The 143,973-nt window shown below is 41.2% G+C and overlaps 7 protein-coding genes and 1 long non-coding RNA gene across 13 annotated transcripts; 3 read left to right on the top strand and 5 right to left on the bottom strand.

Moving 5' to 3' along the window:
* Window positions 1-29,339: 29,339 nt before the first annotated feature.
* On the bottom strand, window positions 29,340-77,717 carry ldlrap1b (low density lipoprotein receptor adaptor protein 1b). 2 transcript variants are annotated; one of them, XM_031728108.2, is made up of 9 exons: window positions 77,257-77,717; window positions 55,624-55,766; window positions 52,441-52,553; window positions 48,577-48,691; window positions 45,576-45,648; window positions 38,715-38,810; window positions 34,526-34,659; window positions 34,137-34,171; window positions 29,340-30,490 (listed from the first exon to the last, which is right to left on the bottom strand). In XM_031728108.2, the coding sequence occupies exons 1-9, from the start codon at window positions 77,339-77,341 to the stop codon at window positions 30,346-30,348; spliced, it is 939 nt and encodes a 312-aa protein (XP_031583968.1). In that variant the 5' UTR covers window positions 77,342-77,717; the 3' UTR covers window positions 29,340-30,345. The 2 variants fall into 2 exon arrangements, with proteins under 2 accessions (XP_031583968.1, XP_031583969.1); XM_031728109.2 differs by having other exon boundaries at window positions 34,565-34,659.
* A 3,977-nt stretch (window positions 77,718-81,694) lies between these two features.
* On the top strand, window positions 81,695-100,658 carry LOC120434865. The gene is made up of 3 exons (XR_005609402.1): window positions 81,695-82,426; window positions 93,640-93,772; window positions 100,541-100,658. It is a non-coding gene; the product is annotated as an uncharacterized LOC120434865 (long non-coding RNA).
* maco1b (macoilin 1b) lies at window positions 84,778-102,923 on the bottom strand. Its single transcript, XM_031728105.2, has 11 exons — window positions 102,844-102,923; window positions 100,581-100,722; window positions 97,402-97,528; window positions 95,931-96,054; window positions 94,805-94,983; window positions 89,933-90,485; window positions 88,833-88,991; window positions 88,397-88,579; window positions 88,183-88,303; window positions 86,756-86,930; window positions 84,778-86,668 (listed from the first exon to the last, which is right to left on the bottom strand). Exons 1-11 carry the CDS (start codon window positions 102,921-102,923, stop codon window positions 86,466-86,468), a joined length of 2,046 nt encoding a protein of 681 aa, XP_031583965.1. The 3' UTR covers window positions 84,778-86,465.
* A 913-nt stretch (window positions 102,924-103,836) lies between these two features.
* On the top strand, window positions 103,837-107,956 carry rhd (Rh blood group, D antigen). The gene is made up of 10 exons (XM_031728106.2): window positions 103,837-104,077; window positions 104,355-104,541; window positions 104,623-104,773; window positions 104,864-105,011; window positions 105,102-105,274; window positions 106,770-106,907; window positions 106,996-107,123; window positions 107,217-107,296; window positions 107,376-107,449; window positions 107,586-107,956. Exons 1-10 carry the CDS (start codon window positions 103,933-103,935, stop codon window positions 107,610-107,612), a joined length of 1,251 nt encoding a protein of 416 aa, XP_031583966.1. The 5' UTR covers window positions 103,837-103,932; the 3' UTR covers window positions 107,613-107,956.
* Window position 107,957: 1 nt separating this feature from the next.
* On the bottom strand, window positions 107,958-114,983 carry tmem50a (transmembrane protein 50A). Its single transcript, XM_031728107.2, has 7 exons — window positions 114,850-114,983; window positions 113,178-113,283; window positions 112,965-113,077; window positions 109,733-109,800; window positions 109,453-109,545; window positions 108,601-108,661; window positions 107,958-108,520 (listed from the first exon to the last, which is right to left on the bottom strand). Exons 2-7 carry the CDS (start codon window positions 113,277-113,279, stop codon window positions 108,475-108,477), a joined length of 483 nt encoding a protein of 160 aa, XP_031583967.1. The 5' UTR covers window positions 113,280-113,283; window positions 114,850-114,983; the 3' UTR covers window positions 107,958-108,474.
* A 2,007-nt stretch (window positions 114,984-116,990) lies between these two features.
* On the bottom strand, window positions 116,991-120,511 carry mgst3b (microsomal glutathione S-transferase 3b). The gene is made up of 4 exons (XM_031728103.2): window positions 120,252-120,511; window positions 120,040-120,162; window positions 118,163-118,235; window positions 116,991-117,644 (listed from the first exon to the last, which is right to left on the bottom strand). The coding sequence occupies exons 1-4, from the start codon at window positions 120,375-120,377 to the stop codon at window positions 117,544-117,546; spliced, it is 423 nt and encodes a 140-aa protein (XP_031583963.1). The 5' UTR covers window positions 120,378-120,511; the 3' UTR covers window positions 116,991-117,543.
* Window positions 120,512-128,928: 8,417 nt separating this feature from the next.
* Window positions 128,929-132,262, top strand: rsrp1 (arginine/serine-rich protein 1). Of its 5 annotated transcripts, none has more exons than XR_004198761.2 (5): window positions 128,929-129,162; window positions 129,777-130,428; window positions 130,518-131,080; window positions 131,304-131,822; window positions 131,906-131,980. XR_004198761.2 is itself a non-coding variant. In XM_031728102.2 (5 exons), the coding sequence occupies exons 2-5, from the start codon at window positions 129,822-129,824 to the stop codon at window positions 132,047-132,049; spliced, it is 984 nt and encodes a 327-aa protein (XP_031583962.1). In that variant the 5' UTR covers window positions 128,930-129,162; window positions 129,801-129,821; the 3' UTR covers window positions 132,050-132,262. The 5 variants fall into 5 exon arrangements, 3 of the variants coding, with proteins under 3 accessions (XP_031583962.1, XP_031583961.1, XP_031583960.1); XR_005609411.1 differs by having other exon boundaries at window positions 131,301-131,822; XM_031728102.2 differs by having other exon boundaries at window positions 128,930-129,162; window positions 129,801-130,428; window positions 130,518-130,675; window positions 131,748-131,822; window positions 131,906-132,262.
* A 1,924-nt stretch (window positions 132,263-134,186) lies between these two features.
* syf2 (SYF2 pre-mRNA-splicing factor) lies at window positions 134,187-143,504 on the bottom strand. The gene is made up of 7 exons (XM_031728098.2): window positions 143,414-143,504; window positions 143,015-143,113; window positions 142,274-142,399; window positions 141,747-141,864; window positions 138,229-138,319; window positions 136,869-136,967; window positions 134,187-134,545 (listed from the first exon to the last, which is right to left on the bottom strand). Exons 1-7 carry the CDS (start codon window positions 143,429-143,431, stop codon window positions 134,380-134,382), a joined length of 717 nt encoding a protein of 238 aa, XP_031583958.1. The 5' UTR covers window positions 143,432-143,504; the 3' UTR covers window positions 134,187-134,379.
* Window positions 143,505-143,973: the final 469 nt, after the last annotated feature.

Genomic DNA, 143,973 nt, shown 5'->3' with positions numbered 1-143,973 from the left:
GCATTAGTTAGACCATGTCAGATGAGGGTAAAGCATGTCATTAAATACAGCTGTTACAGTCAGAGAGATACCTCCTAAGTCTATATTTGTAGCACAGGAAGCACACGAGGCCGACCAGCAGCAGGACAGCTGCTACAATGACAGCGATCTGGGAAGGAGGCATTCCTGAAAAGACAAACAGTTCAGCTACCAGCCAACAACATCTAACATCATCTCAAAGGTCAAGTAGTTTGTTCAAAGGTACAAAAACAGACATTTTCTCAGGGCTTACTACCAGTCTTGAGAAATCTGCATGCAGTTGCACAACATTCATAATAAAACCTTAAATAAATGCTGTAATTTATCTGTGAAGTCATAAATAAACAGAGTGAGTTTAGCACTAGTTTAATGAAGTTTGATCTCCTCACTAACTGGTGTTGAAGATCAGTTCTCTGCTAACATGAGCCACAGCGAGGCCATTTCTTGTAAATATCCATGATATTCTAGGATTTCCATGTAAACATCATGTATCAAAACTGCCAAACATTCTTCTAACTTAACCCCGCTGTGTTGTCTCTATTAGAGATCCAACGACTTTGGACTATATGAAAATGTGATTTTTTTTTAATCTCACCTTTGTCTCCTGTTTTTTCTTCTGTTTCTGGCAGGCAGGTGACTGTAAAAGAATATTAGATGTTCACATTAGACTTAAAGAATGGAGGAAAAACATGACAGAATGTGAATAAGAGAAGGAGATATTCAGAATAAAGCTCGTCCAACAGAGTCTGTTTAGTCTGTTAGCACAGTGATACTCACCGGTGCAGCTGGCCGTGTAATCCTTTGGTGTCCCCTATGAAGAAAAAATAAAGACGCAGGGATAATGATTAAATGTTTTCTCAGCGTGTTCAAATTAATACTTTTATTGTTGTATTCTAAGTATTTCAGCATGTTTGTATTTCTGCTGTTAACTAAACCTCCCCCATCAAAACTAGAGTTTCTAATTATGCTGACCACTGTTGGCCATTGAAACAGTGATACCTCAGTCACGCAGGTTCCACTGAAGCTCATGTTGCCAATGCATTTGGAAGACACAAGTTCGCCAAATCTGCTCATAGTCACCAGCTTCATTTTATTAACATGCGTTGCAACCACGGTTTGCTGAAACACAAACCCACCACATTCTATCAGAACAAGCCAGGCTGCACGTAAATGAAGTGCAACCCCATGTAACCTGCATTTTTACTGCACACATATTGATGGAAGCGCTTATGTGAAGTTAAGCCTTCATAGTAACTGTTACACATCAGAATCGTCTTACCGATGCGTTAGACCAGGTGAATGTGCAGCTGGAATCACTTGTACCCCGAGCATAACGGTGCGTTCACACCGAACGCGATAGAGGCGGCCAGAGCGTCAGGTTTACATGTAAAGTCAATGGAAAGAGGCTGATGACACGCGATTGCGCGTCCGGCGAAAATTCTGAAGCAGATTTGCGTCGCGAAAACGCCAAAACGCCTGAAACGCGCGTCAGTGTAGCGCGTCTGGCGCGTTTGACTCGCGGAAAAAACCACGCGCGTGAGTTTTTGTGTTGCATTTTGTGCATACGCGTCTTTCGCCTCTACCGCTCGAGTTGGAAAAATTTGAACTCCAGCGTCCAAGTCGCGCCGCGTCAACCAATCAGGAGCCTGGTGACGTGGCTGTAACCAGGTCAAAGGGCAGATCAAACCAAAGCCCTTCATTCTTCATTCAGTATGGAGGAAAAACTCATCAACAGTGGCTAATCGTCCAGAACTATACGATGCTAGCTGCTACTTCTACCGGGACAGGAATAAAAGGACCGAGCTTGGAGGCACAGAAGTGAGGAGATCGGGCAACCTGGTAAGTTCATTTGTTCTTCTTTTTAATTTTCAGACTGACCCGATGAAGCCGCGCTAAAGCTAGCAAGCCCGCCTACTGTCCCGCTATTTTCCCACTGATGTACAAATACCGTTCTGGTTTTATGCATGTTGTCATATAGGAATATATTGTTTATTAATAAACAGCACACAGTGGTCCCGCTCATCCGTCACTGCCTCGCTTTTTAGCTGATTTTTCATTGCACCGTACAGCATTGCATTCTGCAGCCTGATTGACAAATCTCCTCCGTGTCGTGTCTCCTGCGCTTGCCAAATTGATCATGTTTGGTTTTGATAACCATCACGTCCAAGAGAAAAACAGCACAAAACACTCTCATAACTATGACCCTCATTCGAAATAGACACCTGCACCGGGAGGAAAAGGAAAAGGCGCACGAAAGTGGCGGGCAGATGAAGACAAAACGCGGCATAAAAATACTTTTACGTTTTGCAATCTACAAAGGTTTGCACTTTGAGAATCAACTTGTGAGAACTGTGACTAATGTTCATGTGTGTGGGGAAAAAAGTGTATAAAGTGCGTGGCGAGGGGCTAGTTATTCTGACAACCCCTGCTGCAATAAAAACAGGGACCACTGTATATACTTTCTCTATGATTATTGTATTCAACCTGTTAACAGTTAATATTGTCTTGATAGAACCAACTGATTCTGCTGCAGAGCATCCCTGTTGCTTCTCCTGGCTCCCCAGTCCCTGAGCTCCTGCTGCTGCACCCACAGGTATGTACAGCAAGCACTGATAGCTTTTACTCTGTGTGGGATTGCCTTGTGATCACCTTTACTAAATATCTACAACTAATCTGATTATATCCTGTTTTGTTTTTTCAATGTTGAAATTAAAATCTAGTAGCAGCCTTCTCATTTCTTTGTGTTTTGTGCTGTGTTTTACACGCCCAGAGAGGAGGACAGCTCCGAGGCAGATGAGGGACGGGTCCCAGGACGGTCCATCGGCAGTGGAGCTGGCCATCCTGGTGTCCCTGAAGAGGCCACGCCAGTCTGCAATGGAGCATTTCCTCCTCAGCCTTGTTCCTGCTCTGGAGAGCAGCTGGGTCTTTTTTTTTTTCCTGTCTCTCTCTGTAAATAGTTATATTTTATATATTTACGTTTAATGTTTTTCTCTGTGAGAATTTTAATATTATTTCAAATAAATTTTTATAATGACTAATGTCTCAGTTCTACTACACAGCAAATGTTGGCACGACTTGACACATGTAGAATTTATTTCATATTACACTAATGACAGAATATACTAATACAGTGGGATGCAAAGGTTTGGGCAACCTTGTTAATAGCCATTATTTTCCTGTATAAATGGTTAGTTGTTACAATAAAAATGTCAGTTAAATATATCATACAGGAGACACACACAGTGATATTTGAGAAGTGAAAAGAAGTTTACTGGATTTACAAAAAGTGTGCAATAATTGTTTAAACAAAATCAAGCAGGAGCATAAATTTGGGCACCACAAAAAAAGAAATGAAATAAATATTTAGTGTATATCAATGTGTGTGTCTCCTATGTGATATATGGGGGCCTTTGTCTGGACGTGCTTCCCCCATCCAGAGCTCCACAGCAGAGAGGGAAGTTCCAGCGCTCCTGGAATCCCTCTGTGATGGACCGCCAGTCTCCAGGTGAAGGCACAGCCATGAAGTCGCCCACTAGACAGTCCCAGATGGCCGTCGCTACCTGGGGGTGATCTGGCACACCGTGGACACACCGACTCTGAAACTGAACGCGATGGTCCTGAAGGAGTCCCGGTGGCAAGGAACCTGGACAAAAGTGTTCAAAATTAGTATTATGTGTACTGCAGTTACAAAATACATTATTCAAATTCAAAATACTTTTGTGATGTCAGATTTAAATTACAAAACATAAATCTTACATAAAACATTTTCTAATTATAAGGATAATTACATAACATATATTAGATATAATATAAAACAGTCAGTTGTGTTTTGTTTTAACTTTAACATATCATAATTTGATTGGTAGCAACTTTTACCACTACAGTGAGCCAATCACTCATAATTCCTAAACATGTAAATCAGGCAGGAATGAAGTAAGACATTAATAGAAATAAAGAGTTGTATGTTGACATGTAGCCCTTTCCTTGCTTAAATCATTAATATTTTTGAAAAATTAATCTGTGATAAGACATAGCTTATCAAGATAGAACCATATAACTAAAGATGAACCAAACTGTTCACAATTTTATCTACCTCTCAGTTTAAAGAAAGGCTGGTGACCCCTGTTATAGAGTCTGACAGCTGTGAGGATTACATACAAATATTCATCTATACCAGAATTAAACCAGGTGTAAATAAGGAGTGAGTATCACTACAAAGATTAACCCACAGTGGCCCTTGTACCAGTTTGATATCAGCAAACACAGAGAGCATACACTGATAGACACCACAGCCATGCTATCAGTGCAAACACTGATAACAGCATAAATTGAATTAAATCGGGACTTGATGAGACCTTTCAAGCATCACTAGAAATATTATAAACAGTCGTCTCCATACCACAGTTTGCTATCAGTAAACACCGACGGCATTCATTGATAGCATAGCACATCCATGTTAGCAGTGTATAAACGATAGTTTAGCATATTAGCACAGGTATCAATAAAGGACTACCGTATTAAACACTTTTACTAACCGCAGGCAGATGGACAGGCGCTCTGCAGGTGGGATTGAGCGCCTGTAGTTGGTGTCTAGGCGGGCGATGCTTGGACCAACGCGGGACAGCAGGTCCTCAAACTGGGCGAGGGAAAGACAGCGATATCGCTGAAATCGGGCTGTCATCCAGGCGCAGCTCCTGGAGCAAGTGGTGAAACTCACCAAACTGCTCACCCGTCTGGAGGACTTGATGGACCCAGGTACGGCGAGGGCGTCCCTTAACGCCGCTGCTCTGCTCTCCACAGTAAATAGAAACGCTAGCTCGACAGCTGCCGTCTAGCAAAGATACTGTCTGGCACAACTTCCTCCCACATCCCTCCCACATTTCCGTTCACGCCGTCAAAATATGCAATTTTGACGCGCGATGGATTTTTTTTCTTGGACACGCGTTCGAGGTGCGAATGTGCACGCGTCAAATTAGGGGCGTTTGGGGCGTTTTCGCTCGCGCCTATCGCGTTCGGTGTGAACACACCGTAAGACAGACCTAGGACGTTATATGTAGTCTCATGATCACGCTGAGTGACGTTGCACTCGTGTGCACCACCAAGATGAAGTAAAACACCTGACAACAAAGAAAGTGTTTTAAAGTTGATATAAAAATATAATTGTGCACGTGAATATTTTCTTTCTTTCTTTTCATGAAACTTTGGAGGTTTGAAGTTTACAGACAATACCTGAAGTTTAGACAAAACTAACTTCAGAACTAACAGAATAACTTTGCAGATTACAGCTTTGACATTAATCAGATTAACACACTATGCTCTGTGCTCCTTTCCGGGTGTGGTTGAGTGGTTGGGTGTTAAAGATCCCTCGCGTGCCATGACTTTAAACTCCTCACGTGTCTCGGAGACTTGGTGAGATTTTAGCCACGGAAATGAAAACCACAAAGAAACAACTAAAATTTCAGAAAGTGCTCGCATGAATATTTCCTGCCAATTACTCGAACGCGCTTTTTGCGCGAGCCGAAGTTTACAGGCTAAAAGTTTTGACATTCCGGTGAACACAAACCGGACGATGCAATAAAACAGCTGAGTAGGTGCGCGGATTACTGATAAACCCATAAACACACTTTCCTCTCTGCCCTACAGGTTACAGTGTTTGTTTGTTTCCAATCAACCTTTTATCAAATAATCTGATGAAGTTACTCACTTATCCCCATGGCTGCCGACACCGCATTCCCAGCGTGCACCATCCCCATCTTGAACGTTTTCTGCTCTGCCAGCTGACTGCCGGTGTATTTCCCGTTTATGTGTCAGGGAGCAGGAGGAGTGGGGGGCGTGTAACTCCAGAATAACCAAACCAGCTTGTACACACCTCCCACATCTCATATCATAATGATGAAAGAAAAGTGTTTACTGTCATTAAACACGAAACATTGTTTAGCTTTCTCGATTTAATGTACTCGGCAAGCAAAGGATATCCTGCACCTGCCCCACCCCCGTAGATGTGACACTTGGTTGCGTCCTAATCGCGCCTTTTCTTTTCTTTTAAATACCCAAAGCAAGAAAGTAAAGCCTGAGCAACAGGCTACTGTCTATGGAAAATAACTTTTCAAGTCAATCCTGGGGACACCACCTGTTGTCTCACATGTCAAAAAAGTTGTTACTACAAAACTGACCCGGGTATAATCGAGTCCGACTGAGGGCGTAATTGACCTGTAATTAAATGGAATTTGAAATTACAATGTAATTATATTTACTTACACATACTTAAAGGTAGGCACATTAAGGGGGGTAACAAGTCAGATTTTTAAAGGAAACAAAGACATAATTACACTGTGTAAGTACAATTTCATGGTAACTTTGGTAAGTATTAGACCTATGTGGTAATATATTATATTATATGGTAACTATTCCCCCATCTTACATTGTAAGTCCATATCCAGTGCATGACAGTGTACTATTATTTCGTTGTACATTGTTGTATAATGATGATAAAGTATCTTATCTTTCTTAAGTACGTGGTACTTTTTGGTATGCGGCACCTCTCTCTCTCTCAGTCCTGGGTCGCGTCGCGTGTGACCGCTCTGTTTCCAGATGAGGCGTCGCACCCCCACGATCAGGCAGCGGGTCCCTTTTTGTTTTTGTTTGCTTGCTTGCTTGCTTGCTTGCTTGCTTGCTTGCTTGTTTGTTTGTTTGTTTGTTTGTTTGTTTGTTTGTTTGTTTGTTTGTTTGTTTCACCTGGCCTTCTTGCATTCCTGTTTCCATCTGGGGCCTCTGTCTTCCAGTGCTTAGCTAGCTTCCTTTTAAGAGGTCTTTAGACAGCTGATAGGCCACCTGTGGACACACCCATGCCTCAGCAGGTGATCACTATCAGCTAATTGTCCCATGCCCAGCCAATCCACAGTGGATTAAAACAGTGTCAAATAACATACTAAAAACATGCAATACAAACAGAATTAAATCATGCAAATAAAAACTACACTTATAAAAAGCATTAAAAATCAGAATAAAACCAATAGAAAAGATAAATAGAAATTTCCACTGTGTGACATTTATATATGTGTATGTGTGTATATATGCTATATTTATTCTTATATTTGTACGCCGTCATTCCCCTTTTATTTGGTATTCCAACTCTGTAACATGCAACTTCTGTCTGTGCTGTGCTACTGGAAACTGAATTTCCCAGAGGAACCCACCAGAGGGATTAATAAAGTTTTATCTAATCTAATCTAATCTTCTGGAAGAAGATGGACTCAGTGGGTTTGGATCCCATTAAACGCGTTCTGTCTATGCGAACTTTGCAGGAGGCCCAGTTAAACCGTGATGAGCAAATTCTGCCCCATGTTTCCAGAGAACAGGGCTCCACTGTGCAACAAATTTTTGCATTAAAAGATATATTGGATCCTGCAGAAATGAGTAGTCTCTAATCAGCCATCTTTTCCCTCTTTATCTACAAGTGCTTCTTTGATCTGTGCTGTCCACACACCTCCCCCACGTCCCGAGCCTCCGGAGGGCCCACTTCCTTTGCCCAAAACATTTACGGGTAAATCAGATGTGCCTTGGTTTTCCACCAACAAAGTATGACTTATTCGACAGACAATGCTAAGACTGCTTTCATGGTTCTGCTCTCACAGGGGAGAGCTTTAAAGTGGGCACAGGCGGTTTAAAAACTAACCTGAGGGGTTTATCTGCAAATTCAAGAATCTTTTTGACAAAGGATCCAACTGTGACACGGCGGTGTATAAGATGTTTCACCCGAAGCAAGGTAGGAGGAGTGTGGCCAGTTTTTCTATAGACTTTGGGATTTTGTTTGACGAAGCCAGACCGGAGAAGAAGGAAACTTAAGATAGGAGCTGGCTGCCAAGGATCTCCGTAATTCACTTTATGCTCTTGTTTCCATGTGTATCAGGTCGGATAACCATGTGGGTGAATATAAACATAAGAAGTGTCTTGATGTATGCTCAATCATCCAGGTAAGGAAATCTTCTTCTGGACATTCGGTTTTCAGTGGGAGAAACTTGTTCAGAGAAACAAAGTATCCTGGCTGAGTGACGAAATGTTTCTCCCAGTGAACAACTACAACTCCCTCATCTCTTTGGAGGGCTCTCCTCCATGTGGTGCGGAGCCTAGCTGAGGGAGAGGTGAGTTTGAAGACAACGAGGAACAGCCCATGCACCTTTCACCTTCTGAAGAAGGGACGTTTTGTTGGCACCTGTCCTGTGCGAACAAAAGATTGGGTGTAAGTGTGGGGAGACTGGCAGGCAAGATGAATGATAACTCCTCCCTACCCAGACTCATGGTTTCAGCCAAATTCATCATTAACGCTCTCACTCACTGTTCGCAAACCTTAACTGACTCCTGGGCTGAACAGCTTTATTGATCAAGTGCTAGCAAAAGAGCTTAACATCCCAGTTGTCACCCTTCCTGAACAGGGACAAGTTTCTGCTTTGAATGATCCCAAATTCCTGGATATCACACATAACACTCAGTCCATGTCATTGTCCCTGTCTGGTGAAAATGTGGAAAGAGTAGTTAGTTCATGTTTGATGCACGAAGCACCCTGCTTGAGTACACACAATCCAAATATAGACTGGGCAAAACTGTATAAGTACCACAGCTCTCTCTGTTCCAGTTTAACCCGGTGAGTTCTGGTCAAGGTACCTGATCTGTCCTCAGTCCCTGTTGTGCATCACAAACTTGCAGAAGTGTTTCGAGTTCGCTCTTTCTCTCCCTCCTCGTTGCCCTGACGATTGGGGAATAGACCTGCTCCTTGGTGTCCCATCACCTAATAGTCGCCTTTACGGCCTTTCCAAACGTGAAAGGGAGGCAATGGAAAAACATTTTTGACCCTGACGGAGCCTTTGCAAGGGGAGAAGGACCGTAGAAGAAGAACCACTGTCACCAGCAGCTAATATATCACAGATTGATTAGCCGTTGGAACAATCCGCCCCTCGACTTCCCGTCTTCATCTATGATCCACCCTGTGTCTGCCCGTCTTATCCTGCCCCACAATATGAAGATCCATAACATTTTTCATGTCTCCCAGCTCAAGCCTGTCCGGAATGACTGTTGAATGACTGCATTCAGTGAAACCCGGCTCTAGTGATTGAAGTTCTTTTTGTTTCCTGCAACGAAACTCACCTGTGTGGTGAGCAATTATAAATACTGAGTGAGCTGAAGTGGAGTGGAAGAAGTACCACTGGCACCCGGGATTGGGATGTATCACTACTGTGGAATTGTTTTTGCTATCATTGCAAATAAATTCCCTATTTTAAAGGAGCTCCTCACTTGACTCAAGCCTGACAATAAAATGGCAAGTCCCCTAAAAAGTACAGCGTACTTACAGTGTAAGATGGGGAAATTACTAAGACATTATGTGATACTTAAAATTACTTAATTCATTGATATTATGGACTACTTAAATTTACTTACAGAAGTTTGTGGGACTCCTTTCCTGTAAAATACCTGAAGTTAAGCAGTACTTATTCACGTACTACCTAGTTTGACTTAAAATTATATACAGTTACTTGTAGACTACTTGCAGCAGACAAAAAGCTATAATATAAAACCTGGAACAACAAATTTACATAATGCATGACTTGTGTTTTTAGACAAAGTGATTTTATTCTTTGCAGGTGCATTAGCTGTGATGTGCAAAGTGAAATTAACATGAAACTGTGACAACAGCAAAAACAAATACAAGAAATGTGATACAGAAAAATGATTTGGTGAGCCTGATAACACACACACACACACACACACACACACACACACACACACACACACACACACACACACACACACACACACACACACACACACGTTTGATAAGGCAGGATTCATGATGCATTATTTAGGACTAAAACATTCATAATAACTGGTCATAATCACAAGCAATCCAGTACTACAGTACAAGAACACTCTACTTTATTATTGCATCTCAACCCCAGGTAGTGTATTTATAATTATTATAAACATATATATCTTATATAATAGAAATAATAAAAAACATATTATAAAAATATTAGCAGCATTTGGATAATAAGTTATTTATAATAATCTTTATAGTGTTGTATGCTCTGCATATATACTATGTGCTGTAATGCTATAGAACACTGAAAGTGCACGCCCTGGTGCTGCAGTACGAGTCTCTGAGCTTCCACAGCTGGTTTACATCATTAACACTAACATGGGGGTCCTGGCTGGAAGTAGGGGGGTCATTGTTAATTTATTCATGGTACTGGGTCCTCAAAGTGCACTCGCTGGTGCAGCAAAGAGTCTGAGAGCTTCCACAGCCCAGAGAACTTTTCACCTGTGCACCAATCCCTCTCAGCTAACCGGCAAGTGGAATTAATGAAACAGGGCTGTAACAGGATACAGTTTCTAACACTGAGCTGAGGTTTGTCTGTGTGGGAAGAAATCAATGACCTTTTATCAGTCACAGCGTTTTTTAGCATTGATGAGGCCACAGAAGAGCCTTAAACTGTTGTCATTTGGTTTCATATAAATAAAATTGAATTGAATAGTGTGGAAGGAGGAACTCTTACATTAGAGTTTGGCCCATCAAGTCTCTAATATCCTGTAACATGGATTTCATTCTGTAACTGTCCTGTCCCAAAAAGCCGCCCGGCAAAATATAGAAAAGCAAACCCGCAGAGATGATATAATAATGCAAGCATACTGCTACTTAAGTAATGCAGCGGAAAGGATGGCGAAAGCATGGATATAGAGTTATCGTGCACCGAGAAGCTGCTCTAATCTGCTCTATCCTCCTCCTGTCTCCACATCAGCTTTTGGTTGCGGCGCCTTCTTAAACATCACATGAGGGTAGATGCCTCCAGTCTGGCCACAGCATTTACTACCAAAGACAGAGCATTAGTTAGACCATGTCAGATGAGCATGTTACTAAATACAGCTGTTACAGTCAGATAGATACCTCCAAAGTCTATACACGAGGCCGACCAGCAGCAGGACAGCTGCTACAATGACAGCTGCTACAATGACACCAATCTGGGAAGGAGGCATTCCTGAAAAGACAAACAGTTCAGCTACCAGCCAACAACATCTAACATCATCTCAAAGGTCAAGTAGTTTGTTCAAAGGTACAAAAACAGACATTTTCTCAGGGCTTACTACCAGTCTTGAGAAATCTGCATGCAGTTGCACAACATTCATAATAAAACCTTAAATAAATCCTGTAATTTATCTGTGAAGTCATAAATAAATAGAGTTTAGCACTAGTTTAACAAAGTTTGATCTCCTCACTAAGTGGTGCTGAAGATCAGTTCTCTGCTAACATGAGCCACAGCGAGCCACCTGAGGCCTGAGCACGCTACCTGTATATCAAATGCCTACCTGTGCCATCAATCAGAGCTTCTGGAGGGCAGACGGCTGTAAAAGAACATCAGAAAATCACATTAGACTTATAAATTAACACAGAAACTCTAACACGGGCTGAACAAATAAAGAAAAATTTTTTAATTTTATTAAATTTAGCACAGTGATACTCACGGGTGCAGCTGGCTGTGTAATCATATGCTCTTTGCTATGAAGAACAAAGACACAGTGATTGTGATTAAAGGTTGTTTTCACAGCATAGAAAGCAAGTGGACGTCTTTAAGTTCTTTAAACTTAAAGACGTCCAGTTGCTTTCTTTCCGAGCTCCGCAGACAACCATGACCTGGATGACTGAGAACCCACACAGACATTTTCACAGTAAATTCATCTCATCATTTCCAGATTAAACCCCTCCTATGAACACAATGTTCACCCCACAATGCTTAACATAACTCAGAAAATCTCTTCCCTCACATGTTTGCATTTTTAAACGTTTTTTTTATGACTCAATCAGTTCATAACAAGGTATTTTTTAAAGAGTCATACCTTTATCTCGCAAGTGGCTGTGAAGCTAACATTGCCGATGCATTTGGAGGTGATTAGTGTGCCAAAGCTGCTGCTCATCACGGGCTGCAGGAACAGGCCCCGGTGGTGTGCGATCACAAAATCCTAAAGTCATCGAATTTAAATAAATCATTAAGAAAACAATTCAACCATATTATATTAAAACAAGCCAGACTGTCACACTGTAAGTAAGTCATAATAGATTCGAATGCCTTCTCACTGCACACATGTTGATATGTCGTAGCTGCTTATGTTGGACCACGACAGATCAAACTGCTCTGGTTTATCACACTTACAGTTGCATTGGACCACGTAAACATGCAGCGGGAAGCCTTGTTGCGCATATCAGGTGACAGGTCTGAGATGTCGTATGTCGTCTTGCTGCCAGCGTGAGTGACGGTGCACTTCATGTCATGTGCACTGCAAAGCTGAACAAACAACCCTGGGAACAAAATGCAGTTTGAAGTTAAGTTATGTTACAGTTATGCACATGAATATTTTATCAGCACTTAGTGCACGAGACAATGAAGGTAAAGCTCATGCTGAGAGGTCAAGGAGTATGTCATGGTTTCATTTTCCTGTGTCAGATGTTAAAGTTGAGTAACAGTCATGTTTTGGTTCAGTAAGAAGCCATAAATAGATCAGGATGTGTGAACTTACTACAAGCTGCCTGTTAGAAACTCAAACTACTTTTAGTACTGTATGCTGTGTAGTTCCATAAATACTGGGTCACATGGTTAGTGTAATAATGCACCACTGACACACACACAATCAGCGAGGAAACCTACTATCTCCACACCCCCTGGGTCGCCCCGCCTACCGGGAATTCCCTCAGTAATGCGGAAGTTTTAACACTCGTGACTGGTGACGCCATGTGTGAGTATGCCGCAGATGTAAACCGTGTCCGCACCCGCAAAACAAAATCCATGAAACCAAACTACCCGCCATCTGTGGCGAACCCAAAACTATTAATTCTGCAATAAATACAGAATAAATGCAGAATACTACAGAAATTACTACTAATACTAGTACCACCCCGAACTGCATAAATAACAAAATCTAATAATGTAGGACTACAAATACTACCGGTGCAGCAGCTTTAATATAAAACGGTTAAAATCACAGCGAATAATAATTATATTATAACACATTCAAACTTCAGTGAATGTCCTTAAACAAAGCCGATAGCGCTTCTTCACAGAGTGACGCAACAGGTAGAACTTCCAAAGCTCCAAATCTTTGCCTCTCTGTCATGGAGCTTTCACGCTTTTTTTCCAGGCAACAAAATAATATAAGTAATCATATTAATTATCGTTATTAATTAATAGGTCACTCACATAAGAGCACGACAGCAGGGAACATCTTTCCTCACTCGTTATCTCCACTTCTTTACTGAACCTGCAGCCAGCTTCTGAAGACTTCTGTCTTGAGCTCGCATTTTTTCATCAGGGAGTGATGCTTTCAAAATAAAAGCATGTTCTACGTTAGACAGAAGAAGCTTAAACTTCACTGTCTCCCAGACGTGGGTGAAGCTTAATATTGGTCTTTAAATCAAATTATTTTTTCTATTTAAGTATCACTTTATTCCAGGTGTAGTTTTTAATCCAGTGTAGCGGACTTGCTGTTAGTGTGTGTGTGTGTGTGTGTGTGTGTGTGTGTGTGTGTGTGTGTGTGTGTGTGTGTGTGTGTGTGTGTGTGTGTGTGTGTGTGTGATGAACTAAAAATAACAAACCATAAACCAATATGTTATTTATCTATAAGCAATTACTGATGCATTCAGTTCAAATGGAGCAGCTCCTGCAAGCTTGTTTGGCACCGATTAAGAGTAGTTTCAACTACCGAATGTTGCACGCGCGCACACACCTTCAGCCTAGTGTATTATTTCTCATATTTGAATATTGTACTTTATGGTTTCAGATAGCGGCACTGAAGTTAAGCTTGTGCGTTTATTGTGGAAAAACCTAACCGGAACTTCATGTGTTTGCTGTTTGATGATGCAAGCGGGACTAAAGCCAAAGAAATTTCCCGTCTGGATGATGAAACTGATTAATGCGTACAGTATAAAGTGCAGAGTAAAGCCATCGTATCAGCAGCTGCTGTTATGAGCACTTTATAAGCACATATAAGATTAAATTCAACTGGAGAACAATTAATTATATTTGATCTGTGTCCCTTATTTGTATTTACAAAGGAGCACATTGCACCACATCACCACGTGCTTACATATATGACATTAACGTCATGAAAATTGTAGCCTGAAGGTGGAAGACGGAGGTTTTATTACTTTTATGATTTTTTTAAACGCTCGTGCAACATGTGAACACCCTACATCCAGGGAAAATGTATGATGCCACCTGGTGGACTGAAGGAGTCGGTGCAGCAGGACGGGAGCGGGTTAGTCAGGCTTTGATTTCGCGATGATGATGTGATTCAGGAGCCCAGCTATGCACTGGGCTGCTGGGATTAAACATAATTGAATGTCATACACGCGCTGCTGCGAGTACAACCATGTACTCCTGTCCCTCAGAAACTAAACGTGGCCAATATCCACCTAAGTGTAGTCAGTTTCAACAGATGCTGACATAAAATTCCCTAAAACAATCAGAGTGAAACAAAATTAAAAGCATTCGTGACCTGATATAGCTGAAAGAAAAGATAAGACCGCACCAAGGTTGACGATCAGAAACTAAGTGTGAGTAATGTGCAGTAACCGAAGGAGCTTTCACGTGAAATAGACATCAAATAGAGCGCTGCTTTGCCCACATTGTTTCAAGCTTCCCAGAAGCTGCTCAGCAGAAATACAGAGAAAACAGAGAAAGCAAAAAGTCCCCTTGTATTGTCAGACTAGCTCCTTGGAACTGACATGAGGGTTACTTCAGGTAGCTTTTCTAGAAAGAGACATAAGGACTCACTCTGAATACAAGGAAAGAGTAAAGAGAAGGCACACAGCAGCTTGTGGTTTAGCTGCTATTGTGACACATCTACACAGCGCATGGTTGCAGATACAAGCATTCCAAAAGCAAAAGTGACAGATGTAACTTTTAAATGTTTTCTGAGCCACTGTTTGACTTACATGCACCTTCTTCCCTCCGACACCAAACTGTCACTCATGAAGGCAGCAGCCCGCCTGTGAAAAACTCCACAGGATACACCTGTGTTCATGTCCCAGCATGAGAGGGAGGTAAACAATATTAAAGCAGGTGGTTTTGCTGTTGTGGCTGGTCAGGGTTGCCATGGTGATTTACTGGATGTGTGCAGATTATATCAGGACAGGGAGAACATTTAAACCCTCCGCCTTTCTTGAGAGTAAGACTGAAAGCTTTCATCTGGGTGCAGTGGCTGGCTTTGTGCTGAAGTGTTTGTAGAGTGGTTGGTGCCTGAGATGCATCCTCCTGGGAAATGTGGAAATTGTGGCACAACCAAATTGAGCTCCAAAATGCCAAGATAAAATATATGCGTGTGCACGCTCCTACATGCTGCAGCTGAAGGGAACTGGGCTGACGTTTAGGGTCCTGCGTACATTTTTGCAGACATAATTACACTGCTGGGGGATTCCCATGATGCTCCGAGTGTTTCACTTTCTCTGACCATGTGTTTATGCACTCCTCTGCATTTAATCATCAGCTATCTCTGGCTCTCTTCCACAGCATGTCTTCTGTCCTGTCTCTCTCCCTGAATCTGGTTCTGCACGAGGCTTCTTCCTGTTAAAAGGAAGAGTTTCCTTCCCACTGCCAAAGCCAAAGTGCTTGCGCATAGGGAATGATCAGATTATTGGGGGTTTCCCTGAATTACTGTGCAGTACGCTGTATGATCTTTACCTTCCAATATTAAGGGCCTTGAGACGACTGCTGTTGTGATTTGCACTAAACAAATACAATAAAACTGAACTGAACCGAATTTCGCGTTTCATCTGAAAAGCTTCTGTCCCTGAAAGATGTATGAAAAAAAGAAAGACGCTGCACCCACAACACGTGATAAAGACAAAATCATGATCACAAACAGAACATTTTATTGATTTTAAACAAAGGGAAATCACATTGCGACACAAAGCTGATACAGCTGGGTTAAATATACATTTCATCTATAAAGCAAACTAGCTTAAATGGACCCTCACTAGTAAGAAGTCTCTTCTTACAATCTTTTCCACGGAGGCCCTGAGAGGTCAAACGCACTGCAACTTTGGAAAACACTAGCAAATAAAAAAACGCTGCAATGACACACAAAACACAAAGTGAGACAATAACGTGACGGAGCAGCTGTAGGAGTGACAAACGGTGAGCAAACAGCTAATAGCACACATGTATCTACAGTCTCACATCAATTATCTGATGATTGTGTTCCTACTTGTGGATGTTTCTCCAAGTTCCTGTGGATTTGATCTCTCAGGGCCATCGTAAATTTCACATTAAAATCCTAATAAAAGCTCTTCATCAAACCGCCTGCATGCATAGTTTAAAAGTGAAGAAAAGCCACGTCTTCAGCTGCTCACATTGGGTCCAAGTGCATCTACAGATAAAGTGCTGCAACTTTAAATTTGTCAGGGTTTTCTTGTAAACTGCTGCGGGCGGAGGTCAGTCTAAAGAGGCACACAGCATTCACTCCACTACAATGATTTTAAAGCTTAAGTCGCTGATTTTTTTCTCATAAAAATTTAAATCCTCTAATAAATTATGGCGTACTCTTACTTGGTAACCCTGTAGTAGCAGAATAGCCTATAAAGTAATGAAACTGGCCTTTTTCAGAGCCAGTACAGCTCTGATCTACTGACCCGGTGGACACATTTTACACATTAATGCACTAAAACAATGAGTTTATAATTAAAGCGTATTTATTATACTGGGGGTCCTGAGTGGAAACTCTTTGCTGAGTTTCTGTAACTGCCTGACAAAACACAGAAAAGCAAAGATATATAACGGACGCATATCCCTAATAAAATACTGCAGAGGCAACAACACAAAGTATCAATCCAGCATGTGCAGAGAAACTTTTACACGCTGCTCTCCGGATTTCCCGTCTCCACGTCAGCTGGTATTTGGAGTTTCATCTGCAGTGCAGGATCTTGCATCATGGGCACACCCGTGTTTCTTCAGTGACAAGAGAAGAACTATTTAAAACACGTCAGGTAGCTGTGATGCATTTATATGCTGACATAATTAGAAGAATACCTTCTAGAGCGCACGAGATACACCACGAGGACTGCCAGCAGTAGGACGGGCAGGATAACCATGACCGCAGTCATTAAAGGAGGGATTTCAGTCAAGGAGGACTCCCCTAGTAGCAAATCACAAAAACAGTTTCCTCAAGACACTTTGTCTTTTTAGGCATTCTAGTTCTGTGATGCATGACTTTTGTTGTACTGTAAGAGTGAAAGTGAAAGACAGCTCTTGTGGTTTTGCAGCTGCAGGACTTTTACTCCAAGTAACAGAAGATGCGTGTGCTTGATCATTTCCAGTATCTTAATCACAAATTCCTTTTCAATTTGATCTAAAAAATCATGCGTTACGCAGATTAAGACTTTTATCCCACCTTTTCCATCAAACAGACCTTTTGCAGGGCAGGTAGCTGTGAAAGAAAGAGAGAAAAGTCATAAAAACCTCACATGAAATGAAAAGCAGAAGAAAATATGCAGAATATTGCTTATGTGGCAGGAAGGTGACAAACTGGTGCAGTTGGCTGTGTAATCTCGGACCGTCCCCTGTGGAAAATAAACAAGCAATTAGATGTTGCCAGAAACATTCTCAGTTTATCTTTACATTTGTGGTTGTGATACTTCAGAGAATGCTTATCAGATTTCCACAGTGAGCGAACCCACTCGTATGAACAAAACACTAAACTTTGCTCCTGCGGCCGTATTGTTCTTCGAAAACACTTTGCCCACAAACCATGCAAGCGCAGAAACTTCACCCTCACATCTTAGATTGTCTTTTATGCTCTAAGGTACCTCTAAGACGACATGTCCTTCATAGACGACGTTTGGGTAGCAGCTTGAGGTGACGAGAGTGTCGCAGCTGCTACTTATCACCTGCTTGGCGCGGTCCAGGTGGTTTGCAAGGACACTTTTCTGAAGTCAGAAAATAAAAGGAAATATTAAAAAACAGTTCATCACACAACAAAATCACATGTTCTTACAGATATATTTGAATAAAGCTGAACCACATCATAAAATGGGAAGCTGCTCTGACTCGTCTTACTCACGTCTGCAGTGATCCAGGAGAACTCAAGCTTGGATCTGTTTCTATGCATGAAATCAACAAACTTCTGGATGTTGTATTTGGCTGTGCCACCACCGTGGGACACATTGCACATCAGTTCCTGTATGCTGGAGAGCTGAAGTCCACCTGTGGACAAAAATGTGCTTTTATGTTATTTAATCTTTATATTTATGGTAAACACATACAAGCTAATAAGACTCAAAACCGCCATTAATGTCTTTATGCTTGTATGAAAAACAGACATTATCCTAATCCTTGCATACAGCTGTACTGGAGTGACGAGCTCAGGTATATTGATATACTAAACACACACTCTGCAGGTTAGAGGTAAGATAAAGCTTAAAAGTGGTGTTCTGGATTTAAATGTAACTATTCAAAAGTATAGAAAATGCTCTCATGTGACAGTCTTTGTGCCGCTTTCTTTTTCTTCTCCAATAACTATAAAAGTTTCAGTCGGGGTATTTTTGATACATTCTCACTTCCCTTGAAAACATAGGGGATTGTCTGGAGATGTTCCATATTAGGTCTGACAGCTGGTGATCCTAGACCAATCAGCACGCTCAGATCTGAGTGTGTAGGGCTCACAGGAATCAGTCACAGCAATCAACTCCACTGACTTCATTACACGCTGTAGCAGACGTCTCCCGAGCCTCTGAGTCGATTATGGATCAGGTAAACGGGAAGGAACACCACTAACGCCCACACCGCTCAAGTTCAAACAGTGAGAGCGATGCTTATCTTTGTCCCTGACTTCTGTCATGACACATGACACATGCTTGGTCTATTTTAAATGAGCTGCAATGTCACATTTATACCATAAATGAGACACTTTGTTTTCTTTTTTGTCAACAAAGAAAAAGTGAAGAAGCAAAGACCCAAAAACAAAGCAACAGTGAAGCTGGGAGAGAAGGTGAGCTGTAAGTGCTTGAAGGGAAAATAAACTTATTCCAACATGGAAAAAAAAAAATAAAAAGCAGAAATAAAAAGATGAATGGAAAATACTCGGGAAACACATTTTAAATGAGTGCAGAAACAATGCAACGCAGCACACTCACTCAGCCCAGATGATTATTCACACTGAAAGTCTTTTGTTCTTTACTCACTTGAAAGCATCGCTCACACCGTCTCGCTGTCTTCACAATCCTTTTGTCTTGAAACAAACTGCAGATTTCTTTTGAAAGCTCCACACAGAGACCACACCTTTAATTCATTGCAGGGCCACCGTCTTGCCCTTTACTGCCCCACCCACTTCCTCCAACTCTTTGGGGGAAGACCGAGGCGTTTCCCAGCCACAGGTTACACATCATAACACGCCAGAAACAGGATATTGCAGGGAGTTAGGGAGCAAAATTCAGCAGCCAAAACAATTAAAAAGAAATGAGAAAAAAATAGCAAGAAAGTTTTTGGGTAGCTTAAAAAATGAAAGAGAAGCAGTGCTCCTTTCTTCAAAGTCACGCTCCAACCTCAGGTTTGTGGAGAAGTTCATAATGAACCAAAAACACACCTCAAAGACCAAAAATTACTTTAAAGTCATCTCATATCAGCCACATACAGAGAATCAAGAAGTCCTTTGGAGAAAAATAATCATAAACCACATGGTTTATGCTATACACACCATGCCAAAGCACACACTGTTGTGATTTGGTTGACCTTTGACCCAAACACAAGGAAAGAGGAAACCAAAGAAACAGACTCTGAGCCAAACTTATGGTTTCAGATTTTAAGTATAAACATTTTGCAATGTCATTCTGCTAATAATAAACACAACACTTTAGATTTCAGGAATATTTCGGTTGAAGCATTGCAATAAAGTAAGTGCACGAATATGAACCGAGTGAAATGAAAAATCCCCTTCAACACCACCAGACAACATGTCAGGGCCGGAAACCATCTCAGGCTTAACCCACGATGCTGTTACGTAACTTGACCTAATTCTTATTCTTTATTTTCTTTGTTTTTATTAATCACTTTTGTATCTATAACATTTTTTTTAACATCTATCCATCTCGAGCTGTTTCATTACATCGCTAAAAGGATTAAAACCACTGTGATTACAGCAGCTGATAGACTGTTTTGGTTTGGTTTCTTTGGTCTGAGACTGCAAATTCTTTGAACGCTCCAGGAAATCTCTAAATTCTTCTTCCTAAGTGATGCATAATGGTATGCACTGCGGTCACGTAAGGTCACACACGTGTGGCCTAGTTACCTCAGCGTGAGGGTTACTGTATGCACAAACATGCTCTGCCAGACGTCTGCTTCATCCCTATTGGCTGACACAACTCACACCATTTCCATGCTTGTTCTGTATACCAGTAACGTTACGTGATCTGCTGTCTGACCTGCAGTAACCTCACAGAAAGTGAAACACGGTGACATCACAATGTTATGGAGTAGCATGTGTGAAAGTAAATGTTTTGGGTCAAACAGTTTGTGTGTCTGTGGCTGAATATAAGCTAAAGATAAAAATACTGTATATAAACAAGTAAAGTGTTTGGAGTGTGGCTGCAGGTTCACGAGCAAGGAAACTCCCGCCAGTGATTTTGTTTGCAGCGAATTAGAAAAGCCCCTCTGCCCTCTTCCTTCCTGTTATATACACACACAGTAAATATGCAGTTGGAGTTACACGGCCACGCGCAGCACCAGCGTGCATTCGGGATTTTATAAATACATTTTTAACTTCCACAACAGCAAAAAATGAAGTCATGGAGAACATTTAAGCACTCCTGTGTAGCTTCATCAAAAAGCCCCCACGCTTCCTCAGAACAAGACTTGTGACTGTCATTGCTTAAATGTGCAGAGTCATCGTGTTCTGAAGTGGCAGCAGCACAAACATGACCAATCATTTCCTTGTGCACGTGTCAACCCACCTGCTCAGCTTCAATTGGCTCAGAAAATATCACCAGATAGTTTAACTAAAAGAAAAGCCCCTGTAGGAAAAAGAGGAAGAAAGAAAAAACAAACTAAAACAAGCATGAGCTGCACGCACAAAAAACACAATGAGCTCATGAGTCTGAACAGAAGCTTTTAATGACTGAAAAAGAAACAATAATGCAACAGATACAGCTTATACAGAATCAAATGTTTGATTGACAGCATAAAATATAAATTTCATAAGAGAAGGACACATGACGAGTAGTTTAAGATCACAATATTCATCCTTACAAGTTATATAATAATAATAATACATAATACATTTATATATAAATAATATACTTTCATATTATAAAAATATCAGCAGCATATAGATAGTAAGTCATCTATATTCATCTTTATATTACTATATATTATATATACTATGTGCTGTAATGCTATAGGACACTGAAAGTGCACGCCCTGGTGCTGCATTACAAGTCTCCGAGCTTCCACAGCTGGTTTACACAATTTGGCGGGGCGGGGGGGGGGGTTTAGTATTAGCTCCTCAAAGTGCACTCGCTGGTGCAGCAAAGAGTCTGAGAGCTTCCACAGCCCAGAGAACTTTTCACCTGTGCACCAATCCCTCACAGCTGACCGGCAAGTGGAATCAAAATCAACGATGGGATCGACGCTGTAACAGGATACAGTTACAGTAACACAAATCAGTGAGCTGGGGTTCAGTTTTGGCAATTATAATGCAAAACAGGAGGGTTTGAATCCCTGAGCAAGGTACCGTCCCTACACGCTGCTCCCCGGGCGCCCAGTGGCTGCCCACTGCTTCACTGAGTGAATGGGTTAAATGCAGAGAGGAATTTCCCCACGGGGATCAATAAAGTAAACATTGTTGCATTATTATCATTATTAAGTAAAGCTTAAAATAAAAAGTCACACATGAGTTAGAGTTTAGCACTTCAAGTCTCCAGCATCCAGTCACATAAGTGTCCTTCTGTCACTCATTACCACCACCGTGCTGTCATTAACTGGGCCAAAGTGCGAACAAAGAGGAACTGAAAACAAGTCCACAGGAAGCGTGGACTTACTGTGTAGACGCAGTGGGAAACTACAGAAAGCATCCACTCAGAGGTAGAGATTAACCTTTTCATGCACACTCTAAGTGAAAAAAGGGGAAAGATCATCAGATCTGTTCTTTTTACACAACTTCTGGCTTTGCTGCTTCTTTCTTCTTGACGGTGTAGAGTCCTCTGGTTTGCCCACAGCGGCATCTCCTGCCAATGAAAACAGAGCAGCAGTTATGACACGTCAGATGAGGACACAGCATGTCATTGTATGATTTATATACGGGAGAATATTACCTGAGATTTTCATTTCTGCAGCACAGGAAGCACATGATGCATACAAGCGCTATCACTATGACAATGACAATGACAGCGATGATCCAGCGATGAGAGTTCCCTGAGAAGGAAAACAGATTTAATATTGCATTAACGACCAAATAAATTATTCAAAGCTAACAAAAAACAGTCACTTTCTCAGAGTTTATTACCACTCTTACATAACCTGAATGGGACGACACACAGCATGCAGCCCGGCGCTGATAAACACTGTGATTTAAAGATGATGTCGTAAATAAATAGAGCGGGTAAAGCACTAATGTAACAAAGTTTGATCTCTCCACTGTAAATAGTGTTAAAGATATGTGTTATCTAATAATGAGGCCATTTCCTGCATTTGTTCATCACGTGTGAAAACATGCAGACGCTGCCAAACATTCCTGTGATTTAATCACATTTCATTTCAGTTTCATCTCTTTTAGTGACACAAAGACACAGTTACATAAATACTGACTGTTTTTTTCACCTTGGTCTCCAGGCAAAGCTTCTGAAGGGCAGACGGCTGCAAAAGAACACAAGAAATTCACATTTTACTTCAAAATTGATGAAAACAAAAACCCGACACAATGTGAAGACGGGTCAGCGATACTCACTGGTGCAGTTGGCCGTGTAGTCGAGAGGTTTCCCCTACGGAAAATAAAAAGAGGCAGTTCAAGTACTGCTGACAGGATTGTTTTCCCTGCATATTTATTTTGCGATTAGCAGATTTCCAGAGTAAACTCAACCTCTCGTGAGCAAACAGCACTATTCAAACTACAACACGTCCGATAACCCAGGCAAGCTTTTTCCCTCCAGTGTGCAATAAGGTTTTTTTCTCATATTTGGAGGGTTGTACCTTGGAGTTGATGTGTCCTTCACAGAAAAGGTTTTCGATGCAGCCTCTGACAGTGAGAACGTTGAAGCTGCAACTTTTCACCACATCAATTTGGCCAATGTGGTTGGCGAGGACGTATTTCTAAAGTCAGCAAATGAAAACAAATAAAAATTATCAGCCTGTCATGCGACAAAATCCCAAATAAATACAAATCAAGTGGAACCCTTTAAACTTTATGATATATATAAGAGAATATATATCTGAGAGGTCACTCACGGAGATGTTAAACCACGAGAACTCGGGCTTCTGCACATCCTTGTCATAAAACCCGGTCTGGAGGGCGTACGTAGTCCTGCCACCATCACGGGAGACGGTGCACTTCACTGGCAGCCCGCTCAAAACCTGCACAAACACACCTGGGAACAGAAAGATGAGGTTTCTTTATTCTAACGGCGACAGTGAGGTTTATAAATAAAATGCAATCATTATTAAGCATGTTATTCTTGTACATTTAAATATAACCGTCAGGGCTGAGGCAAAGAGTGTGCTCAGGTGCGACAGTTACATGTAACAGATTTATAACAAATAAAGAAACGCTATGCAGGCTGCACGTTTTTGCATAATCCACACAACAGTGTACTGAGTGCAGCCTGCATAAAGTTTGGAAGTTTATATTTGTGGTCTGATGCCAGAGTTATTGTTATGAAGCTGTTTCTTTAGCTGATGACAAAGACGAGCTCTCTGCTGAGCTTAAGTAACAACAATTAACAGATTAACGACATCCTGTGGAAGTGAATGAATCTTTAAACCTGAGTGAATCAGTTTTAGTTTACTTCTAGCTTTGAGGCGGTTTACAGTGTGTTAGTCATGCATTCAGATCTTTGTGTATTTGTGAGGCGTGTTAACATTTGTAAACACTGTCTCGGTGTGGGAGGAGGGGCAGCTGATAAAAATACTACGCAGTCGCATAAACAAGGTCACTTGGTCACTATAACAGTATTAACCTAAGAGTGTTTGGTGACATCTGCACTCTGTAAAAAGCTCCATTTCTTTAAAATCCTTTTTTATTTTTATTTTTTTATTTTTTATTTTTATTTTTTTAAATCGCTGACAAAGTCAAAAAACCGGATGTTCACGTTTTGGAATAGGAAGGTGGACCCGCGGTGCAGTGTCATGTCTAGGAAATGATGTAACATGGCCTGATGTTGTGACGCGTCTGGGTGTTGGTTTTCTGTTGTCAAACAAGCACACACGTGTGTGTGTGTGTGTGTGTGTGTGTGTGTGTGTGTGTGTGTGTGTGTGTGTGTGTGTGTGTGTGTGTGTGTGTGAGTGAGTGAGTGAGTGAGTGAGTGAGTGAGTGAGTGAGAGAGAGAGAGAGAGAGAGAGAGAGAGAGAGAGAGAGAGTGAGTGTGTGTGTGTGTGTGTGAGAGAGTGAGAGTGAGAGTGAGAGTGTGTGTGTGTGTGTGTGTGAGAGAGTGAGAGTGAGAGTGAGAGTGTGTGTGTGTGTGTGTGTGTGTGTGTGTGTGTGTGTGTGTGTGTGTGTGTGTGTGTGTGTGTGTGTGTGTGTGTGTGTGTGTGTAAACCTTTAAACCAACCTGAAGCAAACCGTAAAAATCTGAACTAAACCTTCTCTAATAAACTAAAACTAAACTACAAAAAAAACAGATAAGAATTCAGTTTAAGATGCGACGATGAATCCTGCCACAGACGACACGTGGAAATAACTTCAGTGCAGATTACACAACAGGAAACATGTTGCCGTTACCTTCCCAAGATTGTTAGAAAAACAAGATTGGATCACTGCTCGAGTAAATTTAAGTAAAGACAGTGAAAGCTGTCGAAGGCTGACTGGATACTGAGTGACGCAATCTCACCCTCGGTGTAATCTGCTCACGATCACATGGACATTGATCAAATAAAAATACTTTCCCCTCCGTCATACTAAGCACACACGCTTTGCTTCCAGGCAGCTTTTTTTAAATAGTTCTTTAACACAATACTCACTCAGCAGCACCGCAGCGCTCAGCTTCCACCCTGCAGCCATCGCTCTGGTGACTAAATACTCAACTTCCTGAGCTCCACCTTTTCTTTGTTCTCATACTGTCTTCTCTACCAAAAACCCCCCTAAAAAAAAAACCACCCAAGGCCGCGCTCTTCAAAATAAAACGTTAATGTAAACTTGTACTACTACTACTACTACTACTACTACTACTAAATTTTATTTAAAAGCGCCTTTTTCAAAACACCCAAGGACACTTACAGACCAAATAAGACAAGCATAAAAACAGGAAATAAACACAATAATAAAAGAAAGTTTAAGAGCATGGAGAAGTTATATAGAGTAGGCCATCTTGAACAGGTGGATTTTGAGGGTGGACTTAAAAAGAGGGAATGAAGTGATGTTTCTCAGGTCAGGGGGTAGGAAATTCCAAAGTCAAGGGGCTGAGCGACTAAAAGCCCCGCCCCCCATGGTAATAAGACGGAATGAAGGAACAGAAAGAAGAAGAGAAGAGGAGGATCTGAGGCACCGAGATGGGATGGAGATCTGTACCAAATCAGAGAGGTATGGTGGGGAGAAAGAATGAATAGCCTTAAACGTATAAAGGAGTATTTTAAAATTAATGTGAAGTTAATTCACATTGACTTGGAAGTTAGTTCTCAGTAAATTACTGAGAGTAATATGATCTAAAACACATGAAAGGGAAGACTCACTGCAAATTAATACAAACTGATCTCTGATCAGCTTCATCCTCTACCCAGATGGGGATGCACTCATTCACAGCTCAGAGGGAGTCACTGAAAGGTTAGACGAGCATAAAAATGACGTGAATCACATGGAAACACATTCACTTAAATCTTTTAATAAGTTCTGCTGAAGGTCGACTCGACGAGCCCAAGGCCCGTTACCTTCAGTGATCATGATTGATTAGATCTTTGCCAGCATAATGAGGATTGTTTAACTGCTCTCACTGGAACGACTGATACTCAGACCAGTCAATGTGTGCACTCATTGGAAGACTCATTGGTCTTCCACACCGGAAAGTTTTACATAATCATGGACTGAGAGGGTCCCGACCATAAAAAGAAGCTCATGCTTCAAAATCAACTTTTGCAGCAGCCCACATGGACGAGCCAAATGCAGTCTCAGGAAAAGCTTTAAAGATTGAGCTCTTTGGCATCAACGACGAGTGGTATGTTTGGACGAGTAAAGGTGCGGTTTTCAAAGCTAAGAACACTGAACAGCTGTCAAGCATCATGCTCTGGAGCTGTTTTTCTGCAGTGGTGCTGGCACACTACACAAAGTGGATGGAATAAAGAAAGAGGAGGACTACCACCTTCAAATTCTCTGAGACAGTTGAAACTTGGACATGATGGGGTGTTCCAACAGGACACATTAAACCTGGTTTTGGAATGAATAAAAAAGGCTAACACTAAAGCCACGACCTTATTTAAAATCTGAAGTCAGGTCTATGCCAGGGAACTAACCAATTTTAATTACCTCCACCTTTTCTGCGGAGACGAGTGGTTAAATAAATATCCAACCAGAATTATGCCAGAAGCGCCGGTTTAGCTCACCAGGATGAGCAGGCCTTCGCCGTATGACTTGCCCTCACTCTCCCACGCTTTCCTGTCAGTCTTCACTGTTACTATCTAATAAAGCCAGAAAAAGGCCAAAAAAAAAGCACTTTGCCAGAAGCATGTTGATGGATCTGGTCGAGGTACGACTTGTTAAGTTACATTTAACCAAACATTAAAGGTGTGTGTGTCTACACTTGAGCTTATTGAAACCTGGCTGTACAATCATGTCACCAATCAGTTCAAAGAAATCATCAAAATTCACAAATTATCATGACATTCATTCCCATTACCAAAACACCCAATCAAGGATCTTTTTCCTTGGAGATGGCACACTGACCGTGCACTCAGCCACAGTTTTTTCCTTTAATTTGTCATCTGTCATCAGTAAAGTCTTTAAATCTTAGTATATTTCTAATTATTCAAAAATGTATGTGACTGGATTCAGATGTGCTGGACTGAGTTAAAGACGAGTTTTAAGGTTTGTAAACAGTCAAAACCTTGAAGTGGGAGTTTGATTATTGATGTTGCTGCCAAACCTGTTGAGCAATCACTCACACTGAGCCAGAAAAAAGTGCCTGCTTTATCATTCCTGCCAGTAGACTTTAAATAACATTTTTTACAGTTAATGTCTTTAATGTGTGATCTTATTTTGAAAAAACAAAACAGGAAGGATTCTGAAAAAAAGTCATTAATGAGCTGATGCAACTGCTGCGTAGGGTGGTGAAATCGTTCACTCGTGATGACGAAACGTGACAACTTGACCCGGACTGTTTTATTTTGAAAGTATGTAAACAAATAAAAGCACCATTAAACAAGTTTTTAAACAGGCCTTAAACATACTGTGAGACCTGTGTCCTTAAAAAATGTCTACATTGGAATTTTCTTTTCTTTTAAGTGTGAGGTTGAAATTTGGAAAAAGGTAAACTAGACGTCTCCCAGATGGCCACAGTTCACCCCACAGTACTTGGCTGAACGCATGACCGAAGCACGTTGGTGAGTCGGGCTGTGGAGAGCACCTGAGACGAGACGTTTAAAGGATGTTGGATTAGTGCAGGTCTAATTGGACTGATCAGGAGTGCCAGGAGAGACGTCTGTCTACGGGAGAGCTGCTGGATCCACAGCCAGGCTGCTGATGCGCTCATTTCTAATCTCGTCCATCCCGGTCCTTCCCAAAGAAAATCATCACATCTTCAGCTCAGCCTCCTGTCTCCAAACCAAACACCACAGCAGGTCTCACTGCCATCTTGTAAACTCTCCTTTTCACGCCTGCTGATATCCTTCTGTCACACCTTACCTCTGACAATCGTCTCCACCTGCTCCACCCATCCTGCACTTTCTTGTGCACTGTCTGTTGCCTTGGATGGTTGATGCCAGATACTGAAACTCTTCTACTTTCACGACGTCAACTCGATGCGTCTTCTTCTTTCTGTCTGCCACCCACTCTCAGCACAGATCACCATGTTTTCTGTGAACATCAGAGCCTACGGTGACTCGCACCTGGCCTCATCTCTCAGCCTGTCCACTGTTAATAGTAATAATAATTACTGTTATTATCATTATCAACAGTAGTATCATTAAAAGTAGTATTACAACTACTTTAACAAAATAATTTCCAAAATATGGGACACATGACGTGTTTATTTGACGTATGACGTAACTTGTAGTTAAACAGCCTTCAAAATGTATTTGAAAAAAACTGGTCTGACTTCACCTATTAAAAAAAACTGCTGTATGTTCATGTAATACCACAAGATGGCGCACTGAGACAGCTTCGTTTAACCAGGTGAGTCATTAAGAGTTTATTCATACCGATGAACTCCACAGAGAAAACATTTTAACAGTGTGTTTAGTGTGGACTGCTCACCTGCTGCCGGTGTTCTGGGAATCCATCCTACCTGAACAAACATCCTACACAGCTGGGAGCCAGAGGTGGAGGGACGACGGCTGGAGCTCTTTGAGAAGTGGACCACACAATAAGTAAACGAATAAAAGACGTAAATACACGACCCATCTTTCGACCTTTGCCTCGACGAAGCAGTGAAATAACCGAGATCCCTCTGTGATCCTGTGCGCATGCGTCTCCAAATGCAGAAAAAACGAAGATTTGGCGCCACCTTCTGACTATTTTTTTCCTAGTTAAACGTACACATCTTAAGAAAAAAAGAAGTTATAATTACAAGCTACAAGTATTTAAATATTTTTAAATAAAAGGTGTGACTCATTGAAATAAGCCCATCTGTGAGAGCGCAGCCTCAGAAACAACAAATATTACCTGTGAGGCTCACCAGGTCCCCCCTCTTGGACGCTGATTGGCCAGAGAGATGTCGTCTCAGTACTCAGACAAGCGCTCATGATCATAAATTTTATTTCATAAACTATATATTTTTATATTTATGAGCTCTGAATTAGACAAATAAGTAAAAAAAAAAAAAAAAAAAAAAACCCCCAAAAAAAACACACAACACAGGCAGCAAATCCCCACAGTGGACAAGACGTGACAAAAAAAGTAACATTCAACATTTAGATTTCAAAATAAAACGTGACACACACTGATAATTGGATTTTTATTGAAAACCGATGAATTAAATTAAATGAATATATTAACAAATGCCAAAATAACACTGGGATCCATCCCTGGGAGAAATATAGTAAACTAGAGGAGTGAACTTAACATAATTTAACATATGGTGATGGAGCGCCGCGTAACACCTGCATCCTCTCACACTGCTTGTTTTTTGTAACTCTGTTTTCAGGTCGTCTTCAGCGATGGTGAAGTCTCACCGAGGGTCAAATATTTAAGGATGAGGAGGAAGGGCGAACAGAGGCACTGCGTATAGTCCTAAATGATGAGGCTGACACTTGTGGACATTAAATTCCCTTACATGAAATGTGTGCTTTTGAACACGGATGAATGCAGAGTGCAAAAATAGATTTTGCAATACAAAAAAAAAAAAAAGATTGTCACTTTGTTCTTATTATTTTTTTTCCACACAAACACTCTCTGATCGACACATGCACACTTTTTTTTTTTTTTAAAGCTTTTGGTGCCCAACAAAAGGCCGAAGCACGCAGGTAGTAACCTCACCAGTGAGTTTCCCTCTAATCCAGTTACAGTGCTCCATGTTCAGGTATATAAAACACTCACCAGCACCCTCTGTGACCTCACTATGACACAAACAGCACTCGGCTCACTTTGCACACATATATACTGCACATTCACACAAACACGTGGTGTACACAAGCACAAACACAACAGTAAACAGACATAGGAGTGACACACTGACTGTAACGCACATTAACTGACTGCATGTTTTTCTTTTTAAAAAAAGGAATAAATGGTTTGTATTGCTTTGGCCTGTTCTGTGAGCAGCCAGCTCGTGTCGCCGTCCTCCTGCGGTCACGCAACTGCGGAAGCATCAGAGAGAAGACGACAGCAGGGAGGCGGTGGGGAACATGGCGGATGTCACAGTGTCCGTTTCGTCACTTCAGTGTTCGGACATGTTTACCACCGGGCTCCTCGTTTCCCTGGTTTTCCCTTCTTGGCCGAGGCTTCACGTTAGAACCCCCACGTGTCTTTTTGTGCCGTGAAGTCCGACTCCTCTTGGTCCCATTTGCCGGGGGACAGGCACTCTTCAGTGCTGAAGTCCTGAGGGTTCACCCCAATGTCCAGGACCTGGGGGTTAGTGCGAGACTCAGCGAGTCTACAGAGACAAAGAGGAAGAAGAAAAAAAGAAATTTTATTAGCAGCTTTGGTAAAACCATAGACTGTACATAAAAGATGGGCATGGCTTCCATCTGAAGCTCTAAAGATGACTGGGGTGCTGGGGCAGAATCGCTGAGATGGAGTCGGCAACGTCTGGAGGAAGCTCAAAGGAGAAATGTTTCTCCTCTGTGCTGACAGGACCCGGTTGACGTTGCTCGGGGTCTAATTAGGCTTCCTGGACTATTTTTGAGCTTCCACCCAACTGGGAGGAGTTCGCCGGAGAGATCGTATCAGGTTTGGGAATGCCTTAGGACGCCCGAGAAGGCCCTGCTGAAGAAAAGGACATCTGGAACACTTCAGAGGATCAGAATTGATAGACTTGGCAAACCAGTGGGTGACGTCATAGTGGCCATGCCCATCTTTTATATACAGTCGATGGATAAAATCTGAGTGGCTGTACGGCATGGTCGGTACAGTGTGTACAAAAAACAAGAAGATGAAAATGGACATCGAATTTTTAATGAAAATGATTAGAAAATAATAACAATGTGGCCAGATAAATGGTAAATGGCCTGTATTTTATATAGCGCTTTACTAGTCCCTAAGGACCCCAAAGCACTTTACACATCCAGTCATCCACCCATTCACGCACACATTCACACAGATGTGGAAATGAAACAAATCCCCTGCTTAAACAGCCATAACACTCTAACACGAGCCCCTCTGATCATAAACAGAAGGGCTTATTTTTACTTCATATGAACGTGCCACTCTCAGTCTCTGTGTTAAAGCCAATGCATGTGAGGCAAACACTCAAACATCTGTGATGAGGACGTGGACAGAGTAGAGGAAACATCAGGATCTGTGGCAGAGACGTCCCTCATACTTTTTAAACAGTGAAATGGTAAAAGAGGGAAGGCTTCCTCCTCACTTTGCTCTAAAGTTAGTTGAGCTACGGTTCTGTGCTATGTTAATGGTTCCTGTCATGAAACATGATGTGGAGACATGTGTCTGGGATGGCCTGGATGATCACGGCTACCCACACAGATGAGCAGGTTTAAACAGTAAGGTTGACGACAGGACGATGAGGTGGACGTCACAACATCCAGTGACATGATATTATTACCTGAGTAGGATTCAAAGCTATCCAGACTGCGGCTGAGGGTGCAAAGAAAACATCATAAGTCAGGCAACACTTAAACTCCACAGTCTCCCGAAAGGCCTAATTATAAAGCACCTGGACTGATCCAGCCAGCAGAGGGCAGTGCAGAATCTCAAATCCCAACAAGAGTCACAGCTGACAACAGAGGCAGTGGAAAGACTGGTGACAACTTAAAGGAAAGCTCTGAATGCTTGTCATGGCTCTGTTTCTCTGTGTGTGGGCATCTTGGCAGCTTTGTTTGGATCCACCGAGCTCACCTTCAGCCTAGCAGGAAACACTGCTGTGCTGATGGGAGGCTGATAATACAGAGACATGAAACATAAGTGAAAGCCACGTAACGGCCTCGATCGGTTTAAAAGATTTTGGAACGACACGTCCATCACTGTCCTCAAACAACAACGAGGGGTGCTGCGTCCCTTCAGTAGAACTCTGAGACTGTTTCAGACGTGCGCTCCTTTTAAAAACCATCACTGTGGGAAATGTTACCAAGTGTGAATGCATGCTCTCACTTTAAGAGTGAGCAAGTTTCTGAGCTGAACACGATTATTTAGGAGCATGAGAAAAAAGAAATAAAACAAAAAGTTCAAGTATTGCTTGTTACTTCATGTACTGTGAAACATCCTGCAGTTTCACAACACTGTGTACTTTGGCTCATTCTGGGGATCAAACCCGGCCCTTTGAGGGAACAATCCAGCAAACTGGAGGGCATAAATTTAGCACTTATAGCTGTACTTCTGTCAGCTTTACACTCTTCTTACTGACATCACCTATGGCCATCTAAAGCAAGTAAAAGATAAACCATTAAATAACAGTTAGGTTCCAATGCATTTCTTAAAGACAGACATTTAAGACAGCAAAATGTCTTTAAAATGCAGAAAAACTTCACTTATCCTCTGAGATTTGGCATGAAGTTAAAACTCATTTACAGTGAACAAAGGGGAACAACTCAAAGGTGCTTTTCTTTTTTTTAAATTAAAAACGTTTACAATACTGCGACTAATCCACATTACAGACCCTCTGACCACTAATCTCTGCTGCTGCTTCTTTAATCTGAAATGATACCGAGCTGTTTCTTAATCAGACAGAGCAGTGATTAAAAAGTCACATTTACTGTGCTGTAAACAATCCATTAATCTGGAGCTTATTTCACTCCTCGTGCTAAACTGTAAACCGTAAATAACTTCATTACTCAGTGACATCCTCATTCACAGACTCAAATTGCCTCTAATTTTTTCCTTCTCTCGCTCTGACCCCACATCAACCAGCACAATCGGCTCCTCCTGACAGACAAAGAAGTCGACCTTTCCCTCGGGGAACCCGAACTTCCAGTTAGCGGATGCATCTCTGCTGATGCTGGGAGCATCCTCGTTAATCACAGAGAGGGCGGCTAATGGCGTTAGGGTGTAATTACAGTGTGCGCAGACGAATAATCATCTGATAACGGGGCTAAAATGGCCTCTTAGTGCTTGATTACAGAGACTGAGACGTCCATTCGCCCGCCACTAAATGAAAAGTGAGAGAATGTGAGGCCCACTGCAGAATTAAGAGGGAATGAAAAGCAGAGCCAAAGGAAATAAACGCAGTCGTAAAAGGCTGAACGAGTCTTTATGGCAGTCAAATGAAAAGCTGTAAACATTTGCAGAGTGCAAACTTGACAGCAGACCACCGCCGCTTATCAGAGAGGCCTGCCGATGGAGCCCAAATTGAAGCATCAGTCACAGCGGCCTCCAGCTCCACTCTGACCAGTTTGTTGATGGTACAGACAGACGTTAAGCAGAGACAACGGACTTCCCGGTCAACCTTGAACCTGAAGACCTCGTGTTTCCTGTGCTTCATATTCAAGTTCCTAGTTTGACGTACAGTTAAGAAAACATTCAAAGTTTCAATAAACAGCCTGAATCTAAACAAACTTCCTCCACATTTTTGTTTCGAGTCAGTTTTCCAAGTACAAATTATCCTTTCATTTTCATTCCTTTCAAAGCACTTTTGTTTTTTTATAGCAGTTAACTACTTTTTTTCCTGCACCCACTTTTTAATTTAGTTTTTGGTTTATTTGAACTATAAAAGCCTCGCTCGGTATGCACTCAGACGTCTGCTCTGTTGAAAGTGGCATGTGTAAATGTTCCCTGGTCCAACCTAGTAAGATATCAGAGTTAGATTAACAGCTGTGAGGGCAAAAAGACTTTCCTATGCAACTAATTACTACATCTTCATTGGGCTTGGGATATAAATACCAAGCAATCCGTCTTCTTTCTCCCCCTCGTAGGAAAACAGTGTGTGGCAATCGGAGCCTAGAAAGGCAGCATGACTCAGGGAGGGTGTCAGCTGAGTCAGGGACTGTAAACTGAGCCGGGGTGAGTCAAGCGGAGGGAGAGGCAGTGTTTACTACAAGTGCAGCCCAAACTATAGACTCCTGATCCCAAAACAGCAGCTCATTAGAGCCTGAGCTTCAGGGAAAACCCAAATTAACTCATCTCCTCACCTTGAGAAAGCCTCGTCCAGACCGTCCTCCAACTCCTGCCAGACAGAAAACACACACACGCTGGTTAAATTCAGAGTTTTTGTCTCATGAGGTGATAACAGTCCTTATTTATGATACATTAACATGCACAAAGTCTCCTCTATGCTCTCAGGAGGTTGAGTTATGCTGTTTGCAGCCCCACACCCTCGCCAGTTATTTGATAAGGCCCGTTCTGTTCAATAGGCTATTGTGTGCTTCATCACGGCAGCGGCGCGGCTGTAGAAAACACTCCTCTGAATACAACAGGTACAGTACATCACTCGGATGCTTAATCACCGTTTCCAGCACGCCAGTCTTCTTATCAAGCTTAAACAGCTGAAACGTACTGACCAGCCCTTCTCTCGTCTTACCCATACAGTATTGTTGTTCTCTGTTGCGTGATTATGCACCGTAAAGGGATCCGACTGGGTCTGCTTTGTTCCTGAGTGGGTCAGCGCCGCGTTCGCTCCCTCAGCCAAATCCAGAAGTTTCCCCGTAGCGACCTCTGAAAAACAAAACAAAGTTCGTAACATTAATTTACTCCTAAAAACCGCACGGGCACCTGTGACGGTCAACAAACACGAAGAGTGGACACGTGATTTTTCTCATCTTCTGAGGGCAAGGGCTAAACTGATCTCAGTAAAAGTTCGTGCTGAAGGTCGACGATGGGCAGAGACCAACACAATCATATTCAAATAAACCAAAAAGCTCAGAAGCAAATTAAAAGACGAGACTCTCGTCCAACACAGGAGGCGGTTGGAACTCAGCTGATGGTTAATAGATTACATGCGGTCAAAGTTTCAAATATCGATGTTCTCAGCCTTAAAAATAGTTTGTTATGATGTCATAGAGAGATCCATCTGTCCATCTCCCACTTATCTGAAGAAGGCTACTGTGGCAGCAGGCTATTCCATACGTCCTTCTCCTCAGCCAGCCAGCGGAGGAAACTCATTTCAGCCGTGTGTCTGGGTAATGACCGGCTCTTTTGGTCTTTACCCAGATTTCATGACCACGATGAAAGTTGAGATGTAGATGGAATAATTAATCAGAAGCTTCCCATCAGTCGTTATGAAGATCTCAAGATACTTAACTCTCACCCAGAGTGAGAATTTCACCTTTTTTCGTACAGAACCATGACAACCTGACGAATCGGCACCTTATCATAGTGGCGGGGTTTGTGCGTCCCTGTGATCCTGATAGCAAGAGCCTCTGTTAGGGTCTCCCATGCCAAACTGGACCCTCAGTCTTGGAGAGTAGCTTCTTGGGCCATAGAGACATGGTGATCTCAGTCACACCTCTGTGAGCACAGAAGCCCCACCCCTTTCTGTTTCTCAGGGACAACCAATCAGAAGACAGTTGATTTAAAGTAAAGGCCATAACAGCTTGTTTGTTGGGGGCTGTGTAGCAGCTCAGTATGAAATAAATGCTAGTTTAAAATGTGAATCATGCAAAGCTGCTCTAGTTGAGCCCAAGAATGAAAATATGTAGCTGGAAATGGGCAGAACAGCCCCCACACTTCTCATCATCAAGCCTCTAATGCATCTCATCAATTCAGCCATATGTGGCACGTCACTTAGTGATAAGTGAGCACGCAGTAACCCCACGCCTGACTACGGCGACACTGCTGAACTGTAATGGGATTGGCTCGTAATGGCCCTGCCCGATGATTAATGCATGTCAATAATGTGTGTCAACACTAATTTCAGTCGAGTCTTTAGGCTAATGTCACCCTCTGAGAACAGTAAAACCACAGTAACTCTTCTAATGGTGGGATATAAATACGCTTCAATTCTTAGCTGACCTTTTTACTAGATTTTATGCTCCTTAAGGGAAAATGGTCCCGTATAACTGAGTCAGCATGCAATAAGATTTTCATTCAGTCTTTCCTGTGTGTCAACAGAAGGCATTCAGACCGTCTGCTGTTACGAAAGAGGCAATATTGTGAGACAGTCCTTCACGGGGAGGGAAGGACTCATCTGATGATTAATGCCGCTCGCTTAAAAGCTTATTTATTACTTTAGTGAAGGACAGGGTCTGTGAACAAACAGGTTAGAACTAATTAATCAATCAATTACCTGAAAGGCGATTAACAAGCAAACTATTTTTAAAGTGGATAAATATTTAAGATGATACCAAAAGTTTTTGTTTCTCTTGATTTTAAATTGACAGTTGTCTTTTTGACGTCTAAGGTTTTATAGATCAGGATACCACAACAAAGAAATCATCTACTCTTCGATGAACAACAGCGTTCCAGTCAGACTGAGGTCTGCACTTTGTCTGGGCCACTGCAGCACCTCTATTCTTTTCTTTTTCAGCTAATCTGCAGATTTGCTGCTGTGTTTGGGATCACTGTCCTGTTGCATAACACAATTTGGATCAAGCTTTAATTGTTGGGGAGATGACCTCACATCTGACTCGGGAATACTTTGAAGCTCACGAGAGAGAAGAAGCTTTCTCTCGGTAATCCTTCCAAACAAGCTATACTTGCTCAGTCTTTGCAACTGTGCTCTCATGAACTTTAAACTTTAAGTGCTAACTGAGGCCTGATGAGTCTAAGATGGAGTGATTTGGGGCTTTTGCTGGCTCTTAGTTTATTTGCATGGTTTGACCTTGGGGTGATTTTGCTGTGGTGTCCACTCCTGGGAAGATTGGCAGCTTCCTGAATGTTCTCAGCTTGTGAATAATCGTTTTCACTGTAGAATGATGGACTTGAATTTGTTTGAAAGTGGTCTTGTAAAACTTCCCAGATTGATGGGCAGCAAAACCTGCTTATTTAAGACCACTGCTGATGTTTTTCCTCCTTGGTATTATGTTACCACACCTGAAAGCTCCAGACTGGCCTTTTATAGATGTGCTCACACTTGCTGATGATCAGTTAATCGAGTACATTTGACAAGCAGCACCTGGCTGCTGCTTACCCTCTTAATTCCTACAGAAGCAGTAAGAACTTTTCCACACACTGCGTCTGCATTTTAACTTAGTTTGACTAAAATACATGTTTTTTTGTTCAGTTCCATAATTTTAGGACCAGAGTAATTTGTATTACACTTTGATACGTCGAGCCTTGGAACAAGCATGTACTGACTGCACATGCTTGTTTAATGCTGCCTATCTCTTAATCACGGCTGTTTTACTTCCAGTTTAAATAAAGACTAAAAAAGTATTTAATTTGCTGCTTCATATCGTGTCACAGAACTATGCATAAACACTTTAGTGCTGAAACTTTTAACCAAGAAAATGATCATCATCTCCTCCATCAGATTAAATTATAAGGAAACTAAGCTCTACTTTTAACCTTGTGAAGAGGAAGAGACTGAGAGGATGATTCATCTCCTGCAGGCAAAAATCCCCCAACAATCAGGTTATGGCAGGACGTGGCATTTACAGGCCTGGCGCTGGGAGAAAGTCGAGGGTATCATGTGTCACGAATAAAGCTGACTCACCTCCGACAACGCCACTGATCCCGAGAGTCTCTGACACGCTGCTAGTCCATCAGCCACACAGTGAAGAGCAGATAAATGTAAGAGCTCTGCTGTCCCCGATCACTGCTTCAGGGCTGGCAGTGAAATCTCCAGAGCACAGAGCTTTACTCTGCTGTGAAATTATGCTAATTTGCCTCACAGAAATGTGGTCCACTGGCAGCTAAATGACCCACCAGAGGGTCAGTAGGATAATGTTAGTCCAAAAAAAGCCTCTCTGTTTGCAAAATCTCTGCTTTGTTGAGTCTTCTCACAGAGGATCATCTTTAAAGCCCGTGTTGACCATGAAGCGCTGCACGTGCAGCACTGCAGAGCCAAATAAAGCATCAGAACACATTAAGGGAGCTGCGCTTCTCTGACGGGAGGCCTGCTGGCTGAGCAGGAGTACAAAGCTGATGTTTTTAAGACTTTCCTGGGAAAAAATGCCCACTCCAAACAAATACCGAAAGGATCGGGTCGGGACAGGGAAAGGCATGCGCAAACACAACATGCACAAAAATAAAGCATCGTGAAACAACATGATGCTGTTCGTGTAATTTATTCCCTGGATGTGGACATGTATGGGATTAATAATGCCTTCAGGTCGTCTGGCTCAGCGGATGTTTAGGATCTGATCGAACAATGGGGGCAACAGAAACGTGAAATTCTTTCATGCTTTCTAAAGAAACAAGGCTGTAATTGTGCTTCCAGAGTCAGGCGGAATAACAGCATGATAGCAGCCCTTTGTTTTCATAAAAATGTCAGGGGAATCGCTGAACCAAGATTCGGTTTAATGCATCCACAATGACTGCAGTGTGGCTTTATGTGTTCAAATTAACCAGATCATCAGCAGCGCCATTATCACCACACGTAAACCCCTTAAAATGTCACCTACTGTTAACTTTTGTCATGTTAGTGAGACATGGTAACCAAGGAAAAGCAGACTGTCATCAGCTGACCTGCAGCCTCGATGTAGGCCAACCTTTGACAAGTGGCTGAACACTCTTCCGTCCCTTGAGGCTACGATCGTTGCGACATGGAGAGAGAGACAGAGAGAAAGAGGAAGAGAGAAAAAGATGTGATGATGGGTGACGTGACTCACCTCCTCCCTTCAGGCTGCCCTGGCTGGCCGAGCTGTCCGACTGAGAGCTGCTGGCTCCTTCCCCGTCTGAACTCGACTTTACTCGTTTCTCTTTCTCTGAACAGAAACACAAAGCAGGGGAGAACAAAAAAGACAAGAAAGAAAATGAAAACAGTGCAGTCAGTGAGGACAATCTGTGATTCAGGAAGTTCTAACCACAGGGCCAGAGTGGTTGTGCTGCAACGAACAGTTTGCCTTCAAGCAGCTCAGATGTGGTTAAAAGTTTCACTCAACAAGCATTTCAGTTTAAAATGTTCACAAATTCTATATTCATTATGTGCAAAGTGAAATATCCCAGCGCATCTTTTGCTTTAATTTTGATGATTATCGACATGCTCCATGAGGACAGTAAGACACAGAAGGTCACTGCTGAAGAGCCTGAAAGCTGTATCGAAGAATATTAATCGAGAAGCGCAACAGGAAAAGGTGCACAAACAACAGAGACGACTGCAGACTTTAAATGGTTGTAAAGAACAGTCGATTCAAGAAATTTGGAGAGCATCACACGAGCAGGCTGAGGCTGGCGTCACAGCATCAAGAGCAACAACACACAGCTGTTTTCAGCAAGGAGGCTACAACCGTCTCATTCCCAACATCACCAATCCTGAACCAGACATTATATCAGAAGTGTTTGGTTTAAAAAAAAAAAAAAACAAAAAACAAAAAAAAACCCACTGGATGGTTGCTCAGTGGCTCAAAATCCTCTTTTCAGATAAAAGATGCAGTTTGGAAACTGAGGTCCTGGAGTCTGAGGGAAGAGGCTCAGAAGCCAAAGTCAACACAGCGTGACCCAGGAGGTTTTAGAAAACGTCACGCTTCCGTCTGCTGACGAGCTCTCTGGAGATGCAGATTTCTTTTCCCATCAGTAGAGGAAATTTGCAGTAGTACCAAATGTGTCCGGCCTACCAACTCGTCTGACCTGAGCCCCACAGAGAATCTATGAGAAACCTAGAGGAGCAACAACTTTCAACAAATGACCATATTTTTCAGACGTTCGATATTTCAGCGTTGAAAATCATGTCATTTGTGATTTTCATTGGCTCTAAGCCACAATCATCAAAAGTAAAACAAAAAAAGCTTGAAAGATTTCACTTTAAGCTTGATTAATGAATCTTTTCAAAACTTCTGCTGCTGTACTGTTCCCAAATGTAGAGGCTCAATTTTTGTAATGTCAAATAAAGGCAAACAATTCCCCCCCAAAAAACTCTTTGAATATGTTAAGACTATTACTGAAACCATCTGCCAGCTACAGCAGGGTTTGTAACCGTAGCCTTTAAACAGGAGCGCCTGGGTCTGTTAGATACGTTCCGCTGGGGCCAAACACTCCTGCTGAGAAGTTTCTCCATGCACAGCAACAGCTCCCTGCGACTTCCCGCACAACATTTCTGTTAATCTCAGTCCAGCAGAGCAGTTTCAGGGCCTGTGTTATTCACACATGTCAGAGCCACAACTTCAAACTGCACTCAGAGTTAACTGAGGACAGAAAACGCTTCCTTTAGGCTAACCCTGGGAAATACACTGGGTGCATGTCTGTGACGCCATGTCTCAGACACATCTTTGTCCCACTCTTTGCACGGTTTCAAGTCACACCAGAAGCGTTTTAGGATCTTTTAGTGTTTAAATTTCCTGCCCTCCTCACGTGCTCTGTACAGCTTGAAGCAACACGGAGGTGAAAACCACGTCTGTGGGGCTTTCAATGTGGACCTGAGTGGATTTGATCAGCTCCAGGATAGCTCCTGAATAGAATCTAGGACTTTCAAGTAATTTATTAGACTTACAGAGCTGTACTGGACACAGCATTTGACCTGAAACATTATAAAAGGAACAGAGACGGGACTAAATAAATCCTGGTCAATGATCTATGCGGGGGGGCTGGAGATGATGGTTGTCCTGCAGCTCCAGAAGAGCCAATCAACAGTCTAAGCAGGAAACATGTTAGTAGCTGTTTGACGGGCACATTTCTGCATTTGCAAACAGAAACATGGCTGCAGAGCGTAGTGGTACAGATATCACACTTTGTGGCAAACTGTGTTTTTACACATAACAACAACACAAAAGCCATATAAATATTTACAGATATCAGACGGTAATTAATCCTAATCTGCCTGAGCTGTGTTACATACGACCAAATATTTCACCAGTTCTATGAGGGCGCTGCTGCAGCTTGCACAAGCGCATGTTGCAACTCCTCTGTGGCATGCCACTTAATGAGCAAATCTCTCGCTTCCACTGATACGCCTTTGAGCTGCATCCTTTGTTCAATCCTATGGTCTATATGTGGAGGAACAAGAGAGCATCCACCAACCCGAGTGCAGCACAGCGGCTCACAGAAACCTCTTTGACACAACATCACATTACAGAACTGTACACGCAGCTAAAGGCTCAAACTGGTTTCACTCAGTCCTGTTTTAAGGACTCTCGCACACTTTGAGTTTCACAAGTGTTTTTGAATTGTGTTAAAATATTTTAAAACTTACTGTTTCACCATGAATCATCAGAATTACACAACTGCATGTGAAACACTGCACGGAAATCCGTCTGTGCAGAGATGGCAAGTACTCGTGTGCAGTTTGAGAAATCTTTCAATGAGCCCAGTGTCGTCACACGAGCGCTAACATCACTCTACCTGATTTTCACACCTCCGTTTATTTGGGGCCAATCACGGCGATTCATTAAGTTAAGAAAGCCAAAATATTTTTTTGCCACTTGTTAAGCAATTCTGTCCAAAGTTATAGTTCACAGTCTCTCCTGCTCTTTCACCTTACATGCGTATTCATGTCATACATGAGGAAAGGTGTGCATTTTCTTTTCACAGATTCGTGACTGACCCCGCAGCCCATGACCACTTCTCTTCAGCCCACTGTAATCTGGTTTTCTTCCATTTAAGTGTCCGTCCTGGTTTTTCTTTGGAGTTTCTCTGCCAAAAACACTGATGCCCGCTTTCATTTATTTTGTGGATTTTCTGTTTTCGGGGCAGACTGCTTTGAGTTTTCTGTCTTGCAGCTTTGATGTGTTTCATAAAAACAGCCGTTTGTTAAGAAATATTTGTGAGTCATATCTGTGATTTGTGCATTTGTTACAGTTTACAAACAAAAAAGGAAGCTGAAGGAGAATCCTCGAGATTTATAGATTCAATAATTTTTGTGGGCCGGCAAAACATCCATAGGCCTCGATTAAATATTATTTCAGTCCAATTTGATTAAATTGGTCAGAAAAAACAAATAAAATTATCAATTTGTGAAATTAACCAAAAACAACTGCAGCCTTGAAGTTTTAAAAATGCAAAAAAAGAGAATAAAGTTCATTAATAAGAGGATTTACTTGGTCTTTTTCATGTTGTTATACAGCATTTTTAGAATTCTATATACAAACTCTTATTGTTTTTTATCATTTTTCTGTCCTTTTAAATTTATTGAGCCATTTTATATCCGTATGTTTTTTTTTATTGAGTTATTCCACTTTGTTTACAGGCTGTGTTTAATGTTTTGGCTGTTATAACTCATGAATTCCCAAACTTTTAGCATGAATAAAGTTCTACAGCTCGTCTTAAAAATAGATTATAGAGCTTTATTCAAAAGTCCGCCTCACAGCTTGAGATGAAATGTCGCTTTCTGCTTTTCTAACCACAACTTTCTTATACGCACCGTCATTCTTGGTGCAGTGAAAATAACATTTCCCATGAGCCCGGGTCGCTTGGTAATGGCAGCGTTAGAAAAATTTCCCAGGGCACCCGTTTTTTTCTCTCCTGCAGATCCTCACGTGTGCACTTTTCAGTCTGCTGCTAAACATGGAGCCAACTCACAGATACAGCAGTTCAAAGCTTGCTGTAGTGTTTGCAGTGAATATTCTATGAAGGCAGATTTATGAGCAGAGACGGGATCTGTAATATACAGAGGAATGTGGGTCAGGAATGTGCAGAACCACGGTGGGTGGTGGTGGAGAGCTTGTAAGAAACAAGCAAACCACACAGACATGCGGTGGATATCTCCCTTCCTGCCCTCATCCCCGGGGTCTTGCAACTTTAATGAAAACAGACTCCAAAGGATTTTTTTCCTTCTCCCCATCTCTCTTTCTTCTTCCCTGTCACAAGAGAGCACCACGGCTTCTTTATAAAAAAACAAAAAAATTCCCCTCCATAACCCCACAGAACAGATAAGTCGTTCAATTAAGCGACTTCACCCACATTAAAAATTTGAGGTGAGAAGTGTAGAGCGAGGGAAGGAGAAGGATGGGGCGAGTGAGGCTGTCTGCACTAAATTGCACGTTTTAATATTCGACTCAGAAATACAAAAAAAGACAAACGAAGAGGCGTGAGGCGAGGAGTCCGTGGCCTTCATTTTGATGGGGGGAAAATAAAATAATCCCCCGTCAAAATGGAAATGTGGCCACAGTGGAATCTCCACAGTAAGAGCAGAGGAAGCTGTGGAAATGTTGCAGGAAAGAAAGAGGCGGCTGGATTTTCAAACAGAGCAAGCGTGCGTCTCGAAAGGACTGAATAAATAAGCACGCCGTCGCTTGAGACGGGATCAATGACACTGACACTGAATCTGTCAGGAGGCTGAGCTCCCGCCGACACACACACACACACACACACACACACACACACACACACACAATCATTTTCTCTCTCACACACTCGCCATCCAAACACCCCTCCCTGCCCTGCCTTTCATGCTTTCTTGCCCCTCTCTTCTCCTCATCCCCATCCCCCTCCGTCGCCCTCCTCTTCTCCACTCCTCAGGAAAAAAAACAAAAAACAGAAGAAGCGATGGATTTGGATGGAGAGGGAATAGAAAACAACTAAACAGTGCATGCACGGGGAAGGCAGGTGTGACAAGACGACAAAGGATAATCACAAAATTCAAAGAGCACTCACAGGGCGATTCAAATGTAAAGATTAGAGAAAATGGTTGAGGGGGCGCCGATGCAGAAACTGATATTATGTGGCAAGAATTGCTCATTTACTCTGGAGTCATACGTGCAGAAAATTACATGCATGTTTCTGCTGAGCTGAGGAAACGCCGGCCTCACACAGCTCTCTGATTGGCTGCCGCCTCCACGGTTCCTTTGACACTCACACCTACTGTTCAACTGGGTTTTAAAGAGGCTCAACACAACTCAACAAAAATATAAATATACTTTATTAGCTTCCGTCTAAATTTCTATTTTCTTAATTGTTTTTGGTGGAATTTCTCAGCTTTGGTGGCAGGTTTGTTGATGGAGGCAGGCAGCTTAGAAAACTCCTAAAGGTTTATACATTTATTTCTGTATTAAATGTGTACTGTTTGTGTATTTTCCCCACTACCATCTTCCCAAGCTCAATCTTTCTGTGTTTTTATTTTTTACATTCAGAGAGTCAGGTCCATAAATATTTAACTTTTGTAATATTGCCTCTGTTCTCCACCACAGTGGATTTTAAATCAGATGGTCCACATGTGGTTGAAGTGCAGACTTTCAGTTTCGATTCAAGAGGTTTAACATAAACATGCAATGAACTGTTTTGAATTAGGGACTTTTTTAGGGCTCAAAATTAACTGGACATAGTTTTAAACAGAAGCACGTTGGCACTCAATGACTTACTGAAATCTAGAACTCGTTTGCATCACCTAATGCTGTGTTTCCTATGCATCACCAAATGCATCACCAAATGCATCACCAAATGCTGCGTTTCCTCCCTTAAGCCCCTCTGCATTTACATTCATGAAGGCATTTCCTGAATGTAGACTTTGACAATGATGTGCTTTCCTCTTCGAGGGTGTTCTTGACTTGGTTAGATGCTGCGCAGCTGTTGTGCAACTCTGTTTTCATGCATTTGTCTTCTGTGGCGTTTCCAGCCTTTTGGTGTTGCTGAGCTGTTCGGTGCATTTACCATTTTTACAAAAATAGTAAATGCACTAAAAACGAGTTCACTGCTTGGAATCAACTCAGCTTTTCTCTACTTTGTCATGAAACAATGTTGGAACATGCCTGGTCTGACCATGAACCTACTCATCCGTCAACTTTCCAATTAATTTTAACCTCTGTGAATAAAAATGGCTGTAATTTTTAAACAGTGCAATTATATTAAACCTCTTAAAGCTGAAAGTTTGGATGAAACTCCACTGTGGTGGTGTGCAGATGCAAGATTTGCATCACTGTCTGAACACTCACTGACATAACTGTATGACTTCATGCTTTGCTATGCAAAGCGTGTCGTGGGGTCAGCTTTGCATGAACAAAGAGCCCAACAGTTGATCCAGCGACTTGCTGTTTTGCATATTAAAGCAGAAATGCACATGGAAGTGAAGTAAATGCAAAATAAATTGCATTTACAGAGTAAAGATATGAAAAATTGACTGCAATGTAATGTAAATCCAAAGTAAAACAACGTACTGGTGCATTTAACAGCTTACACATTTGAGTTATGTCTCAGTTTGGCACTTTTGTTCCTCCGTATGATAAACTACATGAGAAAAATCCCACTTCCCACACATCTGAGTCTTTATTTTGCTGTAAAAGGAACAGAGAAGATCTATTCTAGTCACCGCACCTCTGCCCCAGGCTAATCCTCCTGTCCACCCCTCCTCACACTGATACCTTTAACTGTGAGACTCTTTAACCATGACTGAGTTGCCTTTAATAACCTGAACCAGGTGTCTTTGGCTGGTGATTTCACCGCTGTGCAGGGAATCGATGAGGACATCACTGTGTGAGTGAGAGAGATCACAGGGAAAGCCAAACAGATCTCCAGTATTTCACATGACCTCTCTGGAGGGTGTAAAAGCCAAGTGCAGGAAGACAGAGAGGAAATTTTCTGTGGTGATGAAGAGCGACCATGCGTACCTTCTTTGGCAGCCTGCCAGAATTCAAACGCCACTTTGAACGCCTGAGCCACCGTTAGAGTTACCGCCTGGGCCTGTTGGGACGGAGGAAGAGACAGAGACAGGAATGAGGGATGAATAATACACGATACGCATCTCATGCATTACAGGGAGGAAGGGAAGGTATGGCTGTGACACAAACAGGAAACGACCATCGACATAAGAAGGATTTTCTTCACAGATACTCGGAGAGAGGGAAGAGAAACTCGCGGACAACACGACGAGTTGTTTATGCAACTGGGAGGATACGTGGCCTTTTGACCACAATGAAATTAGTGAGGGGAAGGAAGAGGAGGGAGCGGCTCTTTCGGCAAAACTCCAGAGATGGTGAGAAGGCCGAGAGAGGGATGACAACCTGCTCGCCTTTCATGCTCCCGCTCCTTTCTTTTCCCGACTTAATATTTACACATTTGCATAAATACAAGTAAAGTGGCAGCGCGGCTACTCTCAGGTCTCTGAATAAACTGTTCTTCATGTGTGGCCAGGTGGCCAGGTGCAGAAGCTGCATGTTTTACCTGAATACAAAATTTCATTAAGGCTCTGAAGCTGCAGTGCGTGTCCTTAGCTCACATTGCATTTATTCATAGAAAACGTTTTGCAGTAGATTTCTTTGCATTATGAGAAATCTGCCTCTATAATGCCAGTTCCTTCACTCAGGGATTACATTACATTACATTTATTACATTATTACATTTCTAACCCTATCCATGTCATTTCCTGTCTTCCAGCTGGGTAGGCTTTAGTCTGATCAGCAGCGGTGCTGGTGGTTACATTTGATCATTTCAAAACAGTGCTAGTTTTTTAACAGACCAAAAAACAGATTTCCCAAAATGTTCAATTTATCTTTAAAATAAAGCAAAAGACAGGAAGTGTTTAATACATCAAGTGCATATAAATCACCTACACTGGTGTAAACTGGAGGCTGATTCTGTTATTTTTTGTGTGTGCCAGGGAAAAGAAAGAAACCTTCATTATAAAAACTAATTGCTATGACAGATTAACCTTTTATTAAACCTTCTCTTATGTCATTACTTATCGAGCAGATTAGCACAACGACCCCGCTGAATGAGGTTTTCGCCTTTTTTAAAGTGATGGGGAGCTTTGTCCTTCCTTTATCCACCCCAAAATGTATGTGAATTATAGTGTGGACTAGAGATGGACCGATCCGATATTACGTATCGGTATCGGTCCGATACTGACCTAAATTACTGGATCGGATATCGGCGAGAAATAAAAAATGTAATCCGATCCATTAAATATCAAAAAAACACCTCACAAAACTTGCGACATGGCGTAACTCGGCTCATAACCGTAGCACGTCGGAGCAGTATGCACCACGTGATTGAGCGGCTGTGTGTATTTGTAGCCTCGCTACCAAACCAGCATTTCATCTCCGAGGAAGTTATCCCAGAGAGAAGTAAAGCAAGTGTGTAAGTTCATCTCTGAATGTTTGTAAAGCATTCCCACATTAAGCTTAACAACCGATATATGGAGCGACTGCCTCTCTCTCTCCCTCCCTCTGCTGGTGCTACTTCAATCATGAAACTGATTAATGATCAGCTGATCGGCTTTTCTGTCGCGAGTCCGTCGCTCTTCTTTGTTTTTGGCCCACTTTGCACCAGAAAGAGGAAACCAGCGGCTGAACAACAGCAGCACCTTTAAGCTTGATAAGCTGTTGTTAGAATTTATTTAATATTACTTTCTACACCAGGATCCTTTTCTACGTAGCTGACGGCTGGTAACTGTGCAGGGGCGGATCTAGCAAAGTTTGGCCAGGGGGGCGATAGGGCATGAACAGGGAAAAGGGGGCACAAAGACATACTTTTCTTTCTTATTCTCATTTAAAATGTCTAGCTTTTAATAAATAATTATCTGAATCTTACACCCAAAGTTTTAATCTGATGTAAAATGTATAGAAGTCCATTACTGTATATAGTAACTGTTAAGTCTAATATACCCTAGTAAGCTATAGTACTGTTTCCTTTGGGAAGGTACCATCTGTGAATTCTGCAATTCTGTTGAAGAAAGATGTTGAATCTATTTAATTATTCTTGAAAAATAATTTATTTCTGTGCATTTTTTCTCACCCTGCATCAAATTAAAGTTGATTACATCGATTAAGCATCATGAGGTGGAGGGTGGGGGGTGGTTCTCTATTTTTTTTTGCTGGGAGTTTGCAACCCTATTAGTTAGGTTGCTTAATATTTCTGCTAAGTACTCTTTAAAATACCAGAATAGGGAGGATGGAGTAGGTTTAAGTTTATTAGATTGATCAGTGTTGCTGAACTATGAAATATTTTGGGTGCAGTGTATTTTTTACATACAGGTATAACAGAATAGCTTTAGTGTTGTTGTTTATTTAAACTTGAGTATGAACTTATACAAAATGCAGCAAGATATTAAAAAAACAGTTTTATTGATTAAAAAACACACTATATCGGATTAATATCAGTATCGGCAGATATCCAAATTTATGATATCGGTATCGGACATAAAAAAGTGGTATCGTGCCATCTCTAGTGTGGACATTAAGTTACGGATCAGGCCTTTTTCCTGGGCGAGCGATCCAAACCACACAGAAACATATTAATGACTAACCTCTGGATCATCTCCAATCCTGTCTTTTCTGAGGTTTGGTTTATTTTTGGCATCTTCTTCCTGCCATATGATGGTGCCATCAACATGAACGACATCTTCATTATGCTAATGTGTGTATATTAGCCTAACCGTAGCTCAGTTGCTGGCATTTATTTATAGCAGTGCTGCTAAACCCTGTGGGCAACACCTGGGCAAACAGACACCGATCATTTTATTGAAGCTGAAAGAATCTGGACTGTTTTGGGGCTCAAAGAACAACAGGACTCAGACGTCCTGTCGCCCAGCGACAGTCGACAAGCTCGACGTCAGCTACCACCTCGGCTTTCACACAGCAGGAGGCGTTTGAAAAACATCAACTTACTCACCATTTTCCTCTTAGCGCAGAGGAAGGCGTGACACTCGAGGGTCTCGTTGTGCTGGCTCTGGACGATGTAGGCAAACACTTTGTCGTGCATTTTGTCCGCAGTGCAATATGATATTCTGAAACAAACACACACACACACACACACACATTCAGAAAGCCTTTAATTTAAGAGTCATCTGGGATTAAATGAGACTATCTGCTCTAAGCCCTTAAGCTATTCCAGAAATCTGACTTAAAACTGCCCACGTGATCAAACACATCACACACACTACAGCTGTGTGCAGGTACACAGCTGGACAAAGTCATAAATCTGAAAGGGAACGTGTGCGGTGTTTGGTTTCTGTTACTACACACACCCACAGTGTCAACCCATAAATCATAGTGGGGACATTCCATATAAAAACCAGTTTAATCTGGAAAACAATCAGCTGCTTTATGGTACAATAACTCCAGTATGTTTAATGAAGCCGCGCAAAATTTACCACGAATATTTTCCGATCTTCTAAGCTCTAAAAGTACATTTGCATTGAAATTTATGCTGTTTCATTTCAGCACTTTTGAGACATCACAACTTCATAAATACAGGAGATATCTACATGATTTTTATAGAGCTGAATCGGATGAATTTAACTTCCACTGCAAGCATCACGATCTAAGGTCAAAACCTCAACATTGTTCAAACAGCAGTCCTTTAACCCTGCTGGTACCCTGGATGTATGATGGGATTTCTGATCATTCACCGGAGAAAATTTTCAAGTCTCATATCACCGTGTGATTGAAGGAGCAGCCATCCATCTTAAAACCTCTCTTTTTTTACCCGGGGCACTTTTGGAGCCATGATTCCTTCTGTGTTCACATAATTTTCTAATTTTCTTTTGACAAAGAGCCCTCATGCTAATAATTTCTCTAACATAGTTTGGACATAACATATCACGGCTGAGCTAAAACTGAAGCTTCAAGAATCCTAAAACTCTGAGCTCACAGATGAGCCTCAATCACAGAACTACGAGCCAGGAGATCAGGACACTGCAGCTGCATGTTCCCCTCCAAACATTAAAAAAATCTCATAGCAAAAATAAATAAATAAATCAGAAATGCTGGAAAAAGTAGAGCAGATTTGGAAGCACAGAATTTCGCCTTAATGTAACTGGAGGAGCTGTAATTTCACTGTATGCTGGTAAAATTTTGCATGGCTTTGTGAGATATGCTAAAGTTACTGTAATAATTTTATAAGAATTTGCTGTGGCCTGGACTCTGTGCAGAAAACGTGCACATGCAGAAGGTCATCTTGATGTGAGAATCCTCTGCGTCGTCTCTGTCGCTCTGGCACGTCAGTCTCAGGTGCAGAGTATGCTTTCAAATTAAGCCATAATAGCTTTGCTCCACTATTTGATCATGATGCCATCACTCTAACGCCAAAGACACGAGCGCGTCGGCCATTCGGGGAGGGGATACCCAAGATGATGGAAGAAGGCTATAATGAATTTCTGCCATCTGTCCTTCCTTTCTCCTTCGCGCATCATCTTCACTGTGCGATAGTCACACAGTCTGCTAACCAACGACTGAGACATATAAAAGTTTGGAGGGGCGAAGAATCACAGCTGTGATCTGAGGAACACAACCGAGATTTACGGGCCAATGTTTAGGCAGGAGGGCGTCGGGGAAAATTGGGTGTCAGGCAAATCCGTTTTTTTTATTGGATGTTCATCTTCTTAGCAGACGTCTGGCGAGCAGATACAGCCGGCTGCTTTACGTCTGAGCTCCATGCTGAGGTCACAGCTGGACTCACCCGGTGCAGCTTTTTAATTACTATAAACTATTTATTTCTTCAAATAAGCAAGTTATAATTAACGCAGCGTTTTCCTGGAGATCTACAGAAATAGAGGGTTGGTGCTGAACAATGACGCCAACACGGACGTCCCAGCTTCCTCTGACATCCACTTGAGTTCAAGTGGACATTTTAACAAGTAAGCACGCTTACAGCCTGCAACCAAACTTCTTTATGGCCTCTTCATAACATCTCAAATAGGGTTGAACTCATCCACCTGGATACTGCAGTTACAGCTGTAGCTGGGACATGCCCATGACGTGTCTTAGGTCCTTTGAAAAAAAAACAGTAGCAACCACTCCTGGTGGCGGAGGGGTTTGGGTGCCCGAGAGATCCCAGGAGCTATAGCAAATCAGTCGTGAGTGAAGAGCAGCACCAAGTGCGACTCACGAGCATGCTATGGAAATGACAACTGGAGGGTCCAGAATCCTGGCCTGCACCAGAGACACCTCAACCTCCAGGCTCAGTGAAAACGAGCCACATGAGCTCATATTCCTGTAGCACACCTGCGTGCGGAGCTGCAGATGTGCAGTGCTTTGTGGCAGTTGAAGGCGGCCGCCTTGGAGGGCCAATCCCGGCTACTTAAACTAGCTTTAATGGAGTAACGAGGTTTGTTGTGTGGATATAAAGGTTTATGCAGCATTTGTGGGACTGCTTTCACTTTTCAGACCTGGAAGCTCTGTTTTATATGGAGTCTATTAGTTAAATAGCGAGAGAAAGATATGAAACAAAAGAAGTTAGCTGTTCTAGCTCCACCCTGTTATTTGGCTCTCCTATCACCAGCTTTAACAACACCCACACAGCCCATGGGAATAGGAGTGTCTACTCCTGCATCTCCCCAAATCCCACAGTGTATAAACTGCTGAAAATCGGCTCAGAAATCACAACTTTCAGGTTTTCTTCAGTATCCAGTTAATCCAGTAATAACAGGACATGCTGTCAGCTCTTCCTGCATCATTTTAATATGAACAAATATGGAGCTCAGGGCTAAAACTGTAGATCCCTGCATAATTTTCTGAAACACATTTTGCTCACTTCCTCCAGGACGTCCTTGGTTAAAGAACCATTGCTCACAAAAAAATGATGCAAATTAAAGAAATTCTTACGAAAAGATTTCCATATTTTAAAGAGCAAATGAGGAATTGATCTTAATGTGTTTGGATGCACTTCCAGCTTCCAGCAACACAATTAATCAGCTGAGTTTTATCTCCACCCAACCCTGTGACATCTGTCATTCTGCCTCACCCTCCCTTTGCACAACAGTGAAAATGTTAGCCAAGTTTAGTCCAAAAAGAAAAAAAGAAAAAGAAAAACTGCCTGGAGATGGAGAGACTAGATTTTTAATATAGATAAATGGTGCATGCTGGAAAATTAGCTCCATCTTGCACAGCTAGGCGACAGTTGTTCAGTGATAAGCGATGCAAAATTGAACAGGTGGGGAGACTTTCCTCTCAAATAAAGCCAGAAACACGACTTGTCAATCATATGGCTCCATGATACCTTGAGAAAACGGTCAATAATTTAAATGTTGTCCTCAATCTGCCAGCTTTGAAAAGAAATTAGTCAAGACGGCCCACATTCATGCTGGGAACAATGCTGGAAAGTCCCATCTCTCCTTGATTTGTCAACTCATTTAAGTGGAATTTGGGAAAAGTGAATCCAGCTCGGGGCCAGCAGAGGCGAGGCAACTTTTACATGCAAGCTCTGGCAGGCAAGTGAGATCTTAAGTCAAGTGTGTGTAAGAGACATCTGAGGTAAAAGCTCAGACACACAGCTCCCGAGAGCACTGAGACTGATTAGAGACAGCGCTGATAGACTCCTACCCTCCCTGCTTCTCCCACAGCCTTGGGAGCGCCACACCTCCTAACACTCTCATCTATCCAGTGATAAATGACAGCAAGAGGTGGATAACAACTTTTGCTTTTATTGTGGATGATAAAGAGAAGCTTAGGGTGAAACTATTTCACAAATCCAGACAACCTGGTCAGGTCAGCGGCACACAAGGTTTGCCTGACGAGGTGAAAGAGGCAGACTGACCTGTATATGGAGACGTTTTCTATCAGCTGGTTTGAGGCACTGTCACGCAGGATGATTCCACGAGGGGAGACCGTTAACGAGACTTTCTGGAGCTTTTTTCCACTGGCTTTGGCCTGGAGAAAGGAACATGTAGAGAGCGGACAGGGTGGAAAGAGAAAGGGTGGAGGCCACAAAAACAAAAAGAGGGAGAGTGAGTTTGCTAACAGAAGAAAAAAAAAGGCTAAAACCTCAGGTGCTAATCTTCATTCAGCATGGGTAAAAATAAAAACTACATAAAACATTAAAGTGGCATATTAGACCCACTATCTGGAGTGGACTGGAACAACCAACCTTTTAAATGATAACTTCTATCTCTCGTGGCACTTTTATTCATATAAAGAATATTTTAGCTAAAAAGAAAAAAGGTAATTATATATATTTTCAAGTTTCAAATTACTTTAAGGTTGAGATGCAGAAATGCTTTAAACCTTCCCTCCCTTTCACTCTAGTATAGTAATGTCAAGACCAATGTTCCCTCTAAGCTGCGCACGTGCGCAATTGCGCACTGCTGGCACGGTCTCTGCGCACAGAAAATCTGCGTTGCGCACAAAAAAAAATCGTTAGCTTCATAGCATAAGTGCCTAAGTGCCTAACACAAAAACATGACTTAGGCAATTATGCTATGAAGCTAACGAAATCTAACCTGAATTGAAATTAAAATTAAAACTTTAACAATTCTGTTTTGCAGTGTTAGTCAGTAAGTGACTGGCTGCTCCTGTATGGGATTAGAACGATGCCACCTTATCCCATAGTCCAGCCAATGATGCGATTCACATTCGTATATACGCAGCCAATCAACGTTGACAGCCTATGACAGCGTCCTTATGTGCCGACGCCGGTGTTTTAGCTAGCAAAGCGGCGTGGCTGATGTGCAGTGAAGCCACATTAATGACAACGTGTCCAACCATTGGAGATGTGAGCAGGACAGACGGAACAATTGACGGAAAAAGTGTGGACTTTATACCAGTTTTTAAATTGTGTTGATCGGCCACGTAAAACCAGAGTTATGATAAAAATATCTGCAATGTTTGGTTTTCTTCCTGAATACTATCGTTGTTTATATTTACTGCGGAAGAACGGTAAAACGCGGCGTTTTATAAGGAAAACGCTCGAAAGCACTCTCCGCCTGTGAGCAAAAATAAAACCAAAACCCCCACCCTTTCCTATTGGTCGAAAAAAGTACCATGTCGACCAATCAAAAAAAATGATATGGCAACGTGGCATCTAGTTGTTAAGAAACGGGGGGAAGTTTTAGGAGTGACGGCGGTGTTCTGAGATGTGAGAGATTTGAGACGTTTAGCGCAAATCTTGTGTAGTTAGTGTGTAGTTAGTGTGTAGTGTAGTCAATAGTTTTGTTGTGTGTGTCAGAACAATGAGGCGACTGCTGAATGTTACAGGTGTTACAGGAGTGATACATCTCCTGTTGTCAGGCCTGCAGGTATCAGGCTGTTGTTCTCCTTTATCTCATAGTGGACAGAAATTATTTTTTGGAGTGGCACAAATAATTTGTGTGGCATCAGATTTGAAGCAGAACAGCTGATTGTTCTGTAAATAGTTTGAAATGTTTATTTAAAAACGCCTTGGCTGCATAAAAAAACAGCTGCAAAAAACTTTGTTGTTTGCCAAACTGAGTTACTTTTTTGAAGAAGTAACTATATAATTAATTGCCCAACATTGGTCATTATATACTGTATTTGGCAGACAGAGTTACAGGACTCTCTCTCAGACCACAGACTCATAATACAAGTCAGAGCTTTATGAAAAAAAAGAAAAGAAAGAAAGAAAGTTGTGTTTTCAAAATTGGAGTTCAAGTTATTTTTACTTCCAATAGTGTTAACATACTACACAGGTCATGAACAGGATTTTTTACATTTTCATTGCAAGTGGGCTAAAGCAGTTAATTAAAAGTAGTCTAACATAAATGTAAATGCTGTAATTTGATTATTTTAATAAACTATGTAACTTGGATGGATTAGATGCTGGCGCGACCACAGTGCACACGTCTGATGTCCCTCACAGTGGTCCAAGTGTCCGCTCAGGGAGTTTGTGCGTTCGCTCAGACACATGAAAAATTAGAGGGAACATTGGTCAAGATCATTTTAATCTGGGCCTAACCTGAGCCTAACTGGGCCTAACTGGGCTGAAGTTCATTTCCAGCTCCACATTTTCATTCCTGGTTTTATCAAAGTAGATTCGCATGATACACTGCTCAAAATAATCCTTCTTTATCTTTTACCAGGCCTTGGTGCAGTCTCTGTATGAAACAAGCAATTAGAACTCCTCCTCCTTTAACCATACTTGCTTCTAATTGGCTGCCCATTGCACACATAAGGTTTGACTTGCAAGTGGGTGGAGCTACTGTGTCCATCTCAGGGACATCATATAGATACAAGTTTAGAAACAGCACCTGAAACTGTGCGCGGAGAAGAGTCTAAAGCCTGAACGTGTGGCTCTCAGGATTACTTGTACAAAGGCCCGTCATGTAATAATTCAGCCATGTTTAATATGAGCACCTCTCATGGTAAGAACGCCTATGTGAGCGCAAATAAGTCAGGGTGTCGTATCCAATCAATGTGGCGTCTATCGTTAGACAAAAACACGGTCAAACAAACCTGTGCGATAAAGATTCTTTACTTTATCAAATCTATTGCTTAAAATCGCATGTTCCCATTCAGGAGTAAGCATCCTCTGCAGGGGGGCATTAAGGGCAGCCAGCAGATTAGACCCAATCAGAGCCTCTGACTTCATTCACCGTGTCCCACTATTCTGCCGCCACTAACTTCATTATCCACTGAGCTGCCAGATCCAATAACATTAAGCTCTCCACCATGATAAAGCTGACTGAGCCACACAGTGTCCACACACTAATTGCATCCTCCTCTAAATGTCAACCTGGGCCTTAGGGAAGCAGCCAACCAGTCACTTTTCACTGAGGTGTCGGCGAGGTCAGGTCATAACGGAGCACGCTTCTGAATGACTAAAATATTTAAGCGGCAGAGGTGATGATGAAGGAAACGTCAGAGAGAAACTCATTTTCTGGGAACAGTTTTCTGAACATTAAAAAGAGATTTTAAACTACTCGTGTGTGTGTGTGTGTGTGTGTGTGTGTGTGTGTGTGTGTGTGTGTGTGTGTGTCTGTCTCACCGTTGCCACTATCCTCTTGACAGCTGCTGCTGAGAGCTCCTCTCCTTTGGGCTGCTCGACCATCGTGACTCCCAGATACTTGAGCTGGAACGTCATGCCCTCCAGTAGGGTCTCTCTCGTGTCCGTCCAGTTCTCCGGCAGCTCTGCAACATGAGACACACACCAGTGACACTTCTGGTCACCACCATTCCCGGCTGTTTGCACGGCAGGCTGAAAATCACCCCGTCAAACATGTCAGCGCAGCTTGTAGGCTGGCAGGACGTGTCCTTATCACGGGTCTGTACACCCTCCTTTCACAATGGTAAGATTATGCTCTTGTATGGAGTGTATTGCACTTGCTACACTAAGGACCGTGTGCTCAACTTAGGTGAGTAACAAAAAAAGCATCGCCTTCAACCTGACCCTAACGGATCAACGGATTTGTTTTACTAATAACCAAAATCTTAATACCAAGAATAGTTTTTAATTTACAGGCCCTCAAAACTGCACAATTTCATGTCTGCGATGTAGAGGAACAGAAACAAGCACTGGTGCCCTCCATGTTAGAGCTGTTTCCTGATTAAAAAACACTTTGGGCAAACTTTCAGTGGCGTCACCACCATGTGGTGTAGGTGGCTAGTCATAATAAAAGAAAAGGTTTCCTGTTCACCAACATTCAGATAGCAGACTCATGTTCTACCTATGAGTTCTTCTGTGCTTTTTAATATCGTCATATTTTAACACTAATATAACGTAGCTGTGTGATCTTGCAAGACCAGCGGAAGAGCTTTGCAACTGTTGCTTCACTGCCTCAGATTGCAACAGTTTTCTTTTTGCATAAGACGGGATGTCCTCATCTGTGGACTCGCATTCAAATTACATGAAATTAACAGTAGATTAAACGCACAAAATATTCTGTGGGAAGCCACAAGGATGAATGCATTAACTTTATATTATAAAATTATACATCCAGTTTTTGCATCTCATTTTACTTCATCAGTAAACAAAGAAGAAGCAGCTGTCATTTATTTTTAATCATGCAATAAACATATTTCCATTCATAAAGGAAAGGTGGTTTTGGTCTCACTGATACTAGTTTCAGTGTTTCTTTTAGTTTTATCTGATTCAGTGTGTGTCAGGGACAAAACCTGAACAGTTCAGATTAGACATGACAACAAAAACAGCCATTGAAGGCAGCTGACTCGGAGTCATGCAAACGTCCCCAAGCCTCGAGAAACATGTGCACCCATGCGTCCATAAGCTGTCTGTGATGGCACATGTGACCAACATGAGGAAGACTAGAGCTAAAGACACTCTCAGTTAACTGAACTGTTTTTCATACTTTGTTTTGGTGAACTATAATGACCTCTAGTTAAAAAAATAAAAATCTATGTGCTTCATAAGGTGCCCTCCACGCAGGCTTTACCCAGACGTCACTGCTGTCACCCAAACTAAATGGAGTATTTCCATCAGTAAAAATGACTCCATCAGCAAATCTCCTGTTGTTTGGTACATGGGAGAAAAGGGAAACTTCAGACAATGAAACAATGGTGATAAAGTACCTTTCAAAGGAAGAGAGCTTTATCGTGAAGCTGGAAGTGTGTAGAGGAAATGTGGAGCTGCAGTTACTGACAGCCAAAGACTTTAGTTTGTGTTTAATTTGCATGAATCACACATTAGCAAAGCATAACATCAGTTTTTTTTAATTACTCTTCAGTGCATCTGTTCTCTGCTTTCGCACTTCAAATCTCTGCTTCAATATCAGTAAATACACACTATTATACACACAATTAAGCACAGCCTCAGTTTCACAGTTATCCCGTTCTTTCCCATCACCAACCCTTATTCTGTTAAAAACACTGATTACAAAAAACACCAACATTTAAGGGGAAAAACAACATGAGCAGTGCTGTGTAGATCATACATCTCTTGCAGGTTCAAGAGGAAAAACTCGTCGCTCTTTCCTGTTTGCCACATTTCATTTATAATCCTGCCAACTCCTGCCGGTGAAGCTATTCATAAAAGACGGCTCAGGGCGAATTTGTTTTCGTCTTATTGTGCCAGTATGAATAAAGCTTCTGCATCTGGTCAAGTAGTGCCAAATCCCCGACACCTATGTTCAATTTATGCCAGCACATCGCATTAGATACCCAACAAAGGAGAGCAAAACTGAGTAAATTAGAAACCAGCTGCATAAACAGCAGGAACAAAGTTTCTGAATGGAAGTTCACACAAGTAAACAACTGCTGTCACTGTTCAGCCATTTGCTCCAACAATAAACAAGCCGAGCTCTCCTTGAAGCTCGTAAAAGGTTTAGGGCTTGTCTCTGTGTGGTGTGATTGAGTGAGGGGCAGAGGGAATCCATTTCCCCCTTCAAAAGGTCCATCGGAAAACATTATCAACGACAGCACTAACCCAGGGTCTTCAAGGTGATCGGCTGTCAGTGCCACAGTGTTTCTGTCCAAGATGTGCAAACAGGTGTAAGTGGGAAGAGTTTTCTAAGGGCTTCAAATGTACCGTTTGTTAAGCTAACGTTTCTCCTACTGGTATTGGTCTTCTCTAAACGAATTTCACCCAGACTGTGAAAATAAAAATATACAATTCAGCCATTTTTAAGTTGTGCTTATCCACATTAGTTTAAATACAATGGAGAAAAGGGATGGGTGGTGTTAAATACAGTAACACAGACTGTTTGTCTACATGCAGACTAATCGTTACGTGCACTGTCACGCTCTAAAGTCCCAAATGAGCATCAAACATCTTATTAGACATGCAGCATTTAAAGAATTCTGGGCCACACCAATGCTGAAAGTCCCAGTATGGCCTATAACACTGTTATAAACAATAACAAGTCTTAAACTTTACGTCATACTTGCTTTAAACACTTCTATTCCATAAAACTGACACACCAAACCCGATAGGCTGATGGTCGCCAAGAACGCCGATAGCACTGTATCAATATTGTGATTCCAATCATTTAGTACATTCATTTAAATGTAATATAATGCTCTAATTTATTTTTATGTGAGGGGTTTCTTTGAGCCCACTGATCTTAAAAATCACACCAATCCATTAACACTGATGCTGGCGTTTAAAGCAAGCTGCAGTCTAGTCCTGAGCAATAGCTTATGCAACCCAAAGGTCCCTGCATCAGTGCTGATATAGGAAGTGAAGAAGTCAAAACAGGAAACAAAGTGATTGCAAAGGATTATTCAAAGTTTCTACAGAAGGTCATTTCCAAATTTCGCTCTGAGCTGATTTATCATTGAAATGCCAGTAAAGACCAAACCACGCATGAACGACACCAATGACATTACTTTTGGCACGCGGCTCCCTTGGCAAGGGTGTCAGTGGCGAGCGTAAACTGCCAGTTAGGTCGAGACCAGCTGATGGGGCTTTGATCATAAAGCCCATTTCACAAGGCCAACCGCCCGTCCCTGCGTGCCTGAGCCTCCACCACAGGCTGTGGGTGCAGATGGCGACAAAGAAAAGCCCAGGCTGCGGGGGACTTGGCAGCCACTGCGAGACACCGAGGGATGAAGCCAACCGTGGACGGATACCATTAACTATGAAAACGCTGTGAGTTCTTCCCTTGTTGACCAGTGGCTCAATTTTAAACCATGTTGGCTCGAGCCGAACTAAACAGAGAGCGAGACTGGCATTTTTAACCGAAAACACATAGCTGTACAGGACAGGGGTTTAACTGATTTTATAAAACAAAAAAAAAGAAAAAATCTTGTTTATTTTGTTTTCATAATATCATGGAGCAAAAACTGTAACTGATAGAAAAACGTAGTTAATGGCACAACACTAATCATACGATTTTACACTGAAGTGTGAAAGACAAACAATTTTATGTCTTTTCTGAGGAAAATTTTAACTAGTTCCCATTTTGTAAATGTAAATAAGTACTTAATTTAAAAACTGCTGAACAAATACAAAAAGGAGACCATTGATTTCCAAAAAACTATTTCAGTTTTCCAAAGCTTTATGAACACAGTTACTGTAAACAGCAATTTAAGACACCATATAATTTAGGGAACATAAACCATTTGGAAACAGCTGCTAGCCTATAATATTCCTTTGTTCTCCAGCCAAACCAACCCAGTGTGAGTGGTTATGGAGAATGGTTTTTAATGGTCTAAAAGCAGCTTCAACCAGACATTTAAGTAATGGGCGAGTCTGACAGTGAACGCCCCACTCCAAGGTCGAGCTCTTTGAGCTCCTGAGTGTGGGGGGCAGATGAAGCTCTCCTGCTGAGCTGATCCTGCAGTTACATTAGTGCCTGGATAAGAAAAACACTCACTATAATAGAATCTGTGGTGGAGAATCACTAGCTGCTATTCATCATTGAAACCAAGTTACAAGCAGTCTGTGGAGGCCATAAATGTCCATTAGGTGGGGCAGGCGCTCGAGATGTTTGCACACAAATGCAGCATCCAGAGCATCTGTTCTCTCATGTTAATACAGTTTATTTCACTGTTAATCTGAGATGCTGTAATCTCATCCCATATCTGCTGTGCTTGTTTTTGGGTTCGTTTTTCTTTTACTACCCACAGTAAGCTTTTTTTATTCTGCATTATTTTACTGTATAAAGCCACTTTACTGTGCTATATTCTGCTTTTATATGACTAAAATGAATCATCGTTTAATATTTTATTTAAATTTTACTTTTCATTGCATTTTATTTAGGTTTTAAATTATTCCGCTCCATACTGTTTTATATTTAACTTTTTTCCCCCTCGCCTTTCCCTACCTCTCCTCGTCTTTTTCACTCCCAGCTTTCATTTCCTTACATTCCCTCTCCATTCCTTTCCTTTCTTTGCCTCACCTTACCTCTCCTTATCACTCCTCTCTTTTTCTTACCTCATCTCACCTTTCCTGTAATGAATAGAAACACAGGCTTAACCTGCACAGTCATAACATCTCTAACCTTGAATACGTGCTAGTGTTTGTAGAAGAGACAGTGAAGCTTCAGCTGAGAGACTTTCAGTGTTTACACAAAAGCCACGCCGCTGACAGGTCTGCTCCAATGAATTTCAACAAACTGTCAGACGTGCTCAGTAAATGCTCCAAGTGATTCAAGGATGAGGAGAGACGCCAATCACAGAACACGCACAGGCTCTGAAAGGCGAGCCACTGAGCCACGCGTGACCAGCAGTTCACCCTGACTGCAGGGACTCAGGAATCCATTATCGAGGGAGGATCTGGGAGACAAGACTGCACAGATAACAAGCTGAGACATTAAGTTCAGCAGATGAGACAGATGAGAAGCAACGAAACAACAGCTTTCTTCAAAAGCTGGCATGATAGCGGTTCAAATGAGCAACTCTGGAACTGGAGCTATTTTTAGCCTGGTGCATACACCCAGAGTACTACTTTATATGCAATAATAATCCATTTTCATATTGGTCACATTTGCATTAGCACAACTAACACCCCCACCAGCAGCAGCCTCTGTGCAGCTGCGGTGCTGATTAGAGCAAACTTCAAAGGCTTCTCGGCCGGTCAGTGAGAGCTGCTCACGGGCGACACTGCCTGTAAATAAGCCTGAGAGAGCAGGTGATGGAGAGCTGCTGTTAGCTGAGAGGAGGGGGACAGCACAGGTAGAGTCTGTGCTTATCAGCGAGCACGAGGGTCTAATTAAGCAATCTTCTTCAAAGGATGGAGCGGATAAATAAAGCAGGGTGCTACATTTTGGTCAGATGGTCATGTGCTGCTAACACAGCTGGTTCTGTACAAAGGGTATAAGTATAATTAGCTGTCAGTGTGTTTTCTTTATATGTAGCTCTAAGTCACAGAGGTCTAGAGACCAGCCAGTGATCGGGGAATACAAACTCTTCTCTAGTAACCGGTGGCTGCCAGGTAAAAATCTGTATTACCCAGCAAAATGGCGAGTTGATGCTGGAGGTTACTGGGTGTCACTAGATGAAACTGGTCACAAAGACTTGTACAGCACTGCTCTAAAAACCTCCTCCTTGCAATGGCTTTGGTTGCAAGCAGGTTGCAGACAAGTTCGTAGCTTTCATGGAAGCTGTGACTGACTGCAACAAACACACATCAACTAACTCACTGAAGTTACAGTGAAACTGAAAAGTGTGACGCATACTGAAAGCAGAGACCGTTTGCCTTCAAAGTAAAAGTCGCATTAGTAAGACACGGCTTTTACTTTCACGGAGAACAGTCTCCATTTTCAGTATGTCTTTTGTGCAATCTGCCTGCAACCAAAGCAATCACGAAGCAGATTTTAGAGCTTCTTTTCAACAGATTTCACCCAGCAACCACTCACCAACCAGTCCGGGAATGCACTTTTTCCCAGTGGCCTGTGGTTGTCAGTTTGTTGATGTCTAGGCCTGTGTGACTGAGATGTAGTCATACATTATGTTAAATGTTTTGTCGGGGGGGGGGGGAAAGCATCATATCAGAGTTTTATCATGTGTTTACATCATCTGCAGAGTTCACATTATAGGGAACAAAGACTGGGAAATCTCAGCACATGAATGGAAATCGGCTTGTGCTGTGACTTACAGTTACACTTTAACTGATTCATTCATTTGAATATCACTCCTCCGAAGTTAAATCATTACAATAGAAATACACCAGACACGTGCAGCAAATGCATACCAAGGAACTCTTTGATTGATTGTCATAAAAACACACAGCTCATTTTTCCTGCTGCACTGAACAAAGTTATCCTTGGAAATAAAACATGTTTAAGTTTTGATACGACAAAGGTATCACAGACTCGTAATAACCCCTGATAAAGGAGCCTCTGACAGTCAGTCAATGAGGTGTATACAGCCCGTAATCGCACAGTTCACTCCGCCAATCAAATCCTGCTGCCATCCCCTCCGTCTCCTCCTGCCTTGGACAAGTTTCAACACTCCCAGCAGCAGAAGAGGTGAACCAGGAAAAATGTACTGCTGCTTCATCGCTCAACTGCTGATGTGAAAAACCTCTAAAAAAAAATAAATAAATAAATAAATAAAAAACCAACAGCTCCCAGTAAACTGAGAAGAACAAAATGCGTGTGACATTTGGATCAAATGTTCCTGTAACTGACTGTGATAACGGGTCATTAAAGTGATGAGATTTCTGCACAAAGAGCCTCTCTGACGCGTTTCGCAATGTATGACAATGTCAGATTGTGTTCAGCTCACACTTCAAGCTCCTGAAATCTGTGGTTATTTCACTGAATTTCAGTTTTATAGCTAGTCTGCATATCAAAAACTGGAGCACAGAAAGAATTATTCATGACTGGGTCTTTGTCACGTCTTACAACCTTTTCCATCACCTCTGTTATTTTACTTTCTCTAATATCTAAAAGCTGAATAATCTTCCATTTATCCATCCATCCACCTTCTGCCGCTTATTCCCAGTCCAGGTTGCAGCACTGGCAGTCTAAGCAGAGACGCCCACACATCTCTTTCCCAGAACACACCGTCCAGCTCTTCTGGTGAAACCCTGAGGCTTTCCCAATCTCACCAGTGTGAACATGCCCAAAACACCTCACCTACAAGGCACCCAGGAGGCACCTTAGTCAGACGCCCGAACCAACTCAACTCCTTTGATGAGGAGAAGAACTGGCTCTACTCTCAGCCCCTCCTTAATGGTTTCAGAGGAAGCTCATCTTTGCTGCTTGTCTCTGTAATGCTTATTCTTTTGGTCATTTCCCACAGCTCATGGCCATCAGGGGAAGGAAATCAGATCAACCAGTAACATAAATAGCATCACATTTACACTCAGCTCTCTCTTCAAAACAATTAGAGACGTTACACTAATCCTTCTGCCAGTTCCTGCTCCAGTCTCCTCTACCCGGGACAAGGAACTCATTCCCATACTTTTCCAGCCTATTCCAGATAATCTTTGTCCAAATTCATTTATAAACATGCAGCTTTTTTCCCTCCATGTTTTACTCCAAGCAAACCAAAATGTATCACTATAAGCCATGAGGGGACGTCCAGTCGTCTTACAGTCTGGGGACAGCAGCAGCAAAAGTAAAAACAGGAAGAAGCCGCTCTGTTCTAAACCAGTGAGCCCCCACTTACTTTTACAGCTATTTGCTACAGTTTTTGTACTGTGCACATATACTGTACTCATATCAGAGTAGACATATCCCAGGAAGCAATGGATACATGGCAAGAGCAAGGTGATTAGTTTAAACTTGCAGAGTACACCTGGTGGTTGGGTCAGATGAAGGTTAAATCATGTACAATCACCTGGCTTCAACGAGTTGGTCTCAGTCTGGTTGATTTGGTCCACACCTGAGTGCGATTACTGTGTTCACACCTGCATAAACAAACTCACTGGGGAGGGAGATCCATTTAAACTAACAAAACATCGCAGGTGCAAAAACACTCTAAAAATAGCGTTAACCTATAACCTACCTACCTTCCTGACATTAAAAACTGTTAGGACTGCAATGCTGAATCACAATATCAACGTACACACACTAGCAGGTACATCTATGGTATCAATCTGAAACTCCTACATCGCCTTGTTCTCGAGTTATCACATTCACAAACTTGGGTGTCCACGCTCCCCTCATGACCGCCGCATGTCCAATACCCCATCAGCCTTTTACAGCTAAGGAGTAAAAACAAAATAAGAGCACATGAATGGCAAACTGCAGGTTAAATTAGGACTGGTAATGTATTTATACACTATGTCTCGGCTCAAATTTTAAGATTAGGTCTGAGGGGCTAAACAAACATGTTATTAGTGAGATATGGCAATAAGGCCCAGCTGCAGCTGTCCATCTCCTCTAGTGCTAAAAGGCAGAAAGCATAATGTTGATGGTCTTAGCCGCTACTTTAAGATTCGATCATTACCCAGAAATTTTCATGAAGTTTTAATGAAGCTAAAACTACAGAGGGAGATGGGTCCTTTTGATGCAACAAGAGATTAGGAGAGGCAAGACGGCACAGAAGTCTCGGGAATTATAATCAAAGGGATTTGGGCGATGAGCCTGTGCAGAAGTGGTAAAGCAGTGGTGATGGTGGCGAGTATTTTGGTCAAAGCCAACACAGAGGAAGGTCGGAAAGGAAGAGTATCACTCTGCTCTATTTTCAGATGGACAGAGGGTGACAAAGGACAGACGGAGGCATGGAGACATTTTAAGACAAATAAAGACTGAAGAAGATGAAAGAGAAAGGGGAAGTGAAATATTTGTAAAATATTTTTAAAACAAGTTAAAAATCTGCAAATGAAGGCAGCAGACACACGCAAGTGCCGCCTTTGTACAACAAATGTAATGGACAATTAGGGAGATGCAACAGTTTAATCACTGTGGAAACAGCAGGAGCACTCCGCTGTGCCGCAAGTGCAGACTAAATAATGCAGTTCATACTGTGGAGCTCCCAGAGAGGGAGAGAGACGCAGCCATACAGGCACAAAAAAACACAAATCACCACCAGAGCCATGCTGTCAACCGAGTCATTTTGTCACTGCGATCTATTCTGCTTCCAGCTGACATTAATAGCGTTTCTCTGCTTGAAAATGGATGAAAGCTCATCTCCAAATACAAAACATGATTGCACAAGTGCTGAGAACAAATAAAAGATAAATAACAGTAACAGTCTTTTCAGCCCGAGGGACACATGATTTGTGTTTGGCCCCGACAGCTTTATTAAGGAGGGCGGCCACAAAATTGGTCCCCCTCGCCTGCGACGTCAAATCAGCTGCTAAGAATCATGGTATTATTGTTCGGAAACATTTCAACTTACATCTGTAAGCTCATCCAGTCTGGTTTGTTTTATCAAAAAAAACTGCAGAATTCAAGCCTTTACCATCAGCCTGTAACTTGGAACACACACATGTAATTTTCTTCCTCCTAGATTACTGTGAGCTATTTTTCACACGAACTGGTCCAGACGACAGCAGCAAGGCCGCCAAATTCTGCGATCCAAAGTATCCACATTCCAGCTCAGGTCGCACACCCTCAAGGCGATGCTTGCAATGCCATTTAAAATAACTCTCTGTCGAATTTTTTACAGAACTTCACACGTAACTCAACAACAATGTGAGCTGGCTTTGTGAGTCACAAGCGGTGGGCAAAGGATAGCAATGTTGCTGTTGCTATGGAGCACTTTGTTAACATCGACCATGTCTGTGAGGTCATCTTTGTTGTGGTTGTATTTATCTGAAATGAATACAGAGAATTTCCAAACGGATAATAAACACTACTAACTCACTCTCTAACCAGGTAGCCTGTGATTACACATCAGCCCTACGCTTGATTCCCTTCACCGGCTTCCAGTGAAATTTAGAAAGTGTTTTACAATTTTAATAGAAGTACATACAAATGGCTGCACTCCTGCTTACAGACTACTGTAGTCAGCCTCTCTGGCCATGGGATCAGAGCTTTTTCACACTAAAGGTTCACACTAAATGCCTGAATGAAACTATATATAAGAATGTATGCCTGAATCGGTGTTTGTATCTACTCTAGGTTTTACAAAATGCTATACAGATAAAGTTACTTTAACTTTGGTGTGACTGAGTCAGTCAACGCTGGGAGTTAATGTTCCAACAGGATGTGGGAAAATCCTTTTATATTCCCGTTATTGACATCATCCAACAACTGAAAGTTGTTCGCATGTGAGTAATCTGTTGTAGTGTCAAAACACTCAGATGCAACAGTTACTTATTCCCCCATGTTTGCTATGAATCATTACTTCAGATTGCAGAAATTGGGGAAGGGCAACTAGCAGCCAGTGTGACACAGTTTGGTTTGACACAAGCAGAGATAAAGATGTCACCACCAAAGCAGAGTGCACGGGTCGAGCCTGCAGCATTGACAGTTTGCTCCTTTGTTAGGATCAGAAAGTAGCTTCACAGCACTGAGAACTCTCTGCATGGTGCCGCATGAGAGGAAAGGATCCCAGTGCACACGTCTGTAACCTCTGGATGCAAACTGAATGACTCATTGTTTTTGGCTTGGCTGGGCACGCTCCGGCACACCTGCATATCTTCTCATGAGCAAAATGGGAAATTCAATCTTCTCTGCAGTTTCAACTGGTTTAAAAACACATTTTATGGCCACACAGAGGAATCTGCACAGGAAAAAAATAAATAAATAAAAATCTGGCAACCCACAGGGTTTCAGGTCTTGCTTTGGTTGGAGATGTGCGTCACTCTGGGATACTGGGAAAGGCTGCACTGCCTGGCTGCCTTTCATATGGTCCTCCCAGACAATCAGGGTTTAACAGAGGTGCTGTTAAACACCACTGCTCTACAGACAGCGAGGGAAGTCAAAGCCAGCTGTCAACCCAAACAAACTGGCACAGACGTCTGCTGCAAAATGTCAGGGAGCATTTACACCACCATGATTAACATGATTCTGTACAACAAATTAAATAAAAAGGGCCAAACACAGCAGTTTAACAGTCAGATTCAATCTTCAAAGCCCATTTATTCACACGCATGATGAAAATTTATAAAAACATCACATGCAGACTGCACATGGACTGACTTTAAAAAACACACACTACAGCCTGTCACCACGATGTGCCTCATTTACACATAGTCATGTTTATAGTTTTAAGATCTGCAGGAATAATAAAAAATAGCCATTAATCAAAGCACATATACTGTGGTGTCCTCAATGAAAGCACACGGCCTGTAGTGACTTATTAAATAAACGCAAATCCACTGACATATTTTATTTGCCAAATATTTTATACCAAAAAAAGAAAAATAACATCCAGTTTCTCATCTCCCAGATAAACTACAAATCCACAATTTCTGCAGTAGTACTTGTTCTCTTCTGTAGCTTCGGTGAGCTCACTGCAGAGTACATTCAACTGCAGGTCGTCTCTGGAGAACAAGCTGAATAAATGTCACAAAGCGCCACAGGAACAACCCGGGCCTCCAAGCCAGCCAACAGGAAAAAGAGATGGGAAGCGCAGGTACACGCTGATTAGCAGCGCCTTACTAAATTAGACAGAGGACTGTCCATGAGTGAATCAATCGCAGGTGGCATCATTTATTATTTAAGTGGTGGGTGAATAGCACTATATTAACTGGTTGCACTTAATCCCCCTACCTACAGAGCACATCCCTCAATCCCATCTCTGATCCTTTGGGTCCTCCAGGTTGCGGTGTGGGTCCTCCAAGAATCAAGCTTAACCCTCAAACTGTTCCTGAGCAGCTTCTGCTGAGTCAAAGCTGCATCAGGAGACCAAGGTCATTGGGGAGTAACATCGCCATAAGACTGGGTCAGTTTACCATTCTAAACTGGCTGAAACATGTCAAAGTAAGAGCTGCATGAATGCCAGGACCAGCTTCCTCTGTGCAGCTTTGAATAATAGCAAAGTGATTAATATTCACTGTTTTACTTAAAGTAAAAAATTCAAAAATGCCTCACCATCTCATGCATTAATACCTGTGCTCCAATTACAAAATCTTAAACTTGTGAGAAAATAGTGTAACATGGATCCTTTGACACCTCAAGTGACCCATACCTGTTGTGAGATGACCTTTTTTTTTTTATCTCACAGCAACAAGACGCGTGCAAAAAAAGCCCAATTCCAGCATTATTAGATTCCGATCAGGACTTTCTGGGCTAATTTAGAAACTGCTGACTCACGCGAGGAAAGACGCCTGAAGCTACAAACAGAGACAAAAGCCCAGAGCTTGTTGAGAAAGAAACACTCAACTTCTAAGTGTGCCCCCCCCCCCCCAAAAAAAAAGTTCTACATCTAAGCCAATATGTTTTGTTCAGCCTTTTGATTCCAAGCGTAGAGTAAAACCATTGCTCACAGAGCTGGGCGTTATGGGAAAAGGCTGAGAGGGAGCATTGTTAAGAAAAGAAAGACTGAGTGTTAGTCAAAGGGAAAAACTGTGTTAGTCCACATGGGACAATTATCATTGTCCGTCCCGGCCGCGTACAAAAACTGATCCGCTACTATTGTCCCGTCTTCCTTTGAGCTCCAGCTTCAGTGGAAACTGTTTAACAAATGACTGAAAACCCAGGTCAAAGACTATGTGACATCCACAAATAAAACCATTAAGCACAAATGACCACAGAGGCATAAACAGACCAGTTCACTAAGGGAGCAATCGATACGAAACGGGATCAAATGAACAGTCAGCGAGGATCCATTTAGCCCATCAGCATGTGACCTCGTCTGTCTCAGTCCCTGAGCTTCAAGAGGCTTCTCTACTTTCATCCTCTAAACCTGCAGGTTAATCATAATAATCATAATCAATATCAGACAGCGCACGTGTTGCATGAGCGTGCAGCCATCAGCGTTTAATTTTCAGGCCCATCTGAAACAACGTTCAGTGTGAAGAGAAGGATTTGCAGAAAATAAGAGTCTTATAGTTGATGCCTTAACATTGAGACACATGTCACTCAGTATTGGCCAAATCCACTCAATGAAGGAAAGTGAGGAGATGAGAGGAGAAATGAAAGGTCATGCCAGTCAGGGATTACAGCGGATGACCAGCTGAGGCCAGAATGTACTCTCAGCGGGAATCTGGGTTATGAAAGTGATCCTTAAAGCGCTCTGCGCGGAGTCACGGCTAACAGGAGCGGCTGCACTCCAACACAGCTCAAATCATTCTCACTGAAAGCGATGCAGTCTCCACAAAATCGAGGGATGCACGGTGCATCTTGTAGTCTATGCAGATAAATATACCACCAAATCTCTAAATTATTAAAGACAGGTTGCTCTTACATCAGGCATGTTAAAAATCCTTGAAAAACTGGTGAGGTGAGAAATTTGAAGGAAAACAGAGTGTGCCTGACCCCTACATACACTACACATACACTAAGCTAATGTTACTTGATTTTTCTTGTGCGAGTTCAGCCTCATATTTCAACCAACAGGTCTTTAGAACAACTTTGTGGACTGGATTCTTGGCTTCCTCATAAATTGAAGTTTTCTCCTCACAAGGATTCATTTTTATCTCATTTGCGCACAAATGAGCCCGAGCAGGTATGAAAACAGGCCTATGTTAAAATGGACTCATTCAAATAAACATATCCAAATAAAAAGATATAACCACTGCATTTAGAAAATGCTCTCATACACTAAAGATCACGTGCATTAAAGGTGTGATATTGGAATGTGCAATCATTTATTCATAACTGAACTTTGAAGCAAACTGGAGCTGTGTTTAAAAGGACGCCAGCATCTCAAGATTCAAAAACCATGATTATCTTATTTTATTGTGCTTCTATCGAGTCTGTTTTGTCTGCCTTGGTGTTGTGGTTTGGACACTTATCTGTAAAGAACAGAAACTTCCCAGCCGACAGTTTCAGCAGTTGGTTAGATTGATTGCACTCTACTCCTTTGCATAGAGTTTCAGTTTCTTTTTTCTTGCTTAGGGCTCATAGCACCAAAGTGCAGGCAGCTTTTTCCCAGTAGCTCTCACTCAAAAGAACAGGTTGGAGGTTTTATATCCAACAACAATGTGCTGTAATTGTTTTGAAAAACCTAGGTGTGGGATGGATGGCTCATCCACAGCAAAACAACAGAGTAAGATAATCGAGTAAAGTCTGCCTAAAGTGCAGATGGATGTTTGTCTCTTTTAAAACACGTCAGCATTTTACACCCGGGACCACAGATCTACACCATGACCCTGAAATTTAAGCAGTATGCAGGTCAACCCCTCTACAAGTGTACTCGCTGCACTTCGACTCCAGTGCATTTGGGTGTTTCTTTGCAGATTTCTTTCAATTTCTGGCACCAACACAGAAACGCAGATCCAAGCAGGACTGAGCAATCCTGAGGCGTTTTCACCACAGCAACAGTTTTCCAAAAAGTTTAGATTTAATAAAAGGTCACAGTTATAAACCAAAGATATAAACCAAACAGATCCAATGAATCTGCGAAAACCTGAACCCCACATGTGCCTTAAACTAAAGCAACAGTCAAACCAAAGCAAATGATAACTAATCTTAAAGACATGAGCCTCCCAGGAGGAACGAGACAAATCTTGGGAAGAAACAAGTTCATACAGATGCAAAGCAGGTGAAGTAATTTCCTTTATGAGCCTTGGATTGTTAACCAGTAAGAAAAATTCAGGTTCAGCAGCCAAACTGGACATGAGGCCGAGGACCACGGGACAGAATAGTGACTCTTTAGATTTTGGACTGCTGGGTGGACAAAACAAGTCATTTAAAAACACTCTGATGGAAGAATGTAATTATTCACTGCCCAGTGTTTCCTCCAGGACAGCTCTGACAGGTAAAGCCAAGAAAAGTTCAGGGCTGCAGTGTTGTGTGAAAATAGCTTCACATTCATAAATAATCCTCTTTGCAGTCTCACAGACTTCATATATAGAATGAGTTAATGGTAAAGAGGAAGCGTGAAATTTGAGGATTGTGCTGATGCTGAACAGGGATGGAGGGGGTGGGGAAAGGCAGGGTGTTTGATTCCTTCCTCCTGGCTGAACACTCAAACGAGATCCATAAATCATTACAGATACACTCAGTCAAGTTACAGAAAGGAGGACTGTCTCTACTGTAGGTGCACAGTAATGCTTGAGGACTCGAGTAGCTATTTAAGTATTACTGACACCGTTGCTCGACAGATTAAATAGAAGGAGCTGTAACTGTGGACTGGAAGACTAAACTGCTAACAAAGAAAAGGCTATCCAAATACACTTAATTGGTATTGTAGGCTCTCTTCTTGCCTCAAGTGGTGTTTATTAAGCACCAACAGGGCCTACTAACATTGAACCAAAGCAACACTGACCATATGTCTAGACATATGGCTAAAGGAGATTACATGAACTATTTCTTTCCTCCAAGTCATGCTGTTTAGACCCAGACGTCCTTACTGGTGTCTCGGAATGACAGAGTAAAGTGGAAGCAGCCTGCACTGTGAAAAGCAGGTGTAAATGTGTTACATCCTATTATTTAAAATAGAACATGAAACAAAAGACAGAGTTAGTGACTCAAGACTTCATTTTCTAGCTTTTCCGCCATAAATAGATTTATGCTTTCAATTAAAACACACACTTTGGAGAACTAAAAGTGGTTAGTCCAAAATAACACCACATACAAAAAGTTCTACTTTTCTGATCACAAACTCAAACCAGCCGGCTTCACCAGCACTAAATATCATGTTTAAGTCCAATAATTTATCTTCATCTATTTCCCTGACAGCATCTATTTTTAAAATCATTCTCTGGGAGAAACAGTGACGAAGCATAGCTGTGCAGCTCTACCAGCAAATGCTCACACATGACCAAACACAGAAGCAGCTTATAGATACAGATAACAGGGCTGTAAATCAGTAAGGACTTTACACTCCATAAAGGAAGCCAGCAGGATGTGATCTCTATTACAGCCTGGCAGATACTTTTGGATGACTTTGCATAGGGGACATGGCACCGGGTGACCAGGGCCAGAGCAGGGATGATGGTACTTTTACAGTTTATGGAAACAGCTCGCCAGGTTTGGCTGATAACTTGGCGCACCACCCTCTTACATAAACATGGGTGGTGTCTGAGGTCATGCCTTTACTCACCACACCCAATACAGACAATTATATATTGATCACTAAAATATGTTTAAAACCACTTTTGGACACTGATTAATGAGTCAGTATCTTGTATTGCGTTAGCAGCAATAACTTGAAAATCTCTTTCAGCATGGCCGAAGAAGAAAAGAATCAGGGTGCTGCAATGGCCCAGCAAAGTCCAGACCTAAACCTGGCTACACTCACACTGGTTAGAGACCCTGTTACAACCAGGATTATTGTGACATGTGGAATAAACTTCTGATCACATTGCCTTTTAAATGGTTGTTTTAAAGACAGGCATGTCAGGTGCTGTCTTCAATCCTATTTTGATGCATAAAGTCGGCAATAAATTGGCAACAAGACAGTCTCGTATCAGTCTGTGATTAAATGCAATTGCATGCAATCTGCTTGCAATAACACAACGATTAACTAGCCTGTTACCATCTGCATAAACAAAAACTCATATTATTTTATAAATTCTGTATTCACAGTCCAGACAGAACCTCGGAGATCTGAAAAAATAAATAAATTCCTCCGCAGTTAGATGCAAACCTTTACTGATCCATCTTAGAGGGATTGCAGTCGTTCAAGTCAGACCGCACTTCTTTGGAGACAGGTTGTCTCTCACTAGGAGAGATTTACAAAAGTTTCTAGGTTGCCCATTTGGTTGCCATAACTACTTGTAAGTGTAGAGAAAAAAATTCAGTGCAATCATCAGTCACAATGAAGTTGATGTGAGAGACTGATAAACTCCAACAGAAAGCAACTACTTCAAGTTGTTCCTGCTTTATGTGGATCTACAAGCAACTGACTCATGAGTCGAGCGGCTTCCTCAAACTAACAAGGCAGCTGACATCAACCCGAAAAAAAAAACAGTTTAACATGCAGTACTGCTATCTGAAAAAGGTGTAGAAATACACATCATGAAAACTTTGATCAACATCAACTTTGGTTTACACATAAAGGTCTTAAATGAAACGTAGTCCACACTCTCACACACAAGTCTGGTCAACTCAGACATTCGGTAATCTAGCGGTTTCAGTATTAATAACCTCAGAGGAGACAACCTCTTGACCATGAGAAGAAAATGTCGTATAGGTTGTAAACGACACCTAGTCGTATAGGTGGGGATTTCCTGTCTCACTCACACATGCTTTCGTGACCTAAAAAGATGTCTAATGTTACATACCACTCCACCATCTATCTGGAAAAAAATCCAAACTATGTGGATGTAATGAGAGGGCAGCGCAGGAAAGCATTTTCAGCCAAAAAAGAAAGCATGCTCTTTAAAGTTATGCAGGAAACGAGTGCAAAAAGCAGGGCAAAGGGAACGAAGCAAGCACTGACGTCAGGCTATTCTAAAAGCCTGACAAACAGCAAGCATTCAAAGATACGGGAGCTTAATGAAAACAATAACAGCACCTGTTATGATCTACCACTGACAGTAGGAGAAGAGGAATGCAGTGTTGATGCATACCAATGCTGTGAATAGGCTGCTCTGACAAGGCCAAGCCCACAGACAGGAGGAACAAGACTGTAAAAAGGCAAAACTTTGCCCCTAATTGCATATAAAGACTGAAATGTTGTGCCTTTAAGGCAATACAATCCAAGCCAGAGGGCACGAGATTAAGTGAACCTTTAATTCTTACCCTGCATTAATGTCATTTTTAAAAACAGGGTACACTTTAGAGAAGCTATCGACACCACAGGATGACACAAGTTGCTTTTTACTCACAGCACCAAAACAGCCAAGTGTAAGATTATATTAACAGATTGGAAAAAAAGGGGAAGGTGACGCATTGTTTGATCATACACAAAAACAGGAACCCCAAATAAAACGGTAATGTGGGTGAAAGAATCAAACCTTATAAACAGCTGCTCCAAAAAGGCTGACTACACTGTGTGAGAAATGCCTTCAACTTAACACAAAGTTTAAAGTATACTTACTTATGTTCAGGGTTTTTTCTTTTTAACCACACTAATGAGTAAAGATACACATACTTGTTTCTAAAAATGTAACATATGCATTAGTAAGAACAAAGACCTGTGGTTTGAACTCTTACCTTCAAAATCTTAATTTAGCAGCGTTATTATTTTGGTACGTATTGTGTTTAGATTTTGAGTTCGGTGGATATCTAATTTGGTTTCCAGTGTTTGTGTGGTTGAAAACAGCGCAGTAACAGCCCTCCATGACCGAGTCTCTTGTAGTGATTAAAGATCTAAATCGGTGGTGCTGTTCAGACAGCTGTACAGTATATGGGGTACATCAACGTGACAGAAACTGAGATCTTGAGACTTATCTGGATGCGGTTTCTGGTGTTTGTGTATCCAAGAACAGTGTACAGTTTGAAGGCTCCATAGTGATTAATAACTTCAGGTGAGTGCTCAGATGTTAATAAAAGGTTTCCATGTGGTGTATGGGACACATTAAAGCGACAAAACTTGATGTGAATTGACAGAAATACATGTTGGGCGAGATAAATGAAACCAATTTTGCTTTGGTCGTATATTCACTTCAAACTGGGTGGTGGCTGTGAACATCAGGTTTGATCTTCTAACACTATCTAACATCATTAAAGAAGAGCAAGCTCACGGTTTGTCATGCACAGACAGGAAAAAATAAGAAGGTGTCGTGGTAGGTTTCAAAAATAATTTTACTGGATTCCAGATATAGGTTGCAGTCCTCCTCTTTGGCTGTTAGAAGCGATAAGCACTCCAGCGACTGCATTCACAAACAATACTCTCACTGTGCGGTGTATGGGGCAGATTCAAGCAAACAAAAACAAAGATGTCTGTCTCTTAACACAAACACACAAACTAGAAATTATGCTAAGATATTTTGAGTTTATGAGCTTATTCCTTTTTGTATTAAAGAATTTTTTTTATTTCACTCCTATTTTGTAGATTAAGCAAGTATAATTTCACAGTACCCATTTATATTGTATGCATCTGCTATAACCTGCAACTGCTGATTGATATTGTTGCATTCAGAGTTACAGTATACTAACTCTGGAGTATGGACACTGGCTAAAATATTACGCCCACTTTATATCTATTATATTTTCTGTTTGTTTCATTATGTTTACAGTTCAGTTGCTCAATGTGGGGTTTATTTACTGTCATGTTAGAACAGTAAAGCTGTAAAGCAAGGGGCTAGGTTAATGACTATCAGTGTGGTAGCAACGATAGGAAAGTGCAGAGCTCGCTGAGAGTGGGTAATCACTCACCGAGACAAGAGTGATAAATAATGATTATATTTAAATATCAGTAATTACAGTATTTAATGTGAGATGCTTAGCTGGTGCCATAAACTCAGTTCCTGGTCCCACAGGAAAGACAGGATTACGCAGCATTATACTAAAAGCAAGGCACACTGATAGGTGTTCAAATATAATTATATTCAAAAAACATTTTAAGACAGAAGCGATCACGCCTAAAGGATGAGCCCAGTATCATGATGTAGGCAAAAAAAAGTGTTAGAACTTATTTAAGCTGCTGCCAGTCCCACATGGTGAAATTAGACTTGAAGGTTCACAATCCCTCCAGACAAATCCTAACAAGAACTAGCTAACTTCCCAGAATTCAATAAATGATGTAGCTTTCTTAAATACATGAACAAATCATACTGTAAATGGGAGAGTAGATAACGGAGCTAATATCTCAACCTGTGGATCAACTCAGACTCCACCAGCTTAAAGTATAGTTTTTACCTGTAGTCCTTCATTTGCTCAGTTTAGGGGCACCTGAACCAGCACTCCACCTGCTCCAGGTTCTGGTTAGAGTGACCTTCCAGCTCACAACAGATCTTCAAAGAAGAGCAAGGACTACTATCTCCAGCTGTTGTTCCGGACGGTGGAGCTAGAGTCTGTCGAACCACAGGCCAAGTCTAACAATAGTGAGTAGTTTACTGATGCAGACCTGAATTTTATCATATATATGTAAGATGTAGCTGTACATCCAGCATTTTGTGTATTTTACACCACAGTGACCGAAAGTAATCAAGGATTTCTAACAAAGTTCTTGGTTTCAGGATTACTTTATTCTGTCATGTCTACAAATATAATGCATTTAAACCAATTTCATGGTGTGATCATTTGCTTATCATTTCTACACCTCTGTAAGACCGTTAAAATCTTAAAGCATTAAAAGGGACTCATCAGGAGTTCTGCCAACTTTTCCCATTTTTAAAAACATCGAGATAAAACTCGAAACCTCTGAAAAAGACTCAGAGGTGAGACCTCTGCCACAGATTTCACATGCAGGGGAAACTCCATTATCAGCTGAGCTGATCGATTATTCATCGGACGGGTATGCGTAGCTGCTGCCGGGTCCCATGTGGAAGGACCCTGCTGATTATGCATCACTCCCAAAACAAAGCATCGATTGGTCTGGCACGTGTAAGCACGGTCAAGCCAACAGCTCCATTGTCTGTGAAACAAAATTAAAAAAAAGCCAGAGAGGCATGGGGAGCAGGGGGTACCCCCCACTCTTTGTGCAAGGCAGCTGAGCATGCATGCGATGATTGCAGAGCATCATCATCATGGTGCATCCTAAAGACACCTCCATGGTGTTTGAAGAATCCCCCCCTTAACACAGCCTCTTCATTTTTGTGTTTCCCGGTGTGCATCGCCTAGCAACAGAGTGAGTTGCAGGGCTTGTAAAGGCTTGCCAGGAAGGAGAACGCTCATCTCTCCGTGCCTGCTCCTGCCTCCTTAAAGTCCAGATTACAGTGTTTTAGCTCCCACCGAGCCTCTCCTGCACGTTTCCGAGCGCGTCTGAGCGACGTGGCGGAAAAACAGCAGCACTCCTCAAACTTTTGTCATGTCTCGTCTGCGCTCCTCTTCCAAAATAAACTCAGCGGAGTGGGCAGGGAGCCGGCGTGGAGGCTGAACTTGTTACTCCGAGCCACACAGGGAGTCAGTTTACGAGCTCCTGTCAGTTTCAGTGTCAAGTTCAAACCCCTCACTAAACGTTTCCGACCTGATGTGAAACTATTCGGGTTGCTAGGTGTTCACGCCACTACGACAACTGTAGCTAGGTAACGCTCGGAGACCACCGGTTGTACAGTTAGCTACTTGTGGAGGCTAGCTCCTCTTAGCCAAGTTAGCTTTAGTGTAGCCAAATTAGCACCAGCTACTGGATAACACATGAGTGCAATGAGACGGCGAATACTTACTTTTATGTCTGCCCGCACCCCAGGACTGTTTGGCGATGCTGGGGCTCCGTATAATTGCCCTTCCGGCGGATTTCAAAGCGTCCATATCGTAATCCAAAAGTGGGGCAAAGAGCCCGACGAGCGCCTGTGTGTGCGTGTCGAAACACCCCGCTCGGTTTACAACAAACCTCTGTCGTTTAAACTTTGTTTCAGCTGTTCTTCTCTCCCCTCCTTCGTACGACTAGCTCTCAGCCGACGGTAAATTACCATGTTCGTCCCCCTGGGCGGTGTTAGTATGTAAATTAACCGGATAAGGTGCGTGACGCCCGCTTGTGGAGTCACGCGAGTGGGAGAGGTAGTAACAGTAGCCGCGGCGGCGCTGGCAGCCCGGACGGGCGGTGCTAGTGTTATTCTTGTTAATAACGCCCTCTAAGACCCGCCCTACAGTTTCTACTGTCCCCCCCGCGTCTTCTGCGATGACTGATGTGATCCTTCGATCGCCGGCTGCTCATAAAGGGGGTTCAAAAATATGGTTAGGGGGCCAGAAGCGGCCGTCAAAGGCTCCAACCCAGCCCACAGGTCCTCTTTAGAAAATGTGCAACTTACAAGGCAAGAGGTCAAAAAATGTGAATTCTATTTTTGTTTGTTTGCTTTTATAGACTTCATACTGACATACTGTAAGAAGACAGATGGCATATCTGTCTGGCGTTCTATTAAGGAAGTAAAAACAAACCATTAAACTGTCAAATTTTAGAGCCGATTGACCTGGAAGGTCTAGCCGTGTGTCTCAGGCAAAATAGTATAATTTTACTATTTGTGTATTCAGTACCAGTGGCGTTTTGAACTGCAGTGTACATGTTGCCAAATGCAGTGGTATGATTGGTGATTGTTATTAGTTTATTATTATGATCATAAAATCATATATTAATATTCAGCTATTTACATAATTTTAATAATAATAATAATAATAATAATAATAATAATAATAATAATGGATTGCATTTATATAGCGCTTTTCGAGACCCTCAAAGCACTTTACAATTCCACTATTCATTCACTCTCACATTCACACACTGGTGGAGGCAAGCTACAGTTGTAGCCACAGCTGCCCTGGGGCAGACTGACAGAAGCGAGGCTGCCATATTGCGCCATCGACCCTCTGGCCATCACCAGTAGGCGGTAGGTGAAGTGTCTTGCCCAAGGACACAATGACCGAGACTGTCCGAGCCAGGGCTCGAACCAGCAACCTTCCGATTACAAGACGAACTGCCAACTCTTGAGTGAATTTTAAACATCAAAAGGCCTTTACAGTGAGTCAACAATAAGAAATAGCAAATCTTCGATGAATAAACACAAAATTTATGTTTTATAATTGCAGGAAATGTCCAGATGGATGGATGGATGGATGGATGGATAGATAGATAGATAGATAGATAGATAGATAGATAGATAGATAGATAGATAGATAGATAGATAGATAGATGGATGCTTGCTGGACGCTGGAAAATATCTTACTCATACTTCCTGACCTTGCTCCCTGTCATTTGTGCAAAATGCTCAAAAACCCAGGTGACTTACACTATGCAGCAATTTATTAGTTTTTTTTGGCAAGTGGCTTACAGAGTAATTAGCTGGGGAAGTGGTATTTTAAATTATCTTTAGCAAGCAAAACAAAAAAACTGTTGCTGAAAAGAGGAAGGAGAGAAGCGAGGAGGACGAGTACACCGCTGGGACTTTGGACTTGAGCGGTGCCGTCTATGACTCTGTGAGTGCGAGGCCTGAAAGATAAAGCTCTGATGGGTGAGTCATCTGTGTTTTTGTATGGACTGAAACATTGTTACCACATCAAGTTAAAAATATATACTCATACTTTAAGGTGTGTCTGTGTGATGTGTCTAGATGTATCTGGAATGAGGAATTCTGTGACTGAGTGTTTGTTATATAGGGAGATGGGTTTGCTCTGGTACATCAAGGCGAGTCACAGAGTTGTTACACCTGTGCTTTTGGCTTTGAGGGGGGGAAAAAACTTCACTCAGTGCAGCCACACCCCCCAGCGGAGGGATCTGAACAGTCAGCCAGCCAAATTTGCCCCCTTAGTTGTCCTGGTGACTTTTCCGTCTTTGTTTGGCGTACATATTGCTGTGAGGATTGTAACCAATGTACAGATTCTTGTAAGCCCACTGTAGTTTAATCCAAACATCATACAAATAAGTTTTCATCCAGGTTACCAAACCCTGGATGAAACACAAAAATGTTTTTTTTGTTATATAAATGAGTAAGTTATAATCTTACATATCACCACTGTGATTTTTTTTTCTTGCACTAATCTCACGAAAGTAGTTAAAGCAAAAAGTAAACAAAGTGTTCTCAAAAAGTGAGCGCGCTCCTCCATGCAGCACAGAGTCAAAACTGCAATGCTTTATTGTTGTGAGGGATAAATCTGTGCCTGTTTTTCATTTTGCAGTCATGCCGACACTTTTAATTCCTGTTTTGCACAGAAAGCCCAGTCATGAACTTTTGCAGCACACCACAGACATCCATCAGCCACATGCAACACAAATTGCCCATCTCAGCTTGTATTTTGGGCTAAACTGGTTTTCACTAGAGGTGGTTATTAAAGTTTAAACACAAGATTTTACTGGGGCTAATTTAAGGTAACATTTGGCCCCGTATTCTGCACTACAGTGAACTGTTGCAGTTTGGAGGAAGTACGTGGGGGGTTTCTCCTCAAAAAGGACATTTTGCATCAGTGAATCTTTGCTTAGAATAGAAAGCCATCTTTCCACTGCGGACTTGATAATAATTTTGTCTCTACAGAAAATTTTGGTCTCTCAAGTTATTTAACACAATTTTCTTTTATTTCTTAACATGAAAACAGATTTTTTCATGCAAGTGACAGAAAGTTTTGAAGCTGGAGTTCTTAAAGCTGTGGATGAACCAGTAGTGTTCCCTGAAGTAGTCCTTTAAAATCATGTGAACACGTTAGTTTTAGTACTTCATATTCCAGCTCTGTTTCCGAAAGAAATTCTTCACATTTCTTCTAAAAGTCAGATCAGCCACTACTAAATCAAAGCTGTTAAACACATTTTACATTATAACTTACATGCTGCCCAGTTTGATCTCAAGTGGCTCAGATGGGTAAAATAACATATAACCTTGTGGTTATAACCTAATAACCTATAACCACTTCCAACATGTTCCGCTTTCTGTCAGGGTAAGGAAGTTTAACTATATGTATCCATATTTAATGTCTGAGATTCTTAAAAAGAAGAAGTGCAAGTTCAATGTTTTTCTACATAATAAAGAAATGCCACTAAAGTAAATCAAAGAAAGTCAAACTTCCACACAAAATAGTGAAAAACAGGAAGTTTTCTGTCATGTTTTGGTTTATCTTTTACTTACTTTGGTGTAGTATGCCAGGCCACAAATGGTGTCTTTGTCAGTAAGAAAGGCAAAACAAAAGCACAAAATTTAAGTCCTTTGTGCACTTTACACATTGTTCGAGAAATCTCTTGGGTTGAACTGGACCCTTTGGTGGGCAGTTCTGGACCCCCGGGCCACATGTTTGACGATAGTTAATAGTTAAAGGTATGTTCTGGGAATTTTCAAGGATAGAAAGAGGCGGTTATAAAGAGAATCATAAAGTAGTCTCATAGTGTGTGTGTCAATGAATTAAACTGATGAATCTGAAAACTTTCCACAAAATATAATTCAAGTCAGTTCAATTTTATTTGTATAGCACCAAATCACAACAACAGTTGCCTCTAGGTGCTTTATATTGTAGAGACCCTACAATAATACACAAAAAAACAGAAAACCCCAACAATCAGATGACCCTCTGTGATCAAGTGCTTTGGCAACAGTGGGAAAGAAAAATTCCCTTTTAACAGGAAGAAACCTCCAGCAGAACCAGGCTCAGACAGTGGCAGCCATCTTCCACAACCGGTTATTATAAACAAAAAGTTGCCCCCAAAATTCAAAAAATATATTTTTTTGGTGTAAACCTTTAACTGACAGTGATGCTCAGAGTGAATTTAACAAACCTCTATGACCTCTGACCCCTTTATTGTTCTTCTTTGTTTTTCTCCAAAGTTTGCTCCATGGATAAGACTTCTGGGAAGATCCAGCAACAATTCTGACATTTGAAATTTAAAATTCACCCTTTGTGACCCTCGGTTTTATTACACTGGTCGACATCTTTTCAGAAGCTGCCTACTTTGTATATAAATTGGCAATTTCATATGTACTTTTTCAAATTTTACATTCCCTGCTACCAGGAAGGTCAAATCCAAGGCCAAACAGTAGAAGTCAAAAGTCAAACAGATAATTGCATTTCGAATTCATACAAGACCAATATCAACAAAACACAGTGGCCATGTGAAGATTAGTACTGATAATGGCAATTTCGGCCATTGTTGCAAAAACTCAGAAGTCCAAATGTGTTTTAGTCATTTCTGGTTATTATTATTTTTTTGTCTTTTTCACTGACTCAAAAAAGTACCCTCAGATGCATTATGACTGTAGACCGGTGAAATCTTTCTTTGTGATGGAAAAAACCCAATTTGAATACTTTCTGTGAGAAAATGAAACCAAAAAGTGGAATCTTTTTCTAACCTCAATCATTTTTGAGGCCCAGATAAAATACAGTGCACAGCATCTCAACCAACATGCTGATTGACATTAGAAATGTTGTCTCGTATTGGTTCCTGTAGTAGCAGAGCAACATTTCTCTGGTGAGTTTCACTGAGCTTACATCACCGCCCTGTGTGTGAATCACTCGAGGGTTTGGCTCGCAAAAAAATCCAGCAGTACCAGATCTCATGGGAGATGACAAGCTCAGAGATTACAGTTTAACTGGCCACAACGTCCTCAGGGGCATATTGGGCAAGCGCTCCACGATCTTCAATCTAAAGCTAAGTTTTCAGTTACAGCACAGCATTTTCTCGAGAGACTGATCACTGCTTTAAGTCCCTCTGTGCCCGTGCAGGTGAATTCCTTTTAAATCACTGTTTCTTTGTTGGCAGATACAACCGTGCCTCCATGCAATGGGACAAAGAGAGTGACTGTAAACTGAAGCATGCAGCACGAAGCCTGGCTTTTAAGGAAGCAGCAGTACTAGTTGGAGAAGAAAGATCAGAGAGTTTCTCCCAGAGGGGAGAGAAGAAGCATGTTTTGATTCTTCACTCTGAAGGTGAGTATAAGAGCCAAAACACACACGGTTTAATTATACATGAGGACAAACACAAGTAAGCAACCCTCAGAGCAAGCATGGGAGTATTTCTGCTGCAACCTCACCAAAGCTTCAGTGATCGTCTGCGAAAATAGTCTTTTTCTAATCCTTGAGGGTGAAAGTGTTTTCAATCAAGAAAAAACACGTTAAACCGAGTAACTCAAGAGAAGCTTTATCTGCATTTTATCTCATTTATGCCTCATTCCCTTCAAGCGCGAGGATTAACTGTAGATTTCTGATGCTTAATGGCACTGTGGGTAAATTCTAATGATCATAATTTGCCAATTCCACATGTTTGATCCTGTTAAACAGGAAGTGGAAGAGCAGCGAGCAGACGGGTTTAAAAACAGATTTATTACCAATCTACGCACAGTTTGTCTCAACGTACAGGTTGAACAAACATATCTCAGGAAGCTTGGCACATGACAAGGTCTTGAGAGGGCTTCTGTCATGCTTTGAAATTCAGGGTGCTTGACATTGACAGTGGGAATCTTCATCGCCACAACCCTCAGGAAGTGTCATTCCTGATCTGAATGAACTTCCAGGGCCAAAGGAAGTTTGGAGAAACGACTCATTCAGTCCTGCAGGAAATGATCATTTTAATGACCAGCTTTTCCCTCTTTTTGTGGCCAAAGAATGTCCATCTCAAATTATTACCATAAATAAACATAAATAATAATAATTAAACTCTTTTATCAGAATAAAATGTGATTTATGGTATTAAAAAAGAGGGAAATATGATGATTATTTGCAGAGTGAATGAGCAGAACTAGTGTGGAGAGAAGTGATCACTGATCAGACTGACACTGCCTTCTAGTGGTAAAAGGGAGATGGTACATTTGGGCAAACTCCAAAACAGCAAAGGGGTCACAGCAACAGTTGTTACACTGCTTTAGATCTCTCAGCCATCAGTTTTCTGGGGGTTTTTTGTTTTTTTTAATGAAACGCTGCCGTGTTGGTTTGAGATCATGTAACTGAAGAATTTGCCGTTCCTTTGCTTTGAGAAACTCGGGTTGCTTTGGCTCATCACCCATTCACACTGGCAGACATATGTGCATGAGCAGCTTTTCTCCTTTTTCACATTTTTCCAATAACTCCGGTACAAGTTCATCTTCTAATGTTTATTAATTTATTTATTTAATCAACAAAAGGAGTAGCTTTCTAGACATCTCGTTTTAAGTTTACATTTTAGAGACATAATTGAGGACCTTACCACAAATGTGGTTCCATGTTATGATGTACTCTTGTTTAATCCAAGTGCTGCACTGACTTCTTTTTTAATTAAATACTTTCCTTTGTAATCGTTTTATAGTTTTTTGTATATTTGTAATATTCTTTTTATGTATTTCATGCATGTATTATTTTATCCATGCATTGTGACAAGTTCATCTTGGTTTCATCCCTCCAAATATTTTTGTCCTGAACTGTTTCGGATTTTCTTTTCCTGGCAAAGTCTAATCTGGTGTTAGTGTTTGTCAGTGTAACCAGTGGTTTGCACTTTTGTTTTTTTCCCATTCATGAACGCATCTTTTGAATGTCGACTTTGACAATGATGCAACATCTGTTTGTCTTTACCATGGAAAGAATTCTGTGATCATGCGCTTCAGTTTTCTTCTTCTTTGGGTTTATCTGAGTTGGTCAGTCCATTCAGACTCTTAAATTGGTCCTTTCTGTAGTTTTTCCTCTCTCACTTGCGCTGACATCTCTTTGGACCTCATAGTGAGAATTCAAGTGACCTGGAATCGGCTCCCGATCATTTTATCTGCTTGATTTGTCATGAAATGACAAAACTGAACTCACCTCCCTGTCAGACCTCCGTCAGTCTAATGCCTGAGCCTCTGAAAATGGGGGACTGTATATAAAAATGTCTGTAGTTCCTGAACAGTTTATGCAAAACTTTTATTAAACCCCTTAAATTAAAGCTGGAAGTTTGCACTTAAATCACATCTTGATTATTTGGTTTAAAATCCACTGTGGTGTTGTAACAAAACTACAAAAAAAAAAAAAAAAAAAAAAAAAAAAAAAAGCTCCAAATATTTTTTGTGCAGATTGCTTTGAGTTGGACTAAGAGGGTGAAAGTGTACACCTTTAAAAAGCTGCATGGACCCTCAGAGAGATTTTTTTTTAAAACAAATACGCAAACTGATGAAACTGAGGCAAAGTGCCCCTGAAGAGCACACAGCAGCTTCGAGGTTTAATATTTTAAACATCGAGAGATCGAGCCGAGGGAAACTGAAATGCATCAAAGCTGTTGAGTTGGTTTTACCTCTGCAAACACGCTAAATTAACACAACCAAGAAGAGAGAAGTCAGTTTGCAAGAAAAAAAATGTTTATTTCTTGTAAACCTCACAGAGCGAGAGCGCAGCCAAGGTCAGACCTGGAGGAGGGCGAGGGAGGGAGGGTGGGGGACAACCGAACTGACTTTGGGCAAAGAAAACAAAAACAACCAAAAAAATCTATTCTTTCCACATTCAGCTGAACAAACAACCGAGTAAACTGTAAATTTGTCACAACATTTTCCAAGAAGCCAATGACAGCAATCTGAGCGAGTGAGAAAAGAAAGAAAAAACAAGCGTCTCCACACACAGTAAGGTGAAAACCACACGCACAACAATGACGGTGAAACCACATCACACTCCAGAACTTTCTTCTCTCCCTGCGGGAAACCGGCGAGAAGAGCAGAAACAGGAGGAAAGGAAAAACCTGCCACTCGCCAGACGCTGCAAATACGGTGACATTCACCAAACTTCTAGTCCCTTACTGTCAACTATACACCGTCCACTACTACACCACAGGTCACCACTGCCCATAGACTCCTTAACAGAAACCGCCATTAAGGTGTGAGCCAATGCGTCCGCAGTACATTCTTCAACACAGGAATTCCAGTCTTGGCACACAAACCAAAGTGGAAGTTAATTAAATTAATTCAACTCCTTTTCTTTCTTTCTTTCTTTTTTTTTTTTTTACATTGCACAGTCCAACTTTACAATTTTCCCTTTCAAACAGCAATGTGCGCTTTCCACAGTGAGAAAAGAAAAGAGGGGGGCAGCAGCTAAACCAAAGCATTTCGAATATGTTGCTGTCAAACATATCTGAGTGATTTTATTACAAGGCTGCCCTCCAGAAAGCACAACGATCAACAAATCTGTGTTTTTAGTCCCACTAAACTGATCTCTTCCAGCTTAGCCAGATGCTTCAACTCATTCGGAAGGTTTGGGCAACATCTCATTAAACTCATGTCCTCAACTCAAGGCACTGTGATCATGACTCGTGATGCAGGATTATGCAGAGCAGTGGAAAGCAGACTTGTTTCTGCAACCGGGTGTGGGAATAAAGTGGGAAAACCAAACCGCTGTCACTTTTTCCCCCTTTCAAACAAAAAACCAAGAACAAATCAATTTTAGACAGCTTAAAAACTGTTGACCTCCAGCACATCCCCAACGCAGCTTAGAGCAGGGTCAATTTGGTGTCCAAATAGTTTTTTCTTTTTAAATAAAAGAGGTTGAGTTGGTGTCATGAGTGCATTACATTCCTCTGATGCTATCTCGGGAGAACAGCTGTTAAAATAAATTTGGATTACAAGTCAGGCTGTAGAATCAAGGAGGGCTCTGTTTTCCAGTTTGTGGAGGGAATGATAAACCCAAAAAGAAAAGAAAAATACAGCAGCTGCTCCCTGCAATATGAGAAGTGAGAGCGATCCTCGATTCTGTGAGGTTTCACTAGACACTTAAAAGAAAAACTGGGGCTTCCTTGCTGATGTGGGATTTTTCAGTTTGTTTTTTTAAGTTTTCTTTTGTTTTAACTACAACAAATACAGTCACACAATACAACATCCTTCTGACCTGGCAAGGAGAGAACCGAACCAAAAAAACCAAACAAAAACAAACAAAAAACCCCTCAGGTTCTCAGCCCAGAGGTTGCGGGCCTGCAGGAGGAATAAAAAGGACAGGAGGATGGATGGCGAGGTGGAGGGAAGGGGGGCGAGGGCGGGGGAGGCGTTCACTTTTTGAGAGGCTGGTAAACGGAGGCGTTGGGGTCCAGGCTGGAGGGATTGGTGTCCATGAACTTTGAGGAGTAGTGGGGGGCCACGGGGGTCATGCTGCTGGTGTCGGCTGTGTAGGAGATGCTGGGCATGACGGCCATCACTTCGGCTATCTTCTGCTTCAGGTCTTTGATCTCCTGGTCCTTCTGCAGGATCTGACCTGAAAACAGATTTTAACAAGTCAGCCTGAGATATTTAAAACAAAACCAAAAAAGAACAACTGTGAGGACGGTGATTTTTTGTGAACCTTGTGCGATCTCCAGCTGCCTCTTGGCGTCCCCGAGTGCAGAGAAGAGGTCCAGTTTGATCCTGGTCTCTGCACTCAGGCTGTTCTCCAGGTGCTGGGTCTTGTCCTGCATGGCTGACAGCGCTGACATCAGCACCTCTGTATCTTTTTCGTTTTCTTTATATTTATGAAGCTCCTAAAAGATGGACAGGGAAACAGTGAGGGTCAGGAGAGGAGCGTGTTTGCAGAAAGGGTCAGCGGTTTGGAGGTTTTTCACACCTGATATTCCAGCAGCTTTTATTTGTAGGACAACTGCAAAGATCCGACAAGTCACTTTGTTATGTTAATTTCAACACTGCTCTATGGATGTTTGCGAGCAGGCACACTGAGATAAAGGAGAAGCTAGCTTAGTAAAAACTCTCAAAGTGAGCCGACAAGAGCAAAATATAGAAGATTTAGAAATATAAATGGACTTATTTACTTTGATTTGATCCATCTTAGTCCTGTAAACATAAACTAATGAATACTAATTTAGTGAATTTAAATTCTTGGATGTATTTGTCATCTTTTATTTTACAAAGTTCTTTAACAGTGCATGAACAGCGAGCATAAAAGTGCCATAAACAAGAAAATTTCAAAGAAAACTACACAGAGCAAATTTTAGGGAAACCTGGTCATGTTTCATCTTAAAGGTTGATTACACAACACATTGCTATATTTTTAGTTCTTTATATAACCAAATATTGCCATCGGTTGAGCTCTATGGTAAATAACAGAAAAGTTCCAGTTTTTCAGCACTTACTATTGAACTCTGCAGGTTTTTTGGTTTTTTTACTATAAAAATAGATCATATACAAGACAAAGTCCCAGTAAATGACTTCCAGTAATTTTTCTATATTATGAAGCATTTTTAATTCAAATTAAAATGTTATTTATTAAAAGAGATGGTTGTCTTTGAGTTACTACAGCAGCATTTCTTTATACTGAGACGCTCTTCTTTTTATTAACATACCTTTCAAATTTAATGCGTAAACAGCTTATTTTAGGCAATCGTTTTTTTGGACCACATACAGCCTGGTTTGATTTTGCAACGTTTCCATCTTAGCCAAAACTTTACTATAGATTTAACAGATCTAACAGACTAGTATACACAGAGTGGTATTTTAACCAGGCTAGTATTTCTGCTGCAGTCTCCTTTTATCACCCTGACACTCAGAAACATCTAAAACTTTATATTCTCATCCTGCACAAAGTGGTTCATCATGACAGACGTTACAGTTTGCTTCCTCACTTCCACTTTTCCTGTCGCACGTTTCAATGATGGCTTTTATCAGACCAAAAGCAGAAGTGGCCATGCACACAGGATTGTAAAAAGAAGCATGTGAAAAGACCCAAGCCTCTGATGGACTAATACGTCAAACCAAACAGTGAATTTCTCAAACCTGTACCTGCACTTTTAACTCAAGCTCTCGGATCTGGTCCTCCTTTAGCTTGATGTCCATTGTTAATTTCTTGCACTCTGTTTCTAATTCGGTGATCCGCCGCCGCAGCGTGTCTGTGCACTCCCCTCTGAGAGCAATGGGAAACACAGAGTGGTGAATGACCCTCAAAGCCCACAATAAACCACAAGCAACAGAGCTGGTGAGCCAGATGTGTACACACCTGGATGCTGCTGCTAGTGCTACTGCTCTGGCTGCTGTGGCCTCCTCTAACTTCTTTCTCTTCTTCTCCTCTGAGAGTTGCTTCTCGGCGGCAGCTCGGGCCTCCTGCTCTGCTTTGAGCCTCTTCTCCAGTTGGCCCACTGTCTGTTTGTCTTTCTGCTTTGCCTGCACAGCATTATGGAGCCTACAGGAGCACAAAAACCACAGAGAAGCTTGTTAGCACAACAGGAAGTGAGACCCAGGACGTCTGGAAGGCAAACCTCAACGGAGGCAACCCCATCAAACATTCACCATAGATTTTTAGGGGACTTTTATTATTTCTTTTAGACAAACCTAAAGTTTTCGATGCAACCCCCCACCGCCCTCCTTCACCCAGTTGTTTTCTTTATGTTTGTTTGTTTTTAACCCTCCTTCATAATGACAGCAGCAGCACTCACTTGTTCTGCAGCAGCTCGTTCTCCTGCCGCAGTTGACCCAGCTCGGTGCGTATCGAGCGCTCGGCGCTGCCCAGCGAGCCGATCTGGCTGCGCAGGTCCTGCTCCACCTGCCGGCTGGCCTGAAGGTCCGCCTTCAGCTTCTTGACATCCTGCTCCAGTCTGTCCCGGGTGGGAGCATGACAAGAGATGAGAAACACACCGAGGTCACGAGAAGGACACGCAACAAAAATCGAAGTTTGAGAAGCACAGCAACACTTAAATTCAGGTGCAGTTACAGCCACAGCAATAATAAAATCAAGATGACTGAGAAAAAAAAACATTTGAGAAACCCTGCCCTCAATCTGTGGCTCTTATTTTTGTTGTTCCTTTACACAAAGGAACTTCTCTCTAAAACCTCTAACTCTCCTGAGAGAACGAGGAAGGTGAGTTTCTTTTGGTCAGCGGGAATACTAAAACGAGGGTCAGATGTCTGATGAGGAGAAAAAAAAACAGGACAGTTCAACAAACGTGCGACATTTTAAAAAGTCGCCTGAACTCATAATCATTGTGAATAAAACTTTTGCCATTTTCAGACTATTTTACATGAATCATGGATCACAGGGAGACATGTTGATATCAGCAAACCAATAAAAAATAATGTTAAAAATATACAAAAAAAGCAATAAATAAATAAATAAATGAATAAAATATAGTCAGGTCTGTTAATAACTGGTAAAATAAAGTTTTCTCCTGTACACCATCTCAGTGAATGCGAAATGAAACAAGCAGGAAGTTACTGCAAATGTACACAAATGTTTCTAATCTGTAAACAGTTAATTTGATTTGTTAAATCCCTTAAATTAAAGCTCAAGCTCAGCACTTCAATCACAGTTTGATCGCAGTTCTGCCTCTGGAGATAAAAATCAGTTGGTTGCTAAACTTTTTACGAGACATCCTTCTCTGATGATGTTAATGTTCTGGAGACTAAAACTGAACTCGGCTGAAATAAACCTGAAACACTGTTTTCCCTCAGTGTCCTTAAAATAAGCTTCTCTCCTGACATCACTGATGAGGTCAGAACGGTGCATTCATGAATATAAACCATGTCTGTGTCTTCTTACCGAACCAGTGCTTCCGGCTTGCTTAGCTGGTTGTTGGGGATGCAGTTGTCGGTGGGGTCCCTGTGGGAGCCGCCCGACGTCCCTTTCACCAGTAGCTTGTGCTTCTTCTCGTTCTTCCCCGCAAACGACGACGACGTCGTCGGCGTGGGGATGCTGCCGTTGGTGGTGCTGTGGCCGCGGGGCGAGGAGTTAAGCGCTGCGGTGTTGCTGCTGGCATTTTTGCAATTTTTGGAGGACGACGATGAGGAAGAAGAAGAGGAGGAAGAATTGTTGTCCTCTTTAAGGAGCAGGTTCTCTGTACTGCCCAGCTCTGTGTTCAGTCTCTTGTTGTTCATATGGTTCTCCATATACTCCATCTCCTGGAGTTTAGAGTCCACTGATGACGGCAGGATGCTGTTATGCTGTTTTTTAGCTTCCCCTCGTCCCTCTTTCCCTTTTTCTCTATATTCTAGCTCCGGCAGTTGTGCCAATGTCTTTTTATTGACTGGGGCGCCATTCTGTGACACTGGAGGTGTGTCCACTTCAGATATTCCTTTAGCTGCCGCTGCCGCCGCTGTGGGAACACAGAAACACAGCAATGTTTATGTGAATATTTATGTGTATTAGAGGTGTGATGGTGCGTAAATCACAACACGTTAACCCTCTGGGGTCAAGGGTAGAAATACTTTTGATTTTATCTTCAAATTTGACCTATAAACCCATTTACCTTGCTGTGTGTGAGACTTTGGACTATTTGAACACTGTATTAACACAACGGACCGAAAATGGCACAAAACACTAAATATCTTTTGGAAAAAAAAAATTTTTTCTGTGAAAACCACAAACAGTTTAATGAACTATTTTTATGACTTGAAATGCAAATATAAAATGTAAGCTTCAAATACATGTACAAACCTAGCTAACGGTTAGCTGAAGTTACCTACAACAGTTTACATTCAAATTCAGTCAATTCATTCAACTATTTACAAAACAATCAGGCATCGCAATAAGATGCCACACATATTATTTGCACTGCTCCCAAAAAAATAGTTCCTGTCCACAACAAGACAGAGGGGCACATCGCAGGCCTGACACCTCCAGGGTGTATCACTACTCCTAATGTCCACCTCGAGACAGCGTTTACATTTCAATCTGTCTTCAGTGGCTTTCTGGCCAGAGACTCTGACATTCAGCAGTCACCGCATTGTTTTCACACACAAAACAAATAAAAATAAGTCTACACTACACACTGCAAACAATTCAATGTCACAAAACTCTCAAATCTCAAAACTAGTCTCACTTTCACCGCGATCACTCCCATAACTTTCCCCTCTTCCTCAGCAACCACATGCTGGTGCTGGCATATAATTTTCTGATCGGTTGATGTCATGCATTTTTCACCAATAGTAAAGACGCTATCCTGAGAAAACTCTGTTATACAGTCTCTTCGTGGACCAAATGGGATAGTTTTCAGGAAAAAGCAGAGTGTAAATTATTTATCCTAAGTCTGGTTTATTGGCCTACCAACAAAATGTAAAAACTGGTACATAGTTTGCAATCTGCACTTTGAACCCGTTTAAACAGAGTCTTGGTCAGGCTGCGTCTTGTTGCTACATCAACTTAAATCTGTTACGTGATCTGGACACACCGGCGCATCCGGCAATTCTGGATGTCTACATCTTTGCAAATGTCCAACAGATCAGTTTTGCTCCACCCTCGTATATTTTCACTGAGCTCTAGCTGAGTGATGCGCAACGGCTACAAAAATTCGGGCAAAGTTAATAGCAGCAGTTCACCTGCGTTCATGCAGATGAACATGTGTGCTCATTAAACACTCTCAGGGCTTTCATTGAAGGCCTTGATTGTTATCACAGAAGCGAGTGTTGCTGTGGTCGACCTCGTTCTCTGCGCCGTCTCTTTGCTGCCTGTGTGTTTGAAACTCAATTTCTGGCCTTGACGGTTTGTACTGTAATTTGCATTAACTATTAACATGCTGCACTTACGCTTTACCTGTTACATCATCATTATGTAGAGTATATATGCAAGCCTTGATGTTATATCTGAAACAGGACTTTCAGTTACACCTGTGAACACCGACAGCAGGCTCAGATGTTTTATTTGTGAAAAAAGTGACTGTGGCTACGAACTCACATCGTTTTCACACCAGCTCCTCACACATCTGTCTAATCACACCCAATGTGGTGACTGAGTGGAAGGAGTGTTTACCTAAACTGTGAGGCAGGTGCACATGTGACCACACACTTTGGATAGAAAGGGAAGGCGTACGATTTATTTGACTGAAATGATTCATGAGAAACAAATGAGAGCTTGACCAAAGCTGTGATTAGAAAGGATGTTAAAGATTATATGAAGAGGATCAAACCTCTAAAACTAAAATCGGCCCCCATGTTTCAAAGCAAAAATAAAAAAAGAACTTTGTAGTTGTAGAGTAGAGCCACATTGAGCCATACAAGCTCAATCACCAGACAGACATTAGGTTCTTTGCTCAGAACTACCTGGTAGTACCGGAGCGTCAAACACATGGACCATTAAAATGGGAAGTGCACTGCAAAGTGGAAAAGTTGTTTTTATCTCAATGACTGAAGCACACTGTCTAAATCTAGACAAGACTTTACCTTTTCAGTATTTGGGAGTGCTACTAGACTCTAAGTTATCCTTTAAAAAACACATTAAAAAAAAGTAGTGAAAACTGTAAATGTTAATATACAGAACTTTAGACATATCCGCACATCATTAACAGACACAGCAGCGATTACATTCCTGCACTCTATGATACTGGCTCATATTGAATATTGTATTACAAGTTGGTCCTATACGAGCTCTGCTGCTATTGGGCCAATCGAAGTATGCTACAAAAGAGCATTGAAAATATTAGATAAAAAACCTTTTTCATATCACCATTGTCAAATTTTAGATAAATACAAGTTTTTAAATTTTACTAATTTCAAATTATTTAAATCTGCCTGTCTTATATACAAAGCTATACCTGGTCTGGTGCCTCCACCAATGAGTGATTTTATTAAACAAAAGTCTAGCAGTGTTGCCAGGTCTCGACTGACTCGAGGCACTGTTAGAGGTGATTGTGAATTGACATTCAGGCGGACCACCTTTTCACAGAATGCTCTGTCATATCAGGGGGTGAGCTTCTGGAATAGTCTTCCACTGTCAGTGAGGGAAAGTACAAGTCTACCCATCTTTAAGAGTCACTTAAAAGGGCGGCTGAGGGACACACAAACATGTGATCATGTTTAATAATCATGCTTTATATTGGACGGGAAAAAGAGTTAGTGTATCACAAAAAGGGAAACAACTGTTAGTGCAATGGGTGAACGCAATATCACGACAGTCAGGGCATGTGCAATACTGGGGTTTGTGCAATATAATTGATGTGTTTCCGTTATTGTTATCTATACTGTCCTCTGTGTCCACTCTTCCTGTCATTTGTTTGTTCTAGTATAATGTGATGACTGTTTTTGTCCTTGTCACATGACCTGTAAATAGTGTCTCTGTATGTTTTTACTAACTTGTGTTTAACACCAACCTGCCCGAGGGTCTGCAGATGGAAATTAGCCCAAGGCTATAATCTGGCATATTTACATTTATTAAAATGTTCATTAATATGTATTGCCCCTCTTTCTAAAAATAAATAAATAAATAAATAAATAAATCCATTTTCACTATTATAGGACTAACTACACGTCTTGCAGGTGGCAGAATTCAAAGAAGTAAAACTGGAACAACTACTCGGCTGCCTGTGTTCTCAATGAGGCACAATCAATGCATCCACACAGGAAGTGATTAGCAGCCCAAAGACACAACATGAAGCGACTTCAAGCAACAGTGAGTAAAATAACCCCTGGGAACACAAATTTCGAGGTGAGAAACTACCAATGAAAAGGTCACCTCTGTCAGCTATCAAACAATGCACAACAAGGGAATCACTTCCTGTGTAGACCTGGAGACTAGGGCTGCACGATTTTGCATAAAATGAGAATCACGATTTTTTTGCTTAGAATTGAGATCACGATTCTCTCACGATTTTCTTTTCCAACATAAATATTTATTGCACTTATTAACTGCACATCAACTTCATAACAGTTGAGACTGAACATAAAAACAATAAACATAAAAACAATAAATGCCTCACATTTTGTGGTTGCCGCAAAATGTTGTACTGCTTGAAACTCCATCTCCACCGTTGCTGGACACTGCGTGTATAGAGCAGGTAGTGCAACAACAGAAAAATAGTTGCAGGACGGCGCTGTGTAGCGTTTGTCTAGGGTGTTGATCATTTTCCTAAATCCCTCGTTTTGCACAGTGTTGATGGGAGCCATATCTTTGGTCAGGTGATAAGTAATAGCCTCCGTAATTTCTTTGTGCCTGCGGGAGTTCGACGTGTATAGGGAAGCGCTGTATAAGGTTCCCGTTATTGATGTTTGGGTGGTTGACCGGGACGGATTTTCTCCTGTCACTTTCTCGTCATCCCTGACGTGTTCTTCACAGCTTCTGTATCACGTGGTATAAGGCTCCGCCCTTGTCATTTGTTCAGCAGGAAGAGTGAGCGCTTGTTTTCATGCAGATTACGTCCCGGATCAAAATGCGGTACAATCATCGTCGTCGTCTTTTTTTTTTTTTTTTTTTTTTTTAAAAATCATTGTCATTTGGAAATGAGATCGCACGTAAGTATGAATTGAGATCGCGATTTTCTAACGATTAATCGTGCAGCCCTACTGGAGACCTACTAACCACTCAAGCCATGAATGATCTAATCACTGCCTTAGGGCAGCGAGCTAACAACCACAGCATGGACGGAGTGAGAGGATAATCAAGGACATAACGAGATTTCTGCATGTGTGCAGGTTTGAATCTTACCTTCTTCGGCTTCGCGCTCTTGCCTCTGAAGCATCTGTTGCTCTGGAGGCAGAGCCTGCTGTAGAAGCTGCATGTAAAACTCATTCTCCTTCTGCACCTCCTTCTGCTTCCGGAGGCGCATTTTATAGCTTACATAGCTCTTGAAGCCGAAGCCCAACGTGACCACGGGGTAGCCGATGCTACAGAGAGGAACACAAAACGCACATTCATGAGGTCACTGGGCACAGATGAAGGTCACTGCAATTTTTTTTTCCTAATGTCAACAATTACAACAGTCAAAAAATATGCTTATGCAGACACTAATGTACCTCCAAGTAAAATCTATGTGTGGGAAACACTTCCTGTCTTCAAAAAAGTTAAAAATAGATTCACACAGAAATATAAATGCAGGTATTTGATATTCATTAGTAACACTAATAACTGAAAATAGGACCAGGATTAATTTATTTGGACCAGTCTCATATCAAAATTAGAGTCGTCAGGCTTTGTCATTTGTAGGCATTCTCTTCCTTTTTCACCTCACATACCGTCACATAACGTGTGTGAGTAAGTCGAATAAAAGCTTCCCGAGAGTTAAACCTGACTGTCGTCCTTCTACTTTCTCAGTTCTCTCTGACTGAACAGAACAAATTAAAAGCCAGAGAGTCACAGGGAGCCTGCTGTCACTGATAACCATCCAAAGATCAGTGCAGTCCTGGAAACACCAGGAAAATGTGCACACATCTGCCTACAAAGACTCTGCTTTAAGTATAAGCAGATGAATCATGCTTACACGTGTAGACTTGGTCTAAATGAACAGGAAACAACTCTGCTGTCTGCTTGAAAGAGAACAATAAGGGACTAACCAATGCTGTGAGAGATGATGACTAACCTCACACAACTGCAGAAGTGAAAAAAAAAAAAATAGTAGGAACTACTGTGTTATGTTTAAAAGTACACAGTAAGGCACATTTAGATTTACTGTGTACTTTTAAACATGATCTTAGTGATTTTATGTACTGAATGAAGCAGTGTGAACGTTACAGTAGTTCAAATGCTCATTTTTTTTTTCCTATCTGTACCTAAAAATTATCTTTTAGCTGCGTTCAAGACAGTGAACTTAAGCTGTAACAGAACGGTGGCTCACCAGTGTGCAGCAAAAGGGCGACACAGGTCCACATGGAAGTTCTTCAGGTCTTTGAATCTGATGGCTGCCTCGATGTACACAAACAGTATCCATAGAGACACGGTGGGTAGACAGACCCCCCTTTCTGAAAAAGCAAAGCAGCACAAAGATGTAACAGCGTGACTCGTTTACAAAGCAGTAAAGTGCCTAAGGTGTCCACTTTCTGGATTTATTTCTATTTTGCAAATTTAGGAAATGCTGAAGTCGAGGCTCATGATTCAACACAACCAGTGTTGGACGAGATCATCAACAACCAAAGACACCATGCTGAACACTAAAGAGTGATTCCCAGTCTTCTCCTCACAGCTTATTAATTTAACACTGATATCAGAACAGGGCTCGGTATCTGCGGATACCTGAAGGTATCAGTATCGGACGACCAACATTTCACATTCTTCCACCCAAACTCTGAGACAACATCATAATTTAAGGATTCATTTACAATTTTAAACATTTTCAGAAGTGCAAAAAGCATGAACATTTTCATAAAAAGGTGCACACGGAAAATGCATAACTTGTTGGTCGGGCTTGTTGAAGAAGGAATTTCAACAACTAATCAATGTCATCAGCATGAAAATAGATGGGAATGTGTTTATAGGATCACATTTTAATGGAAATGATTAAAGCAGATGCCAGCCATTAACCCACCACGAGCATACAGTTTATATGTTTATGGAAATGTTGGTGAATCGTTAACTGCATATATGCACATAAAACAGTATAGTACAGTAAGATTACCAACATGGGGTGGTCAGCATACAGACCATAACCATTGTTTCAGGGGCTCTAAACACTGATTTCCCACTAGGCTGTGGAGAGCTGGGGGATATTAATACTCCTGTGACGTCCTCTCGGTCTGAATGTCACTGGTGAGTACAGTTGGAGAGCTCAGAAAGCAACTGGGGGCTAGTTTCAGTTCCCCCCGCCCCAAATTGGCACTAACATTTCAATCTGACACCTGGCCTTCGGTCAGCTCAGGGGGACGCCGCTAAATCAGACTGACAACTAATCCTCAGAGGCCAGCTTCCTTACACATGGCGTGCAAAATTCTCAGAAACAACTATTTGTAAATACAATGACAGAGAGTAAACGAGAGTCGCACAACGCCTTCACACCTGCTTTTTCCCCGAAAGGGAAGTTTTTTTAAGAAGTGGTGACAAGCGTGACTACAAAGGATGAGTTATCTTAGCAGTTCATGAGTGAATGATTTACAGCACACATCATTTACATCCCGAGGACAAAAAAAAAAAAACCCCAAACCAAAACGAAAGATTGTGATAAAAATATGGTCAAGCAGCATTTATTTAAAAATGGATTTAATTTTTTAAATATTACATTTAATTTTTAAACATACAAAATGCCCCTAAAGGTCACTTTGAGCCAGTATTTAAAGTGAGAGGTATAAATGCATCCAAACATCGCATAGCCTTACCTGTGTGCCAAACATACTGCACCCACACGTAGGTACTGGCAGCAAAGAACAGCCATTGCACTGGGATGAAGAGGAGGCAAATGATGTCCGAGGTAAACGCCACACACACGAAGAATACTGAAAAGGCCTGTTGGGCAGAGGAGAGGCAATATTATTACCAACATCGCAGGCAGAAGAAGTAGTAGTGTACATTATCAGATATTTCATTAGAGAGGCTGGTTAACAAAATTTATATAGTTTATTTTACTTTTTCCCAATTAATTGCCCTTTTGTGTGTAATTTTATTTTTACCTTTTTGACCTCTTTTGTCTCGCACCTTATTAGGAATTCCCCAACTTGTTGGATAAATAAAGACTGTTACCTTAATTAAAAATGTGTCATCAGTGGTTATATGAATGACATTTTTGGTTCTCTTCTGTGTGAGAAGCAAACACTTCCTATCCGGCAGCATCAATAACGGCCCCGAGGCTAAACTAAAATGATACTTTTACGTTAGAATAAGGAGATATCAGGCAGAAGAATGGCCCGCAGGCCTGATCAGATCTCTGCTGTTTGTATGTGAGAGGAGCGCTCTGATTCTAAGAGGCACCAAACAAGATTACCGATAAGAACAACATGTTGTCTTTGAGATTGTACCAGGACTCGACTGAACCTGCCTCACATCCAGGGAACTATCACTCACTCTTTTACGCTGATAACCTGAAAGGCTGTTTTATTCCTCACTGCTCTCACCTGTACATCAACCCAGCTAACCACATTTTCCCATCAAGTTTCTGCCATTTCTCCTGGAGTGTGGTTATGTCGACGCTCATTTTACCACCTTATATATTTAAGGACTTCCTCTCATCATTTACTAGACACTCACTTTTCTACCAGCCTCTACAACTTCTTTGACTTATTTATCTTATGTGTCACATTATTCAGAGTTTGTTCAGGTTATAACCTTTTAGACTGTGTTTTAACCTAAAGAGGTTCAAATGAGCCACAATGAACATTCACCTCTAATTTTTTAAACGTCTTGAATCACTTCAGTCATTAAACTGTCGATCAGTATTTAGACTCTTTTCATTGTACTACACAGATGCTTTGAGGATGCCCAGTTCATATTTCACCAGCAGAGTTTTACTTTTTTGCTCAAAAGAACATTTAAACAAATAAATAAAATCATTAACAACTAATGTTTAGGGCCTAAAAATAGCGCGTGTATGTATATTCTTACTTTAGTTCCACATCTAAAAAGCTGAGTTGTGACAATAATAAAAAGGCTGTAATTATGTTTTTGTGGCTAAATAATAAAATAAATAAATAAATAAGTGGAGAAAACTCAGCTATGTGACTCTTATGCAGATCCCACATCCCACACGAGAAGAGTTTAATCTAAGGTTGTGCAATTCACACTAAATCTACATTCAATAACAAGAATTATCAACGCAACATTATTGTGCATTCACTTTTTTGCTATAAATCCATATAAACACTTTTCTTTAAAGATCAGACTCACTCCTAAAAAAACATTTTGGCAGGTTAGCTTTAACCAAGATTGTCAGAGGAACAAGTTTTGGTTAACAAGCTAAAGGAATAATCAGTTGTGATCTCAATACTCATCAAAATGAATGTGATTCTGATTTTTGTCCTAGCATCCCAAGTTTAATTTGCCCAAAAACATATAGCGTGGTCATAGTTTGTGGTCTGCTGAACTCTAAAACCTGTACGAGCTCTCAGAGTTTATCACGAGTTTCTTTGGAGGATCACAATGAATAAAAATTCCTCCATAGCTCACACATGGGCCAAATATGACATGCTGACCATCACGATCCGACCACCAAAATCCAAATAGGAAAACTAAACACATCCCAAAAACCTGTGACAGACTCGAACTCCACCTCCTTGAACTGCAGTTTGTTGCAGCAGAACTTCAGAGAAGCATGTGGCAGGCAACATTATAAGAAGTGTGCAAAAATGCTTAAATTCGCAAAAAAAATTAGGGGTAACTTATTTTGTTTATGCTGAAACTTTTCCTTCACTCCATTCATTAGAGGTCCCCAGACACCATCACCAGCAGAGTCTTCCTCCAGCCAGTGGCTATGGTCAAAGCCAGTCATGTTTTCAGTGTGAAAAGCTTGTTCTCCATCAAGCACTGATTAGGTTTCTCAGAAAAATGTTCTGCATCACTGTCAGTGTTACAACACAGTAAAAATAAATAGAGTGCCCTTATGTTTTCTAATATCCCTCTACTACACACTGTCCATTATGTTGTAATGAATTCAAACACTCTTACACAATTAAAACTCATTTAATTCACTAACAGATAAATCATGAGATTAAGAGCTGTTCTCAAGGGGAAATGCAAAAGTAAAAGTGAAGCCATTTCTGGTCTGGATATCTATGCGCTGCCAAATGAATCGGGCAATATGACCAACTGGATAGCACAGTGAGTCTCCTGCTGAGTCCAGCTGGATGAGTGGTGTCTTGTTTTGGTTTATCCTCCCACAATGAACGACTACTGTCCAATACGGTGGAGTTGGAGTCTGTCACAGGGTGAGAGTCCCTGCCGACCACTCCTAGCTTCCCAAAAAAAGAGCGTAGGGATTGTCAACTAGTGAATCGATACTTTGCCATCTCAGATGATTGAAAATACACAAACAAAAACAGAAAATTCACTGAGAGACAGACTATATAAGTGAGCCCACGTGCAGGAAACACTAACCTGTGTTTATAAATATGAAATATTACACTGAGCTATCTTCATGCAGTGATGCAGGTCCGAGTTAGCGACACAGCCAAAATACTCCAATGATTTCAGTTCTATCATATCTATAGGTATGGCCCTGTATTCGCACACTGCGACTACATCCGTGAGCTGAACAAAGGCTTCTGGTTCCCCAGAAGTTTGGATTAAAACATATAGGAAGTCAGGCCTTTGCAGTAGCTGTTCCTAAACTACACAGGAAATTGTCCCTTCATATGAGGCCCCCTCCATCATTAGACCCTACTAAAACCTGACTGAACACCCATTTTTACTTTTTATCTATGTTACTTGTCCTGTTTTGTTTTTTGTTTTTGTTTTTTAAATGTGTGGTACTGTTCTATTCTTTTAGCTGCAAATCTGACCTTACTTGAATTCTGTGCATCTTTTCAGTTGTTCAGTGTGTAGTCCATACTTTAAGCCATCTACTCACCAGCCCCTGGTATCTAAAGGAGTCGTACACGCTCCGGATGAAGAGCCAGAATGGCCAGAGGTACTCAAACCTGAATTCAAGTACAAAATCTGCCAGTAGCACCAGTGCCCAGACCACCAGGAACTTCAGGTACAGGAAGGTACTAGAAATACATTTAAAAACAAAAACAAAAAACCCTGAATGACAGAAAACTGTTTTCCAACACAAACACACAAGAAAATTTAAGAGTCTAGACTGGTAATGACATTTGTTGCAGCGTAGGTTTTGTCAAGCAAATATTTCCATAAATGCACAAAAAGCAATTATGAGTTTATAGTTATTAGTTCACATCAGATGCACTCAATAATAGTGAGAATAAAAACTGTGAGGAGGTAAAACTGCTCACTTTCTTGTTTGAAGAAAAACCACCAGAAGCACAAGAAAGCCTGACTAAAGCTTCCTATCTCATGGCTTCAGCTGGACGACAGTGCCAAGCAATTTAAAAGAGGCACTTGGAAACCAAATCTCTCTTCTGCCTGCTGTGACAGAGCAAAGAACCTGAACCCCAGGCAGCAAGAACATGTGTTTGATTGTGGGAAAATATAGCCAAAAAAAAAAAAAAAAAAAGCTTGATAGTGCCTACATGTGAAAATATAGTACTGAGCAAAAGTCTTGAGCCATCCCTTCCTTATTTATATTTTGCTAGGAAAATGGGAAAGAAGCGTGGCAATTTATTCTTCAACACAGCCTGGACGCTCTTCAAGAAATCCCTGCAATTTCTTAAAGCAGTCCTCAGGAATAGTTTTCCAGGCTTCCTGGAGGAATTTCAAATCTCTTCTCTGGATGTTGGCTCCCTTTTGTTCTGTTCTCTCTCACAAGACAATCCCACCATGCTTCAATCATGTGGAGGTCCAGGTTCTGGCGAGGCCAATCGATAACTGCCCTGGTACGCTTTTATTGGATGGGCAGTCTGTCAGGGATAACTGTCATCCTGAGAAATGAAGCTGTTGCCACTGATCTTTAGTACAGTTCTTGTATAATTTGGCATATCTCAGCCTTTTTGCCCCATTTCTCTTCCTTAAGAATGGCTTCTTGGCAGCCACCCTTCCACTGACAGCATTTCTAACGAGGCTTTGGCCAACATTAAACGATCAACTGAAGGACCAGATGCAGCTCTCGGGGCTGCATCTGGTCTGCATCTCATGCTTCTTTACAATTTAATTTTTCTTTTTGCCAGTTGTCTGTAGACACAAAACTGTTTCAGTTAGGTAACTGTTTTTTTTCTAGAAGGATTCATAGGTGAAGATTGAAAAGCATTCCTCTGAACATGGTCAAGTCGAAGGACTGGACTGAAAATGTGCAAAAGATTTTTAAACTAACTTCAGAAAGCGTGGAGAACTATTACAAGTACACCTGGCTCCTTGGAAGCAAAAAATGAGGGGTGGCTTGAGACTTTTGTTTTGCCTTGGGCACAAGAAGTTGGAAGACCCTTTCTCTGCTGACAAAGACTGTGGGAGAATGAAGTGAAATGTGTACCTGGAGCTGAAGATTTGGATATGACATCAGTGCCACACTGCAGCAGGGATATAAACACTGCTCTAACCTCTTGCTGCTTTTATCCTGCATTTGCTATAGACCCAGAAAGTGGCCCACTGGGGGTGCTCTGATGTCGGGGGGAGGCACCTGTTCAATAATTCAAACATTGCCCCACATCTCCAGGTCCTCATGCCACGTGTGTAAACTAAATGGCCTTTAACGTTAATATGTATGAAGCCACACACAGCTGGAGACTGGAAGCACAGCCAAGCCACTGAGAGCTGTTAAAAGCGAGTGACAGCAGCCTTATCGACACATGTTTGTGGTTAATGTTACACCGCTGTCGCTGAGGCTCATGTGATGATGTTGGCAATAATAAGCTGGTGGACCTGCTAACAGCGAAGCAGCTAACTTTGACACCTTCAGCCAGTGACAGCTGACTCGGGCGCACAGTTAACACCCAGGATTCTTTAGTTATCATGAAAAAGTCAGCTGCAGTGTAATTCAATTAGTAACTGTGCTATGGAGCCGGAGTCCCAGCTCAAAACAGGCTGTTTTGGGGCCTAGCGCTCTAGTTAGCTTACATGCTAGTGTAGCATATAACGAAAACATACTAGAGCTAGCTGGCAAGCTGCCTGGCTAGGTTAACAAGCTGTCAAGCAGTGGCAGCAGCTGTGAGGTTAGGGAGGCGTATTAACGCAAACAACCCATTCATTTCCCTTCGTTGAGGAGGCTCCGTGTAAGTTACCTGCCGTATATCCCCTCGGTGATTCGGTTCCGTTTTAACGGCCGTCGGAGTTTGCTGCAGTCCGCATTGCGCCGCTTCATCCTCCTCCAATTGGCTTTGGCCTTCGAGTACCCGCCGTAATCTTATCCAGTTTTCTTGCGTGTGCGGACAGAGATGATAAATAAAGGTGCTTGTGATATATATCGCTGTTGTTATTATTATTTTCCCCACTGGAAACAAAGAAATAAATAAATGACTATTCGTGGAACCTCCTCTTTTCTGTTAGCGCAGGCTCAATAAGCCCAGAGCGCGTTGTGTTTTACGTAGTGTGGCTGTCAGACGGCCGGTCCGACCAATCACCGTGTCCGTAAAGGACTCCTTTTTTGACGGATACACAGAAGAGCCAATCACTGCCCTCAGTGACTGCTCACTGAGCGCTCCTCACCGTTTGTGGAGCGTCTTGGCGTTCAACCAATCAGATTGTTGTGAACAAATTGGGCATCGCCGATCGGCCAATTAACTGACAGCGGGGGCGGGTCTTTCCCTTATATGTCTCTGCCTTTGGTTTATTATGAGGACTCAAATATGCTGTCTTCGGGACATAATTCCCTTTGTGCTTGATACAAAAACATCCAGTCCGACATGGAGGAGGGGGGGGGGGTTATTTATATCACGGCCTTTGTGTGTGTTTCGCTGACTGACTTGCCCCAAGGAGATGAATGCCATTTGTGCTTTGTTACCAGGTCTAAATAGTGTGCACGGTGTGTGCATGCGTGTGCGGCAAAAAAAATGAGGGCTGCAGTTGTCTCTGCTTAAAAAGTGAATTATTTGTGCCTTTTTAAATTATTATTATCTATAGGGATATAATAAAGCTTCATCATGCTCACTTCCTTATGTTTAAAAATATTCCCTCAAATACCCCAAATATTTCACTCTCCACAAATATTTATATATTTTTATTTGATTCACATCTATTAGTGTAGCTCATGCTGTCTTGCCAAGACGCTTTCATGCGCAGCAGCTGATAAAGAGGAGAAGCTGCGTGCTGTGGGGTTGCGCCCGTTTGTCTGAGCCTCAGTGTGAAGAGAAGTTGTGCAGGAAACATCTCCAATGCCTCCTCAGTACGCACCAAGCCTGCGCTCTCGTCTGGCACCCTTGCTGCTTTTCCTGCAGACTGGGTTTATCATCGTATTTGCTTTTTACACTGAAATCGAAAGAAATGGAAACGCTGATGACTTCAGCAAATGTTACCCAGGTGAGTTTTATTTTTGTGAGCTTGAAAGGGGGGTCAGATGAGGTTAAAGATGGAGAGTTCGTGTTTAATTGATTAGCTAATTTATGAAGGAACTATCTTTTAAACTAACTTCATGTGCATGCTTTAGTGTGCGAAATAAACACACTTCAGTCCAAGAGTGTGGGGAGGAGCTGCCGTTTGTTGGTCATTGATAAGCCCGTGAGTAAATGTGTTGTGTCCTCAGCTAAAATTCAGCTGTAACTGTTTATATTTTGTGCCTTCTCTTCTTCTTTTTCAGAGTTCCAGGATGTGAATGTGATAGTCATTCTAGGCTTTGGCTTTTTGGGCACTTTTCTCGTGCGCCATGGTTTCAGTGGCTCTGGGTTCAACCTCCTTGTGGCTGCCATGGCCACCCAGTGGGCCCTCATACTGAACGGTGTGGAGTCCTTGTACGACAGGGGAAGGCTCAGGATAGATCTCAAAAGGTGGGAGGAGACGGTTGGTCCAGATAATTTTCTCTAAAGCAGCTTATATAAATAAATTTAACTGGAACTTGTCTGCTGTAGCTTGGTAGTTGCTGAGATGTGCACTGCGTCAGCCCTCATTTCAATTGGAGCTGTGCTGGGGAAGACCAACCCAGTCCAACTCATCCTTATTGGACTGCTCGAGGTGTCAGGGTTCATCTTAAACAAATGGCTTCTGCAGCTTCTCCTGAACGTGAGCCCACGTTTCACCCTGATATCATATCTTTAGATGAAGTGTATTCACATCGATATGCTGCTGCTGATGTTTTTCTGGTCCTTCTAGACCCAGCTTCTGATCAGCATCATGATGCTTCACATCTTTGGGTCCTTGTTTGGACTCATGCTGACAGGGATACTTTACCGTAAAGGCTCAGAGCGGCGATTTGAAAAGGAGAAATTTGACACAAAGATGGGATTGTTCTCCATGTTAGGTAACAGCTTTACCAGATATCTGCTGCATCATGTGGCTATTTTCCACTCTAGTGAATCTGTGTACACCTGAATCTGTCTCTCCTCTCCAGGGACTGTTTTCCTCTGGATGTTTTGGCCCAGTTTTAACTCTGTCCTCGTGGATGATTGGCCTCCTGGAAGGAAGCTAGGAGCCGTGTGCAGCACCTACCTGGCCCTGGCCGTTAGTGCTGTGACAGCAGCTGCGGTGTCTGTGCTCTCCAACCCCAAGGGAAAACTAAACCTGGTATGACACTTGATATGTTTGCACATTATTATGGGACTTTATGTGCAATGTCAGCATAAAACCTCCCCTCTGTGCCAGTAGACAGACTTTTGCTGGCCCACAAAAAGTCAGCTTGAATACAGCTAACTGTTTTTGCTCATTTTGCTTTAAAACTAAAGCTTTAAAATAAATGCAGTGGATCAAATGCTGTGCTGCTCTTTAGACTAATCCTTGCTACCTGTAGGCATCTCTGCTAGAAAGAGAGACGTATGGTAGCAGCTGTTGGCTTAAAGCGACATTAAAGATCTATCAGTTTATCTTCTTTCATTTTAGCTTTTTTTTTTCCCATTTCTACTCTCTCTGAACAGCTGAAAACACTGCTTTTCTTCACATTTAAACTATCCCCACAGGAAGGGGTTTTATGAATAGTTTAATGGGAAAATGCCCGCATCTGCCACTTTATTAGATACACCTTGCTAATGTCAGGTTGGACCACATTTTCCTTTATAAGCTGTCTTAATTCTTCGTGGCACAGATTCATCAAGGTGCTGGAAACATTCTTCAGAGATATTTTTTGGAGACCATTTGAGTTCAGTGAACTCATCGGCATGCTCAAGAAACCGGTTTTAGATGTGCAAGTTGTGATCATAAAGGGGTGGACATGGTCAGCAACAACAGTCAGGCAGGCTGTGCCATTTAAAAGATTCTTAGTTGGCACTGAGAGTGTGACAAGAAAATATCCCCACACCGTTACACCAGCAGGAGCCTGAACTCTTGACACAAGGCAGCATGGATCCATGCTTTCATGCCATTTACTCCAAATTCAGACGCTACCATCACAGCAGAAATACCAGACTTCTGTTGCCTACTTTTAATTAGCCTGTGTGGACTGTAGTCTCAGTCTCCTGGCACCTGGTGTGATCTTCTGCTGCTGGTAAAACCATCTGCTTCAAGGTTCCACGTGTTATGCATTCCGAGACGCTCTTGTGCACACCTTTGTTGTAACGAGTGATATTTGAGTTACTGTACTGCCTTTCAAAGCATTTTCAACTAGTGGGAATCCCCTTTCTGTTTGAATGACCGTGTCTGCATGCTTGAATGCACTAAACTGCTGCCATGTGATTAGCTGATTTATTTGCATTACTGAGCAGTTGAACAGGCGTACCTAATAAAGTGACTGATGTAGAATATTATTTTTATCAGTATTTTATTTAAAAAATGAGGACTGCAATTATCAGCACCTAAATACACTTTAAAGCCATAAGTTGTTTTTAATGTTCTGGCTGCGTTAACATAGAAACCTCCTAAAATATGACAAAAATGAAGTTTATGTTATTCACAAACTTTTGCTGGCCTCCAAAGAGGTTTTGGTTTTTAATGAAAGGGAAACATTTTTTTTACTTATTAAAAAAAAAAGTGGGCTTAATTTAAACGAACTTTGGTGTATATTAAAATTAATAGTGCAAGCTCAGCTTCTTCATCATGTGAAGCACCTAAAAGTCTGATCTTCTTTCAGATCCACCTGCAGTCCTGCATCCTCGCTGGTGGCGTCGCTGTCGGCGTCTCCATGTCAGCAGTTCGTCATCCTTGGGAAGCCATGATAATCGGCTTTGCTGCTGCCATAATATCATCCGTTGGATTCCAGTATCTTAAGGTTTTCTTCACCCCCTCCTACACGTGGACATTTGCCTCACGTTTGCACAGTCTGTATGATAAAACTCAGCTGTTAACTTATTTCGCAGATCCACATGCTGCTGGCATTCCAGTGCCATGACACATGTGCTATCTTAAGCAGTCATGCACTTCCTGGTCTACTGGGATGGCTCGCGCATCTTGTCCTGCAGATCAAAGACTCAGATGATCACACAGTGTAAGAATGAAACGATCCCGTGATGTTGAACTGCAACACGTAAAAGAAGGAACACCCTGCTTAATTATTTGTTTTTCTTTCTTCTTCTGACAGAGCGATCCGGTTTGCTGTATTTCACATCTGTAGTCTCCTCATCACCATCGCTCTGAGTGTGACGCTAGGAATCCTTACAGGTATGCCTTAACCTCTATTCCAGCAGCAGGTACAGTCAGTGTACCGTCTTCTTTATAAGTTTCATCTCCTTGTTTGAAGGGCTCCTTATCAGGTTGAAGTTTTGGAGACCGCCCCAGTACAATAAATGCTTCGATGATCAAGCCTTCTGGGAGGTATGCAGTCATCTTCTTTAATGCTTCCCTTTCAATAATTAAAGTCTGAAGATATTTCTGACATATTTTCCACCATGCTGAACTTTAAAACCTTCACAAAACCTTAAACAGACAAAATGTTTTCATGTTTTTGCAGTTTTCTCATCTCGTTGTGCGCAAATAAGAAGACGAAGACGCCTGTATGTAATTTCACACTCTCTCTCCTGACTTTTATAAAATAATGTAGTGGGATATATATTTTGTGTGAGGGGAAAAAAAAAAGGAGGATAAAAATCAGGAGTGAGGAGTGTCAGACTGATTTACTGCTCAGTATGTTTTTATTGCTGCCATGGCTGTGAAACACTGCCCTGATGCTCTGGGTGTTACACAAGCTGAACGGACAGATGTTGCATTTAAATACAAAGTCGCAGCACTGAAAGGACACCCTACAGATGTGAAACCTCTGTCTGCCTCAGGTCAGCACTGTGGGCTAACTGAAACTCAACAATAAATCTGGATTACTCCAAACTTTCAGAGCTGATATAGTGTTATTCCTGGAAAATTACAAACAACCCCACATGTTTACATTCAATGAAACACGTATGTGTACACATCTACGAAACATCCGTCTCAGTTAATATTTTGTACCATAACGATTTATGGAACGTCCACTTGGCAGGCAGGTCAAATTAAGGGATGCCATAAAACAAAGGAGATGGAGACAGTTTAGTGTCATAAAGCTCCCAAAATACACAATTGTTTTTATGCATAAGTAAACCATTTTAACAACATGGCTACAGAGTCTGAGTGCAAATAGACGTGCCACATTGGAAAATATTCAAACTTTAAAGAAATCTATGAAGATTTGTGCTTAATTATGATTTAGCTTTTATACAGCAAATCAGATAAATTAAACATGTTAATCTGAAGGCTAAAAAAAAGGAAATAGTTTATATATAAAGTGAATACCCACTGAAGCATACAGTCTCATACATTATAGAAAGCAGAGTGTACAACTGTGGACATGAAGAGACACGCAGAGTTCATTACTGCCAGAGATCCTCTGTACGACCAAACTTGAACACCAAACCCCTGAAGAGGAAAACGATAAGATGAGCGAAATGTTTTCATTGTCCTGAAACGGACGAGAGGAAGAGGACTCAACAACTCACCCGAAGAAAATGAAGGCATTTTGGAAGAAAACAGCAATTCCAGGGTACACAGTGGCCTTCTCTGCAAAAGACGCAACAGGTTTACGGAGTCAGTTACAGCATCACGCCGTCACAGCTTTGATCCAAGAGTTCCTTACTGCAGCAAAAATCCCTCTAAACAGCCTCATTTTCACCCAGCAAACACTGATGCGTGAACGTTATCTGCCAGATTAACACATGTCGCACCGCAGACGACGCTGATTCACTCAGACCGTCTCTAACCAAGCGACAAATGTTATTCACATTACCACATTAAAGAAAGCAAACGCATGCCTTTCTTTTTTTAAATACACATTTCATAGCTGTGTTATGAAACGGCTGCGAACAAACAACTAAACATAGATCAGTCCAGGTACCTGGACTAATATGACCACAGTTATGCTGTTTATAAATACAATTAGATCTAAAGGTTTTTAGACAGGGACACTTTTGTTTGTAGCTTTGCCTCTGCACGTCACTACATGAAAATATGACTCCAACTGGAAATACAAATTATAATGAAAAAAAAAAAGGGTCTACAGGTGTTGACTATTAATGGACGTTTCCTGTTTGCACAGTAAGAGCTGCCTCGTGCCGGTGTCATATGATGAGTGCGTGTCGGTTTGTGGATGTGTGTGGTCAGTCTTTAGTAACTGCCATGAAACAATTAGATTTGCTGCACTCATTGTCGCTCACTGTTGTTGAACCGGCCCAGTTTAAATTTTATGATCAGAAACAGTAACCGAAGTTCCCAGTCCAAAGTTTCTACAGTTAAAAACACAGCTGAACACTTGGGCCAAGTGGAAAAGTGCTAAGCAGATAAAGTGGACTCACGGGGCACTACAAATCCTCCAAAGAGAATCCACATGGAGGCGATGAGGGAGCCAAAAGCCAGCATGAAGCCAATAAAGAGCCACACTCGAGCACCTGCAAGTAAAAGATAAGAAAGGGCGGGACACTGAGTGACATGGCGTCGAGCTTCGTTTACCACACTGTGTTTTACTGCATGCGCAGATACACGCTACAAGAACAGTAGAAAGCAGATCTGAGACATGAAATAAATAAATAGCTAAATGAAAATAGACAATCTGTCGTCATCACATCAGACACACACCTGTCTGTCCCATGCAGCCTTCGCTGTAGCTGTCTCCTCTCACTTGGCCATTTGAAACAGCATTTATCCTAAAAGGGAAAAAAGCAGAATACAGAATCTTCATCTGTTACATCCCAAACCTTTAAGAAAAAAGTAACATCAACTAATAACTGTCAGAGCAGAAAAGTTATTTATAAACACTATCCAGGCCAGTTAACTCTGTGTTGTACAAATGTGTTTATTACATGCAAATGAAAAATTCCTTAATCAGCCAGCGCCAAAGTCCTCCACGGTTCTCAGAGTGCCACACATGGGTACTGTCAAGTCCCGTCTTGAAGATGAGGCTGCTTTCTGACTTGATGAGGGTCAAAGTCTGTCTTTTTTACAAAAAATAACAACTCTACAGCTGAACCGCATGTATCGGACTGACGGTTACAGCACTGTGTGCACAGAGATTTCACTATGATTAACAAAGTGTTGGGAAAAAAAAAAAATCAACACAAACCCACTAAATGTTTGAGATCTTTCTGAGGACGTTTCACAAGAAGGACTCACAGGACTCTAAAAACACCTCAAACTGATTAAACCTGATCAGGTGCTTGTGTGTAAAAGTACTTTTTAAACTCTTCCTTGACTTAATGCATCAATAACATGGACGTGTACGTTATGGAGTGTATAACGTTATGAAACTGTGCAGAGGAGTGGTGGAAATACATCTTGCAGGAAAAAAAAAGGTTTTAAACCTTATTTTGGGACAAAATTCCTCAATATTTGAAGCACTTATATTGGCTTGGACTCGAAACATATGTGCTTTTGTGTGTTTTGTGAAAGCGAGTTAGGAAAAACAGAGAAGCTGAATAGAGACTAAGAAAGTGCTGTGACGACGATCCAAGGTCAGAGAGGAAAAAAGTACAGAGCTGTGTTTCAACATGAAGTTGAGAGTCTTCTTTTACAAGGTTTATAACAAAGAGAGAGAAGATGCTGGAAAAAGCATGAAATAAATTGGATGATGTAACAAAGAAACTCTTTCTCGGGATCGAGGAATAGGGAAAATTAAACCTCCAGGCAAGGGGTGACCCCAGAAGCGTATACACAAGAGAATACAGCAGAGCTACCACCACACGCCAGAGAAAAGGATGGAAATGGTTAATAAATACGTACACATGTGGCTGTGCTGAAGAGGATTTAGCCTGAAAGGCAGTGTTAAGACTAGCAGTCATAAAGAAATAAGCAAGAGTGATTATTTTGATGAGAGTACAACCTTGTGTTAAAGAAAAAGTAAATATTTAGGAACAGCATGCAAACACGGCACAACCAGTGGCATGTGTAGTTACACGGGTTACACACAGTAAAGCTTCAGGGGGAGAGAAGTTTTGTCATTAATGCATTAGTGATGACCTCGGACATGAGGAGGAGGGAAAACAGCACCTCCGAGGAGCTTATAACAGGTTATGGAAGAAACTCCTGGGACATTTTGATCTGCCTTCTCACAGAACAGGATTATATCACTACTGTCTGCTGATGAAGGAACCATGGTCAAAAACACAACTAACACACCCCGAAAAGGACCGCTCCGAGGGGGCAGGAGGTGCATCCAGTGTGGAACAGATGCTCATAGCGCCAAGTATCACTGAAGTGTCACTTCAGCCTTACAGTGCACATTGTGCCACAAAGATAAACTCCAACACCACAGGGCGTGGGGGATCGTCTTGGATATGGATTGCCAGTTTAGTCCTACAGTCCCAGTAGCCACCTTTTTTGAGCTGGAATCTAAAGCCAAGATAGTGCAGAGATCTGCTGTATCTGGAATCTGCAGGGATACTGATGGAGTTTACTATCCTGATGGGCACCAAATCACCTCTACACATCTGCCTAATAGCCGTTTTACTTTTGCTGGACCAAACCTGCCACCATTCAAACATCCAGCTGGGAGTGAGAGTACGATTACTATGAGGGAAGTTGCTACAAAAACATCCAAGTCGATGAGGACATAGAAGATCAGGAAAAACAAGTAGGTGGAAGAGCAGGAGCACGAGAAGAGTGATGGTGACCGCTGAGGTTCCTGAGCCAACTCAGGGCCCTCCTGGACCCCAGAACTGGGGACCAGCTGATTGGCCTTGCAACATCTGCTCACTGCTGAGGAAGTGGACTCCCCTGTCTTAACCACCATGACACGAGCCAGTCTCAAGGAGGGGGTGTCAAAGAGACTGAGATCCCTGGGCTTATCTTCATCCAAAAGTGGAATAAGAGGACTTAACATTCAGCCTTTTTATGGTTGCAGTGATACAGAGAACTAAGTCATGCTTAATTCTAATCAGAATATAATCAAGAATAAATGTAATCAATACAGTGAGTAAGAAAATGTAGTTTCAGTAATGTAATGACCCTCATGCCTGACTTTTTCACCCAGATTCCAGGAGCATTGTTATGATCACAGTGCACCTTTGCACCCTCTGTGTGTGTGAGAGCACCAAGCAGGCACTGTGTAAAAAAGCAGAAACACTGTGGACTTATGATTTAGAATTAGCGTCTTTTTCCCTTCTTATTTTTTGCTGTGCTGGTTTATAATCACGGAGGAATTGGAGAACTTTTATCTGCACTCCTCTTGGATTGTATCGGCACAGACCGGTGTCAGTGGCCAGGATGCGGATGTTTTCCTCTATCTCCCTCATCTCAACACCAGCAGTAGAAATCAGCATTATCTCAGAGTAGAGTTTGTTCATGTATTTATTATTATTTTATTTGGATTTTGCTTTGCTCATGTTAAATTGCTGAACTAAAATATGCTGCATTCAAAAAAATTGTAAATTCTGGGCATTCCCTTTTTAAATTTTTGTGACACAGTAAAGATAAAAAAGAACCGGTTCCAGACTTCCTGTTTTGGAGATATCTCTAAATCCACACTATGAAGCTGAAGTTGTCTCTCTTCACATTCATTTAGCTATTGAGACTTTTCACATGACTGACAGGTGTAAATTTAACTCACATGTTAACAAATGTGTCTGAATAAAAAGATCAAAAGTGGTATCAGTGTCACCTTAGACAGGGTCATCAATCAGGCCACCTTTGAAAACAGAAAGGGGCAACAACCTCGACTCCCAGTAATTACGTGACTAAATTGCTGTTGTTGTTTTTTTTTAAGGTCATGTGATATCAGATCTACTTCCTCTGTTACAGTACGCATGTGATTTGGAAAACCTGCAGGTTGAGCTTTAAAGCTTCAGAAACACCAAACAGCTGCAGGCTGTCTTACATGAGAAAGGCCACGGTAGCGATGACTCCACAGGTGTGATATGCATGATGAAATTCATCCTCTGCCGGGTATTTCACTGCTGCATCAATGATGATCCACCAGCCGGTGAAAAACTGCAAAAACAACATCCCCCGGTTATGTAAATATGTAAAATCTTCTATACAGATATATATATATATGCCTTTATTGTCTTGAAGAAATCAATGGAAATACCAGGACTCCAGCAGCTATAGAGGCAATTGTGTTCCTTCGCTCTCCCCAGTCCACATTACACTCACAGTCTCCGCACCGGATCCCGTCCAGAAATCCCGACATGACTCTGGAAAAAAGTAAACGTAGGTCTAAGTCAGGATTTGAATTAAGAGAACAGGCAGCTCAGTTTAAACTGTCTGAAAAATACAAATAACATATCTTTTTATTAATAACCTCTATATTATTCAATGCATGTCAAGATCGAAATAAAAAACATAAACAATGTATTTAACTCAAAAATTGGGAAAGTCCTCAGCTGAGGAGCCAAAAAATTAAACATAGCCTAACACAAAAAGCTGATATTGTGTAGAATAGCTCAAGAAAAGAAAATTAAAAATCAATACATAATATAAATATTATACATAAAAATCTGTTAAAAATCAAATCAAGTAAAACCTTAAAAAGCTGAATATAATACAATGAGAAGGTGAATAAGCAAAAATCAAAATAAAATAATTCAATTTAATCAAAAATATATATTTTTATAGAATATATACACTGACTATAAAAAATTTAAAAAGTTCAGAAAAGAAAAACTCTAAAAGACAACAGGCTAAAACTGTTTGTTAAATAGTAAATAAATGTATTAAATTAAGGAGGTCAAGAGGGGGGAAAAGGGGGGAAAACAGTAATATAATTTTTTTTAAATGTTCAGTATAATAAAATAAAATACAAATAGCAAAATAAAGAAATTGGTAAAAAAAAAATGTATACAACTGAAAAGAATACACAAATAACACCGGACACAACAGTAGCTTGTCCGGGAGTAGATTTCAGCTTTGACTTTTGATGGAGGTGTGGAGGACACACGTACTCTGGATTTGTCCTGAACCTCAGGACTGGTGGAAACCTACTCAAATAATGATGCTAAGCCGTCTACTTTACGTTCAATAACTGAACATCAACGCTCTGGCTATTACCACAGCTACTAGACTATTACAGCGTCCCTGGAGGCCACCGTCTGGAGACTGCATAACAACAATGACACAGCTGACTCCTTATGTGACTCTTAAAACAGTAAAAATAGGTCACTGAATGTAGTAAGGAAAAGGTGTCTCAGTAAAATTTCCACCCCATTGTGTACAGGAGGAACAGCTGATTTATTAAAGTTTAAATAAATGATGACATCACACTTTCCAAAGCCAGCCAGGTGTATTCCTGACTCCAATAATGTAAGTGCAGGCAATATGAAAAACAGCTGTTGATTATGTTTATTTCCAATAATCAATAAGCGAAGTCAGAAAAGTGGACTGAAATCTGACACAAAAATCCACCAGTGCGCAGGCGCCGTACAGTAGGCTCATGCTCGCGCACAAACACCAACAATACTGTAACTCCACATTTATCCCGTTTAATCGCCACCTGCAATATCCATTAAGCCCCTAAGGGGATGATAAGAGCAGGTGTAAGCTTTAGAAACTCAAACAATGCTCGTGTGTTTGATTAAAAACCTGCACTGTCGCTTTCTTTTGTTCATCGCTTTGGTACTAGCAAACATTTCCTTGAAGGTTTCTTCTCGCTACGAAGTCGCTGAAAAAATACCACGAGCCAAACGACAGCGGTGGGAACGGATAGAAACACACATCCCGACAGTGTTACCCGTTCCTCGTGCCATTTTCAAAGGAATTCCTACCTTTTATTCTCGCTTTTTGATGTGTGAAACCTTTGGACAAACCCGACTTTGCTTCCGACAGAGGTTCGTCATGCACATGCGCAGTTAACCCACACCCTTTTCGATCAAAGACGCTGTTGATCTTGTTGCCTTCAGGAGCAACGGATAAAGTGTGAATTTGTAAACATCTCTCCTTTCTAATTCCAGTTACTCCTGACCAGTAAAATTATTGCATAGTAGCTTTCTAAATAAGTGCAATTAATATAAAAGGGTTCACATTTTCCCATTTAATGACTCATTAATGACACTAGTGTTTCTGAAATAACGCTGGCATCACATCTCTACAGTACGTGCGCATTTTACTGAAGAACACTGTTCATTACTCTTTGCACAGCTATTGAGCAAGCTGAACAGGATCCTCTGGAGGACCAATTACTGTTACTGGGCCGTACATTTGGCACACTTATATGCTATTAATAATATAAGGGAATTATATGATATGATAATAATCAATATATATATGTGACATATAAGTAGAATTCTGGCTCTTTATTCTAATATAATAAAATACTTTACATTTCTGTCCACATTTCTGATTTAAACAATTAATTGCAAAAGAATTCAGATTCAGAGTTCTAGGCATATAATTATTATTATTTTATTTATACAAAACAAAGAAAGAAAACAATATCCTGTTAGGCTTATTTTACCGGATTCCAATAAAACAGTTAATCCTACTTTTTTCCTTGTGTCACACAGATCTCCCACTCTTTATTCCTCTGACTATCCTTTTTAAAATCACAGTGATGCTATATATGATTCCAACGTTGGAATCATATATAGATGTACTTTATTTATTATTGGAATAAAGTACATCTTATGCCAATAAAACATTGGAATCATATATAGAATGACCTTATATATTTCACTCATTAATCTCCTTGTTGTATATTTTGATTTGGGTTTATTGAACTCTTCACTTCTTTTATCTTTATTTAACTGAGCTCCTTATTTTGTGATTGTTGTGGGGGGGTTAATCTTTCTGAGATGGTTAAATTTGTGTTATTGAGAGACAATTTTTTCGTGTTTTGGTGACTGTAACACACTAGTTTCTCAGATTTTGGGATAAATTAAGTACATCTTATTTCTTTCATCCTTTGTCTTCTTTCATTCCCAAATTAACCTCCTGAAACCTCACGTCATCATATGAGAATATAACATTTCGCTTTCTCTGCTCCTGTCTGTTGAACAAAGTATCTTACATTTTGTTAAACTATGGCAACTTTATTGTATTTTATTATAACATAAACTTATAATCTCTGCATGAGGACATACTTTTAAAAAATGTATTTTTATGCTTTATTTTATATTATATAGATTATGCTTAATTGTTATATTTACCACTTTAAACTCATCACAAATGTCTAGAAATTAAAAATGCATTTCAAAAGCTTGAGTCTCAGGAGGTTACATGGCCGGGACCACTAAATCCAGTAACACATAATCAATGCATTTAACCCCTGACATGTCTTAACTTCCAATAATATATCTCAGTTTTTATACATTAAAGGAACCCCTCTGTGCAACTATTTGGGCTGTAACATTTTAACATAGACAAAAAAAAGAAGCTTTATTTAGCTTTTAGTGTGCAAAATGAAAGAAAACACCCCACCAGCTCATCACCTGGACTTATTCCCTGTCAATTAAAAAAAACATTTTCTGTGTTAATTCACATAAAAAAAAGACATTTCTATCTACAGTAGTGAAAAAACAGGAAATTATTATCTTGGGCTGACCTTGGTGTAGTATAGCAGGTAATTGGTTATATCTTAGGTCAGCATGAAGGCTGTAAGTCCAATGATCCTTAGAATTTTCTTGTTTTCCATAGCCATGCAGTAGGCTGGATCGGATCTTACAGGCTGGCTTTGGCCCCTAGACTATGTTTAATATTAAAGTAGTACTGAATACACAAAACTGCCTTTTTGTGGAAACTTTACACTTAAGTTTACACTTAAAAACTTAAGTTTTTCCAAAGAAAATGATGAAATTTCCACACACAGCAGAGACGGATAATGACACAGGAATGAGTAAAAATAAGCAAATTCTTAACAGAGATGTAAATGCTATTTAAATATTGAAAAGATAATGATAAACAAGAGAAGGAAGGCAGAAGTGACTGAAATTTATTTTGTTTCCACAGTAGCATGTTTGGATTGATACTAATAAAGGGGTTCAGTTCAAAAACTGGATAAAGTTCACACTTTTTGTGTATCAGATGTGAAAGAAAACAGATTTCTACAGTATTTTCTTGCCTTGTTTCTCAGGATGTAGATCTTCTAGAAGCCACTCACTATAGGCTTGAACAGATGGGGGATTTGCGCCTGATACCTCATGTGCGAGTCACATGACAGGCTCTTTAGCCCTGCTGCCTCTGACCCTCTCGGTGACCATAATCTGTACTACCTGAGTGCACGCAGAATCCATTTAAGGCTGCACCATCAGACAGCATCTACTTTATTGATGACTATTGCAGAATTTTGATTACATGGAGTATATAGTCACAAAAATATCAGAATATCAGGTTAGTGGTTCATAAAAAAAGGTTTTAAGTGGTATACAGACAGTTTATAGCATGGTTTTGTTAAAATGCAATATTGTTCACTATAAATGAGCAGATTCTTCAGTCAGATGGGCAAACACAAGATGACAGTCATCTTAGAGGAAGCCGAGCAGCTGCAGGGCAACAGATATGGAGAGAATGATGACTCCGAAGTAGCCAATGTAGCCGTAGGCACCGTTCATCCTCTTGGCTGGATCTGCAATGAAAAGGACAAAGCAAACATTGATCAAAGCAGGATTATATGAAGAAAACGAGGCTAAACTTTTCTGTCTTCTCTGAAGTTCTCAACACATGATCATTTACATTTTTTGCTTCCATTAATAATGCAGATCTTTGACTTCTCAGCTTAGTAACCTTTCACCCATATGTTATCAAATGTAAATGATTAAACAACGTAGATACTGAGCAATAAAACTGCTTAGACTATCACTGGGCTGTAACTTGTGCAGCACCTGGACTTCAGCTTTGAACATCTGTCAAACTGCCATGTCATGCATATTATTATTTTTTTGGGCAGAATACGGCGAGTTAAATCTTACAGGTGTGATTAATGGGGTTGTTTGTCCAAGCTTAGCAAACACCAGTGCAGACATTACTGGTTGTGGTATTGATTAGGGGTTAATACTAACATAACTTTGTATTTATCAGTAAAATAATAACGTGAGTGTATAAATCTTACGTATCATGACTCCATTCACTTAATTTCAGTCTTACCTCCTGTGTAGTAGCCCCAGGCATAGGAAAACCTGCTGGTCACCCAAATAACCCCCAGGACAGATGCTGACAGCTGGTTGGAAGCACACACAAATACAGAGTGAGAGTTAGAAAGAATGGAGAAAGTCAGGAGAGTGTCCAGATGAGGGCACAACTGCCCCTCACCAAAGCCGCTGAGATACAGTACACACAGAATCATTACATTACTCATGAATTTAACTTAAATATAGATTTAAAGTACTTTTACTTTATTTAAATATTCCTGTTGTGGTACTTTCAGCACATTATAAAACATAAATCTCCTAAAATATAATGAATTATTAAAGATATGACCATCCTGCAGAATATAAAGTACAATTACTTCCACCTGCAATATTAAACACAAGTACACATTAATGAATCAATAATTATCCAGTGTGGATCCTACACACCACAGATTCACACACTGCATTCATATCATTTTATTTTTATATCCCATCCTTTCTCTTCTGTTTATCCTTATCAGGGTCACAGGGTGAGAGGCAGGGTACACCCTGCCAGTCTATCGCAGAGGGACAGACAACCATTTTCACTTACATTCACAAGAGCAATTTAGAATCACCTATTAGCCGTACCCCACTAAGCGCATGTCTTTGGACTGTGGCAGGAAATCGGAGGCCCTGGGGAAACACGCGGAGAACATGTAAACTCCACACAGAAAGACCTTCTTGCTATAAGGCAACAGTGTTAACCACCAAGCCACTGTGCTGCCCTTTTTTATACTATTGATTAAAAATGCCTTCATTGGGTATGTTAAGGCATTAAAAGCTACCGGGTCAAGGTCAGAAAAAGATCGCAATTTTGGTTAAAATAACAATCGCTACATGTGCTGAAGTCGTCTCATGTTGGTATTTCAACATTTCACTGCTTTGTCTGGAAAACCATCCTATAAATATATGGTGATTTGTGTCCATGAACATGCATAAAGACCACTTCTATTTGTTTATTTGAGGTCATTTATCTCATGTTCAAACACTCCTCCTCCTGTCATAAGTGTCTAAATGCCTTCTTGTCTCATGCACTCTCACAGGTATCAGGGGCTCTAACAGGTTCAATGAGGTCTTTCAATAACCGCTGGTCTTTGGCCTGGATCATTACTAATAAACAGTTATCAAATAAAGTAACAATCCAAGCATATGGACAGATTTTTTTCCTAAAAAGAAAAGAAAAGAGAGAGAGTGCTCTACCAGAGTCTCCACTCCACAGATGAGTCTGATGATATGTGCACTCAATTTTTTATATTTAATAATCTGCCACAATAATCTGTTTTTCAAAAGCATTGAGCCTGCAAATACATTTCTTCTGACAGCTTTAATTGTGCTCACTTCAGCAGCTACAAACATTTCGCTTCCTCACTGACATCTCATTATCGACCAAAACTTTCTGTAAACTTGCTTTCCTCCAAGGATCATCCCGCTCTCTGCACATACATGAAACCTGCCTAACAGGATATTTGCATGCTATCTATATATCGTAAACCGTTCTTATGTGATCTGTAGTGAGATATCCCAGATTTTTAACCTAATTAACATTGTTAGATTTATATTTTATAAACTCTGTTTATTTATTTATGATCATATCTTCTGTTTTACTGCGCACCCCCAATCCACCACAGAGACAAAAAAGTCCTGGACACACCCCTGTGATCGAGGAAAATCTGCTTATTCACTCTGACACTAACGTTTGAACTTGACTGTTATCTGGAAAATTCATGCCAAAGATCACGAGGGCGTGTTCCTGCTCGGCCCCTGACCCACTGCACTAACACCAAGACAATAAATGCATAAAACAAAAAACTTAGTAGTGAAGACTGATTAAGTGTATATGATAAAACGTACCGGGTAAACAAGAGCTGCGATGGTCTGGAAAACCAGCCACTGAGGGTACACTTCCAGGGTGTTCTGATGCGCTCTCTGGATGCAGTTAAAGACTTGATGCTTGTCGCTGTACATGGTGGGATACTGCAGAATAAACAGCAAGCATGCGTGAAATAAGCCCGAGATGCAAATAAAAATCACTTCAGAGCGTGCAATATTAGTTTTTCACTTACTTTCACGTCGTACTTCTTTCTGGCTCCCCCAACCTTAACTGCCAAATAGCCCAGCATGATCCAGCTGTACAGGAACGTGAAGATGACATATCCAAAGCTGGATGGCAGCACGGTGAGAGCGTCCATTTTCAGCCAGCGATCAAATCAGGTGAACAGCGAGGTGTGCACACGCTATGCTTTTATAACGCAGGAAAGAGGAGGACGCGACAAAGTAAACAGCAGACGTCGCGAGATCGCCCGAGACTTCCTTTATTTACATTTGAAATCCATTCACGAGTGACTTCACTTTCTCCCAATGACGGTACAGTCTTCTTCTTCTGTATAGGGTTTATTGGCGGTTGGCAAACAGCAAAATGGTGCATTACCGCCACCAACTGCTGTGGAGTGTGGACCAAAATGACAAAAAATAAATAATTAAACAAATAAATAAATAAATTAAAAGAAAAGAAAATATTCAAATTCTTCCGAACAAATGGGTCTGTCTTAAAAACCAAAATACAGCCTGATAACTTTTACTCATAGAGCTCATGCGAAATAAATCAAACAAGTCCAACTTCACTTTCATATCATCCAGCTTTTTGATCAGCTGTCTCCTCTCCATATCATACTTCTGACAATGCAATAAAACATGTTCTATTGTTTCCTGTTCCCTACTGCAGTCACACTCCCCTGTACAGTGTTTACCTATTAAAAATAATGTGCTATTTAAGCCAGTGTGTCCAAATCTCAGTCGAGATATAATCGTCTCCTCTCTCCTGTTTCGTCCTGTACTTCTCATTTCCCCCCACTTTCCTTTGGATGTTGTACAACCATCGCCCTTTCCTCTCCTCCTCCCATTGCTTTTGCCACCTTTCCTTCATTTTGTATCGTATTCTGCTCTTGAGCTCCGTCCTACTCACACTAATAACCACATCTATCAATGGTCTCCTTGTTGCGACTTTTGCTGTCCTATCTGCCATTTCATTTCCTTTAACTCCATGATGCGCCGGTACCCATAAGAATGTGACCACAAGCCCCATCATAACAAGTCTGAACAATGTTTGCTGGATCTCTATCAGAATGTCAGGTCTGCAGTCTGAGTGGCTGTCTTGCAAGCTGGCCAGTGATGAGCTCGAGTCTGAGCACACCACAGATCTTAGTGGTTTCGTTTCCTCAATCCACTGGACTGCTAACAATATGGAAACCATTTCACCTGTGTATACTGACAAATCGTCACTGATCCTTCTCCCCACCTTGATATTAAATTCAGGAACTATAAAGGCTATCCCACTCTGGTTGGCTGTATTCTTTGATGCATCTGTGTAGATTTTGACATAACTATAATACTGATTAATATATTCCTGCACTGTATGCGAATTTAAGATAATCTGGACAAGATAAAAATAAGTCAAACAGTACCGTTGCCTGCAATACCACCATGGATGCTCCCTGACGCAGTAGTGGATTTCACATTGTTAAAGAAAAAGACCAAGGAGAGGGGTGTTAAGTTCAGCTGCGTTCTGTCCCACTGTCCACCCAAAGCTCTTCAATTGCATTTTCTCTTTTTCCCAGCATGGTTGGAAAACAGTTTTCGTTGGATGATCGTGACCATGTCCGTGACCATGTCCTTGTAAACTTGCCCAGTAATTCAATGTCAGTTGCTCTCTTCTTATTTGTAATGGCATTTCCCCCATTTCAACCTGCAGTGCTGCTGCAGATGTTGTTTTGAATGCACCTGAGCAAAGTCTTAACGCTTGATATTGGATACTATCCAACTTACGAAGACTTGTTCTGGCAGCAGAATTATATACTATACACCCATAATCCAATACTGACCTAATCAACCCGGTATATAAAGCTTTTAAAGATTTCCTATCAGCCCCCAATGACGGTACAGTCATTAGTTTCTCCCTTTTAAGCCCTAATAAAATACAAATTATAAGCCTACAGACTTACAAGATAGATAGATAGATGTAGATATAGATATATAAAATTTCAGCTTTTATTAAAATTTCTTAAAGTTTAGTTTGAAAAAGTTTTATTTAGTATGTAAAAAAAATTGAGACTTATGGAGTCATTATTTCTTACAGCAGAAAAAAGCTTATATACCACATCTATGCAAACACTATTGATACAACTTCTCCCTTTTTGAATCCAAAAAATACTAAATTACAAAGCATACACTTTCATAGCTATAACAATTAAATAAATGCTGTCTCACCTTTTATTAATTTAATGCATTTAATGTAGCTGTACAAAAGGTGATCTTCATACTACACATATTAACAGTTTAAATTACTTTTTAGTATTTGAGTAATTTAATAAGCATGGGAAACATCCAAATTAAGTGTTCAAAGCTGAAAAATAGCCTACATTTAATTTCCTTTTATACCATAGTCAGCTGTCAAATTTGAGAAGACAAGAGCAGGACGCAAAAGACAGAAGTCAAGAGAGGCACGTATTTAATGCTGATAAGTACAAATCCAAAATTACACAAGTAGCAATGCCAAGGAATACACATATTCAGAAATCACATGGAGCACAAGCTCAGGAAACACGGGCACAACATAGCTAGAGATACTGTTAAATGGATAACACAACAGAGCAGAAAGGCTCAGGTGATATATGCATACAAGAAGTAATGACTGAAATACAACTAGGAGTGTAAGTAAACATAGCTGAAGACAATGAAGACAACAAGCGGGAGGAAGTAAAACCAGACAAGTTACAGGAAACCAACAGCTACCGAAATAAAACAGGAAATAAGACACAACAAAACACAGGGGAAGACAGAATCACACAGAAGCAAAGTGAAAGACAAACAGAGAAGAGACTGATGGAGGGATGGAAAGGATGGGATGGGAACTGAAAGCAAACTCCACAAAGTCATCAGTAACTAAAAGTAATGTGTGTATACCAAAACTGCAAAGCTAGAAAATTAACCATGAAGAACCATGGAAAGCATTAAAAAAAAACCCCAACAGAAACAGAAACAGAAAGATAACATAAAATATAAGACATAAATGACAGACTGTAGAGATTCCCTCAGGGAGGAATAATTAAACACAAGTATTGTTAAGGTTCACAGTTCTGTAAAAAACACAAACATGAGTCCTCCTCAGAAAGGAACCATAAAAAACCTGCGTCCACCACTCAGGGATCATAACACAATCGAATCAAAAACACTTCAAGTGCTCAAGTTGAGTAGAAAGGCGTAGTATAAGTACCAGTCAATTTACCAAATTCACTTTACTCTGCGTCACAGTCCAAGCCCAAATTCTAGTTCTTGTTAACAATGATTCCAACACTCAGCATCAATATTAGGGCATATATCACAGTTTGAATAGAAAACCTCCACCAGTTTAATGTCTGTGACACAGAAGAACAGAAACAAGTCTGGGTGTTTGAGCGGTTTTCTGATAATACAATGGAGAGAACTTTAAAAAGTGCATTTTGGGTAAACTTTCATCCTTATGTCTTCCAAAACAGGCAGCATATGAAAGGCATCGTTTTAACCTACAATTGTTACCAGACTCATCTTCTAGTCCTCCGTCTCATGATAGAGGACAATCCTGTATTTATAACATGAATAAACATCACATTTCACTATGGCTTTTCTGCGAGAGCAGGGAGGTTGACTGGGTCGTTAATGAAGCTGTAAGGTTGTGAAATTATTTGCATAGGAAACAGACAGTAGAGGTGTCAAGCATACAGTAAATGATTCCTGCCAGTGATAACAACCTCCTCCTTATACAGGGAGTGCAGAATTATTAGGCAAGTTGTATTTTTGAGGAATAATTTTATTATCGAACAACAACCATGTTCTCAATGAACCCAAAAAACTCATTAATATCAAAGCTGAATGTTTTTGGAAGTAGTTTTTAGTTTTAGCTATTTTAGGGGATATCTGTGTGTGCAGGTGACTATTACTGTGCATAATTATTAGGCAACTTAACAAAAACAAATATATACCCATTTCAATGATTTATTTTTACCAGTGAAACCAATATAACATCTCCACATTCACAAATATACATTTCTGACATTCAAAACAAAACAAAAACAAATCAGCGACCAATATAGCCACCTTTCTTTGCAAGGACACTCAAAAGCCTGCCATCCATGGATCCTGTCAGTGTTTTGATCGGTTCACCATCAACATTGCGTGCAGCAGCAACCACAGCCTCCCAGACACTGTTCAGAGAGGCGTACTGTTTTCCCTCCTTGTAAATCTCACATTTGATGATGGACCACAGGTTCTCAATGGGGTTCAGATCAGGTGAACAAGGAGGCCATGTCATTAGTTTTTCTTCTTTTATACCCTTTCTTGCCAGCCACGCTGTGGAGTACTTGGACGCGTGTGATGGAGCATTGTCCTGCATGAAAATCATGTTTTTCTTGAAGGATGCAGACTTCTTCCTGTACCACTGCTTGAAGAAGGTGTCTTCCAGAAACTGGCAGTAGGACTGGGAGTTGAGCTTGACGCCATCCTCAACCCGAAAAGGCCCCACAAGCTCATCTTTGATGATACCAGCCCAAACCAGTACTCCACCTCCACCTTGCTGGCGTCTGAGTGGGACTGGAGCTCTCTGCCCTTTACCAATCCAGCCACGGGCCCATCCATCTGGCCCATCAAGACTCACTCTCATTTCATCAGTCCATAAAACCTTAGAAAAATCAGTCTTGAGATATTTCTTGGCCCAGTCTTGACGTTTCAGCTTGTGTGTCTTGTTCAGTGGTGGTCGTCTTTCAGCCTTTCTTACCTTGGCCATGTCTCTGAGTATTGCACACCTTGTGCTTTTGGGCACTCCAGTGATGTTGCAGCTCTGAAATATGGCCAAACTGGTGGCAAGTGGCATCTTGGCAGCTGCACGCTTGACTTTTCTCAGTTCATGGGCAGTTATTTTGCGCCTTGGTTTTTCCACACGCTTCTTGCGACCCTGTTGACTATTTTGAATGAAACGCTTGATTGTTCGATGATCACGCTTCAGAAGCTTTGCAATTTTAAGACTGCTGCATCCCTCTGCAAGATATCTCACTATTTTTGACTTTTCTGAGCCTGTCAAGTCCTTCTTTTGACCCATTTTGCCAAAGGAAAGGAAGTTGCCTAATAACTATGCACACCTGATATAGGGTGTTGATGTCATTAGACCACACCCCTTCTCATTACAGAGATGCACATCACCTAATATGCTTAATTGGTAGTAGGCTTTCGAGCCTATACAGCTTGGAGTAAGACAACATGCATGAAGAGGATGATGTGGACAAAATACTCATTTGCCTAATAATTCTGCACTCCCTGTACAGCTGTGTGGCTTGGGAAAATAAATTATAAGAATTTATTTGAAGTGTATTTTATTTTTGTCAGTTATTTTTTTAACATTTTTTTAAATTGTAGTTCTAATTTTTTTTTAATTTTTTGTCACTCAAAATAAGCGTATCGAGAATTTCAACCCCAGGGAGGCCAAGTATGGAGAAATGTCAGGAAAGAAAAATATCTGAAGAAAATAGAACATTTAATGATGCCTGGGCGGATTCATTTGCATTTACTTCTGATGAGAGTGGCCTACCAGTATGCCTAATTTGTGTAGAGAGATTGGCTAACAATAAAATGTCAAATGTTGCAAGACATTTCCAAAATAAACACACAGCCTTTGCTGAAAAATACCCGGAGGGAGAAGAGAGAAATAAAGTTGAAGAACTGAAGCGGAAAGCTGATCTGAGGGAAAATCAGTTGAAGAAGTGGATGAAGTCTGCAAATTCAACTATGCAAGTTTTGTGGCCGTTTAGGAAATAGTCAGGCATGGGAAGCTGTTCACGGAAGGAGAATATATGAAAGAATCATTCATTAAGATTTGAGAATGGGTCGTCAACACCTTCTGGAGTCTAGAAGGTGTTGAAGACCCATTCTGGTTGAAGACCCAATGATCACTCCCATTCAGCTGACTGATAACATCTGAAATTCAGTTTTGCTGGATGGCCTTAGAGAATATAAGCAGATTTTTAATTGTATTTTGTCACTTTAACAGCCTTCCTGCTGAGAAAGACTTCAGTCATGCCCTGACATGCAACGGCAAAGTAAAAAAAGCCAAAGATAAACCATTAAAATACAATTAAAAAAAAAACCCAAACTACTATTATTCCACTAAATACCATAAAACTTATTGGGTTTATGCTATTTAATGTGGAAATAGTGAAATTTGGCCTTTTTGTATTTAAAATAAGATTTCTGTTTTCTGTAGGACAAAGTTTGGATAATTAGTTTCAAGGCCTTTTTTGGAATTTTGTTTTACAACAAACAACGAACTATAGGAGGACAAGCCAATGTGGGTGGGGCAGACAGTTACAAAGAGGGAAAGCTAAATGAATAACCGAAGAGAGATTCATTAGCAAAATAAAACACGGGCAATAGTGAGGGAAGATAAGGACGCTGATAGGAAGACATGAGAAACACGAGAAAGAGTATCAGTTACTCAACTCAACAAATACTCAACAAGAACCAAGAACAAAGACACATTTGATTGAGCTGAAGCTTGGCCCCCTACATGTTTAAAGGATTTTCTTTTTTTTTAAAACACTTTATTTAAAGTATACATATAAAATTTACATACACATACAATTACATATACAAAACCATGATCACATACTACTCATTAAGGAAAAAGGAAAACAAGGAGGAAAGTCGAGCATCTGAGTCCACAAAGTACTTTTCAAACTTACAGTTTCAATACGTTCCAGGGGAAAACTTTTCCAAGTTTCAGGTCCATTGTTCTTCTTCTCCGCAGATCTGTAATGATATGTTTACTCACCACATCACTGCTTATCATCTTTTGTTCTATCACTCCTTTGGTACGGGTTTTCCAGATATGTGTGTTTATTACACACATTATTAACCAAAAGAGTCTCCTTTTGTCTTCACTCATTTTCTCTTTAAACAAACCATATTTAACTGCTTTAATGTTAACATCAACATCATACCCAATTTCTGTCATCTTCTGCCTTATCTTAGTTGTCCTATAACAGTCCAAAAGAAGATGTTCTAAGGTCTCATCTTCGTCACAGTTTATCATAGGGCATTTCATGGTGGTAACAAAACAACTCCACTGCACCACTGCCCTCACAGGGAGGCGCCCGAGCGAGATGAGCCATACCACATCTCTCATGCTTTCGGATAATAATTTGTCTTGTATATTTTTAACAACCAAAAGATTCTCGTCTTTATCTACGTACTTATATTGAATCATACCTTCATTTTTAATTTCATTAATTTTTTTATAAATATTTTTCATATTATCTTGGAGAATATTTAGGCTATAATGTCCCCACTGACTTGATAAATCTCCAAACATAAGTCTGTGGTATGGTATGCCCGCTCTGGCCCTGCCTCTTTTTTTTATGCCACAATTCTTCCTTCCCTCGAACCCACGGGGCACCCCGAGAAATTGCACTGTGAGTATTTTTAATAAAAGGGATTCGCAAAACAATCTCTAAGTCTGGGGCTCCCAATCCCCTGTGCTTCTTACTCTTGTGTTGACACAACCAGGATTCGAACCTGGCCCTCCTAGTCTCAAAGCGGCTACTCATCTCACTGAGCCAAACTATTTCTTAAAGGATTTTCCATGCCTTATCTTAAAAGAAACCTTGACTGAAACAAGCAGCTATCAAAGTAAACCAATACCAAAAGACCTATAACAATATATACCATTATTTGAAAGGATGTGTTAATGCAAATCATTGCAACTCTTTTTTAGTCCAACAAAACGGATGAAGCTGAGTTAGAACTGGGTTTGAACAAGTCTTAAATTTGTATTACCAAAATACAAAATAACTTCACTGATTCCTTTTTTTCCCCTGTATAATAAGTGCAGTTAAATTTTAAGTATTATGTAATCCATCTGACCATGTAGCATTTACTGGCTGTTTATGTTGAGTATCAATGAAATGATATGGAGTCTAGTGATGATGTCTAGTCTATGTTTATTCACCACTCAGACATGTAATACAGCAATAAACTGCTGATGCTGTGGTGCATCTTTTATCCCTTTATCAATGATAATGCTGCAGATATAATGTAATCTTTCAGGTTTATGTGAATTTTCTAGAAACTGCAAACTGTCCCCCTCCCTTCACCTATCGCAGCATGCTCTGCTATTTGCTGCAGCAAGCTTTTGTTTAAATCATAATCATTGCAGAATTCATTTGTAAACTCTATCCTGCACATAATAGACTGAATACATGCTACATACATAAAGGATTGAACTCCTCTATAAAGAATACTTAAATAATAGCGTTTACTGCATCTCAGAACTGTGTGTGCAGTTTTTTCTGCAGCACTCAGCCCTTCAAAACACAAATACCCTCAATGCGGCTTTTTCCTCTGTGGGTTTATCGGTCGCCCTGAATGATTTGATTCTTTTCACCAACTGTATCAGTTACCCGCTGAATCGGTTTCTTTAACCTTGTTTTTAACCGATACTGATTGTAGAAACACAAATATGACACGATTCATAAACAACGATTAAAGGAAGAATGAATATTGCGGAGATTTAAAAAAGCAGAAGCCGCTAAAGGTAAGATAACTCGACTTATTTCGTTCCTAAAAAGAGTCGTTAAGCCCGCGAGTCATTCAAAAGAATCCAATCGTCGCGAACATCACGTGAATGGAAATTTCCAGAAGCGGGTTTAAAGCCCGCTGCGGTCTCCTCCCGCTTTCACTTGAGTGACGACGGTGGAAGAGTAAACTTCGAGGAGGACACTTCGGTTGCTTTTTTTCTGAGCTATTTGGCTGCAAACCAACAAATTCGAGCATTTTGAGCTCCTCTGTCAGCTTTTCGTCTTTTGATATACTTTTGGGGGGGCAACAATTTGCCACAGCGTTTGCCCTTTATATCGACGTTAACAGAAAGAGTATCTTCGAGTTACAGTCGAACTGGTAAGACAAACAACGCCGTTGCCTTTATTTTATTTCCAAGCTAGAGTTACACGAGACGGTTTCAGATTTAAAAAAACAAAGCTTGTGACTAATGCAAATTGAATGATGTGGATAAATTATTATTTGCGAATGTTGCTCAACGATAACCTTTAAAAGTTGTATTTTAACAATTGCTGGAGAAGCCTTAGCTCAGGGTTACGTCATCCTGGAACTTTCCAGTTCAAGCCGGTTTAGCCGGTGATGTTACACTACACTGCTTTACCGGGCTTTGCTCACTAGGGGCAGCACTGAGAGTGGTTATGCAACGGTTATGCTGTCTTTTAATAGATTTTAACGGCTGACACACGTTTCTAACACATAATGTAATTTAAGACATTACTTTTATAAGTTGTTTAATGTTCGGGGAGCAGTTTTTAATTTTTGCTTGCCTTGAAATGTGATATTACCAGTAGTCTGCAGTCAGACTTGCCAGTTATGCAGTTGCACTTTGCTCTTTAGGGGCATCATTGAGAAAGTGGAGGTAATGCCACATTAAAAAGACTTTGTTCCAGTAAAGTACTTAAAATTACTGAGGCATGCCCACCACCACTGACCAAGTGTTCTCATTGTTTTAGGCAGGTTTTCTTTTCTCTTTCCAGCCTTTGGCAGAAGACCAGACAATGGCCAAGGGAACAGGCTCTCATTCTGAAATGGCCCGTGCTCGCCAGAGCGATGGCCTCAATGTGATCTTTGACCAGAAAAGCCCCACCTCATCCCGATCCTACTCCAGGTCACGCTCCAGATCCCGCTCTGTGTCCAGGAGCAGCTATGACAGCAGCCGCTCCTCAGGCTCTTACAGAGGGCGGGATAGACGCAGACGCTATTACAGATCATCATCATCATCATCTTCTTCATCGTCCTCATCATCTTCTTCCAGGAGCAGGTCCTCCTCTCGCTCCAGGTCACGCTCCTACCCCCGCTGCCACAGACGCTCCTCTTGCTGTCGATGTGACGACCACAGCAGAAGTAGCAGAGGTCGTTCTCGTCGTTCCCCACCCCGCCGTTACAGGGCCCACTCTCGCTCATTCAGCCGCTCACCAGACAGATACTCAAATCGCAGACGGTACAGGTCTCCCTCCAGGTCCCGCTCAAGGTCCCGATCCAGGTCATCCTTCCGCTGGAGCAGGTCCAGGGGCCGCGTGAGCCAGTATCGATGCAGATTTTCAAGATCCCCATCCAGGAGCCGATCCCGATCTGTTGGACGTTCTGTCAGCCTCAGTCTGCGTGGTAAGATCTCTAGTTGATATCAGTAGAAATTGACAGCAAGCAGTAATGATGCTCGTATTAAATGTCCTCATTTGGTTTGTGTCGAACAGATAAACGGGAACTCCTCGAAGCTGCAAAGGCCAACGCCATGAAGATCCTGGGAGTGGAGAAACTGGAACTTCCTGAGAGCGTGAAACCAATCCTGTCAGAACCTAAGCGTGAGCCAGAGAAAAGGGTGAGACACGGCTCTGAAAAGACCGCAGCACAGGTGAGTGTCACAGGAAACGTTACCTGTATGTGGAACCTGCCATTCACTGAAGGCAAAGCTTCTAATACTCTAAAGACTTAGATGTGCATTTTCTTTCCATATAAAGACGAGGGATATGAAGAAGCTTAGAAATATCTCCTGTGCACAGTAGTGCTCTCCTTTAACTCAATCATACGGTAGATGTTAACGCGTTGTTTTTAAATGATTCAGCACTCAGAGGTTATAGCTGTGACTATCTTGTGGTCTGTGTTGTTGACTTTCCTGTCTTGTTTAACCTTTTGGACCTTGAGGGGAACACATGCTCTCTATTTATTCCTGTCTTCATAGATGACATGACAGTGGTCTCCTTCACTCATCGGCACCTGGGATTAAAGGGCTGTCATGTGACTTGGGTGATAACAAAATGTACTCCTTGTAATCTTCACAATCTGCATTTTCTCCACTAGAGGCCAAATAAATGCAAATGTAGATGTCACATCTCACATTTTAGACACTTGCTAATTGCACACATAGATGCAGCCAACTCAGATGTGTTATTACTGATTCACCTTCATGTAGAAAGGAAGTACAAATTTGATATTACAAATGTATTTATGCTTGCAGTTGAAATGGGTCGTTTATTTAGCAGAGCCCTCCACTCGCTGATGGAGCGCACGTGTGTGGACTGCATTATAGAGCTAAAAACAGATGAAGAACTCCTCTCCATATACCAAAGATAAGTTGGTACACATGGCGTGTGCTAAGGGGCTGGGAAACCTGCGTGATCACCATTGTGCAACTGTAGACAGAGAAGACTTATACTTTTTCTTTTCTTTTTTCTTTTTTTTTTTTTTTTTCTATATAATTTGTTTTGTAGATTCTGTTTCAAGGTCTCACCTTGAAGCTTGGATTAAGTGTTTGGGGGTTGCATGAGAGCTGCAGTTTGTTGAAGATATACCTACCTACGCAGTAGAAAGGCTTAACTGTGTTAGAAGCAGTTCATCTAATATCACCTTCACAAACTGTCAAAGCTCACTCTGCCTCCAGTTTTGGGGCTTGTGACTAACTACTTGTTGTCCTTGTTTTTGAACAGGGCACAGAGGAGGAGCCTGATGACGACTCCAGCCCGAGGTCATCCCAGAAAGGAAAAATCGCTTTCAGCATTAACGTAAGTGACCTAAACTAAAGTGAGTTTTCCCTGCTTCACACTGCTCTGAATCACTGGCGATAAAATAATTTGTTTGTTTGCAGAACTCTGTTGCTAAGCCAACATCGGCAGCTCCTCCTACAGCAAAGGTAACTCCCCGAGTGGACAGCGTGGAGAGCAGGAAGCCCTATGGCCAGTGGATCCCAGTCAGATCAGGCCAATCCTCGAGTGCACGCAAACATACCTAAATCTGCACTCACGGGGCAGAGCACATGGACACTGTACATGCTATATATACTGTATATATGAGATGTTCACACGTCGGTGTTTTCTTTCAGATGTTAAAGATTTATGTGGGAAGAAGTGAAGAATCGTTCAGGTGGGATTATAAAAATTTTTTTTTTTTTCCCCTTGTGTTTTTTGTGATGTTTATAGATTCAATAAAGTTATTTCACATAATACTTGTTTCTGTCTGTCCTTTCAAACTTGAAGGCGCACCAGTGCCCAAGAGACTTGTGTAATTACTCGTTTTTCCACTTAAGGAAAAAAACCAAAAGTTTGGTTTGCACTATGAGAGGATGACTTTAGTTGTTGGAAATCGGCTGTCATTCCAGAAAGATCCTGTGGATGGAAATGACCTGCAGTGTCTGAAATGGCCACATGGTGTCAGCATTTCCACTGCCTGTGGGATTGGTTATATAAAAGCATGCTTCCAGAAGGTTCCTGACCTCAATTGTCACATCTGATTTGTTCAGCTGATTCAAGCAGTGTTAAGACAAATCAAAAAGTGCATCTCTAAAACCTTAAACATTAAAATAAAATCTATTGGACCAGTTATTTGTAAGTCTGTACCTGTTGTAACACAGCATGAAATGATACTTTTACATATTCTGTAAATGTTCAGCCCAGGTTACAACCTCAAGTTATGTTGTACATTACTTGACTGGGCCTGACTAGATTATGCTTCCAATGGGTGAGACATTTTTGTAGTGGTTTTTCTTTTACACAGCAAAGGGTGATGGGGTATTGTTATCATAGGCACCATGGACAGCCAACTTTGTGAATGCATAAACTCGAGCACTAGTTCTCCAGCTTTCTTAAAGGGATGTTGTTGGTTTTTGGAGCTACATTATAAATAGTGGTGTTGGACAATCTCAACAGTTCAGGATGTGCCTAATGTATTTCCAATTATGTTTGCACATGTTTCAATAAATTGGTACATGTATTTAATATTTTCCAGGCAAAATATAAAGAAACGGGATGTCTCTGGAGTTTTGCACAGTACTGTCTATCATTTAAACTGAATCAGATGATCATCAACCATAAACACATGAACCTTGTATACAAAGTTGACAGCTTCTTGGCGAACTTTAAAAATAGCGGTGCGATACTGGTAAATCTGAGCCGATACTCAGATATTCAAAGGTGAAATCACAGCTTTGAGCGCCTTACTGCCAGACTGAACGTCTCCGGCTGTAAGCTGACTTGTAATTGTGATTAATGACTCTGATGGGAGATACTGCACACAAACGCATAACAAAGCAAAGGCGTAGCAGGGAGAAAGTACTGACACAAAGCAAGCTTTGAGCTCGTTTTAACAGGAAAAGGTGAGAAGACAGGTTTATCCTGACATTCCTGCGTGACTCAATGATCCCCCCCACCTTTATGAGCAGACACTGGCATCAGTTGTGCCTTAGCTTTAAATAAGTATTGCTTTATTGGGAACACCAACTGTCGGTTGGCTGTGAATGAATCAAAAGTGTCAGACACAACTGTGAATTTATGCAACGTTTCTACAGCCAGTGTCCTCGGGCTAATCAGATAAGACTTCATAAACCTGAACACTAACAGCTCCAGATCAGAGTCAGATATCAAAAGGAAAATCTGAAGACTTCCCCTGCTTCTCATCAGCAAAACATAAACATGCATCATGTTTAAGAAGATCTCATAAATTTACTCTAAGGGTCTGACTCATCCAAATAAAATAAAATTCAATTAAGGACACATTTCACTTTCATTTAACCCTTCTGACTCTGTCCTGTCGCTGCTTATCCAGCAGAGGGCGCAGTGACCCTACATTCAGGCATGGGAACCTGTTTACATGTCTGCTCTGCAGTCACAAGGGTTTGTGTTCACATATCTGCTCTGGGCAAGTTAGTGGCAAGATGCAGATGATAAAACTGATAAATTGAATTACCCAACTGTTGCTCCACGTCCCGTTCTCTTCGTGCACCTACGCTGAAACCCTGTTGGCTGACATTTTGTGCTAAACATGCCCTCAAGGAGATTCAATGGTGAGTTAACGGTTCATTCTCACGCTCAAAATCTCTCGTCATGAGACCACACACAGAAGCAGCCACAGGAACAAAAAAAGCACAACAAGTGTGCGAGATAATTGGAAGTGGTTTATTAAAAAATAAGAGTTCAGAGATAGACTTTTGATACTGTACAAGGAAAACAAGAAATATTACATATGTCAGCTCAAAAACCTGGCAACACTGCATTTTCACTCATAAATACAGAGACTTTTAGCAGGAAGGAAAAAATAAAAAGCGAAGCTCGAAGGTGACCTGACGCTCTACACTGCTGTGCCCCTCTCCAGGTTTTGCTTGATCTCTGCTGTGTATTTGCCATAGAAACGCTCCGCCTTCTTGTTGAACTTGGCGTTCCTCTCGTTGATGTAGTCGATGTCGGCGTCGTCGTTGTAGGCCCTGCGTCGGCTGTACTTGGACCGCTTCTCGATCCTGACAAAGCAAAAATAAAAGGAGCTTAGAGACATTTTCATAAACCGGCATGGCCTCCAACTGTGGCAGATCCAATAACAATAACTGGCTGCAGGCAATAATTTGGAAGCATGCATTTTTAAATTTGGCAAGCCGAGTGGCGATGGAAAACCTAGCGCACGTACTCGGAGGAAAATACTGTCAATTTGTGAGCTTCTACTCCTCATCCACCGTGTCTTCAAAGCATTGTTGTGCGTCATACCCTGGCAACCGAATCCTTGTCTAATGCCCTGCAGTTGCATCTCCAACACAGTCCTTTGACTGTCTTAAATATAGAAGAGCTCGGGGGAAGACTGGGGTAACAAAAAGGTCAAAGATTTCTGGAGGAAAGACAAAACCTTCAGCTGAGTGACATTAAAAGTGAGCGAGGCAGAAGGTACTGTTAGACCTCTTTGTCTCGCCACCTTAAAGTAGCCTCCAGTGTGGTTATCATAAAGCTTTGCAAAAGCATCACACCATCTGTCTGACATTTAGCCGTGCACACAGGCTGTTCAGGTTTGACAGTGCCCCGTCTATGACCCGGTTCCACCATCACGTGACCGAGTCGGTCGCTTACAGACCGGCCAACGCTCATTTAGTCTGCGAGATCCACGAACTTTATTCAACACAGTTCTGTCTGAAAGTTCTGAACTGAAAGCATCTGCAAGGCGCTGCATGTCTGCCGGAGAATTTCAAGGGAGGAAACTCGACATTCGGTGACATCCAGTCACTGACTGCAAACGACTTTGATCAAAAAATCCCCCCAAAATCCTTATACTAAAAACAATGTTATATTTGAACATTTGAAATACATTTGAGCATCACAATTCATGGATGTCACCACATGTGATGTTATGATTATCATATCAAGAACCAGCAGTCACCTATGAGACGAGCAATGGCTCGGTCACAGTAACGACAGGATGGCAACTTTGTTGCTATTATGAAACACTGGTGGTTTTGTTGTCACTGCACTGATTTTTTTTCGCATTTGGAGACTGACTACAAGCAGCTGCAGCAAGAAACAGGTCACCCAGAGGCCGAAGACGCTGCATGCGCATCGGTGGGAGGCAACCCATCTACAAACAATCGTAGTAAGCAAAGGTTTGCACAGTCATTTCACCAGCGGGTGCAACTTGTTTTTGATGCATCTCAAGTGATTGAAACTACATCACGATTTCTTGAGGCATTTTCGAATTTCTGTTTCAAATCTCTGAGGTTCTGGAAATTTGATGTGACTTTCTGTGTCTGAAGACAAGCAACAAATTTCACATTCTTTAAAGTTAATTTCTGTATTATCACAAACGGATTCCGTGTAATGCCAACCTGACCCTTTACTCGTGGGCTGAAAACAAACCGACTTTGTCTTATTGTCACAAAAGTTGCTTTAAACACGACACCTGGTCCCAGTCTTTCAAAGCAACTATTGCGCAGTTGCAGCAACTTTGCTTGTGCCCCAGTCTCTAGCCACTGTTTTCCTCGGTGTGACTGCAGCATAACGGAGCTTTCATAGGCAGTTAGCATGAGCCTGTTGCTTGTCACCAACTTGATCGTATAAAATCCGGCTTATTGCTCAAACTTTGCTGTCAAATTGCACAACCAACCACCTCCTCTTTTGGCGTAACAAGACGTGACCCTGCCAGCTGGGTTACGGTTATGTTCAGTTTAGCCGGCTGAACTTCCCAGTTTTTGGAAACTCAGTTTAAACCTTGGTCACAAGGTGAATATAAAACATGAGAGTAGAACAATGAATAAAGTCCTAACTGGGATAACAGGGGATTGGTCCAGGAGTGGAGAAATCAATGTCCACACGCCTTTAAATGGATCCACTCCGCCAAGCATGATCCCTGGCAGATCATGAACTGCCTCCTGTCCTCGACTGGACCAGAATTTATGGACCAGGGTTGAATTCTTCCACTCACAGAGATTGCTTCCCATTGCCTTTGCTTATCTTCACACTGCGTTTGTGGTGTGCCAGCATTGGGAAGCAGGGATTTAACTGACACGAACCCACGGTCATCCTGAGACACGTGACAAAACAAACATTTTGGGCAGCTTTGATGGTGCAAACCAATCATAATAACCAAGCTTTAACCAAATCAGTGCTTCGCTTTTCTTCCACACTGCCACGGGTGGATAAAATTCTGTTTTACGTCACATGCTTGATTTTGTGTAACCACAGAGCATCAGTGGGTACAGAGGTTTATCTTAGCGGTCTGCCCAGTGAGTCAGGCTGGTGTAGATATAAAATTTAGTGATGGTCAGAAGTGGATAGGGCACTGCTTTCGTGAAAAGTGTGACTTACTGTTTCTCAACATCCTCCACCATGCGGTCAATGCCATCCTTTGTGGGAACATGGGTGCCGTAGATCAGGCTATTGGATGTGGGGTGGAAGTCCTCACCGCTGTGGAGCACCAGCAAAACAATTAGAAATGCATAACCACAGATAATCTGCACTTTAACATTCCTAAATCCACTTTTCTATCCCATCATTGTGATTATGCTCGTCCTAATGAGGGAAGATGATGTCGCTTTGGGGCCAGTTGCATCCTTCATGGTTCTGCATGTGGCGGCTTTTACAGGCCGGAAAACATCTCCAGGGCAGCGAATTCCTCTCTGACCTTAGTGCACATTCTCCACGTTTAAAAAAAAAATCTTTAAATTATTTCTGGAGTGTGCAGCTACGTTAACATATCGCCCAGGGCAAATCGGGGATATGCAAATTAATATACAGAAAATTCTTCGCGCACACATGATGGCGGGGGGTTATAGATCAATATCAGTAAGCTTCATTTTCACAATTCATTTTACTTGACTGGAAATTTCACAGTTCTGGTCACAGCAAAGACCTTATGCATCATTTTTATTACACTGTTAGTGGGAATTCATAAAACTAATGCCCGAGGACATTTCTTCTTCTTCTTGAGTGGTCTGTGTAACCGGATTAATAAAGAGTCCAGAAATGCTAGTCAGTTAAACGTAATATTTATTTTTATCAACGTACAAAATCTATCTAACTTACAACATATGTTAGTTAAGTTTTGGTTCCAAGATGCAGTGATGCCCTTAGCGGGGATTTTACTACAAAGATACGACATTAAAAGCAGTGAAACTGCTGAAAATTTTGACGCAAACCTAGAAAGGGGAACGTTGGCCTTGAAAGTAAAACACTGGGCCTTGTTTTTGTCGCTTTTATTCCCTCTGTTTGCTCCCTGTCACATGGTGCCGTGTGAAAAAAATGAATGTCAGCTGCCATTTTGACGTTGCTTCGGCCAGTTTGCACAATTTTTGGTGGGAGACTGATGTGGTGGTATTGTCCGAGCAACAGCAACTATCGCTACACTGCAGCGACTTCCTGTGTGATGACGATGCATGCTACCCAGTGGAGGGTGTACTGGGACACTTACGTCTGCAACAGACGGAAGAAAGGAATGCAAACGTCCCCAGTTCTGTGATTTTGAGTGTTTGCAGACAAGTTGGCGCCTTCCAGGCAAAATAAAGAAGCTTTCAGTGCTGTGCTGTCTGCCTCTATATCTATACGTTCATATTTCACCTGCCAGCAGCCACTCACCACCTGGCTGGAGAATACACAGGTTGCTTGGGGTTCCTGAGGTCTGACTGCTTTCTAACTTTAGTGTGTTTAGACCGACGCAGGCCCAACTCACCTTTCCTCCTTTTGCTTCTCGTAATTTTCCATGTCTGGCCTGATCTGCTTGGTAAGCCTTTGGTACTGCCGGAACTGGGCCTCTGCATAACCTGTAGTCCATCGTGTGTGCGTTTGTGTGTGAGAGGAGGAGAGGAAAAAAGAAAAAGAGTTATAATTAGTGGAACAAACAGCAAGCAGGCACGAGGCTCAGCAATCACAACCTGGGGCTGGTTAAGGAGGGCTGAAGAGGCATCTCTCCTCCTCATCCCCACCCCCTCCTTTTTTGAAGCCCCTCTGCTGATTATTTTCTCCCCAGAGGTTTTAATTCAGGGGAGGTTTTGATGCCACACATGGCAGCCACATTTAGGGGAGACAGCAAATGTTTTTTTCCAGCAGATTAAAGCAGGAGCAGTCTGACACGGTAAGGCCAGGATCTGTGTTCACAAAGCTTCCTGATGCTAAAGGTTGCTCCGAGTGACAAAGATCCTGGTAAAGATAAAAGCTTTTCACAAAGCATCTTATTCCTGAGGAGAAAACTGTGGGACTAGTGGACTTTTATTAGACTTAAGGAGGAAAGAAATGGATCCCAGTTTTACCAGCACTAGTTTCTGTTCCTCTGTGTCATATCAGATATGTGATATGACACAGATGCTCAAAGTTGGTTAGCAAAAACACATTTCGGCTGTTGGTTGTGAAGCCTGCGGTGGATGTAGAACTGATTTGTACTGATGATGAAGTTTTTCACATAATTAACAGCTTCTTCAGTGAGTCTCTGAGCTGAACTCACTATGTGTTTATACACCTCTCTGCATTTAATAGTTAGTTGTCATTAACCTCTGACTCTCTTCCACAGCATGCCGTCCTCCCCTCACACCCAACCATCCCTGAGCCTGATTTTGGTTCCATCCTGTTCAAAAGGAGTCTTTCCTCCCCGCTGTCATATGATTGTTGGGTTTTTTATGTTTTTTATTGTAGTAATGGAAAGTAAGCACCTTCAGGCAACTGTTATTGTGATTTGGCGTTGTATAAATAAAACTGAATTGAATTGAACTAAAATAAGAAGTAGAAATTTAACCAGAAATAATCTGCAAGCTTGGAAAATTAATGAAAATAAAATGAAAATACAGGAAATATCCTTAATTTTAGTATTTGTGAGTATAATTTATCAGACTTCGATGAACATATTTATTGAGACTTTGGATGTTTATAAGACTGTGAGTCAGCTGTTTCTAAAACTAATGTGTATAACTGTGGTTTGCCTCCACCAGTGTGTGAATGTGAGAGTGAATGAATAGTGGAATTGTAAAGCGCTTTGAGTGTCTAGAAAAGCGCTATATAAATGCAATCCATTATTATTATTATTATTATTATACCTGTACTGATTTTTCCTAAACACTGCCTCCAGCAGCTTCGAGCAGAATTGTCAAACTTTCCAGAAATAGTAGAAGTTGTTGTTGTGATGTCTAATGGAAAGAAACACTGGATTTCTGTTTTTATTGTGACCTTTCTGTGTGCCACAGATTTCAGTTTTCCTCACATTTGTGACTTTTGTGCCATTTTTATTTTGTGAATGGCTCTACGTTATGTTCTTGTTGAGGTGATGTAACAGATGTGTGCAGGAAGGATAATTTCCCTGCAAACATCGGAAGACGTGTTTACATCCACATGTTGAACAACTGATGTAACCCACTTGTCTTGATCAGAAGGAAATTTATATTTTATAATCTTTTAATCTATTTACCTTCGTCTATGTAACATGGATATTAAAACTGCTGTTTTTATGCGAGCATGCAGAGAGCCTGATTCAGAAAACCCAGATTAACAGGGAACATCCTGATATCTGTTATCTCTGACTGAAGTTTTAGGTTTGTGGAGCCAGCAAACACAAAGAATGCCTGGCTGTGCTGAACCTTATTGATAATACATGCATGGCATTCATCTTCTATTCTAACTCTTCGATTGGACCTACACTAAACCTTGCTATGACTGAAAAAGTAAAGATGAAAGCTAACAGCTACCAAACAGTCAGAAAAATCCAACCAGCACCAAAATGGACAAAAAGAATGACACAAATAGCAAAAACCAGCATCTCCATGAGAAGCTGGCTCCCTACATTTTGCTGTAATGTAGACTCCAAGCATCTTTCATTAATCTTTATCACTCAGTGAAATGTTTTGTGATAAAGAAATGGGAAACTAAACAGAAGACGAGAATCACAGTGCACCACTTTCTCAAGAGTGAATTATGTTAAGTAAGTTTCTAGTAAACGATTGGACTGAGGCTCTTTGGCGTGACAGGAGGGATGCCCACGGCTAAAATAAAGCTGTTTGATCTGATCACCTTATAACATTTGCAAAAGGATTCCACAGCCAATATAATCATTAGACGTGGTCTATTTTTACACTGTATTAAACACTGTTCAGCAATCATGCTGAACATTAAAGATGACGAGAAACAAGCAGAATTCTTTTAGGATTCAAACTAAATAAGGTGGCGTCGTTAGCCTGAGCTTCAAACTTGATTCACGCAGACATTTGTCTGGTAGGCTGGTGACAGTGAGTGTTGGGTTATTTGAGGCATCTGGCTCTTCCAGTAAACACAGGTCAGCTGCAGAGTTTCTGTGTATGCTGATAAAAAGTAAATAGAAGGCTGTGCTCAAGAATAGTCTCCTTAGAAAGCAGGGCCATTATTCATAAAAACCTCAGAATCATCTCAGAGAAGTCTTACGTTAGCCTAGAAAGTACCAACAAGAGGAATTTCAGCTTATAACTGATTTCGGAAAATTCTCAGAGCAACAACAGAGCTGTGTAATTGTCTATGATCACGCTGCTGGTTAAATCTGGGCAGACCTGTTACATTTTTCCTGCTGCCAAATAGTTTACTGTCACTTTAACATTACCGTGTCGGCGAATATGAGCGAATCTTTAATGGGATCGACCACAGAGTTTTATCTCTGCTCACCATTTCCTGTTTGTTTTTTGTCTTTTTTAAGTGCCAGCGATGACACTAATACAGACGCAGGGTCATGTTCTGGCTAGTTTCTACAGCTATGCAACCACTGCTATTATGGTGGCTGTGGCTCAGGTGGTAGAGCAGATCAGCTACTGATCGGAAGGTTGGTTGTTCGATCCTTGGCTTCCCCAGTCTGCATGCCAAATATCCTTGGGCAAGATACTAACCCCGAGTTGCCCTCCGATGCGTTCATCGGAGTATGAATGTGTATGAATGTAGTTTAGGTTGCACTTGAGTTTAGAAGTGCTTGTATGAGTGGATGTGAATGGGTGAATGAGGCATATTGTATAGAGTACACTTTGAGTACTCCGGGAGAGTAGAAAAGCGCTATATAAGAATCAGTCCATTTACCATGTTTAAACAATTAGTCTAATAATCACAGTATAAAATGTTAGACTGCACAAGTAGATGATAAAGTCATCTGTCTCCGACTCCACTTTCTGACACATTTTTTGCCATTAATAAATAGAAGAATAGACAGTCCTTAGAAAATAATCTGCATATGTCTTTAGTGGAACAACTGACCTGCAAATCCTGTGTCAGGATTCTTTTTCTTCTTTTTCCTCTCCCACCTCTCTGCATCGTCAGCAGTGATGTCCAGCAGTTTCACTCTGCTATACTCCTCCCCACGAGCAGCACACTCCTGAATCAGAAAACGATAATTAATAATCAGCTCAAACTGGGAAAAATTCAGCTGCACCACAGAAAAAACTTTTAGATATTTTGTTTCTAGTAAATCCAGCATAAAACGGCCACAGTATTTTTTGGTAATGAGATAAAACGTTATGTTGTGCTACATAGAAAAAAACCCAGAATTTTCTGACAATGCCCGGAGGTGATGCACTTTAGACTTTGGGGCAACTGAACTAGTGATCATATGAGGTTGAAGAGGATGCAGTTAATACAGCTGTCATGGATACCTAAAAATCACTTTGAGAGTTCTGGTGGGATTTTGCATGTTCTTCGATATGATATTTAATTAGCCTGAAATAATGACTGGTATATCAGTACATCCAGTGTACCAACCCAGGACTACTGAAAAACTGAAGTACCTTTTTCTTTTGATCTTCGGCAAGCTCCCACTCCAGTCGGGCTTTCTTAGCCTCCCAGTTTGAGGGCAGCTTCAACCTCTTGTCTTCCTCCACAACCTCCTGGTGATTGAGCTTACGTGCTTCATTCTGCAGTGACAAAACAACACCAAATGACAGATTTGAGAAGAAGTTGCATGAAAGAACAAAGGGAAAAAACAAAAATACACCTGTAAACATCTATACCTCATTTCATGGGTGACACCTGGGTCAGAAAAGTAATCGTAACATACAGTACTTATCTTGAGAAGAGTTTTACAGAGACATCTGCTGTTATAGTACATTAACATATCTACTGTTGGAAACCTACAATTACTCAATAATAACAGGTTTTGAACTTGTCGTGAAGTCCAACAACTTCCCAAAAATTACCTGCTTTACAAACATCTCTATGACTGTGTTATTGTCCCTACCCGGTATGAATAATCAAGTCCTTTTTTGCCCAATCTTTATAAAGCTGTTGTGCTTCTGCTTTGTGACAGGAATGTTTTTTCGGGCTCAAGATGATTCGATATCATTCGTGAGAGATATATTTGAGACATACTGGTGATATTCAAGCTTTGTTTTTCACATGCCACTGGTTTGCACACTACAGTGGATCGGTTTCGGCCTTTGGGCCCCTAATTTGCTGTCCATCCGGTTAAACATGAGGTTTCTGTGATTTTCTGATAAATCTAACTGAAGCTTTGAAGTTAAACAGCTCACTCGTTTGAAATGCAGCTCTCGAAATTTTCGCAGTCTCGCTTCTCTCTTCTGGGACGCGACGGTTTCAGTCGGCTCCTCTTCGGCAGTTGCAGCAGACTCCTACAAACACAGACAGTTAGCAATACATGTAAAAAGTATTTATTCAAACTGTTCAATGAAGAAGAGACGCCTCAGAACAACTGGCAGCCAGAAAGCTAACGCTTATTAGCCAAGACGCTAAATTCCCGTTAGCCTCGTACACAAAACACGACATTTTAACCAACAAACACGACGAAGAAACAGAACATCTGTCAGCAAAACGACACATCGCACTCTAAAGGGTTACATCCATCCACCGTATCCACTATCCATTAAAAATAAACCTCAATAAAACACCAATAACAAGAAAAAAGCGCTAACCTCGCTACAAGACGCCATTATTGTGGTACTGATGAGGAAGAAAACAGGAAGTTCAGCCCTAGCGCCGGATATTACGTACAACAAGAAAGTAACGCAATTACGACAACAAAACGTAAACAAAGCAAAGATAATCGATTAATTGCTGAGTAATATCGGTTCATATAACGGCATAAATCAAATATGATATAATCTCAGCTCCACTTTCAGATCATAAACTTATTTTATTGAAATAAACAACCTTATAACTAAATTTTAATCGGCGAGTCACGAAATAAAATTAAATATATAAATAATATAACAAAAAGCAATACAAATAAATAAATAAAGAATTTATAGAATACATTCATATAGGAAGAATTGATGAAGATTACGAACTTAGATAATAGTCTATAAAAGCTCTAACAACATATATTAAAAAAAGAAAATCTATCATTAGAAGAACAAACAAATCTAAAAGATTTACCACTTAAGTATAAAAACATTTATATTTCAAGGGCCGAAGGAGCTTTTATTCATTACTGAAAAAAATGGCTAGAAAAGGAAGAAGAACACTGTATTTT

This window comes from Oreochromis aureus, linkage group 19 (genome assembly GCF_013358895.1).
Source record: "Oreochromis aureus strain Israel breed Guangdong linkage group 19, ZZ_aureus, whole genome shotgun sequence".
Taxonomy (NCBI): domain Eukaryota; kingdom Metazoa; phylum Chordata; class Actinopteri; order Cichliformes; family Cichlidae; genus Oreochromis; species Oreochromis aureus.
Note: the sequence above shows the minus strand (reverse complement) of the source record. Positions and strands in the feature narration are given on the sequence as shown.

Excerpts from the sequence above, each read along its gene's own strand:
- ldlrap1b (XM_031728108.2), bottom strand. The coding sequence starts at position 77,341 with ATGGACGCTTTGAAATCCGCCGGAAGGGCAATTATACGGAGCCCCAGC. Across the intron at positions 48,692-52,440 it reads GAAAACGTCTCCATATACAG|AATATCATATTGCACTGCGG; the intron begins GTCAGTCTGCCT and ends TGTTTGTTTCAG. Across the intron at positions 30,491-34,136 it reads CTGGACGAGGCTTTCTCAAG|ACTCGCTGAGTCTCGCACTA; the intron begins GTGAGGAGATGA and ends TTGTCTCTGTAG.
- maco1b (XM_031728105.2), bottom strand. The coding sequence starts at position 102,923 with ATGAAGCGGCGCAATGCGGACTGCAGCAAACTCCGACGGCCGTTAAAA. Across the intron at positions 90,486-94,804 it reads AGAGCGCGAAGCCGAAGAAG|CGGCGGCAGCGGCAGCTAAA; the intron begins GTAAGATTCAAA and ends GTGTTCCCACAG. Across the intron at positions 86,931-88,182 it reads AGCTTGAGTTAAAAGTGCAG|GAGCTTCATAAATATAAAGA; the intron begins GTACAGGTTTGA and ends TCCATCTTTTAG.
- rhd (XM_031728106.2), top strand. The coding sequence starts at position 103,933 with ATGCCTCCTCAGTACGCACCAAGCCTGCGCTCTCGTCTGGCACCCTTG. Across the intron at positions 104,774-104,863 it reads TTCTGCAGCTTCTCCTGAAC|ACCCAGCTTCTGATCAGCAT; the intron begins GTGAGCCCACGT and ends TGGTCCTTCTAG. Across the intron at positions 107,297-107,375 it reads GACGCTAGGAATCCTTACAG|GGCTCCTTATCAGGTTGAAG; the intron begins GTATGCCTTAAC and ends CCTTGTTTGAAG.
- tmem50a (XM_031728107.2), bottom strand. The coding sequence starts at position 113,279 with ATGTCGGGATTTCTGGACGGGATCCGGTGCGGAGACTGTGAGTGTAAT. Across the intron at positions 109,546-109,732 it reads AGGCTGCATGGGACAGACAG|GTGCTCGAGTGTGGCTCTTT; the intron begins GTGTGTGTCTGA and ends TTTTACTTGCAG. Across the intron at positions 108,521-108,600 it reads AATGCCTTCATTTTCTTCGG|GGGTTTGGTGTTCAAGTTTG; the intron begins GTGAGTTGTTGA and ends TTTCCTCTTCAG.
- mgst3b (XM_031728103.2), bottom strand. The coding sequence starts at position 120,377 with ATGGACGCTCTCACCGTGCTGCCATCCAGCTTTGGATATGTCATCTTC. Across the intron at positions 120,163-120,251 it reads GAAAGAAGTACGACGTGAAA|TATCCCACCATGTACAGCGA; the intron begins GTAAGTGAAAAA and ends TTTATTCTGCAG. Across the intron at positions 117,645-118,162 it reads CTGGGGCTACTACACAGGAG|ATCCAGCCAAGAGGATGAAC; the intron begins GTAAGACTGAAA and ends TTTTCATTGCAG.
- rsrp1 (XM_031728102.2), top strand. The coding sequence starts at position 129,822 with ATGGCCAAGGGAACAGGCTCTCATTCTGAAATGGCCCGTGCTCGCCAG. Across the intron at positions 130,676-131,747 it reads CTGAAAAGACCGCAGCACAG|GGCACAGAGGAGGAGCCTGA; the intron begins GTGAGTGTCACA and ends GTTTTTGAACAG. Across the intron at positions 131,823-131,905 it reads AAATCGCTTTCAGCATTAAC|AACTCTGTTGCTAAGCCAAC; the intron begins GTAAGTGACCTA and ends GTTTGTTTGCAG.
- syf2 (XM_031728098.2), bottom strand. Across the intron at positions 141,865-142,273 it reads CCGAAGATCAAAAGAAAAAG|GAGTGTGCTGCTCGTGGGGA; the intron begins GTACTTCAGTTT and ends TTTCTGATTCAG. Across the intron at positions 136,968-138,228 it reads GAGAAGCAAAAGGAGGAAAG|CGGTGAGGACTTCCACCCCA; the intron begins GTGAGTTGGGCC and ends GGTGCTCCACAG.